Here is a 117,023-nt window from a genome sequence, read left to right as displayed (position 1 = left end):
TGGGTTAGGGTCAAACTTTGGTGGACCTAGAATAACAAGTTGAGTTTATATTTTGTCTTGTCAGCAGTGGAAAACAAAGAGGCTTAGAATAAGAGAATTTCAAAGTTGGAAGGGACCTCAAAGAACATCTAGTTCAACCCATATCCAAGCTAAATGCCTCAAACAGCACCCTCTTCAAGCCATAATCCAGTTTGTAGGTATACAAGATCTTTTGTCAACACTCTGGTCAGGGGCAAAAGGAGGTTGAGAACTGAGTCAGGACTTTTCAAGGGACAGTACAACTACTGAAGGCCTGAGGAGAGGAAATGCATAGAGGGGGAAATGAATAGATTGGCTCCTATGACAGAGCTTGAGAGCAGTTTTGGTTACCTTAGGAAGGCACCTCAGAGTCAAGTAAGCCTCTCAAAAGACAGGGGTCTTCCTTAACGTGGGGTCTCCTAACTAGTTTTTGTTTTTTAAATATTTTGATAACTATATTTCAATATACTTGTTTCCTATGTAACCCTAAGTATTTTGTTTTATGTATTTAAAAAAATAATTCTGAGAAGTTCAAAGGCTTCACCAGACTTCCAAAGGGGTCCATGACACAAAAAAGGGTAAGAATTTCTGCTTTAGGATTTGGAAAAAGGTATAATTACACTATTGGGATCCTTAGAAGACCTCTCTGATGTGAGTATGTTACTACACGTCTAACCCAGGATGCTGACTCTTGGAAAGTCATCCAGGGGACCTATGTATATGTGATGTTTGCATTTCCCTTGCCGTAGACATCTTGTATGTTGTAACCACTTCCCCCTTGCTTGGAGGCCAGTCTTTTATTAGAGGAGCCTATGATGATAATGCCTCCTTGAGACAGCCTAGGGCTGCATTTCTGATATGGCATCTGCCATTGTACCTCATCTACCTCGTTTTGGGGCTGTTTCAGAGCTCACTTGTTCTCAAGGCAGCCCTCTCTCTTGTTGGACAACTCTCACTGTTAGCAAGATTTTGGTTTCCTCCTCCCCCCTCAGCCAAACCCGCCATATATTCTAATATTCCATTAGATCTCTTACCTCACTGAGGGAGGTATTCTCTTCAACAATGCACAACCCACTCATGGCTAACTGTCCTATGTGACTCTTGCTCATTTCTTCCAGCGCGCTGGAGTCTTGTCTCGTGTTCTGTTCATATTATGTGGAGACCAAAGGAGCCCAGAGGCTGCGTCCATCCGTCATCCCTCACTCTCACAATATGACCGGTCCACCTTTTGTTGTTGTTGTTGTTACAGTTACACTTTGATGACACTTTTTACACTGCTTCTCCTTGGTAATTCCTTATATATGTTGTGTTACAACCTGTGATCCCCACCAGGTAGCTCTCCATTCACCCTTTGGATGATCTTACCATCAGTTTTTCAGAGACCATAATATTTTATAACTTGCACTTATATAACATCATCATAAGAATACTAGTATTAAAAATCAGCTTTTGCTTTATCAAGGACAGGGAAAGTCAAAGACAATCCAACCCATTTCCTTCCCACTCAAATCTGTCTGTTTGTAACTTCTACCCATGGCTCCTAGTTCTGTCTCTTGGGACCAAGCAAAACAAGCACCCACCTAGAGTCATGCACCTCCCGTCTGGAGCCATTCATGTACTTGAAGAGTGCTGTCATATCTCTATTTCTCCCTCCCCACCCCCACTAGTCATAAGTCTTCCCTCCTGGATCTCCCTTTAACTGGTGCTCACATAGCATGATTTTCGGGCGACCACCCTCATCTCGTCTGTTAATGTCCCTACTAAAATGTGACCCAAAGAGCTGGCCACAACTGATCAGACCAGAAGATAAGATGACGCTGAGCAGCCTGAATTTGGACATTCCGCTTTAATGAATGCAGCTCAAGATCATGTTAGCTTTTTTGGCTCTCATGTCACACCGGGCAGTTGATTTTTGAATGAATTCCTCTGCAGGCTGCACTCTAGACTTCCTCTACTATATAGACTCCTGCACCCTCAACTCTGCCTTTTCCACTTCCTTTTATGTAATTATCTTCCCCATTCGAATACAAGCTCCCTGAGAGCAAGGATTTGTCTTTCTGCTTGTATTTGTATCCCCAATGCCTGGCACAGCACTGGGTACACAGGAAAAGCTTAATAAATGTTTGTTGACTAACTGATTGGCTACAATGCAGGACTTTACATTTATCCCTCTTAAATGTATTCAGCTAAATGATGGACCATGTTACTAGCTTGCCAAAAGCTCTTTGGATTCTAAATCTATTATCTAAATATATTAGCTATTTCTTCCCAATTCATGTTTTTCAACCAAGCTGAAAAATATGCCCTCTATACTTTCATCCAAGTTATTGATGAAAATACTGAACCAGATGGAACCCATGATGGATCCCTGAGTCATTCCCCTGGAACCTTCTTTCTGGGCTGGCATAAATCCATGTTGACATCAGTCCATTGCTTGAGTGCTCATTTCACTATTTCCTAACACACCTACCTGTAATCTCATCAGGGGCAGCTAAGTGGTGCAGTGAATAGAGAGCCATGCCTGGAGTTAAAAGGTTCATTTTCCTGAGTTCAAATCTGGCCTCAGACACTTATAAGCTGTGTGACTCTGGACCAGCCACTTAATCCCTTTTTTGCCTCAGTTTCCTCATCTATAAAATGAGCTGGAGAAGGAAATGGCAAACCACTCTAGTATCTTTGCCAAGAAAACTCCAAATACAGTCAGGAAAAGTCTGACAAAGCTGCAAAATAAAAAGCCGAAACTGTCCTCTCATTTAGCTGCATCTCTTCATTACAAGAATGTCATGAGAGACTTGCCAAGAACCTGATCCAGATATGGTATATCTATGGCATTCTCCTGATATTCAACCAGTACTGGAAGATTTTCCTTTTTGGATAAGATTGTTAGTCTGGCATTATTCTTGGGAACCCAAGACTTGCCTGTACTAATCATTGCTTCCTCTCCTAAGTGCTCACACATCCCTCTTGGAACAGTGCTGAGGAAAGATGACAAGGTTTGGAATCAGAGGACCTAGGTTTAAATTCTAGCTCTTCCTCTTCCTTACCTGCATGATGTTGAGCAAGCATGACTTCTCTGGGCCTAAATGTCTTCAGCTATAAGATAAAGAGACTGGACTAGACCAACAGTTCTCACAGTATGGTCAGGAGACCCCCCAGGGGTCCCTGAGACCCTTTCAGGGAGTCCAAAGGTAAAACTATTTTCACAACAGTACTAAGATGTTTTCATTTCTAACGCAGGCAATATCAATGGGTATAACCCACAGAAATGAAAGGTGGGGGTGGGGTGGGGAGGAGGAGGTTGGGCAAGAAAGAGGGAAGGAGGTAGAATCCTAGATAATTTTTGAGAGAATAAAGACCAAAAAGGTTTAAGAACTGCTGAACTAGATAATATTGAATATTACAATTCTGCATCTATGAGCCTGGGTCCTTCTGACTGGTCCTCCTGCTTTTTAGTCCACTCAGCTGTCAAAGTGGTCTTCGTAAAGCATAAGTCTGACCACATCAATCCCCTACTCAATAAACTCTAATGGCTCCCTGTCACCTCCAGGCTCAAATGTAGAATCTGTTTGGTATTCAAAGCCCTTATAACCTGTGTCCACCACCTTTCCAATCTCCTCCCCCTCAATGAATAAGATACTCCCTCTCCCTCTCTAGCCAGGACATAAGCTCTCCCTCCTCATATCTGACTCTTGGCTTCCCTAGTTTTCTTCAAGTGCCAGCTAAAATCTTCCCTTTTACAGGATGTCTTTCCCTATCCCCCTTCATTCTAGTGCCTTCCATCTATTGATTATCTCCCCCATTAGACTGTGAGATCTCTGAGAGCAGAGACTGTCTTTGACCTTAGTATCCCCAACTCTTAGCATAATGTCTGACACACAGTAGGCATTTAGTAAATGTTTATTGGCTGGACTTGATTCTAAGAATTCATTCTAGAATTTTGCTAGGCTTCTGGGTACAGCTTGTTGGTCTATAGTTTGAGGAATCTACCTTTTCCCCTTTGAAAACTGGGGCCACACTGGGCACACTCCAGTGCCACAGTCCCTCTCAATGGCCTCGATTCCTTAGAGCTCCTTTACAGAGGGTTGGCACCCAGAGCAGCTTGGGCTTCCATGATACTTTTTCAAGTTCCCTCTTGGTTTCTTGCCCTTGCTTTTGTCTCTGAAAATGTCCTTTTAAGATCAGACTTCACAAAGGAACTCTCTGCTTGGCTTCTCCAGCAACTTCTCCCTTTCTCCCTTAATGGAAAAATTTTTTACTGCATCGTAAGGATTTCATTCTTGAAAGCTCCTCCTCTTTCCTGAGCTCATTTCCCTCATTTTGTTTCTCCCTTCAGTTTCAGATTTAGGGAATTCATTGAAATATGCCCTCCTGTGTCAGAATGGGCCTGGCTTTCCCCTTCTTTGTTTCTTACAAGCTCTAAGATGGCATGGCCACTTCCCCCCAAGATTCCTGGTATTTCTACTTCCTTTTTGGTCAGAAGATAGAACATAGGCAGAACATAGGCAGTCGTGTTCACTACTTCCTCCACCTTCTGAAAGATGAAAGGTAGGGAGAAAATTGTCAGCAAGGCGAAATTATTACTATTACCTTTTTTTTTTAGCAGAGAAACCTTTAGCAGATCTGTATAACTGAATGTCATGACTGTATCAGTCTATAAACCAACATTTATTAAGTCCTGACTATATGCCAGACACTGAGATAGGTGCTGGGGATACAAACACAGAAGGGAGAATTCCTGTTCTTGAGGAGCCTTTGCATTCAAGGGGGGAGGACAACATGGATAGAAAAGTAAATACAAGATATATGCAAAATAAAGACACTGTGATGGGAGGGGCAGGGAGACAGCGATTGGTGGGGGGAGGGCGATGCCACATTTTCAGGAGCTGCTAATCCAGTTCTTCCTTCTGTCTGGGCAATCTGCAGTGCATTCTCTTTATATGTTTTTTGTCTTTACCTTCTTTTTCTTTTACCCATGTACTGTTTATTGTGCTTCCTCTCACGGGTTTATGGATTGACTCGTGGGAATAGAAATTCATGGGATAGGATGCCATTTTGCTCCTCTTTTAATGGAATCCAGTGGTTCCCAGTCTTTTCAAGTATGAGGAGCCCATGTAATGTAAAAAAAAATTCTGAGCTGCAGAATCCCATGAGGCAGTAGTGACGATGACAGTGCATCTTTTTTTGGCACTAAGGAAAATCAAAAGGGCAGTACTTTGCTTGTAAATGGATTCACGGGTCCTTTTCGATACCTGTGAATGGCTAAGGATCTGTGGTCCACTGGACAGAAAATGCTGAGCTAATTTGTTCTTTGTGAATAAGGTATATCTTTCCATTGCCCATCCAAGCATGTCTTGGGGAATGCCTATGAGGTCATATTCTCCGCTTTCCATTATGGTCTCTCCTTTGATTACTCAGATTCTGAGTATTTCGGCATAATAGATATTTGTGGTCAGGATTATTGTAGCTGAACTTCTTTCCATTTATTTCCTCTGCAAATTCCTGGACTGGTCTGAAATATTTCTTTTTCTTATCTGATACTTGTTCTCCTTGGTTTGGCATTTGCCTTCAGTTTTCTCCCTCCTTCTCCTCTTTCCTTTTCAGGGAAAAGCTTCAATGCCTGTCCAGGCAAATGCATTTTTCCTGGCCCTTGCAGAAGCACTCTGTCCCTGGCCAAATGCCCACCTTCCAGTACATTCCTGTACCCTCTGCTGTTGAAGGAAAGTAAAATTCCCTTATTTTATGCCATCTTCTTAGCTGGCATCCACTCCTACCTTCAATGGCAGTGGTGAAGAAAGGACCAATGGTGTCCCACTCAAGCCCTGAGTGGAGGCCCAGGTGGGGCTTAGGAATGATCCTGGCCTGCTTTGGGAAGTGTGGGCTTCTCACCTTGTGAGTACTGCTACTCTTAAATGATCCGTGGCTCAGTACCTGCTCCACAGGGATCTAGACTTTGGGTTGGGTTTGAGGTAAGATAGTAGACAGCTGAAGGAGCCTGAGGATTTGGAGGTGCAGCTGGAAGTATGCAACACTAAGGCTAAGAAATCCATCTTAAAGAGGATGTAGGGGAGGGGGATGGGGGGTTCTGACCTAGGCTAGGAGGCTAGACTAAATTTCTATCAGGTTGCTCTTGGTTCTAAGAGTTGAGGAGGGAAGTATGGTCTCCATAGGGCACTCCACGGGCAGCCTGGCACCTTGCAGCATGATCTTTGGCAAATTCTCTCATCAATTTGACTTCAGGTACTTTCTTCATAAAATGAAGTAACTGGATTAAATGTGACCTGGGGACATTAGAGGTTCAGGTACTCTCCTTTGCACTTCAAATAATTTTCTTTCCTTGTCTCCTTTTGTCCTATCTAGGGAAGCAGCATTTAAAGTTCTGCTGCCTGATTTTTTTGGCAACATGGGATCTCCTTCAGTTAGCCTCTCTTCTCTTCCTCGAAAGCACCTTGGATGACCTTGTGGTCCCCACCCTTCCCTCCGGCCACCAGCCCCTGGTCTGGTCCTCCCCACTGCTGAGACCACATTTCCCTCCTCACTCCAGACACCAGTGAGTCTGGCCAGCCAGCTATACACAGCCCAGGTGACGCGTGGCTTTGGAGACCAGATGTGATTCCAGCTGTGTGGCTGCCCCACCTCTCTCCATTCCCGGGCTCAGAGCCCTTGTTTCCATAGGGACTGGGGGAAGGGAAAGAGGAGGGAAAGTCCACAGTAGGGCCTCATTTCAATTGCTTTTTCTTCTACCATCTCCTCTTCATTCAAAGTTTTAGGTTTAGGGGGATGCCTGGGACCAGTTTCCAAAGAGATTTCATCTTCTTAGAGCAGGAAACCGAGCCTTAGCTGCAGCTCTCATACCTGCTAAGCTTATCTTTCCCTCTTATTCCAGACCATCTTTCCACCCTTTTCCCCCTCCACATTACTGTCCTTGGTGTACACTCCTCTTAGCGTACGTCTTGCCAAGCTGGACTCCTAACTGTCCCCAGTCTATGTCCATGCCTTTTAGCAGGCCACCTGCCATGCCTGGGGTCAACACCCATCTCTTCTTCCTTTGTCTAATTGTTCTCTTTCTCCAGGACTCCATTAAGGTCTTATTTCCTCCATCTAGCCTACCCTGCTTCTCCCAACTAAATGTGTGCTCTCCTAAGTGTTCCTGGAAACTGTCCGAACCTCTCTTTGCCCTTCTTACACTCTCCCTTCCATTATATTTACTTACCGAAGGGTTATATCCTCCACTCTCAAGGCCAACGCCTGTAATTTTTCGTCTTTGTCCCCTCTGCCCTGGGACCTGTACAAAGTAGGAACCTAATGCCCTTCCACATTTCCGCCTTCCCCCTTGCAGTTTGGCATAAGAAATTAAATGGGAATTTGGGGGGAGTTTTGTGGAAGCCCCAGATAACACGTGGTGACCAGAAAAAGTTTAGAAACCCCCAAATAAATGCACAAAATAAATTGTGGTACTGTATAATGTCAACATATTGCATCTTTTAATACCATAATAATTTCAGACTTCTTCTCTGGTGTGAAGAGATGATCAAACATTTTTCAGTGGATTTTCCTGATGGTGGGGGCACTGTATCCCAACCTCTGTGATGTGGAAGGGATAACTGTAAATATTGATTGGACTGCATCATTGCTATGGGATATTATACAAATGTCTCATCCTCAGTTCAACCACCTGTAAAATGGGCCTGCTGCTGTCTGAGCATCTTCCAGACCTCTTATAGGTTGGAACGGTGAACAATGACTTTGAGTAGGGGGGAAAGCAATAGCTGGAAGCTAGGACCCCTGGCTTTGATTCTCAGCTCTGCCAGCTGGTGACCTTGAGGAAGTCCCCTCTCCTGCCAGGGCCTCAGTTGGGGATTGGGAGGGAGTATGCATTTATATATAGCACCTACCAGGCATAGTATCTCATCAGAATCTCCCAACAACCTTGGGAGGCAGTTGCTTTTATTAATCCCATTTTACATTTGAGGAAACTGAGCTTAAGTGACTTGCCCAAGGTTACATATCTAGGCTGGATTCAAACTCAGATCTTCTTGACTCCAGGCTTAGTGCTCTACCTACTCTATGTTATTGCACCAAGCCAAGGCTTGGACTGGAAGTTTCCTGGATCCCTTCCAACTCTGACTCTGGGAAAGGGTGGGGAACCTGCAACATCTTAGGTGAGGCCACACGTGACCTCCTAGGTCCTTGGGTGCAGCTTTTTGACAGAGTCCAAGTTTTACAGAACAAATCCTTTTATTAAGAGGATTTGTTCTGTGAAGTTTGGATTCAGTCAAAGGGCCACACTTGAGGACCTAGAAGGTCATATGTGTCCTCAAGGTAGCAGGCTCCCCATTCTTGCTAAATGGGCTGAATTCTTAGAAGGGAATCTTCATCTGTAAAATGGGAAGGGGGAGGAGAGAGTTGGATTGTATGGCTTCCAAGTTCCCTTTCGTCTCTGAATCTATGAGTCTCTGAATTTAAGGTCAAGAGAAGAGGATCCCTTTAGATTTGTCTGGACAATTCTTCAGATTTGCATCCCATTCCTCCTTGCCTTCTTCAGGAACCCAGAAACCTTCTCCTCTCCCATTCTCTTTGCTTGTGGCTCTACCCATGGTAAACTCTGTCTGATTCCAGGACCACTAAGGATTGAGCCAGACTGCATCTGTATCTGGTGCTCAGAAAACCCAGGCATCCCAGTCAGGAGCCAGGCCTACTCATATGCCCAAAGAGTAGGATCTATGTTCTAAGAAGCTGCCCCAGTGGGGCACTACCCAAGCAATCACTTCAGGGGAAGATCTATTGTTTGTAAGCAGTGTGTTAGAGCGGTTAGAGCTCTGAGTCTGAAATCAGAAGACCTGAATTTGAAATCTATTCAGATGTATGAACAATGGTCAAGTCACATAACCTCTCTGACTCTCAGTTTCTTAATCTGGAAAATGGGGATAATACCTCTCCTCCCTCCCGTAGAGGGCTGTGGTGAAGAAAAAGTTTGAAGTACTATTCCTAGCGCTCAGAGCTAGAAGGAATCTTAGGGATCATCAAAGTCCAACTCCCTTCACTTTACAGACAAGGAAACTGAGCCCTCGATAGGTCAAGTGTTTTACCTGCGATCACACCATCAGGATTTGAACCCAAACTCTCTGGCTTTAAAATCAATGTGCTTTCCCTGCTTTTAGTATAAGTTATTACTTCTGTAACCACACACACATACACCTCTCCAGCCTCCACAGTCTGTCATCTCTGGAGCAGGTGAGTCCTTCTACTACAGAAGAATCCTAGATTTCCAAAGTGATGATGGGATGGGACCTTGGAGGTTATCTAAATCCACTTCTCCCTGAAACTGGACTTTGCCTCTGCAGTAATTCAGAAAATTGGGTCTTTCTTGAACACCTCTAGCAACAGGGAACCCACTCTGGTCTCCCACAACATCCATTTTATTTTCAGAGTCAAGATTCCAGGTAGGAGTGGAAGCGAGATGGCAGGACTGGTTGCTGCCCAAATCTGAGGATCATACAGGCTAATGTGGAGGGCTGCTTGGGAGAAAGTCTTCAGCATCTGTAAGTCACTGCTTCTAATTGTTGCCTAATGCCATGTCTTTAGTTAAGTGCCTGGCTCTCACATAGCCAGGCTATCTGGAGCAGATGCCCCAGACCAGGGGCAGGCTGGGATTTGTACTGAAGGACAGAGAAACCACCAGAACAACAAGTATTGTCCTCGTTTCTGGCTGGGCTCGCTCCCGACCCAGTTTGGAGTGTTCTCCTCTTTCTTCCCCTCCCATCTTGGGGGAAGCCAGCTCCAGGTCACCTATTTTCTTTGCCAGGAGTCTCAGCTGAGGGGAATAAATAACAGAAATCATTCAGAGGCCCAAGTAAATATTTGATTGCTGCCCCATAAATAATGTAGAGCCTTGGGGAGGCCAGACAGGCTGAATCTGATGGTCATCTGTAGCCCAGCTGTGGCTCAGCAAAGTGTTCAGGGTCTAACAAGCCCCAAATCTAAAGGATAAACTTTGGGCCGGCTCTGGTTTGGTTTTTTTGAAGGCCAAACTGCGGCTCTTTTGGCTTGCCAGGTCATCCCTGCTATAGAATAAAGGGGAGAAGATAGATGGTCTTGTCTGAATTCTCGGACCTTCCTTATAGAATGGCAGGTTAAGGACGATTCGTTAAAAAAAAAAATCAGGACACAGGGCAGAACAAAGGATGTACATCGAGTCCTCACTCCCTGAGCTGCCCCCTTCTAAATAGCACATTTTGGTGTCTTTTATCCTGTGCCTTAGCCCTGCTGATCTAAAGACGGGTTAGAAGAACATAGAAAATGTCTATGAGGAGCAATAGAAGCTCTGAGACAGTGAGAGAACCATACTCTCTCCCATCAAGTCCAAGATGAACTCGGTGGAATGGTGGTATGGGATTGTGGGAGGATTGTTGGACCTATAGTGTGACCTTCGGAAATCAGTAGATAATCAGGCATTTGTTAAGTGCCTACTATGTGCCAGGCCCTGGGGAGACAAAGGCAAAGAAACAGTCTCAGCAGCTTTCCAATTTCCTTGCCTGCATGTACTAGGACATAAAAATCTCACAATCCAGTGCAGAAAGGTAGAGATAATCAATGCATCCTTTTCAGATCATAATGCATTAAAAATTACATGTAATAAAAGGCCATGGAAAGAGAAACCAAAAATCAATTGGAAACTAAATAATCTAATTCTAAAGAAGGGTTGGGTTAAAGAAGAAATCATAGAAACAATCAACAATTTCATTCGAGAGAATGACAATAGTGAGACAACATACCAAAACTTATGGGATACTGCAAAAGCAGTTATTAGGGGAACTTTTATATCTCTGAATGCTTACATAAATAAAATAGAGAAAGAGGAGATCAATGACTTAGGCTTGCAGTTGAAAAAGCTAGAAAAAGAACAAATTGAAAATCCCCAATTTCCTTGCCTGGGTAATGAAGATCAGAGTATCTACAGAGTATCTAAGCTCACAGAGTTGTTGTGGAGAAAACGCTTTCGCAGCTTTAAAGTACTTATCAATGCTTATTAAAGTATTTCCACAAATATGAGTTGTCATTGTCAGGGTCCTGTGGACTCCGACGTCAATATTCTCTAAAGAGTGAGGTCACATTGTGTCTCTTGAATCTTGGGACAGTGTCAATATTAGCAAAACATTTTGGGGGGAAAGGAATGAGGTACTAGGAAATAGTGGGACCCCAAGACCTCAGGCAGCCCACGACACAGACTTCCCCAGGGACATTTTCAATATAGTGGGACACAAAAACAGTAGGAAATTCCGTAACCACCCCCATCATCCACCCACCCCGACCTACACTCACCCATCCACCCACCCCCACCCTCCCCACCTACACCTCCACCCACCTAGACACCCCCCCACACACACCCCCCATACCCCACCTCCCCACACCTCTAGCCTCCAGGGTCTTTCATCTCAGGAGTAGGTGAGTCCCTCCCGTTCAGTAGGACACCGTAGGAACACCACCCTGTAAAGTCTGGGGTGGGAGAAAGGGGGCCTAGTAGGAAGAGTTCTAATTTAACTCTTTTGCTCCCCCTCTTATCACTACACATAGTTGGGCCGCCAAAGTATAACAGTCCAGTGCCTGTGTCAAACACAGGCCCAGAAAGCCTCAGTCTCCCTGATTTCGTCTGAGGGTTTAAAGAATTGTTCTTATTTATATAAGAGAAACTGAGAAATAGACCACTAAGTAGGGAATCTTCAAGTCTTGGAAAAGTTGCTGGACTGGTGAATGTAGGTCACACTTTTCCCCCAAATCTGGCTCACATAAACCTGAGTGTGGCGGCCTGTAACGGGCAGTATTGTTTACCATATGTCTAGATGTATTTTTCTTTCTTTCAGAGATCCTAATTTAGGGATGTGGCCCACATTCAGGCCAAGGCAGGGTTACATTGAGGCGTGGTGGCTGGCTCTTTTCCACAGGCACAGAGGATAAGGTGAGGAAAGTTTAGATTCTTGATAGAGGAGGCATGGCAGCTGTGATCTGGCCTCCAGGGGAAGGTATTTTTGCTTTGGTCCCCCAGGAAGGACTTAGTTTGTCCTATTGGGGGACTGAGTATTCACTAGTGCATTTCAGAGGCTGGGTGTCAATGGTGATTCTCCATATGTGATACACTAGGTCTTGGGGCTCTAAGTAGTTCCTAGCAGCTCATTCATCACCCACCTGAACTGGAATTAGTATCACAGATGTCCTTGAGGGAACCTGGTCTCTGGCAAAGTCCATTTGTCTGATCACTTCTTTAGCAGAGCCCTGGGCAGTCAGTCCTAGAAGGTGTGTTCGTCTGATTCAGGGGAATTAAATTTCACAAAAAATTTCTTGAGTATCTCTTACATGCTCAGCATTGTATTAAGTACTGAGGGGAATGTAAAGAGGGATAAGGTACAACTCTCACCTTCAAAGAATTGACAGTGTAGCCAGGGAGACAGGATTCACACACATGAAACAGATAGTATTGGCCAATGTATGGTAACTCCTGAGTAAGAGGTGTGGACAGGGGGTATTGCAGGTCATTCCTATGGACTCAGTGCCATATTGGCTCTTCAAAGATTAGGGACTCACTGTGGATCCTGAAGAGTAGAAAGAGTTGGGGCTAGAAAGTTCTAGAAATGGCATTAACAAAGACAGGGATAACTATGAGCTTGAGGTTTTGGGGGTCATTGAGCAAGTCAGTCTACTGTGAATATAATACTATAGTATAATTATATTATTTTACTGTGGTTTTAAGCTATTAAGGTTTAAAATGCACTGAGGCTCTGGGGACACCACATATTTCAGTTTCCAGAGTCTTTTATTATCAGTAGCCTTCTGAGATCCATAATACAAATGTCATTGTTCCCATCTTATAGAGAGGGAAACTGAAGCTCTAAGAGAAAGGAAATGACTTGTCCATGGTCACACCAAGAGAGACCTTGAACAGAGATTTCCCAGCTTCTCTATTTGCCACATGGGCTCTGTAAGTCACTGACCCAAAGTCACAACACCTGAACAAAGGCAGGGGGAGGAACCCCAAACAGAAGCTCCAGTTTGGGCAAGTGAAACTCAGAGCTTTCTCTCCAGGAATAGGAAATGATTCTGTTTCCTAAGCAGGCAGGCATTCTGTCAATCAACAGAAATTTATTAGCTTTATTGCGCATTCAGCATTGTGCTATGTGCTGGGATACAAGGAAAGGCAAAACCCAAAAACCACAACAAAACCCAGCCTCTGTCTGCAAGGAGCTTATACTCTAATGGAGGGTACAAAAAACTAGGTACATCCCAAGGAAATGGGAGGTAACCTCAGAGGGGTAGAGGGATGCGAAACCTTTCATGAGAGCATTTTGGGAGTGTGTTGGAGCTATTTCAAACCAATTCTCAAGAGCCAATTGTTAAATTTTCAATGTGGGCATTTTTACCTTGAAATTGGCAAATGCTACAAATTTGGGCTTGATTTATTGTTTTATTGGTTGTCTTGACTTGGGAAAGTGATGGAGAAAATTTTAATAATGGAGATTAAACTTAAAAGTGTGTCATGTATATTCCCCGCTCCACCCCCCCCCCAAGAGAGTCGGTTGTTAAACTTTTACCAGCACACTACATTTATTTCATCCTGACTCCAAACACAACTACTTTTTAACCCTTCCTAAGTTAGTAGCATTTAGCCTTGAAGGCACCTAACTATGCAAAACCCACTCTTATCATACCACCTACAGTGTCCTCATACAAAAGGGCAGGCATCATAGATGTCCCAGTCAGAATCAAAAACAGTAGAGTATCACCATGCTGGCTATCACCAAAGAGGCAGAGTAGATGAATCTATGGGACTCTTTTTTATTTCTTCCTCTGAGCCTTTGGCTGAGGAAAGATAGGAGTGGTAGCGGGAGGTGAGGGATACTGGAGAGAATCTGCCTAGTTGAAAACAACCCTAGCCCAGGCCCTGACTGGGTCCTTGAGGTCCCCTATGTCTGGCTAGGCTCCGGATGGGCAGTACTAGGTCGTCTCTAGGGCTGCCTGTAATTACCTCCCGCCCAACCATTTGTGGTGGGCGCTGCCCGTTTGGTTGCTGGGTGGGAATAGCAATTTTCAGGTTTTATTTTTGATGTCCAGACAGTGACTTCTGGGCCACCATATGCTCCTATGGACTGTTGATGACCAAAAAGGTCATCCTTCCTTGGAGATGAAGTAAAGTTACTCGGCTCGTGTCTTCAATGTTCTCTCCCTTTGGAAAAGGAACTCTACAGTAGGGTCCCTATCCTTCTTCAGTCTCATCATCTTCATCATATTATAATCACCATTGGAGCAGCTAGGTGGTGCAGTGGATAGAGCACCAGTGCAGGAGTCAAGAGAACCTGAGTTCAAATATCACCTCAGACACTTGACTCTCACTAGCTGTGTGACCTTGGGCAAGTCACTTAATCCCAACTGCCTCATCCTGATGAATATCTGGCCACTGGATCCTGATGGCTCTGGAGGAGAAGTGAAGCTGGTGACCTGCACAGCCCTCCCTCACTCAACACAAAGTCAAGTGCAAGTCATGTCATCATGTCTCTGATGGCCTGGTCTTCTTCAGCAACGAAGCATGAACACACACACACAATCACCACCACTATCATTGTCCTCATTGTCCATATCATCATTGCTCTTTCATGTAATTTTTATTTTGTTTTTTTCAAGAAACAAGTATTACTTTTCTCCCCCTCCCATTTCTTCCCAAATGAAAGAGGAACAAAGCTTTTGAAACAAATATGCGTAGTTAAGCGAAACATGTCCCCACGTTGCCCGTGTCCAAAATGCATGTTTCGTTCTGCGTCTTGAATCCTCACCTTTTTTGAGGAGATAGTATTAATGCATCATCAGTCCTCTGTAATGGTCACTGAATTGATCAGATTTCTTAAGTCTTTCAAAGCTGTTCGTCCTTGTAACATTGTTATAATTGTACCGATTGTTCTCCTGGTTCTGCTTACTTCACTCTGCGTCCGTTCATCCAAGTCTTCCTACATTTCCATCATTCTCACCATTCCTAACACTACGACTTTTCCTTTTGGACAGGACCTATGATTTCATTGTTATAGAGCACCCCTGGCAAGGAAATTCTTTCTGCCAAAGAAGGTTAACACATGCTTTGCTATTTACAGTCTTAGAGAATTGCTTGGGGTCTGCTGAGAAGTTAAATGACTTTTCTGGGTTCAAAAAGACAGTGGGTGTCAGAGGTGGGAACCAAGCCCAAATCTTCCTGACTTGAAGGCCAGTTATGTCTCCACTCTGACTTACTGTCTCTCCTCATGTTGTTAATAATAACCCCATTATTTTTGTCATCATCGTAATTCATATTCTTAAGGTCTTTTTTCTTCAGTTCTTTATTATTTGTTTTCAGTGTTCTATAATCATTTCCATGTATCTTAGATTCTTTCCCCCTCCCTCCTCCCTCCCTACCCAAGAAGCCATACAATCTTATATAGGTTCTACACATACATTCCTATTAAATACATTTTCAGCTTAATCATGTTGCATAGAAGAATTAAAATGAATGGGAGAAAGCATAAAACAAAAAAAAACATAATACAAAAGAAAATGATCTGCTACATTCTGTGATTGAATTCCATGGTTCTTTCTCTGGATGTGGAAAGCGTTTTACCTCTTAAGGTCTTATAACAACTCAACAAGATGGGGTGATGATGATGATGATGGTGATGGTAATGATGGAGAAAGGAAAGGGGGGAAACAGTTACGCATATAAGAATTGGAACATTACTATGTTGGCAGTTGGTATCAAATAGGAAAAAGATGTCTATTTTAAAACGCAAATTTTGGTGTTGTTGATGTGACTGCTATGACAAAGCTAACTCCCACCATCCTTAGAAGGCTTCCTGCCCACCAGCTACTTTCAAAAAGCTTAGAGCTTTCTGTTTCCCTGCTGGAAGTATTATTATTCCTACTTTAAGACTGAGGAAACTGAGGCTGAGAGAGTTTAAGTAATTTGCCCAGGTAATATGCTTAGTTAGTGAGACCCTGGACAAATCACATACTTATTTTCTTCATCACCACTTACGGGATACTCGTTCTCTGTATCACTATTTGGACCATCTTCCTGCCCATCCTCTTCATTATCACCATCCACATCACTCTTACCATCCCCTCCATATCCTCATGACTCTCTCCACTCCCATCACCCTTACCAATTTAACCGCCATCACTTCCACCTGGCATATCCCCAATCCCTACCTCATGTCCTATCACTAGCCCCCCTTTTCATCATTATTCCCATTCTTATTTCCTACCCATCTCCATCCAGTCCCTCCCCTCATCTTTATCTTCACTATTAACATCCCCATCACTTCCATTATCCTAGGCAGCTATGTGGTGCAGAAATGGAGCTGGAATAAGGAAGACCTGAGTTCACATCCTGCCTCAGACATATTCTAGCTGTGATATGATCCCAAGCAAGTTGATTAGCCTTAGTCTGTTTAAGTTTCTTTAAATAGGGAAATAAGGAAAATTAAATAGTTAAATAGGGAAAATACCCCCCCCCAGGGTTTTTTGTGAGGACCAAATGAGATATATTTGTAGAGCATTTTGCAAAGTTTATTATAAATATAAAGCGCTGTATAAACTATATATGTGTATACTAGGTAGTTATCATAGTATTACATCATCCCAGTCACTAGTTCCATCCTCTTAACTATTCCACTAACATTTCCATTCCATCCCTATCCCCATTCTAGTTCCTTCCATCATTCTCATCATTCCCACCCCAACCTCTTCACCATTCCCATCCCATCGGAAATCTCCATTCTACTGTCTTTTCTATCATCCTTATCATCCCCAATGGGCTGTGCTCTGCACAGATTAAGTTCCCTATTCTCCGTTCCCATTCTGTATTTCCCCTTACCAACCCCCCTCCTCCCTCCCCATCATGTTCACTTGTCATGACACCATTTCCTCTATTGTTTGTCATAGAATGTAAACTCATAAGGGCTAACCTGAGACTGAAACCCAGCACCACACGCTTTGGCATCTAGTGAATCTCAGTGGTGATGACGAGGACACTGGAGATAGGGAGAGGGAAGTTAGTGTGGCGGGGGTGGGGCTGTGATGATGATTATAATGATGGTATTGGCATGATGATGGTGATGGTGATGATGGTAATGATGGGGAAAGGAAAGGGGGGAAACAGTTATGCCTGTAAGGATTGGCACATTGCTATGTTGGCAGTTGGTATCAAAGAGGTAAAAGATGTCTTGTTTTTAAAATGCAAATTATCATATTGTGGATGTGACTGCTATGACAAAGCTAACTCCCACCAGCCTCAGAAGGCTTCCTGCCCACCAGCTACTTTTAAAAAGCTTAGAGCTTTCTGTTTCCCTGCCGGAAGCCTACTGATGCCTTGTGACAGTCATCCCAGTGGGTTGCTAATTACAGTGCTGAGAAATCATTATGCCTAGTAGGTAGAGAAGCGATTTGGTGTGCAGGGAGCCACTTAGGGGACTGTGATGAGTGCTTTGTGCTTTCCTGGGCCCCAGCATGACAGCCACCTGTGACCATCCTATTGCTCAAGGATTGGGTTACCAGCCTGAATGGTGGAGGACTGAAAGGAGCCAGGGCTGCGCTCCTAAGCCTTGGCAAGATGAGAAGTCACATAAGCAGCTAGAAAATCCGTGCTGAGACCAGTAAATCATGCTGTGCCCCTGTGCTCCTCAGAGTGGGAAGAGGAGAGGGCTGCTCTTCAGAGACTGAACTGATAATGAAAAAAGATCTGGATTCAAATTCTCCTCTGACACTAAGTTGAGAGACTCTGGACACGGCCTTTCACACCTCCCGACTTCACCTTCTTCATTTGTTAAATGGGCATCATAGTACCAGTATTACCTATTTTCAGCATTCTGGTGAGGAAAGGTCTTCAGAGTTAAGTCAAAAAGCATTTATTAAGCATTTACAAAGTGCCAAGGCATCCCTTTCATTACATTAACAAGCAAAAAGGAAGATAATTCCTGCTTTGGAAACAGCATGTAAAAGGAATCTGAGAAAGAGGGCATGGGAGGTAACACACAGAGGCTTGGTGCAGAAGGAATGATGAAGGATGGCTGATCTAAGCCTCACCTCAAAATGGAGATTCTGGGAGGAATTCACCAATGATTTCACCCGTGAATTCACCCTGTGATTTCCTCATAGGGACTTCTTCCTTCCAACACATATCATAACCCATCTAGGACTCAGCAGCTAAGTCCTAGGAAGGCATGTGGTAGTGAAACGACCTGCCAAGGATCCCACAGTTCGTAAGTGGCAGAACTCGTCTTTCTGACTCCAAACCTAGTACTTTTTCCATTATACTTCCCTGGCTCTAGAGCTTATATAAATATAAGCTATTATTGTTATTACCCATGAGTCCTATCTTTGTGGAGTTCACAGTCCAGCTGGGGAGGGAATATAAAGCAATGTAATTAAGTGTTAATTGCCAGCCATACTCTAAGTGCCACTGACCAAAAATCAAAAGGGCATAGGGTAATGATCAATCAATAAGCACTCTTCATAAGCCCATACTGTGCCAGAAGCTGTGCTAGGTGCTACCTAGAATACTCCCTCACCTGAACTGCCAGGTGATTTCTGATGTGTGCTAACCTTGGGACTCAGGAGCAGGCACTGAAGCAGGGTTGGGCACCAGAAATGCCAGGACGTTGCTGCTCTCTCTCCCTCCTCCCTCTAAAGGCCAGAAGGGCTGGGGATAGATGCTCCAGCTCACTGGGTAAATGTCCTTCTGTACTCTAGATGATTCCCACACTAGATGCAAAATCATCTTTCTGTTGGCTGTTTAGTTTATAATAAGGGAGGAATTCACTGTCATGGAGCAACAGAAAAAGACCTAGAGTAGGAATCCAGAAAACCTGGGTCTGACTCTGGCTTTCCCCGGGCCAAATCCCTTCCATGATAATAATAACTAGCATCTCTATAGTGCTTTAAGGCAGTGGTGTCAAACTGAAATAGAAAGATCGGACCTAAGCATCCCTCCAGGCTAGCTATTGGGTTAGAAAACGGTGTATTAACATCATCTAAGTTCTATTCTATTTTTATTGATTTTCTTAAATATTTCCCAGTTATATTTTAATCTGATTTGGGTGGTATTCTCTCTGGAGTGATATGGGCCCATATTTGGGCCCCTGGGGCTTCTGGTTTGACCACTCTGCTTTAAAGGATGCAAAACAAACATATTATCTCCTTTTATCTTCACAGTTGTGGGAAGCAGGTGCTCTTATTATCCTCATTTTTCAGATGAAGACAGACAGAGGTTAAATGACTTGCTTGGGGTCCTACCCCTAATGTGAGGATGGTCTGAGGCAGGATTTGAACTCAGATCTTCCTGACTCAAGTCCAGGTCGCTACCTGCACCTCCGTTTCCCCGTCAGAAAAATTGAGTGTTAGACTAATGGCCCCCAAAGCATTAACATTATAGTCTACACTAATTTTACAGAGTCATTTAATGTGTGATCCTTCCTTGGAATATCTGCATTGTAAAAGGGATGCCTGGAGAGCACCGGCTTACTCCAAAGAAATGAATTATTAGTGGCTGAATTTGGGTAGGAGCAGGGTCTGTCACATGTCCCACATGGACAACTGCTTGTTTGGGCCCCATGTACTGGACCCAGTGGTAATAATAACTTACACTGAAACCGCGCTTTAAAGTTTGCAAAACCCCAACTGATAAATGGTCAAAGGATATGAACAGGCAATCTTCTGAAGAAGAAATTAAAGCTATCTATAATCATATGAAAAAATGCTCTAAATCACTGTTGATTAGAGATGCAAATCAGAACAACTCTGAGGTACCACGTCACACCTATCAGATTGGCAAACATGACAGAACAAGAAAATGATAAATGCTGGAGAGGATGTGGGAGAGTTGGAACACTACTTCATTGTTGGTGGAGCTGCGAGTGCATCCAACCATTCTGGAAAGCCATTTGGAACTACGCCCAAAGGGCTACAAAAATGTGCATACCCTTTGACCCAGCAATAGCGCTACTAGGACTGTATCCCCAAGAGATCATAAAAATGGGAAAGGGTCCCACATGTACAAAAATATTTATAGCAGCACTCTTTGTAGTTGCCAAAAACTGAAAGTCAAGGGGATGTCCATCAATTGGGGAATGGCTGAATAAATTATGGTATATGAATGTAATGGAGTACTATTGTGCCATAAGAAATGATGAACAAGAAGACTTCAGAGAGGCCTGGAAGGACTTATATGACCTGATGCTGAGTGAAAGGAGCAGAACCAGGAGAACTTTGTGCACAGCAACGACCACAGTGTGTGAAAGTTTTTTCTGGTAGACTTGGAATTTTGTAATAACACAAGAACTTCTTAAAAAAAAAAAAATCCCAATGGTGGTTCTCTAAGGCAAAATGCTTTCCACACTCAGAGAAAGAAATATGGAAGTCATTCGCAGAATGTAGCAGATCATGTTTGAGTATGTGTATGTTTTCGTGTATCATGTTTTGATTTGCTATATTTCTTCCATTTATTTTAGTCCGACTACATAGCATGACTATAGTGAAAATGTACTCAATAGGAAAGTATATGAAGAACCTATACAGAACTGTATGCAGTCGTGGGGAGGGAGGGGAGTAATGGGGGGTAGGTGTGGGGGGGATAAAATCTCAATTGTATAGCAGTGATTGTTAAACATTAAAAAAAATTAAAAAGATAAAAATAAAAATAAAAAAGTTTGCAAAAATTATATATATGTATATGTATGTGTGTACACACACATATACATACATATACACATATGTATGTGTGTACACATACGTATATATCTTTGTGTGTGTATATATATATGTAAATCTTAAAGTTGTTTTTTCCTCCATTTTAGAAATGTGATTAGATTGTAATCTCCTTGAAGGCAGAACTGTCTTTTGCACCTTTTTGTATCCCTAGCACTTAGCACAATGCCTGGCACACGGTAGTGGCTTAATAAGTGTTTAATGAATGACTGAAATGTGGAAACTGAGGATCTGAGAAATGAGGTGACTTGCCCACGGTCTTACAGCCAGGACGCTTCAGAGTCCTGAATTTCGCACTCTAGCCTCCACCCCACAACTCCTCTCCTACTCAAAAGTCCCTAAAGAACTCGGGCTACACCTGAGTCAGCGGCAACCCTAGGTCTAAAGGAAATAGGGCAGTCAGAATACCTGGTCTGGTCCTGGCTTTGCACTCAGTGCCTCTCATGGTGATCTTAGCCTAGTGACTGCCTTCTTCTGGTCCTGGATTTCCTGATCTGTATGATGGGAACAGTGGAGATGGAAGGGAGCGGAAGAGACTGGGGTGCGGTGGGGTTGGGGGGTGGGAGAGACTTTGGGGTCGGATGACCTGGAACCCTTGAAGCTCAGGCATTTTAGATTTCGCTGGTTCTTGGAGTAGTCTCCGGGAGCCACAAAGCAGAGATGCTACCGAGCTCCCCCCTTCCCGACGCGGCTGCACTCCGCGCCTTCCCGAGTTCACCGAGCACTACGGTCCAGAGATGTCGTCACCCTCTTGGCCAGCCCCGAGTGTCAGCTACGGCCAGCCCCGGCCCTAGGCTGACTCCCACCCCACCCTCACCACCCGCCACGGTGAGGCTGAGTAACAAGCTTGGGACCTCGTTGGGCAACAGCGGGGCCGAGCCGGAGCCAGCGTGGGTGAGAGTGGCTCCGTGTGCCGAGACTTTGTGCCGGGGGTGGCAGGAAAGGGGCCGCTGCCCCCTCCCGGGACACTTCCTAAAAGTTGCATCTGCAAATGAATTCTGTCTCCTGCTCCCCCCACTCTCCATCTCCCTCTGTCTGTGTCTGTGTCTGTCTCTGTCTGTCTCTCTCTTCATCTCCCTCTCCATCTCTCTCTGTCTCTCTCTGTCTGTATGTATCTCTCTCTCTGTCTCTCTCCCTGTCTCTCTCTCCGTCTCTGTCTCTCTCTGTCTCTCTCTCTCTGTCTCTCTCTGTCTTTCTCTCTCTCTCTGTCTCTGTCTCTCTGTCTCTCTCTGTCTCTGTCTCTGTCTCTGTCTCTCTCTCTCTCCTTCCTGATCTTCTGCCCCGCCTAGCCCCTGCAGTCGGGAGCAGGATCAGCTATGGTACCCTCTCTCCCAGGGCTGGCCTCCTGGCATTTCTCAGGGCATCCTTGGTCCAGAGCCAGCCAAAGGCTTTATTAAAGGCTGTCCACACCCCAGGATTCAGTCAAATCAGACCTGCAGGGCAAAAGCAGACCAGCAAAAATCCTTCCAATTTGTCTTCATCTTGATTCTTCTACTGACTTCTGGGAACTGGGGCCTGGGGCAGGGACTGGGGCTCTGGTAGGAAACGCTCCCCTCCCCCTCAATTCTCCCCACCCCCCACCCACCGCATTTATGGAGTCACTTTGAGGGTTTATTCTCCTGCTCAGATTATCTTGGCCCCCATTCATCCATTCATTAAACATTTATTAAGTGCTACTCGGTGCAGACTCTGTTCTGGTTGCTGGGATACAGATTAGTAAAGAAAGGGTCCCTGCCTTCCAGGAGATTAGAGTCTAGCAGGAGGCAAAGAAGAAACTGAAACACACCATTCACAGGAATGACAAAATGAATCAAATTTGGTAATTAACCTTTCAAGATAGAGTAAGGTTAGATTTGTGTAAAAGATCAATTTAAAAGGATTTTGAAAAAATGTAGGAAGAGACAAACAAATGAGAATAGCCCTTCATGATGAAATTGAGCCACTATAGCAAATACATCAACGGCTCCAAAATTATTGTCTGGGCTTGGTGCAATACAAATCAAGATAACAAGAGGTTACTTTATAGAAGTAAAGTCAAATCAACATCCGTATGGAAAAGCAGATGGGCAAACATTTAAAGAAGTATGAAAAAATAAACGATAACTTGCCCAGCTAGATTTTGAAATATATTATACAGTAATAATTAGTCTGATAGTGAAAAAAAATTGTGAAATGGAGCAAAGGACCAGAATAGAAAACCTGGAAGTAAAACTAAATGTATTTCTAAGAGATTGGTGGTCCATAAACATGATTTTTAAAAGCACATGAAATAGAATCAGTGGGAAAACTAGGTGGTGAAAGATAGGCTTAGATTCATACCTCATGCTGTACACTATAGTAAATCAATGAGTTAATGATTCAGTATTTTAAAAAATCTTTTAAAAACTGGAAGAAAAAGAAATTTGTCTTAGTAGTAGAGAGGAAGAACATTCTTGTCAATCACAAAATGGAGAAATATGAGACAAAATTGATGGTTTTGATTATACAAAGCAAAGCATATATCAGAATAAAAAGCTGTATCTCTAAAATGAGTGAAAAGAAAGATTGAGAAAATACTATTATTAACATATATATGTCTATATGCAGTGAATATCAACAAAGGTAGCAGATAAAGGTCTGCCATCTGTGTGTGTTCGTCCTTCGCTGCCGAAGAAGACCATGCCATCAGAGAAAGGATGACATGACTTGCACTTGACTTTGTTCTGAATGAGGAAGGGCTGTGCAGGTCACCAACCTCACTTCTTCTCCAGAGCCATCTGAATCCAGTGACCAGATATTCCTCAGGATGACTGGAGATGACCCAGGATGAGGCAACTGGGGTTAAGGGACTTGCCTAAGGTTACACAGCTAGTGAGTGTCAGGTGTCTGAGGTGAGATTTGAACTCAGGTCCTCCTGACTCCTGCACTAGTGCTCTATCCACTGCACCACCTACTCTGCCATCTAGAGTTAATAAGGAACTGTTATATATCTAGAAGAGGAACGCTTTACTTCTCAGTAGATTAAGGATTAAAGGAAACAAACATTATTTTTCAAAGAGGATATGCAAATGTTAATAATCTCATGAAAATATATTCAAATTCCTTAGTAATCTAAGAAGTTCCCATTAAGACAAACTTCAGATATTACCTTTTGTTAACGTTATTATTTATATTATTATTTTAATGTAAGGAAACCCTAGTGAGCAAGTCCATTCTACCAATGCAGATTGAACACTATTCTAGTTTATGCTTTTAGAGAATTGCTTGAGGCACTGAGAGATAAGTGGGTCATAGATACACAGTTGGATAGGACTTTGGAATTTATCTAGTCCAACTATCTCAATTTAAAGGTGAGAGAACTGAAAACCAGAGAGGTTAAGGCTTACCCAAGGTCACACAGGTAGTAAGTGGCAGAGCCCAAGACATCTGACTCCAAACTGAACATTCTGTCTGCTACACCAGACTACTTTAAGGTAGCACCCAAAGTTCACAGTTGGGCAAATTTGTTTTAAAGATGGGACTTGATAATGTTGAATATAAAATTTTTGAATAATCTCTTTGTTCTCTCTGAAGTAAACTCAGAGAGTGCCTCTTCCTATGTCAGCAAAAGCCAGCCAAGGCCGACTCTACACTCCTTAAGGAGACCTTTAACCTAAGACACTATATCTTGAATAATGAGACTTTCCTTTGAATCTTATTGTCTGTAGACATATACTATGTTATGGCATATTAATGGTAAAGAAAATGTAGACATCTTAGGTCGTAATTTCTATTGAACATTGTTTACCCTTTCCTATGTCAATTATCTGTTTAGGGGAGGAAGCCTGCCACTTACTAGTGGTGGGGTTTCTTTCCTTACCACCGAGACATATGCTTACCCAGCCTGAAATCCCAAGGCCTGACTAACATTGCTTTGTTAATTGTCCTGTCTTACTGAATTTATGATTTGCTTAATTAGGAAAGTTTCTTTCTCATGGCAAAATGTACTTAAGACAGATGATTTCTGTACTAGGTAGTCAGAGTCACCTCTGACTCCATAGCGCTATGTAACTGTTTTCTTTATAGGGAATTGATCAATTAATTAATTAAATCATAAAATGTATGCATTTAGCCTGTTGCCTTTTCTATAACCAAGTTTTCAGGTCAACAGACTTGACCTCAGGTCTCTCAGATTCTGAGGCTGACATTATGGCATTAGAGCATTAAGCCCCTCGGGATACTATTTCACACTCTCTGACTTGATAAAAATCCACAAAATTCAATATGGATATGAGTGGGGGGGGGGAGATACTCTTAAATTATTGGTAATACTACAGACTTTTTGGAGAGCAAACTTCCAATAGACACAAAATGGTCTCTTCATTACTTCTCTTGGTATCAAAGGAGATCAGCTATCATTCTGGAAAATAATTTGGAATCATTAGAGAAAAGTAACTAAATGATTCATTTCCCTTTCCCCAATACTACCACTGCTTTTAGCAAAGAGGTCATCTAAAAATATTTTCCCAATCTATTCTTTTTCTTATTTATTTTAGCTGCCTTGATTTTGTTCATGAAAATGCCTTTCAATTTCACATACTCAGAATTGCTGGTTTTATCTTTTATAATCACCTCTATTCCCTACCTGATTATGGATTTTTTTTTTCTGTAACCAGAATTGTTAAAGGTCTATCTATTCTCTATTTTTTAAAATGATGTGACCTTTTATATTTAGATCATCTACCAATTTAGAATTTGTTGTAGTAAATGACATAAATGCTGGTCTAAACCTATTTTCTGCCAAATGATTTTCCAGTTTTCCATCAGTTTTTGTTGAATAAAGAGTACTTCCTTAGGATTTTTGGTGGGTTTATCACACATTGGATTGCTATGTGAATTTATGGCTAAGTCTTGCTTATCCACTCGGTTCCACAGATCTACTTTTCTGCATTTTACTGAGTTCCAAATTGTTTGGATAATTCTACTACTTTGTGACTTCATTTGAAAATTAGGACTTCTTTTTTCTCATTCACATTTCTCTTGAAATTCCCTTGAAATTTTGATCTCTTCTTCCTCCAAATGAATTTTATCATTATTTAATATAGTTCTATAAAGTATTCTCTTCCTAGTTTGATTGTCAGAGCTAAATCTATAGATTAAATTAGGTAATGCTGTCATTTAATTATATTGGTGAATCCCAGACATGAACATTGAATGTATCTCCAGTTATTTTGGAGTCTTTAGTTCTAAAGATTGTTTTGTAGTTTTATTTATTTAAGTCCTGTGCGTATAGTGTCTTGATAGGTTAACTCTAAGAGATTTTATTCATTTCAGTTATTTTAAATGAAATTTCATCTTCTTCTTTTAGTATTTGAGCATATTTTATTGAAGTTATTAATTACTTAACAATCCTCATGGGAAAAACCAAGTGAATGAAGAATGTTTAATATCCAGATAATGATTTACGGTTGGATGGGCAGTTCATTGAGTTAATTCATAGGTATAGATATTTTTAATAATGTTTTATTTTTCCCCAGTTAATTGTAAAAACAATTTTTAACAATTAAAAAATGTTTTCGTTCCAAATTCTCTCACTTCCTCCCTGCACTCTTGGCTCCCTGAGACAGTAAGCAATCTAATGTAGGTTTAAGTATAGATATCTTTGACAGGAACTACAAATCCACAATGAGCTGGATTAGGAATTAATAGGAAAACAGTAGGTTAGATAGCATCCACAAATCGGGCAATGCTTTCAACAACCTGAGGCTGCTGCTTTACCTCTCACAAAAACTTTCAACCCCAGTATTCTCCCTAAGTTCCTTTCTGTTTCCATAGCGACAATAATGGCCTGGTAGAAAAGGAGGAAGAGGGCACCAAAAAACTTCTCATATGAACGTTAACTTAATTGTGGGCTCTCTAAGTGGGGAATAGTGGCCAGTGAATAAATCTGTCACTGGTTGTGCAGGCATTCCCTTTTTTCCTTCAGAGCTGCAAGTAGGCAACATTACTTTGAGCTTTTCCTAAGGATCTGATGGGGAAGGACTTGCAGCCTAGTTTTCCAGTTGGCCAGAAGTGAGCATGGGCTTCTCTCTTTTGTATTTGTTTCCCTGATCAGGTGAGAGAGTAGCAGCTTTGACGTGGACATGCCCAGGCAGTGACCTTGAAAGCATTTCAAGGTCTGGAGAGATGGCAGCTACAGCTTGTTTTTTCCTCCTCTCCTGGCACTTACACAGAAATGGGAGAGAGAACCAGTAGAAGAAAAGTAACCCAGCCTGGTAGAGAAATAGCTCAGCCTAGCCCAATAGCAAGTTGACCTGTCCAGCAGAAACGCCCCTCCTTTCAAAGAGTAGCCCAGGTGAACAGTAGAAGACATTCTTCACTTACTACACTACTACAGTGAACTTCGTGAGGTTTCCACAGAAAGATAAAAGAACTTTCAGGGGCAAGAGGCAGGAGATACCCCTTTGCCACATGTGTTCTAGTTCTCTACTATCACTTTTAAACTCACTCTCCCCGGGAACTTGTGTATACAAAGAAGCAGTGCATCCAAGTCTGGGTATAATGTTTTTGCCCAGTGCCATCAGAGAAATATTCTTTCTAAAAGCTAATGGAATCAACTAGTGGATTGTTAAGAAGAAGCACACCGATAGGGGCTCAGAAGTTATAGTCCTAAAAATCCAGTAACTTAGAAATAAATCTAAGGGATATCCATCAGCTGGGGAATGGCTAAACAAACTGCGTGGTATATGATTATAATGGAATATTATTGTTCTATAAGAAATGACAAGCAGGATGATTTCAGAAAAACCTGGAAAGACTTACATGAACTGATACATGGTGAAGAGAACAGAACCAGGAGAACGTTGTATACGGTAGTAGCAATATTGTGCAGTGAGGAACTGGGAATGACTTAGCTATTCTCAGCAATAAAGTGATCCAAGACAATCCCAAAGGACTAATGATGAAGCCTACTCTCTGCCTCTGGAGAAAAAACTGATCATTTGAATAGAGAATGCTATTTTTGAAATTTATCATTGAATGCTATATTGCACGTTCTTTCAATTTTTCTTGCATTCGAGTCTTCTTGTACAAAATGACTAATGTGGAAATGTTTTATATAATTGCACATGAATAACCCATATCTGATTGCTTCCCTAGCATCTCAGGGAGAGGGGACAGGAGGGAGGGAGAGATAGAATTTGGAACTCAAAACTTTGAATAAAAAATGCAAAAAGAAGTAATAGTTAATCAGCAAAAAAGGGAGAGAGAAATGGATTAGCTAGTATACCTGACAACTGGTTCTGTAGCCTCTGCTTGGAGGCTTAATGATAAGTAGCCCACTCTACACTGGGATAGCACTAATTGTTAGGAGATTTTTCCTTATGTTGGGCCAAAATCTGTGTCTCTGAACTATGATCCTTTGCTTCTAGTTCTGCCACTTAAGGTGAAGTAGAAGCGGCTCATCCCTCTTCCACAGTTGAAGATGGCCCTTCAAATATTTGAAAACACTTCTCACGTCCTTCCTCAGTCTTCTCTGTAGGCTGAACATTCCTACTTTCATCAACCAAACTTTTTTGGTTTGATCCTTTCTATTCTTATATGGCAGGACTCTTTCTGGTCCTTCATCATCTATGTTGTCCTCCTCTAGACATACTCCACCTTGTCAATGTCCTTTCCAATGACAGGTGGGTATATGGCAGGGAATCAGGGAAACTACCCCCCCCCCCCCGCCCCCGCCAATTTTCTAGGCAAGAGCATACATCTCCCATGGAATGTGCTCTGACCCCTTTCTGCGGGACATGTCCTTTGCTGAGATGATACAATAGTTCCTTACTAATGGTTCTTGGATGGAGTAGAGGGCTGGCACTTGGATTTCCAGCAGGGTGGAAGAGGGTTTCCCTTATACCTAAAAGATACCATGGTATGCCCTCCCAGAGCAGGAAATATTGCCTTGTCCTGTAACAATTGTTTCGTTGTTTTAGTCATGTTAGATGCTTTGTGACTCCATTTGGAGTTTTCTTGGCAAAGATACTGGAGTGGTTTGCTGTTTGCTTCTCCAATTCATTTTACAGATGAGGAAACCAAAGCAAACAGAATTAAGTGACTTGCCCAGGGTCTCACAGCTAGTGAGTATCTGAGGCCAGATTTGAATTCAGGAAGATGAATCTTCTGGACCCCAGGCTTGGCACTCTTTCCACTGACACCCCGCTGCCCACTGTAACCATACTGTATCCATAATAATAATAATCCAGCCAAAATTGGAATATTTGATTTGGAGATTTACCCTATGTTAGGTACAATTGTTGATTTGCTGTGCTTTTTTTTTTTTGGCAAATGTTGATTTTATGGTGAAAATGATGTTTACAAATTAACATGCAAAACGTATTATAAATATAGAATTTTGTGACTGGTCAAAGACTGATAAATAATAAACATTTCAATGCTTTATGTTTAATTGATTGGCCACTTACAGGAGTAAGAAGTAAGTACCTCTTCTCCCCAAACTTTCTTAGAAGCATAAAATGTAAAAGAGGCCTAGAGTTGGCAACACTGAGAGGGAAGGGTTTTGCCTTCAGGTAAGGGCCCTTCAGGGGACACCATTTCTCCCTCTTTACCATGGACTCAGAGGGAAGAGGAAAACAGTTGTGTTTGCCTCAGAGGCAGTAGTAGAATGTTCCTTATCCCTGACCTTTGGCCTGTGTATTTAAGATTTTTGATTTGCAGAGGACTTCTCATATGTGCTTTTGTCTTGACCCTGAGGAAGGTTCTAGATCCCTGATGGCTCCCTCTTGGCTCTTCCCTCCACCCCCATCCCCACCCTCATTCCATCAGATGCCAAGTCCTGTCATTTCTCCTTTGCTGGCACTCATCCTTTCTAGTGTCTCCTCTCTGCTCCCATGGCAGCCCTACCTTCCAGCCAAGACTCTTCTCCATCCTTCCTCCTCCTTTTCAGCCTGCCCTCTCTCATCTCTGCGTCTTTGCTCATACCCATGCCTGGAATAGATTCTCCTCCCTCCCCCTGCCCATTTCTACTTGTTGGCAAGCTTCCCCCCCTTCAAGGTCTTCCTCTTCCATTTTAGCGCCCTTCTGCTATGGGCTCATGTGACGTGGCAGAAAGAAATTGGTAGCTCCTGCCTATCAAGATGCTGCATACTGGAGATCCGGGTCTCATGTCACCTCCTCCAGAAGCCTACCTGCTATCTCTAACCAGAGTATACATATGCCCTTCGAACCCCCACAGCATCTTGTCTGCGCCTCCCTTGTACACTTATCATATCTTTTCTCAGAAAAAATCTTATTGTTTCTATAGACTGTGAATTCTTTGGGGGAGCAGGAACTGTGTCTTCTTCATCTCTATATTCCCCTACAATGTATGGTAACCAAGTAAGTACTCAGTGAATGTGTGTAGGTTACACACATTAACAGGGACTTGCTGTGAGACCTTGGGCAAGTCCCTTTTCCTCCCTGGGCCTCAGTTCCCCTTCTGTAACAAGAGATCCATAGACTAGATATGCTCTAAGGCCCCTTTTAACATTCTGTGGTTCTATGATTATAAATCTAGGGGCTCAGACACCTACCGACTCTTCTCTCTGCCAACCTCTTGGGAAGTACCTACTGGGCAGAGTACCCATAAGTACCCCTTGGGGAACATGCTCTTAGGTGGAAGCCTTAGAGATCTGAGCTAGAAGAAAAGTCACTATTTACTAATTCATGCTCATTAACCTTTCATCAGGCAAAAAGGGATGTTAGTGTAGCCGGAACTCCTGCTCAGCTCCCTTTCAATTTGATTCAGCAATAAACATATAGGAAGTGTTCCACGTGCCTTACCACCTAAAAAACTGTACAGGTCCTGCCCTCAGGGAACTGAACATCTATTAGCGAAAATACTTCACCTGTACAAAGGACTGTGACAACAGGTAGGGAGTGATGGGAAGACAGAAAGGAACTCGAGGCTTCTGGGAAGATTGGAGGATGAAAAGAAGCAGAGAGGGAGGGAGGGAGGAAAGGAGAAAAGAAGGAAGGAAGGAAGAGAGGGAGGAAGGAAAGAGAGCAAGCAGCTTGTTTATGAAGTCCTCATGTAGCAAACACTGCACTAACCACTTTACAAGTATTTCCTCATGCATTCTTTCTCTTATTCCCATTTATTCACAACAACCCTGAAAAAATAGGTGCTCTATTTATCCCTATCTTACAGCTGAGGAAACTGAGGCAGGAAGAGGTTCAATGACTTGCCCAGGGTCACAGCTAGTAAGTGTCTCAGGTCTTCTATCTGCTGAGACACTTAGCTGGAGATATAGACTGAGATTTTTGAGAGCTGGGACGGTTTACTTTTTGACTTTGTATCTGGCCCAGAGACGGGCAATAGTAGGTACTTACTAAACGCTTGTTTCGATGGATTGCTTTCACTTTCAACAGGAGTCAAGAAGTAGAGAGGAAGGAAGGCTTCATGGAGGAAGTGGTATCTGGTCTGATCCTTGATGGAAGGAAAGGTTTCTGAGAGGCATCGACCAGGAAAAAGTAAAGAACAGCCATGGGGGCGAGAGGCCTGGAGAGATACCCAAAGTTAAGGAATAGGTGGCCTAGCTCAGGGTACAGCTAGCTAACTGGCCAGTTTGGCAAGAATACAGAGTTCATGGAGGAGAGTACTATGTACAAAAAATGGACAGGAAGACTGAGTCAGATTTGGGGGTGACTTGGTGCCAGCCTAAAGAACTTGTATTTTTTCCTACAGTCAATGAGAAGTCTTTGCATGTTTTTGAATAAAATAGGACCTGCTTATCATGAACCTTGGAAATTGGGGGGGAATTTTGGGAGGCAGATGAGAGAGGAGTTGGAATGTGGCAGAGTTTCAGTGTAGTAGGAATGAAAAAACAACCTACCTGTCTGGAAAGAGGTGTGTGAGATAACTTTGGGTTTGGGGAGAGGATATGAATGGGAATGACTCCCAGCCAGGGGTAGAATGGGTCCAAAGAATCATAACCACAGAACGCTAGAGCTGGAAGGAGTATTGAGGGTGTAGTACAACCCCCTCATTTTATATTTGGGGAAGCTGAGGCCGGGAAAGTCATGTAGTCATAGAATCTCAGAGTCAGAAAAGCCTCTCTAGCCCATCCCTTCATAGCAAGACTTTGTCTAAAGTCACTCAGAAAATAAATGAAGCAACCCGATAGAATGGAAACAGTCCTGGCGCCAGAGAGAGAAAACCTGTGGGGCTCCATACCAGTTTCCTAGACTCTGTCCATCCTTATTCTGAGCCCCTGGACATTCAGTCCTGTAGCCTGGCTTCAGAGACTTCCCTTGGTGGGAGCCTATGGTCAAGTACACTTTGTACCCAGCTCTTACTTGTTACCTCCTTGACTCCCTGCCCAGCTTCTAGGTCCCATCTGCCCTACTCCTTCTCTCCACTTTGCTGTACCATCATCAACCAGAGCAATACAAGTCAGAGACTTCTCACACAGAATCACAAAACTTGTGCCTGAAATCAGAATATGGATATTTATGGGTGTACATACTCACATATACCTGTGGGACCTTGGGTGAGTCCCTTGACTTTGCTGTACCCCCACCTTTTCAGTCTGTGAAAGAGGACATGAATACCTGGGGCAGCTCTCTTCCATGTGAAGATGAAATGGAATAATGTGTGTCTCTCCCATAAGCAAAAAGTACTATGGAGATGCCAACCATGGGTGTCCCCTCAGGAGGGTTATGCTCTTGGGGGATAGCCTTGTTTGCTTTGGGGTAGTTTCTGACCCTGACCTCTCTGTCCCCATTTCTCCTGGCTCTGTCCTGGCTGGACTAGAATGAGGCCTGGATGAGGTTTCTTCTTCAGGCTGAGCATTGTCCTCAGACCAAAGAAGGTGATGAGGATGAGCCTAGTCTGGCAGCTCCTGTAAGGGAATGGGAAGCTTCAGCCTCTTTATAGGAAAATAGAGATCAAAAAGGCTGCTTTCACACTTGGATTATGGCTAGTTTTTTTTTTTTTTAACCTGCCAGTACTACTTGCCAGAGACTGGGGGAAGAGGAGGGGCAGGTGACAGTGGGGACAAGGAGAAAAAGGAACTTTCTAATTCATTCTAATGCTGGACTCCCATGACGACAAAGGAAACAAGTGCTCTAGAGGACCTGGTGGTGGTAGCACCACTCAGGTAAGACCCTGAATACGGACCCTCATCGTTGGCCTGGCTGTTTCTGGGGAAGATACCATATCCTTTATAGTCTGGATTTTCTCATTCCAGCCTGACTTCCCAGAAAGCATATTAAGTCAGAGCTGGAAGGGTGACAAGGCCATAGAAACCATTTAGGCCTTCCCTCTCATTCTGTGAATAGATGAAATTTCTATAAGTTATAAGATTAACAAAATGCTTTCACATCCATGATCTCATCTGAAACCCTCTTCAGGCCCTGAGTTAGATGCAACAAGAACAGCATTATTACTCTATAGATGAGGAAATGGAAACTCTAAGAAGTTAACAGATTTCACTATAGTCACAAAATTAGTCAGGATGGGAGCTGAGATTGGAAATGAAGGTTCTCCTGCCACTAAGCATAGTGTTCTTTTTACTACAAAACTCTGGCTTTCATATTGGCTCTGAAGTACAGACTAAAGATATTAATATCTCCACTTTTCAGAGGAAGAAAATAAAGCCCAGAGAAGGGAAAAAAACTTATCTGAGACAACACAGCCTCTAACAGAACCTAGACTTGAAGTCAGCTCTCCTGACTCCTAGCCTGAAGCTCTTTTATCCAGGTAACAAACAGCCCAGGACATGTGGTCTTGAAACAACCTTCAGGGCTATTCCAGGCCCTTTGAACTGGACTCAGAGCAGGTGATGATCAAAGGCATGTTTCATTTTCTCCAACTGAGAGAATTTGGACATAATCATCTGGGAACCCCAGCTGGGGATGTGAAAGGACATTGAGCAACAGACCTGACTTGCCCCAGGCTGTTCTGGTTAGTTTTGAGAAGAAGTGACTTTTGGGAATAGCCCGTCTCACTCTTTAGAAAGTAGCAGACCTGATTTCTGTTTTCGTTTCCCCCCCCTTGTTACCTGTGTGACCATGGGCAAGCTACTTAACTTTCCAGACCTCAGTGTCTGGGTCTTTGAAATGGAGAGAGCAATCCGTATCTTCCCAGATGGGAGTAAGTAACATGGTTGGGTGGGACCATCTCCAGTCACCCTGATCTATTTCTTGCCACTGGACCCAGATGGCTCCGGAGGAGAAAGTGAGGCTGGTGACTGGGCATAGTCCTGCCTGACTTAAATCCAATTCACTTGCACACCATGACATCTCCTTCCTGTTGTCATGGTCTTCTTCAAGAGCAAAGGACAAATAACAAGATGGCTGGTAGTAAAGCGAGTGAAGGTTCCGGACCTTCATCTTATTTACCCATATTCCTTCATGAATACAGGTGACTATTCTCTGTAGAAGATTGTACTTGTGTAGAAGCAAGTTGTTCCATCCCCATCTTTCTCCCCCACTCCCTAAAAGCAGAGTTGTCTGTCTCCTGGATTCTTCCCATCCAGCTTAGGGAGGGAGGGTCTCTTCACTGGGATCTCTTCTAACAGCTAAGCCCAGGATACTTTGGGGAGGCTATCATTCCTCCTCTCCCCCCACTCCCACCCCTCGGCGGGCCTACTTCTGCAATATTCCCCTGCTGTGGCTGGGGTTGCCCTTGAGCTCTCCAACAAATGCCTCCTGAATTCATTATGAGCCTAATATGGGGGGATGGGGAAGGAGTTGACATTAACATGGCAACTCTGGGAAGCCCTCGTCCTCCTTGGTTCCATGTAAACATCATTTTGTTTTCCCCATCACAAAGGCCTTGCTTGGGCTGACAGAGACCCAGATGAAGACAGCCAACTCCACTGTGGTCTGGGATTGGTAGGAGGGGGAAATGTAATGGGATATCCCATAAATCTTGAGTTAGAAAAAGCTTAAAATGTTACTCTCTAGGCTAAACCAGGGCCCAGGTCAAAGTTCTCAGAAAGTTGGGGAACCTATATTGGGAGTTTCAGTAGCATCCTTTGGGATTAGGTTTTTGGGGAAACCTGTACCCAGCTGAGTCCTGTAGGCTCCCAGAGAATCTTTTAGGTTGTAGTGCATACATGAGACATACCCAGGAACTAAGTCCTGGACCCTGCCAGTAAAATCTCCCATCTAGCTCCAGGGAACACCTAGAGCCACTTTATTCTAACCTAAGCAGGTAATATAAAATATCTCCTACTTGAACAAGTAATAAGATACACCCCTATCTGAGGCTACCTTACCTTAACAGGTATCTTAGGGTATCCTTAACTGGTGAGCGCTTTCCCTAGACATAATAAGCTCTGTCCCTTACCAGTAACCACATAATCTCAGCAGGTATTACAGCTTGTCCTTACCTGTGGCCAGCTTCCCCTACCTGTAACCACCTAACCTGAGCAAGTGACACAATTTGTCACCACCTTGCCTGAATAAATAACAGTTTTCTCCTTAGCTGTGGCCACTTGATCTGAATAGGTAATATATAGCTTATCCCTGACCTGTAACTACCTTATTTGAAACAGGTAACACAGCTTTCTACTGAATACTTACCCACAAATATCCTGTTAGAAACAGAGCAGAATGTCTTTTATCTAAACAAGCAATATAGTATGTTCCCTACCTGTTGCCCCCTTAAGAGGTAACACAGGGTGTGCCTTATCTGTAATCACCCTGAGTAGGAAACACTGCCTCTTACCTATGAGCACATTACCTGAAATAGATAATATAGCTGGATTTCCTGAGGCAGCAACACAAAAGTTCCTTACCTAAGGATTACTTATCTGTATGAGCCTTTCATCACTGCTCTGTCATTTCAGTAGTGCTTGACTCTTCATGACCCCTTTTGGGGATTTTCTTGACCAAGATACAGGAATGGTGTGCCATTTCCTCTCAAGCTCATCTTACAGGTGAGGAAACTGAGGCAAGCAGAGTTAAGTGACTTGTCTAGGGTCACACAGTGAGTAAATGTCTGAGGCCAGATTTGAATTCAGGTTGATGAGTCTTCTTGCCTCTAGGTCCAGCTGTCTCTCCACTGTGCCACCTAGCTGCCCATCAGGTGTGACCAAATCTTGCTCTTTCCACTTCCCTAACATCTCTAGCATCTGTCCCCTCCTCACTACTCACACAAGCACCACCTTCATGTAGACCCCTCCTCATCTCACCTGGACTGTTGCAGTGGCCTCCTAACCCTAAATACTGCTCCCAAAGTGATTTTCCTTAAGCAGAAGTCTGACCACATCATTCTTCTACATGGTAGACTCCCTGTTGCCTTTAGAAGAAAGTGTAAACTCCCCTGTTTAGCTTTTAAAGTACTTTGAAACCTGGTCCACACATATCTTTCTAGCCTTGTTACGCATTTATTCCCCTTCCTATACACTGTTCAAACTGGTCTTCTCTGTGTTTTTCCCTATGACTCTCCCATCTTTAAGCCTTTGCCTGGCCATGTTTGAAATGCATTCCCTCCTTACCTCTAACTCTTAGAATCTCTTCCCTCTTTCAGGACTCATCTTAAGCATTACCTTCTACCTGAAGCTTTTCCCAGTTCCCCCATGTGCCTTCTCAACTGCTCTCCCCAATTAGCATGTATTTATTTTGACATCTTTGTTCTTTATATCCTTAAACGTATACATGCTGTTGCTCCTGGTAGAAAGTGAAGTGCCTGAGAATGAAAAGTGTGTCATTGTTGTCTTTTTATCCCCAGTTTCTATCACAGGATCTGGCACATAGCAGACATTTAATAAACTATTATTGGTAGACTGGGTCCCCCCCAAACCTCTCTTTCAGGTTACATGGGTCATTTTGGCAGGGGTTAGATGTGGAGTTAATAGGAAGTAAATCAGTAGTTCACAGGGACATAAATCAGTAGCCTCTGTCTCCCTTCCATGAACAATTTCCCATGTTAAAACTTTGGGTGACCATGGATGGATCTCCTTTAATTTAGAGAAGATAGTAATGCACTTCTGGGTATTTTGAACCTAATGGAATAAGCCAGACTGAGCTGAGTGCTGAGTACTAAACTTGGGACTCTGTTCTAGGCTTGACTCTGAGGACTACGCTCTAAATTGTATGTCCTCTAGGCTCTGGGCTAGCTGACTAACTCAGAACTGGGTAACTTCTGTGACCCCTGGATCTCAGGACCAATTTCCACCCACAACTCCATTCTGGAGGATGGATTTCCACATTTAAAAAAAAAAAGTGAGTCAGTTCATTAACCAAATAACCATCAGATTGACAAGTATTAATAATATTACTGCAAAGCTTACATTCCTATAGTTCTTTAAGATTCAGAAAGCACTTTCGGGATCCAAAAGATATAAACAGGCTAGAATGTTGAATGAATCTAATAAAGTGAAAGACAATTGCGCAAGCAAAGTATAGGGTCATAATGGTGAGATGGTGTGAAATTGACCTGACTCCTTTGTTGTATGTCCTAAAGATTTTAATGGACTGTGAAACAGACATCAGTCAATACCAGCTAAAAAGAAGTCATGCAATCTTAAATTGTATTGAGATACAGTATCTAGATCAAAGAAGCCGATACTTTTTATGTTAGTAAAAACCTGGAAACAAATTGGGTGACCATCTATTGGATAACGAATAGCTGAGGAAATTGTGATACGTGAATATAATAGAATATTATTGTGCCATAAGAAATGATTAGTAGGAATAATTGGCGAAAAAATGGAAAGATTTGTAGAAACTAATACAGTAGAGAAAAGAAAGCAGAACTAAGAGAACGTGAAACATTATAACCACAATAAAGTAAAGGAAAACCATCACGAAAGCCATCTGAACTCAGATGTAGATAGATAGACAGCTAGATGTGTATATGGATATGGATATATGTGTGTGTACGCATACACAGACACACACACACAATGACTAGTCTTGATTCCAGAAGATTGATAATGAAACACAATTCCCTTCTCTTAATAGAGAATCTGTGGACTACAGGTAAGGAATATTGCTTACATTATCAATTGTGATTGGTATATCAGTTTATTTTTCTTAACTGTTTTACTTTGTTATGTGGCTTAAAGGGGTAGGAGGGCATCAGGGTAATGACAATGAAAAAAATAAGGCATCATTAAAACATAAAAAAACCAAAACAAATAAAGGATGTCATCTGGCTTTCTTCTGTTATGGTCAGAGCCCACATGAATAGTTGCCTTCAGTTCTGGGTACCACAGATAAATTGCCCAGAAGAGAGTGACTAGGATGGTGAAGGGACTAAAGACCATGCCTAATTAGTATAACCTGAGTCCCAAAGCTCATTGGTATGGGACTCCCTCCCCACTAGTGGAGGTCATGCCCCTGGTCTGCATGAGGGGAAGGGTGGAGTTCATGAGAGTGGGAGAGAGGGGAGGTTCACTCCTTTTTGATCTCGAGGGCTTTTTCAGGTCATGCCAGTCACTTTGGACTCTTCTGGCTTCCAGTTTCAGGTAAATAGATGGACAATGTCAACTCTACTTCAGGTTACTGAAGGAAAAGACTTGGAGAAGAAGCTGACATGAGAGGAGCTGGAAGCCTCCCTTATGTTCCTATATTCAGCATGCTACACTAGAGATTTCAAAGACTACTTTTGGGTGAGATAAAAGGCCTCTCTCTTGGTTGAACCTTGCTCCCAATGTGAGAGCGCCTACGTTCTGTAGCATCTGGTATATATTCACCTATGCATACTTTCTCTGATTTCTGTTTTGCTACAATTTGGATAAGTGGCTTTATTTGTTATCCAGTTTGCATGTTCATTGTATAACTGGTATTTGGTGGGAAAGGGTCAAGCTTTGGATATAAAGTATCGGATCTGGCTTCCCCATTAAGAAAAGAGCAAATAGATGTTAGCTTGAATCTGAAAACCTTATCCCTTATACCAAGGAGTAGATAGATATAATTCTAGCCCAGTATTCCCTCTCTCTGAGGACAATAGAATGGCCAAGCTCTGGCCTCAACCTCCTGCTTCCCCTCCTGGTAGGAGAAGACAGCTGGGGAGAGAAGACACTAGAGTTGTCTATTCTGTCTCCCTTTAAGCCACACAACATCCCCATGCTACCTGTAGGGTGAACGCCCTCAAAACATTAGGATTGACTGAAGGAAACAGTCTGGAGAAATGGAGACTTAGGACATATTTAATAACTGTGCTAAAATACTTGAAGGGCTGTCATTTGGAAGAGGGATTTGACTTGGATTTAGCGCCAGGAGACTGAACTAGGTGGAAAAAGGTGGAAATTATGGAGAGAAATTTTGTATTGAACAAGAAAAATCTTTAAAATGGGAGCTATCCAAAAGTGGAATAGGCTGTCTTGGGAGGTGCTGAGTTCCCCATCCCTGAAGGTCTTCAAATTGAGACTGGATGACAATTCATCTGGAATGCTGCAGAGAGAATTCTTGGTCATATACAGATGAAGCTAAATGCCCTTTGAGATCCCCTTCATTTTCAAGATTCTAGGATTCTATGGCTGGCAGAGGAGGGATTCTTTCTAGGGACCATGAGGTATGTGACTAAGCAGGGATGCCTGGGGGGGCAGGCTACCCTGGGTGGGACTCCCCTCCAGGAGAAAGAGATAGTAAGAGCCTGAGCCCTTGAACCTTCAGGCCCACTGTAGGTAGGTTTGAAGGAAAAATGGAGCCCAGGCTTGTGTGTGCAGTGGCAAGACATGCAGAAACTGCCTCTATTTCCAAGTGACTGGTTTTTGCACAACCCTGCCCACCTCTGCTTGCCCACGTTGTAATATGTGTGATTAACCCAGCATTAGAAGCTGCCGCCTCCCCCCTCTACCTGCTGGGGGTACTTAGGGAAGCAGAGGTGGCTTCCGCCCTTTCCAATGCTGCTGAACCGAACCCCAGCCCTGAAACATAAGCCTTAGACAAGTTTCCCCTGCTGGAGAAGTTAAAGGGGGAGTAGGGGCTGGGCTCTTTCTATTTTCTAAATAAACCCAAAGAAAGGGATTCTTCAAGAGCGCAGCCTGGGGGCAGATTCTAGCAGGGTGGAAAGCAAGGAGGAAGAACCAAGGACAATTGTCAGGCTGATGGCATCTGTTCCCCTGTCATCCTTGGAGGGGACTTGGCAGAAGTGTCTCTCTCTGATTTTGACTCCATGGCCAGAGAGGCCAGAAAGGGAGAGTTCTTCAAAGCCTGTGTTCTGGATCAGCCCAGAGCATCCTTTTAGCTGCTTAGATCAGCCCCAGGCCTTGGAGCTCCTCAAACCCTCCCCTATCACACATCTCAGCTCTGGGTTTCCATCTGTCTACAATTTTCCAGAAGTTTCCAACTTCTGGAAGCCCCTGTGATGGATGTCCATCTTGGAGAAACTGTGTACAGATTCAAAAGGGACCAGGTATAGGACAGTAGCAAGTAGGAATCTGACTCTCCAGGACTTTCTTCTTTATTGTTAGGCCTTACTTAACCGTGCCAGTAAATGTGGGTGCATCTTGGGGATGCCCTTCTCTTTGCCTCAGCTGAGACCTGAGTCTAGGACCCTCATTTTCAGAGAGAGGCAGACACATTTAATAAATGTTCTGGCACCCTTCAGCACCCTGCCCTCTGTTCCTGCCCTACCAGAAATTCACCCACTCCTGGAAGATATCCAGGAGATATCACAGACCTCTTACCCCTAAAAGCAATTGGACCTGAGATCCAGAATTAGATTCCTTTGATGCCTTACTCCCTCATTCTACAAATGGAGAAAATGAGCCCCATAGAAGGGAAGATGCTTGCCTAAGATCATATATCAGGTTCATGTCAGAGCCAGGACTAGAACCCAGGTCTCCTGACTCCTAACCCACGGTTCTTCCCATTGCACCTTGCCTCCTTTTTTTCCCTTACCTGAGTGAGAGGGAGCTGCCAGGGAATAAACATCAGAACACCGTTGAGGCAGCTTAGTGGCAGTAGGTACAATGCTAGACTGGAGTCAAGAAGATTCATCTTCCTGAGTTGAAATCCAGACTCAGACACTTACTTAAGCTGTATGACCTTGGGCAAGTCACTTAACCCAATTTGTCTCAGTTTCCTCATCTGTAAGATGAGCTAGAGAGGGAAATGGCAAACCACTTCAGTATCTTTGGCAAGAAAATCCCAAAAGGGTCATGAAGAGTCAGACATGACGGAAAACAACTCAACAACAAAAATGAAAACAAAATACTGACCAGTGACATGGTATGTATGCTTGGCCCCTGCAGTGCTTCTGACCCAGCTCTGGGCACTACGTACAAATACAGAGCACCCCAATAAGCATTCTCAGTGGCCCAAATTGTTCCTTAATATCACTGGAAACTGAAATGTGGGAGAGACTAAATATGGGGGTAATGGGAGGCTAAGTTCATAGGATCCTAGATCTAGAAGGGACCTCAGGGACCAGCTAGTCTAAGCCCCTCCATTTTACAGATGAGAAAACTGAGATCTGAGAGAAAAGGACTAAGTACTGGGGATAGAGGATCAAACATTGTGATGGAGGGTGATTGTCCTGAGGGTGAGAACTAAATCTTGAGGTGGACAATAACAATAAATAATGTTTTTCATGTTATTGAGTCATATCAGACTCTGTGATCCTATTTGGGGTTTTGTTGGCAAAGATACTGAAGTGATTTGCCTTTTCCTTCTCCAAAACATTTAAGTACCTCCTATGCACTAGCACTGTGCCAGATACTAGGAATACAGAGACAAAAATGAAACATTCCCTGCCCTCTGGGAGCTTATATTCCCTCAGGGTGGATAGATCCCATTATGCAGATAAATAAATACAAAATATGTGCAAAAAAATGTCAGATGAGTATGTCTGCTTGAATGCAGCTCCAGAATGACATGGATAGAAATCTCTGACATCGAGCCGAGCTCTAACCTTGAGGGCAGCAAGAGAAGGGCCATGGCTGGACGCTTGTTCCTTCCCTCGTCTACCTCTGAAAGGGGTATTGGGCTAGCGGTATATCTGTCAGCTTCCTCCAAGTGTAAGTTTGACTCAAAGGGGAAGCTGCATCTCTGTTCAGTCTTGAGGAAGAAACCCTTTGCCTTAGACTCACAAATGTTGTTCCTCTCCACCATAGCTTACACAAAAGACTGTCCCAAATAGTGAATAGCAGGCACACTTATTTATCTAAGCCAAGCAGCAAGCCACAATTGGATTCTGCAGATTAGAATATACCAGAAAATACCCCAAAATGAATGAGTTCTTCTGCAGAGAGCTGGATAAGATTTTAACTCCAACCAAGAGAGAAACCCTGATCTCACCCAAAGTGGGAAATGAATCAGTACAGAGGATAGGTCTCAGGAATAGCAGGTGGCCAGTCCCCAAGACTGTCCCCAAGACAAGTCCCCAAGGAGCTGAGTTTTGGTTCAGGCTAAGATAAGAAAAAGGGAAGAAGACCATACTAGCTCCCTTCCTTCCAGTTAGGAGAGCTGTGAAACTTGCCCTAAACCCCCCCCCAAAACTTTAAATATGAAAAAAAGAATCTAACATTTCACACCCACTGGTGTCAGCAATTGCTATAGCCAGGCAGGGTAGCGAATGTTGGTAGTTTCTCTGTTTTTTTATCTGAGTTTTAGTAGCATGGGGTAGCTGGCTTTTAGGGACTGGAGACTATATGGGGTATTTTTTAAGGGCTAAGAAGCTGAGAAGATGCCAAAGGAAAGGACCTCTGGTTTCTTCTTCCCCAGGAAATTCTCATTCCCAGCTGATCTCCCATCTTTGCTACCCTTTATATGCCCCTCACATGCACTTTCTTTTTTTTTAAATTTTAAAATGTTTTTAATAAGCCCTATAATCTCAGAGTTTAATGTGTTTGTTTCCTAACTCTTTAATAATGCTTTGACGAATTTAAAAAATCACCTTATATTCTTTTTTTAAACAATATTTTATTCTTTCTCAACTGCATGGAAAAGCAATTTTTAACATTAGGGTTTAAAAAAAATTTTTGAAATTCTCTGCTTCTCTCCCTCCCCTCGTCCCTCCTTGAATTAGTAAACAATTTGCTATGTTATACATGTACAGTCATGTAAAACGTATCACAAACTTTCAACACACAGATACAGAGGCATATCAATATACTCAGAGAAACATACTCCATACCCACACATACTCCAACACATTAAAACATGTAGGTACTTGTCATACTAACAACTACTCAAGACACAGTCACTTCTACCCCAGCCTCCTTGTTTGTCCTTTGTTCACTAAAATACACATATACATGTGGATGGGGGACAGAGGTGGGACAGTGGGAGGGTGGGGAGAGTCCTTTTGAGATTTTGGGCAGTTCTGTATTTGAAGGGATCAGGAAGGCAGCTGAGCTATGATTTTCCCCAGACTCTTTTCCTTGGGAAGAGAGAAGAAGCTTAGGGATTTGTGTGGTTTACCCTTTGTTTAGAAAAAGGACCATGACGTCAGGGAGATGATGACATGACTTGCAGTGGACTTTGATATGAGTGAGGGAGGGCTGTGCAAAGTCACCAGCCTCACATTCTCCTCCAGAGTCATCTGGGTCCGGTGGCTAGTTATCCATCAAGTTGACTGGAGAAGGCCCAGGATGCACTGGGAGATCTTGGCCCCTTTTTTTTTTGTGCAGGCATATCTTGTTTTATTGCACTTCACTTTATTGTTCTTTGCAGATATTGTATTTTGTTTTGTTTTTTTTTACATATTGTAGGTTTGTGGCAAGTCTTTCAGCGCCATTTTTTGACCTTGGTCTTTCTAAGCTGAGGTCTTTCAAGGTTCTCACTTTGAGTGAGGCCAGACCCATTCAGTGAATAGGATGGCCCCTTTAATTAAAAAACAAAACAAAACTGGGAGGGAAGACCCTCAGGGTTGCTGGCCAAAAGAGACATGGTTAACTCTTTTTTTTTTTTTTAAAGCCAAAGAAAACAAAGTTTATTAAGGATTCGCCAAATTGGGTTGCCTCTTGAGGAGCCTAAGCTTTTGTAACGCTTGTATTTACAAGCAGGCCAGATAGAATCTCAGCTAGACAGAATCTGAGCTGGACTGAATCTGAGCCACGGTTAACTCTTTATGTTCACTCTGAGCCAGGGGTTTTGAAAACGGGGGGACCCAAACCAGAGAGCTGTTTGACAGTTACTGGCAAATAGCTCCTGCCTGGTTTATAAGCCGGCATTCAGAGGCTGAAAATTGGGAACTATGTCCAATGTTCACTATAAGCCAAGATGATGCCTCTGATGATAAGCCAAGGCCTGAATTAAAAACAGGAAGCAGAAGAAAAGAGGAATTTCTTTTCATTAGCTCTCTCTGAGGACTCTACGCTCAGGTCACTGTTGTTGAGGCTCTCTTTCTAGGGAAAGGAAAAGTCTCCATACTGAAGAGTCTGAGAGAACACCACAGGGGACATGTTTCCCCACCCCCAATTTTAGGACAAAGGTTTTCATTTTTTTCTCCTAAACACATGAACTTTAAGCTAGCATCCATTCTTCCTTAAGGAACGCAACAGTCAATAGTTCAGCTGAATTATAAACTGAAGACAGTGGAGACTATATTGGGGCTCCTCCATGGGTGTTCCCCATGTGTGTCTACTCATCTTAATGATGCTGTGTGTATTTTGGGGAGTGTACCCCCGTTTAATGGGGAACATTCTTGTGCTGCTTTTCTTAGCAAGAAATTTAGGTGAATTCCTTTCCTTTAAATGAATTCTATCCTCTGGCTAGCTATAAAAGGTAAACAGTATCCATGGAAGCTTTAGTTTTAGGGGAGGAAGACCCACAGGACACTTGACCTTAGGGTAGCTGACTCCTGGAGACTTCTATACACAGATCACTCCCCCTCAAAACATGCCCATGCCTCTGATTCTTCATGCCTTTTCCCTCTGAATCGATTCCCAACATCAAGTCTGGCCCTTGAATCCTCCTTTATAACCTTGAAAAATCAGAGCGAAATCCAAACAACAAAGCAACCCTGTGTGATGGTGAAGGCAAACATTCCACGCCCATCATCCCTTGCCTCTCAATTAAAAGGAGTGAGGCATATGAATGTACGCATATGGATATACTTTATATCTAAAATATGTGTATATCAGATATGTAGTATTTATGTATGTATTTTTTAATCTTCTTTTTTCTGGAACTGATTGGTCATTGTAATTAATCCGAATCTGGCATCATTTCAATGGGATTCTCTTTTATCTCATTGTGCTTATTGTTTCATTGTTCTTTCGGTTTTATTCTTTTTGTTCGTTCAGCACTGGTTCATGCAAGTCGTATTCTCAGACTAGAACCTGATTAGCATCGTCTGACACTGTGGTCATTGTCAGTTATCCCCAGTCCATCCCCTGCTAGGAAGACACACACTCCTCCAGAGGGAATGCTGGGACCCCAAGGGCCACTGACCTCAGCGACTCCCCTTCTCTTCCTCTCCACTGTCCTTTCCTTTTCTCCCATCCCCTGCTCTTCCTTTCTCCCTCTTCCCCTCTACTTTCATTCCATTCTCTTCCTTGTGGTGGATTGAATGTTTTCTTTCCATCTCCAGGAATTCGTGTGGATTAATGGAGAGGCCATCACAAGACTTGGAGGGAGCAACCCTTGGTCAGAGTGGAGTAGGTAGAACAGACGTACCTGTGGATTAAAGGTGTAGATCCTGTGAGCAGGGCAAGTGCTTCAGACGGAGGAGATTCCATCCCTAGGGCAAAAGATAGAGATAGTCTGAGCTGGAAAGTAAGCATCTCAGCGGTGGGAGCCTGAGCCTTCTCCAAGGAGAACAGGAAGGAGAAAAGTCCTTAGGAAAAGAGGACAAGAGTGAAAAGACAGGTTGTCCTGAATTCCCCAATGTTCTATTTCCAGAAGTTCCCTACACCTTTCCCAGAGGGGTTCCATTTAACCCCCCTTTCTGGCACCATTTCCCATGAGCCGCTCTGGTCCTGTCTCCCCCTCCCCCCCGGAAGCAGATTCAGTTATGGTCAATCAATCAAGTTTAAGCGTTTATGATGTACCAGAGAATTCAACAAATATCAACAGGTTATCACCAAGGCTGAGCAAGGTCCCTGGCTGGGTTCTAAGGATACAAAGAAAACAGCTCCTGCTTTCCATGTAAACATGTAAATATACCAGCTAATTTGCAGAGAGGAAAGAGCACTAGCCACTGAAGGCTTCCCTTAGGAGATGGGTCCAGAGATGAACCCAAGCTTCTCAGGGAGAAAGTGGGGTGAACCTCAGAGCTCTTACTGATTCTTTTTTCTGGATCTTAGGCCCTGGCATCACACCAAATCCGGGTCCTCTGAGCTTTGGCACAGTCTAGGAAAAGCCCAAATTTGAGGCTTTGAAACTGGGTGGATCTACATCTTCCCTCCCCACATCCAGCTGCTCAGGAGGTGACCTGGCCCTGAAGCTAAGGAGGCTGGAGTTTGCTCTGCTGCTTTTAGCCTCCCCATTCTGCTATTAACCTTCTGTGGAACCTCGGGAGAATTGGAGTATCAGAATCCTATAGAGATCATCGAATCTAATCCCTTGATTTTTAAAGTTGGGGAAACTGAGTCCCAGAGTAGCTCCCCTCATTTTTACCTATGGGAAATAAAAGCCCAGAGATGGGAAAGGATAGACCTGGAAGAGAACCCAAGTTTCTTGACATCCAGACCAGCCTCTGCACAGCTCTCTGGCCTTGGCTTCTAAGTCAATCTGAAAGGCATTGCTGTACAGTGTTGACCTTGGAGTCACAGAACCTGAGTCCGAATCCTGGTTTTGCTTATTTCCACCTGTCAAAGCCTCAGTTTCTTCATTTGTAAAATGACGGGATTGGACTAGATGATTTCTAAAGTCCCTTCCATTTCTGCGTGCTTGATTGGACAAAATGGAAGTCATAACCCCTCCCTGTTTACCTCATAGGGCTGCTATGAGTGTAGAATGAGATAATAGATTTTAAAGCTCTTTATTATAAGAAACTTAGAGGACCGGACTATTATTCCTTTGGGTTAGTCTGCCCTTCTCCAGCCTCCACTTCTTACTTCTGAATGCTGAAGGTGAAGGGAGGGGCCGAGATAACAACATTATCACCATCTGGCATCGTCACTGGATTTTTATTGGGTTATAAGGATTGCAAAGCATTTTGTATGCATTATCTTATGTAATGCTCATAGCAGTCCTATGAGGTAAGTACTATCAGTGTTATTACCTCTGTTTTACAGGTGAGGAAACAGGCTCATGGGGTAAAGAGACTTGCTCAGAGTCACACAGTCTGCGTCAGAGGCAGTACTGAACCCAGGTCTCACCCCCCAAGTCCAGTGGCCTTTCCAATAATGTCATTTAAAGTACTCTAACAATCTCCCACCTGCCGACCTTTCCAGTCACTTCACATTGCATCTCTTCATTCATCCGGCGCCTGGAACTCCCTGTTCCAGGCCAATCAGCCTGCTTACTAGCTACTGCTTACACACAGCCTTTCCATTTCCTGCCCCTGTGTCTGTCAGGGTGGTCTCTCATACCTGAAATGTTCTGCTTCGTCACTTTTGCCTCTTAGAATCCCTCCTCTTCAAGGTTTTTCCTCATTTTCGGGTTGCTGCTCTTGTAACGACTTTGTACGTATGCATTTTCTGTTTAGTTATGCACATAAATGTTAAATCCCCCAGTAGAATACAAACCCCTTGCGGGTCAGAATTATTTTATTTTTGTCTTTACGTTCCCTCCTCCAGCCCCATGTCTTTCACCTCATGGGCACTTGATAAAAGTTTGTCGTATGAATAAATGAAGGAAGGAGTAGCTAGCTGAGCCCCTGTGTGAGAAGAAATATAGATAACAGACTAAAAGAACACAGTGGAGACCTTGGCTTAGGAGCAGCCTCAAGAAAGGGGCAAAGCTGAGAGGCCAGGGCAGTCAGAGACAGACAAAGATCCTGGATCTCCTCCCTACAATCTTTCCAGATGTCCTGAGCCCTGCTACTTTTCCTTGTTGAGAGTGGGGGTGGCCTCCCTGTGTCTCCCCCCTCAGACTGAAGGCTCTCTGAGTTCAGGACTTTCTCCCCACAAATCGAGGACTCCCTGAAAGCACAGCTGTCTTCCTGCTGGTTTGGGGGGTGGCTCATTCTGAGACTCATTCTCCCCTATTTCCATTTCTTGCCCTGGAACAGTGGACCCTAAGGGGTCTGCCCTAGCATCAGGCCAAGTATATAATAACAAATTTCTTTGCCCTCCGCAGACTTCTGGCCCCAGTTCTTCAGCTAGGCTGCCTGGCACTGGCTGGCTGAGAGCCCGTGGATCTGGCCACAGACCCTGTTATTTGTGGCTGTATACTCCCTTGACTCGTTAGGAACCTGCTGGGGCAGGAGGTGGGGTGGTTTGAGGGCAGCCCTAGTGGGCAGGGGTCGGGCAGATTCTTGACCCTTACGATTGCATGAGAGTTGGTAGGAGTGAGTGATTCTCCCTCCCTCCACAACAGATGTTGTCTGCCCTTTCTTTCTTAGGCCCAGCAAACTCACCACTCCTCCACATCTGTACTGCCCCAGGGGTCTCCAGTTTAGTTTTCCCTGAACATTGGAAGGAGAACTCTCAGAGCTCTGCTTCATTCTTCCTTCCCACTATCCCCAGAGAGAACTTCCCACATCTCCCAGCATGAACTAGAATGAAGCAGAGCCTTGCCTGGGGGTAGGGACAAGGAAGGCTGCTCTGTTGACTCTGCCTGGTGGGGACCCTACCCCATAGGTGAATGGGTAGGGGGGAGGACTGTCCTATCCTCCTCACAAGGTTGTTGCAGGAAAGCCCTTTAGCTTTATACCTTGTAAGTCATTATAAAAAGCCAAGCTGTCATTGATACCATTAAGAAGACTGGACTGAGCATATTGAATATTGGGAGAGACTTAAAAAACAAAATTAATGGTCTTGAAGCCAGAAGATTTGAGTTCCAATCCTGCTTCAGTTAAATACTAGCCATGGGACCCTGGACAAGTCACTTAGCTACTCAGTATCTCAGGAAACTCTGAGACAAGTTACAGAGAAGGCTTCAACCTGCTTTGGTAAAGGAAGTTTCCTTTATCAGTGAAATCACAGGTTCCTTCTCTGACCCATCCCTATTGAACCAGGCTCACAGCTGGGAGAGGAAGCAGCTGAAGATATTATTCCACAAGAGAAAAAAAAAAGACTCAAGAAAACTTTCTAAACTGTGTAGAAACAAATGCTAAGCCACAGATTACAGAAAGAGTTACAGAAAGAGTTTAGAATGGGGCCCTTAGAGCAAGGGTTAATCAGAGAAATCTTTCCAAAGGAGGTGAGTTTGCAGGCTTGCTTGAAGCTGAATCCCTCCCACAGGGGTCAGCTCAGCATTGCCCGCCTCTTTCTCGCACACAAACACACAAACAAACAGCTATTTCCATCTATGTTTGAGGTTGAAAGTTGTGGCCATTTAACCCTTTGTGACTTTGGACAGGCTTGATAGGCTAGGAGGCCCAGAGATGAGGATGACATGAAAACCTTGAGCCCCTCATCTGACAACAATTTAGGTGTCTTGTAGCAATTCTGTGCCTGACTCTACTGGCATTGCTTGGGGGCAGAAGCAGCCAGCTCAGCTTGAGAGATATACCACTCTGTTCTCTCATCCCTGGGCATCCCACTACCTCTCAAGGTTTTATACTTCTCCAGGAGATCTCTGGGGTGCCTTGGAAGCTCAAACGAGGAGGCTGACCTTGCTAAACTCTAGAGTCCCTTCTAACGATCTTGACTCCTGGCACTCTAAATGGTGAAAAACCCTCCTGGCCTAAGTCATTCAGGTGGGGGAGGATGTGATGAGGAGGAAGGTCAGGCAGGGTCTGTCCCACCCAGGCTGAGTGTACTAGCTTTATCACTAGAAGACAGAACTGCTGAAACCCAGACTATTGTTTCTACCTTGGAACAGGCCCCCAACCACAACAAAGTTGGTAGCCTTTCTGTAACATTTTCAGCTTAGAAAAAAATAATTTACAAATCCAATTTCACTGGATCCTCACAACAACCTACAGATGAAGAAACCACGGTAGATGGTAAGGGATTTGACCAGGGTCACACAGGTAATGTCTGAGGTAAGATTTGAATTCAAGTTTTTCTGACTCAAAACCCAGTGTTCTGTCCCTCCATTGTGCTTCACAGTTTCCCCAAAGCAGACCCCTTCTGTTTTCCCCAGAGAAGGGAAATGTCCAGGTCCCGTCCGACCCCAAGTCATCTAGTCTACCATCCTAACTCTACCTAACCCATCTCTATCCCAAAGTTCAGGAAACAGATCAAAGTCTATATTGAGAGGCTGGTGTCCAAGTTCCAACAAAATGTAATTTCTGGAGATGGGCCTAAAAACGCTATCATGGGCCCTCTCTATTAGCCTTATCTTCTAGGGGCAGATCTAGGTTGGCTCTCAAAGGTTGGTCATTTTATAACCATTTTTCTTCATAACTCTGTGACTTAAGTGGTCCAAATGTTATGTTTACATAGTTTACACATTCTATAGATTAAAAAACTAAAATTCAGAGTTTAAGTGGCTTGCTAGTAAGTGTCAGAAAGAGAAACAAACCCAGGTATTCTGAACAGGCCTCCACATTGAATTGAAAGTCCTGGATTCTAATCCAAGCTCAACACCTAATTAACAATGTGATTTGGGTCTTAAAAGTCCTTGGGTCTCCATTTCCTCATGGGTGAAATGAGGGTAAAAATACTCATCCTGCCCTGTTAGTCTTAAAAGATCAATTAAGATAATGTATAGGGGAGTACTCTGAAAAGTCTAAATGACTCTTGGATGACAGGGCCAATTAAATCTGATTAAATGGGCCCCTAAACAGAACCCTATAACCTTCCCCACTGTCTTTAGCAGCACTTTTCCCTCCTGCTCAACATCACTTGCAAGTCAAGTGACCATCAGCTCAGGGGTAGAGGTTAGACTGCAGAAAGAACTTCCATAGAATGACTAAGAAATTGTGAACGCTCTTTCCTCAACGACTGTGAAAAACTGGAGAAACCTGTCTGGGCACCAGTCCCTCTTCCTTCTTCCAAGTTAGTGTGACCTCTCGGTAGCCCAGAAGCAGCCTATGGCCCTCCTAACCTTAAGGCTAGTGACCTGTAATCTCAGGTCCCTCTCCAGGAATCAGAACGTGTCCGCACTGGGAACAGAAAAGGTGGGAACTCGGGAAGGAGGTTCCAAGGAGGGAACTGTCCCATCACTCTGGCTCTCCTCCAAGAAGCAAGGCGCCCATCCTTTCTTCACCTGTTTTCTCTTCCTCCCACAGATCCTAGGTCTACTTCCTCCCTTGTCTCTCTTAAACAGTGTCTTGGAAGTCTGGGGTCTGGGCCTGAGACCCGAGACTACGGAGAGGAAGGAGGAGGGTGGAGGCGGAGGGAAGGTCTCCCGTTTCTCCATCTTCCCTTCTGTGGATTCCTGGCTCTCTGTCTCCCGCTCGCTCTGCCTCTCGGTCTGTCCCTCTCTGGGTCAGTCGGAGTGGAGGGGCCTGGAGGGCGGAGGGGAGGAGGGGTCTCTGACCCTGCCCCGCCCTCCCAGCACTCCGGGCGCCCCCTCCTCCCGCCCTCAGGTGAGAAGGCCCCATGGCCGAAGCCTCAGGTACCGGCCCAGGAATAGCGCCCCAGCCTTTATAGCTCCGACGGTGGCGTCACCGAGGAGGCTGCGGGCCCCGCCCTGGCCTGGGGCTAAAGATAGCCTCCAATGGGAGCTGGGGCGGGGGGCTCTTGGGCGGGGGGGGGGGGGGGTGGGTGGGTGGGTGCCTGGCTTAGTCTAGCGCGGGGCTCGGGCGTGTGTGCCCGCCCCATCCAGGTCCCCGGGGTCCCCTTCGTCTGCCAAAGCCCCGAGAGGCAGGCGGGCCAAGAATCACCTCCGTTGTACAGATAAGGAAACTGAGGCTCCCGAAGAGAAGCCGTTTGCCCGGTTTTACAGTGTCCATAACAGCTGGCACTAGAACCGAAGGCTCTTAAAATTTTTTTCTTAACATATTTATTTTAAACCTTTTAAAAAAAATTTGGTTTCTAAATTCTCTCCTTCCGCCCTCCCCCCAAGAGGTAAGGAACATGGCATTAATTACACGGTGAGGTTATCTAACACGTATTTCCATATTAGCCTTATTTTTTAAAAGGAAGTGAGGAAGCGCTCCTTCGGTCTGCCCTCCAGGCTCGTCCGTTCTCTCTCTGGAAACAGACACTCCTCGTCAGTCCCTCGGACCTGTCCTGGACCATCACATCTATCTGAGCAGCCAGGCTGGGTCATGGTGACCGCAGCTCTGCTGTGCGCGCGATCTCCCGGTTCTTCTCATGTCAACTTGCATCAGTTCATGGAGTTCTTGCCATGTTTTTCCCAAACCGCCCCCCCTTTTCCCACAGCACAATGGTACTCCATCCCAGTCACAGGCCACAACTTGTTCCACTGTTCCCTAATCAATGAGTATCTCCTTGACTTTGAATTCTTTGTCATCACCAAAAGGGCTGCTCTAATATTTTTTATACACAGAGGTCCTCTTCCTTTTTCTATGACCTCTTTGGAATGTGGACCTAGTAGTGGCAGGGGCATTGCTGGAACCCAGGACCCGACCCCATCGAAGGTCCTTTACACTGTACCATTACGCTTTTGTGTAAACAGAAATCATGGGCTGGGAACTGGGAAGTTTGGGTCCTAGTCTTAGATCTTCCACTAGTGTTAGACAAATTCATTGAGGCAGAGGGGGAGCGGGTGGCAATTCAGGAATCCGAAGAGCCATGTTCAAATCCCATCTCTAATTTGTGTGGGTGGGAAGGGGCTGGGGAAGTGGGGGGCGGGGCTGGACCAGTTGGCTACTAAGGTGGAGATCAAGATTTGTGATCTGTTACTTCTTCCTCGCCACCATCACTGTTCTGTCCATCGTCACTTAAATCCACATAACAGTTTACTGAGCAGTTTTCTTAAAGTGACTAGTGCAAACATTATTGCCCTTATTTCTTAGATGAGGAAAATGAAAGATGTGACGTGTCCAAAGTGACCCAACTGGCAGAAGTCCAGTGACCTTTCCACCGTCCTCTTATAAGCAGATAAAATCATCTAAGTTCCCTTCTGGCTCCAGAATTCTTTGTTCTGTGAATCTGAAAGTAAGTCTGCCTATCTTTAGGGGACCAGAGGGCAGGACTGGGACGGGCAGAGACAGTGACAGTGACAGGAGGGTGAAGGGGAGATGCCATGACAGAAGCAGATAGGAGGGGATGGGAGAGCAGAAAGGGGTAGCAGCAGCTGGAGGGTTGGGTGAAAGTCGGGTGAAAGAGAAATGGGTGTTTCTGCTACTGTGAAATCACTCTGGAGTCTGGCCTGGTTCAGCAGTGAGTCATCAGGACCAGAGCGGGTTTGTGGAGGGAAGGGGAGAGGGCAGGACTGGTAACTATGTCAGAATCCGCCCTGGAGATCCCCAGCTCCTTTTCGAATGAGAGACCTTTGTCCCTGGCATAACTACTAGGTGAGGGACGAAGGAACCCAGGAGTCAGTCCTGGGCCAAAGAGAGATAATGCTTGGGCAGCTGTGTGTCAGTGAAGGATCATTTTCTGATACACGAGAAGCCCCAGTGAACAGCCCTGTCCACAAATAGCCTTCCTTACCCTCATCAAACTTTTTGTTCTTGGGAGGGAAGCACAGAGGTTTTCAGAAATTCAAGGTTAGAAGGAAGCAAATGGGCTAGGGTCCAAAGTGGGGAAGGATCTGTATATGACCTTTGGGCCGGACAATCAATCAAAAAGCATTTATTAAGGACCCACTATGTGCCAGGCACTGTTTGGGGGGGGAGGTGAGAGTCAAAGAGTAGGCCTTCTCTGACCTTAAAGAGTTTTCTCTCAATAGTGAGAGGCAATGTGTACATTTATAGGTATATACAAGAAACATACAAAGTGGATGAAGAAACCCAGGTTGGGGGTTGGCAGTATAAGGAAAATCTTAAGCTAAGAGCTTTCCTGGGAAGGTCCCAAACCTCCACCATTAGGAAATCCTCCTCCAAGTGGCCACCCTGTCTTTCTTGTTCGTTCATTGAGTCATAGAAGATAAGATTTAGGAGGGACCCTGAAGAGATGTTCCAGTTGGACCTTCTCTTTTAACAGATGGGGAACTGAGGCCCAGAGCACTAAGAAAACCTTCCCTTGGTCACACAATACACTAGCAGCAGAGACCGTACTACAATCAGTGTCTGCAGACACTGACCCGATTCTGTGTCCAGATGCCTCTTTTGGAATAGCTTTGAGTTATGTGGCCTTGAGTAACTTGTTTTATTTTATTTATCTGTCAGTCAAGGCCTCTCCCCTTACACCTCCCAAGCACCCATCTTTAGTCTCAGTATTATGTCTGGGGCGATTACTCTCAGGTTGGCTTAGGGTCAAATATGAGACATCATTTCGTTATACAAAATATCAGCTTCTCCTCCCAGTGTTGGATTCAGCAGCAATCTTCTTCTCTCGTTGGGGATTCAGTCTGGGTCTCACACCAGATAATCCCTTTCTTCACAGAGGCCCCTCCTCAGAGTTGACAGACTGTCTTCATTATGGTCCTGTCACTGATTCCTCTGGCCCAAACATTATCATCTTGGCACAGGTTCTGGGAACATCCCAGCCCTGGTGCATTAGCCATCTCATCCTTGACCATCCTTCTTCCCCAAGTGCTACAGGGATGGGGACAGAAAGACAGACACATAGTGAAAAACAGACAGTTGGACATAGGGACAGGAATGGAAAAAGTCAGAGACAGGGACAGAGACAGAGACTGGGACAGGAACAGAGCCAGAAACAGAGACAAAGATGAAGAACAGAAAGAAACCTAGAAATAAGGAAAGATTGACGTTGCCAGCTCCATCTTGGAGCCAATCAAGACTGACTTGGGAGGACTATCCCAGGATTCACTTGGCTCTCTGGCTCTGAAGTGGAAAGCTGAACTGCATGAAGATTTTCACATCTTTTATATGTCCAGCTCAGCACCTGGACAAGGAGGAAGAGGTGTAGAGTTGAAGGATCAATGCTGATCCTTGTTGGACTGGTAATAGGAGTTGTTCTACCTGCCCCATCGGCCTGGGGCTGCTGTCTTCTTCATTTCCTTTGTCTCACATCTTGACCCTGTCTTAGTCCAGGACTTTGGTGGTAGTGGTACACTAGGGGTGGGGAATGCATGGGAATGGAGGTGATTGGGCAGAGAATGGTTGGAGTCAAAGGACCTGGGTTTGAATCTCAGCTCTGCTACTTACTGTCTACGTGACCTTGGATCAGTTACTTAAACTCTTTGGACCTCAGTTTCCACATCTGTAAAATGATGGGGTTGGACTCTAAGATCCCTTCCACATCTAAATCTATGATCCTATGATCTCATTTGATCCCCGCGGTTACCCTCTGAAGGTAGATATTTCTATCCCCATTTTATAGATGAGGAACTTGGGGCATCGTGATTTGACCATCATTGCACAGGTTGTAAGTAGCAGAGTTAGGAGCCATCCTCCCTCCAAATCCAAACCCTTTCCTCTTCAAGGTGCTTCTTCTAGCCCATCCTTCCCTTATCTTCCAACTCCCCACCCCCAACCTCCAAGGGGAAGATGTAGTGAATAGGAGTCCTCTGTCCAGAGAAGAGTTGCTAGTGGCCTCCCTCCAAAGAATCACAAAATGTTTGGGGGCCCTCAGAGGTCATCTAGGCCAATCTATGCCTGAACAGGAATCCTAGGAAGGGGATCCCTTCATTTTACAGATGAAGAAATCAGGGCTGAGGGAAGTGACCTACTCAGAGTTACATAGCTAGTAAGTGTCTAAGGCAGGATTTGAATTCAGATTTTCCTGACTCCCCCTGTAGAACATCCTTGACAAGTGGTTATCAGGCCTCTCTTTGCAGGCTTTTAGTGAGACAGGGAACCTTCGACCTCCCAAGGTAGCTGGTTCTGCTCATGTGTAGCTCTTATTGTAAGGTTTGGTTTTAGTTTTTCATTTTTCCTTTACAATGACTTCAAATCTGCCTCTCTGCCACTTCTAATCATTACTCCCAGATTTACTCTGGGGCCAAGCAGAATGAGTCAGATATCCCTCCCCTATGAGAGATCTTGGGATACTTGGATTGTTATCGTGTCCCCTCAAGTTTCCTCCAGGGAAACAAAGATATCTAGTTTCTTCAACAGCTCCATGCTGTTCTTCTAACACCACCCCCCCATCTAAGTTTTACCTGTCCTTCAAGGCTTCCACTTATGACTCACCTTCCTTCATGAAGCCTTCCCTCATCAGCCCCAACCAGCTCTCAGTGAGCTCTTCCTCCTCCCAGCTACTGATGTACTTATTGGCTGTAACTCTCCTTTGATCCTTGCCATAGAGTTCCTAGCAGCACAAGCTATCTTTTAATGTAGGTTGTGTTGTCCGCCATAGCTTTTAAGATTCTTGATGGTAGAGAATGGGTTTTATTTATTTCTGCAAATATTGGTTAGCTCAGTAAAAATTGGTTGAGAATGTTGATGAGGACAATGGCAGTGATTTAAATAAAAAGCTCCCATTTCTAGAGGGCTTTCCTCACAACAGCTCTAGGGAATTTGCAAGGCAAGTATTATTGCCCTCGCTGTACAGACAAGAAAACTGAGACACGAAGACATTTAACCCAGACTCACATGATCTGACTATTAGACCAGTGATGTCAAATGGCTATAAAAGTCATCCTGTGCAGTCCTCTACTTCACCTTGGGAGAGTCCTCTCTGGAATCTTCTTGATCTCTACCAAGGACAGAGATCCTGGGAAAAAAAAATAAGTCATTGATTCATATTAAAAGTCTCCATGGACAAAGGAGGCTGAAATATCAAGTCACCCCATTTCTCAATGGATTATTTCGTTGGGAATGACCTATGGGATCTACATCCCATACAAGCTATTGACCAATTGAAAAGTTGCAGTCAAAGAAACCCTAGCCCCAGATTGGGCCACTTAAAAAATTTCACACAGTTCAGGTCAGAGCTGTTTTCCTTGCACATGGAGCAGAGATGTTCAAGGTGGGGTGGGAATGGGGGAGGGGGTATGAATGAAGTGGGAAGGTGTCCTATTACCTGTAAACTCTTGCTGAGATGTAAAGCTGCAGTTGCTAGGAGAAAGCTGAAGGGAAGTGAGGAAGCCAGAGCGCATTCCTACAAAAGAGATGAAAAAGAAAAGAGAAAATGAAAAAGAAAAAGAAAAAGAAAGGAGAGAGAAGCTGGGAGGGACCTTGAGGTTCCAGGCTAGCCCAATCCCTAGGAAAGGTCAGATTCCAGAACTTTTCCTAGAGGAGTCATAGGTGCCCTGGGACAAGCACTATTACCCTCAAAGTTATCCAGCCATGCTTTTCTCTTCAATGGCAAGAGTCCTGTGACTTGGGTAAAGGGAACAAGGGGAGGAGAAACTGGGGGAAAACCCTGCCTTGAGGTCCCTTTCCTAGAGGCCTGAGCCCCTGCACAGCCTAACCTACTCAGGGTTGATCTGATTGACTCAGAGTAGGTATTTCCTTCCATCCCCAGGTTTCTGTCCTTCCCTGTCTGAGGCAGATTGGCCCTAGAGGCTTATGACTACATGTCAAGGTGGTGTTCTGTTCCCCATGCCCATCTCCACCCCCCAAAACAATTGGGATAATACCTGGCCCTTCCTCAACCTTCTTGACACGTCGCTAATCTTCAGCCCCAAGATGGTCCAGTGACCTAAACATGGGCTTGGATACGCCTGCCCACAGGATGCCACCATTCTTTGAGCATTGTGCCTTCCCTTACTTTCAGTGCAGTCAATCAATTGAACATAAGCAGATTTACTGAATACTTACTGCATGTCTAGCTCCTCAACATAGGCACTCAGGGAGATGCAAGAAAGTAAAATAGCAAAGTATTGTGAAAGCTCAGGGAGAAGAGTCCTTGGTCATGTCACTTCCTCTCTCTGAGTCTGAGTTTTCTCATTTGTAAAATAATTGGGCTGCTCTCCAAGGTTCCTTCCAGTTCTAACATTCCATGACTTTGTAATTCTCAGTTCACGGTGGAATGGATTCATCATTCATGGAGGAGGTGGGATTTGAAGAATGGACAAAACCTCTCCCCCCACAAAATTAGGATAAAATCTCCACCCTTCTGGTCTCCATGTCCCCTCCCAGAATCACCATAATTAAGTCTGAATTCTGTTTGGGGTTGTGGGATGGGGGGAGGGACGAGCACACCGAGAAGACTGGAGTACTTATCTCTGAGACCTAGATGGTGGATTCAGGAATCTTTTGGCAGCCAGGAGGAGAGAGGAACAGTGAGCAGAAAACTGTGATTCCCCTTCATTCCCTCCCTGTATTCTCAAAATTGAGGTGAGACCATCTTCAAGTGGATGGGAATAAATTGTCCCTCACCAAGCTGGTGTGTGGGGACAGGGAATGGGGAGAAAAAGACAGAGAGAGAGAGATAGAAAGATAGATAGAGAGAGAGAGAGAGAGAGAGAGAGAGAGAGAGAGAGACAGACAGACAGACAGAGACAGAGACACAGAGACAGAGACACAGAGAGACAGACAGACAGACAGAGACAGAGAAAATGATTAGTAAGACAGTCACAGAGAGACTGGGGTGGGGGTACGAGGGGAGAAGGTAGAAGAGACCAACGGAAGAGAGATGGCACAGAGATAAGCATATTCAAAGAAAAAGAAAGACGGGGAGAAAGGTCTTTAAGGTCCCTCACAGATGTATGGTGCTATGATCTGAAAACGGGACAGAGATAGCCATTGGAAAAAAGAAGGGGCAAAGAAGACAGATATAAAGGGAAACACACACACAGCTAGAAAGACAGTGACAGAAACCAAAACATGGAGGGGAACCGGTGAGGATGGACTTAGAGACACACAGAGACTGCGGATTGATACAAGGAAAGGAGGAGGGAAACTCAGAAGAATTCCTGACAGAGGATTCATCCTCATTCTCGGAGAAGCTAGATACTCTCTACCCTTCACACATACCCACACACTCGCACACACACTCATCACACATTCACACACACCCATCACATTCCCACACACACAGTCACACACACCCTTCACACACACTCACACACACTCATCACACACGCACACACACGCACATCACACACACACCCTTCACACCCTCACAGCCCCCATCATACACCCCCCCCATCACACCCCCCATCATACACACACAGTCACACACACCCTTCACACACTCACACACCCCCATCACACACACACCCTTTACACACACGCACTCACACCCTTCACACACACACTCACACACCCCCATCTCACACACACGCACTCACACCCTTCACACACAGTCACACACACCCTTCACACACACGCACTCACACCCTTCACACACAGTCACACACACTCATCACACACGCACACACCCCCCCATCACACACACACGCACTCACACCCTTCACACACACTCATCACACACGCACACACACCCCCATCACACACACACGCACTCACACCCTTCACACACAGTCACACACGCACACACACCCCCATCACACACACACGCACTCACACCCTTCACACACACTCACACACACTCATCACACACGCACACACACCCCCATCACACACACGCACTCACACCCTTCACACACAGTCACACACACTCATCACACACGCACACACACTCCCATCACACACACGCACTCACACCCTTCACACACACTCATCACACACGCACACACACCCCCATCACACACACACGCACTCACACCCTTCACACACAGTCACACACACTCATCACACACGCACACACACTCCCATCACACACACGCACTCACACCCTTCACACACACTCATCACACACGCACACACACCCCCATCACACACACACGCACTCATACCCTTCACACACAGTCACACACACCCTTCACACACACTCACACCCCCCCATCACACACACCCCCCCATCACACACACACCCTTTACACACACGCACTCACACTCACACCCTTCACACACACACACACACACACACACACACACACACACACTCGCACTTCTACAAGACACACAAAGTACGAAGCCCTGCCTGGAGGGGCGGGGCGGCCGCAGAGGCAGGGAGGGAGACCTGGGCCGAGGAGCGGGAGAAAGAGGGCGGGGCGCCTCGGAGGCGGCCCCGGGAGGCTCTGGGCGGAACTGGGCGGGCCGCCGGGGTTCCCAGCACCTGGGTGAGGTCTGGGCCGCCCCGCCCCTCGCTCCGCACTTCCTTGTGTGACTGTACCCGGAGCCGGAGGCCCCCGGAGCGGCGGAGTCGGCCCGGAACCGAGCCGGAGAGGAGCTCCCGGCCCCAGCGCAGAGCGATCCTGCGCCCTAACCCTTCACCACCCGAGGGACCCAGTCCCTCGTCCCTCTCCCCCCAGCCCCGGAGCCGAAGATAGCCTGCCACCCCTGGGTCCCCCCGGAGACCCGGACGGAGTGATCCCCCCCTGCTGGGGCGGAGAGACCCCAGGACCCCGAAGTTCTCGGCTCCCCCCAGCTCCCGGGGCTGAGGGGCCTCCGGCGACTGGGCCAAGTCCCCCTGGGGACCCAGCGATTGCCCCCTCCCCAGACACCCACGGGCGGACGCCCCCGACCTGCGGAGGACCGAGAGATTCCCGCCCCCCTCCCAGAGCGCCGAGGCGCACCCCAAGGCGGAGAGCCGGAGACTTCGCCCTCTCGGTCCCCGCCCCACCGAGCGCCGAGAGCCTGGGGGCTGCGAGACTCCCCTGGAACCCAGAGACAGATCATCCTGTCCCCGGAACTAGGAGGAGAGGCTCTGCACCCCGACCCTCGTCCACCCCCTCCTCCTAGACCCAGATCGTGAGGGGCCCCCTCCCACCGCGGTGACCGGGAGAGACCGCTCTCAGACGAGGAAGGCTGCCGGGCCTGGAGAGACCCCTCACCCAGCAGAGGCACCCCCTTTGTTGGCTACGGAAGGTGAGGAGGTGGGAGAGAACCGGGAGAGGGGCCGAGAACCCCTCACCCCTCGGACCTGGGCTTGGGAGACGAACTCGGGTCTTTCCAGGGCAGTCCGGGCTACCAGCCTCCCGGCTCTGGACTTGGGGAGTTTCGTGTCCCTTCTGAAACTGCCCCAAGCCGACCACCCCGTGGCCGATGGCCGCCGCTGCCTTGCCTTCCCAGTGACCGTCCTTTCCCGTGGTCGGGTCTCCTCGGCACCTCTCCTTCTGTCTCTGTCACTTGACTGAGGAACACTCTCTCTCTCTGTCTCTCTGTCTCTCCCCCTCCTCGTCTCTCCGTCTCTCTCCCCGTCTCTCTCTTTCTCTGTCTCTCTCTGTCTCTCTGTCTCTGTCTCTCTCTCTGTCTCTCTCTATCTCCCCCTCCTCGTCTCTCCGTCTCTCTCCCCGTCTCTCTCTTTCTCTGTCTCTCTCTGTCTCTCTGTCTCTGTCTCTGTCTCTCTGTCTGTCTCCAGGGGAACTGCTTCATGGGGCATTTCCCACTCTCCACCCCCGTTTGTCATCTTCCATGCGTATCTTCTCGTCCATAATCCCCTCATTTATTGTACCCCACATTCATCTCCCCCATCATTGTCCCCCAAAAGCACCATCCCTATTCACCCTACCCAATATCCCCGTTCCATCATCCCAGTATTTTGATGCCCCTCATTCGTTGTCATCTTGTCTGTAATCCTCTTTCCACTTACTTCTATCCATCAGCCCACATCCATTGGCCTCCTTCTGTCATCCCCACATCCACTTATTCCCCTTCTCATTCATCGTCAACCATTCCTGGTGTTTCTCCTGCCACGTCTTTTCATTTATTGCTTGGTCTTGTCTTGTCCCGCCTACCACTCTGTCCCTTATCCCCTCTGGCTTCTCTTCCTTTCTCTGCCCTCTCTTTTGTGTTCCCACCCTTCCTCTGATGTCCCTTCCATCCTAGCACTTCTACTTCTGCCCTCCTTCCAGCTACATAATGTCCTCCCTATCTTATTTCTGACTCCTTTTCCCATCAGGACAAAGGGAGAGAAGAGCCTTAATTTGGCTGACTACCTGCTTTTACATCCCTTATCCTCTTGCCTCTGGGGTCTCTTTTTTCCTTCATTCATTTCTTTCTCCTTTCTGTGCCCTAGACTCTGTCTTTCTCTGTCCCTGTCTCCCATCTTCCTGTCATCACCTTTCCTGAACTTTAAGGGACAGTTGTACTCTCTCCCCCATCTCAGCTGGACCAGTAGATCTGAAGCTCATCCTATGCCAGATGAGAGGGAACCTCTGGAAGGGAACCCTGGACACTTCTTGATTTGATGAGTGGCCTGCGTGTTTGGGAAGGGTTTAGAGAATGAACCCATCTACTCGGACACACAGAAGTCATCCACCCCTTGAATTTCTAAGGTTTGGTGGGTAGTGGAGAAAAAGAGTGGAGAAAAAGAGTCCATCCTCTGACCGTCTTTTCCCTTCACCTCCACATCCTCCCTCCCTCCCGTGGCTTTCTCCCCTGACTGGCAGGAGAGACTTTTTTGAGAAAAAGTTATGGCAAGGGAGTTTCTCACTACCATCCAAGTGGATTTTTTTTGGGGAGAGGGTCCTTCCTGTAAAATCTCTTTATGTGTCTCCATCTACCTCTAGGTAGTCTGCATTTTTCTGCATCTGTTCTTTCTGTTGCTGTGTGAATACTGTCACTCTGTTTGTCCTACATGTCTCTGTGCCTGTTCCCTGTCCCATCTCTTTGTGCCCCAATTCCTTGTGTCCAATGTGATTCTGACTTCCCTCTGTCTGTGTCTGTCTCCTGTGTCTGTGAATCCTGCTGGGGGTTTAGATATGGGGGCAGTTTATCTGTGCAGACACTACATGGTGAAATTATACGTATATCCACCTGACTGTGTGTGTGTGTGTGTATGTGTGTGTGTATGGGAGTATGGTTTCTTTTTTCCCCCCAGCATCTCCTCAGACATGCTGTAGCCAGCTGTGACCAGGTCACTGAGAGGTGGAGACCCAGGTCACTTGGGCTTCCTTGTGGTAGACATAGTTTGAACCAGAGTGCCTACTGACAGGCCAGCAGAGGGCGAATGTGTGGGAGGCAGTGAATGTGACTGTGACTGTGCGTGATTGAGTGACTGTTACTGCGTGGGTATGTCTGCTTGTGTGTGTGTGTGCATGACTCTGCGAATGCCTGCTGTATTAGTGTATGATACTCACTCTCTGAGAGAGTGTGACTCTGCTTTATTCTGGGAGTGAGTGTGTGTGGAACAATGACACTGTGTGTACATGTATGTGCATTAACCCATGCGTTCCTGTGTGATCACAATGCTTGGAGAAAGTGGCTTCTCTGGTGGAGATTTCAGTGTGCTACCTCTGGCCTCTGACCTGTCTTGGAGGGAAGGATTAAGAAAGGTTTGGATTAGCCTCTGAGGATCACTCACACAGTTCAGTGAGCATTAAACATAGTGTAGGGGAAAGAGAGGTGGCCTCAGATTCAGGAGGGCTCTATAGACATCTTGCCTCTTCTCATCTGCCATCCACTGGCTTCCTTCAAGGCCCACCTACAATCCCACCTTTTACTGGAAATCTTTCCTGCTCCCTCTTCATTATAGAACCTCCCCTCTGTTGATTATTTCCTATCTCTCCTGTATATAGTGTTTTTCTATATATTTGCTTGCATGTCGTCTCTCTTATTAGATTGTGAGCTTTTCAAGGGTTGTTGTTGATCAGTGTGTTCGATTTTTTGTGACCCCATTTGGGTTTTTCCTGGCAAAGATATTGGAATGGTTTCCATTTCCTTCTCCAGCTCATTTTTACAAACAAGAAACCTGAGGCTAACAGGTCTAAGTGCCCTTGCCCAGGGCCACACAGCTAGTAATGTCTGAGCCGTATTTGAACTTAGTGCTCCTGACTCTAGGCTCTGTGCTCTATCCACTATGCCACCTAGCTCTCCCTTTGAGGGTAAGGGCTGCCTTTTACTTTTCTTTATATACCTATCATTCATCATGGTGCCTCACCCATAGTAGCTGCTTAATGCTTATTGCCTGGGATCTGCATTAATAAAAAGGACTTTCAACATGCCTATGAAATTGCAGGCCTGGACTAACCCTGCCACAATTTTCTAGGTTCTACCCATGGTCTGAGGATAGTCAAAATTGAAAAACAAAGCAGTCTTTGCCCTTGATGAACTTAGTTAGACTCTATAGGGAGGAAACTTCTACACAGATAAATAAATACAGTCATTTCCTGGGGCCTGGGGAAGACCTCAGCTGACCCAAGGGATAGGGAGAGTCCTCTGGTAGGAGGCATCTTTGGAGTTTGACCTTGAAAGGAGCTAGCAATTTCAAGGATGAGGGGCCAGTACATTCCAGGCTTTAGGAACAGCCTGTGCAAAGGCATCAAGGTGGAGGATGGAGTGTTACGAGTTAGGTGAACAAACAGAAAGCCAGTTTGGCTGGAAAAAAGCCTTTGAGAGGAGCAGGGTGAAGTCAGCCTGGAAAGGTAAGTTGGAGCTGGATTGTGACGGGACTGAAAAACCAAAGAGAGGAGTTTGGATTTCACCATTTGGGGCAATAGGGAACCAATAAGACATCTGGAGCAGGGAAGTCACATGGTCCAATTTGCACTTTGGGAATTCCAATTTGACAGCTGTGTGGAGGAGGGAATAGAGGTGGGGGAGGGAGAAGACTGGAGACAGGGGGACCAATAGATAGGCTCTTGAGATAGTCAAGGAAAGAAGTAATGAGGACCTGCCTAGGATGGCTGTGATGTGAGTGGCAATAAGGAGATAGGGGCAAGGCATATAGAAGACAGGGAAAACCAGACACATAAAATAATCTATATCAAGATTTGCTTCTGGTCTTGGTTTTTGTCTGAGATTCCTGTCCTCCTTTCTTCTTGCGTCTCTTACCCTAGGCCCCAAGGGCGATGTAGACCGGAGCCAGCATGATATGGTGGAAAGGGCACTGGTCCCAGGATTTTGGTTCAAATTCCAGCCCTCCACTTTACTACCTGAGTAACCTGGGGAAAGTTATCTATTCTGGCCTCAAATCTAGATAATTGGACTATAACCCTTTCTAGCTCTAAATCCATGCTCCCAGAATCTCTTTGCTTGGCTTACTAAGAGAATGATGAAGGGAAGTTAACCCCAGGAAGGGAAACTAGATCTCTAGGTAATCTGCACATTGGGTTACTAAGCCCTGAAAGATGGAGAGTAGACTATTCTGGGCTATGGCTGCAGGGCACTGACACCATTTAACAGGAAGAGATAATTAGAATTTAAATTAAAAGTTAAAATAATTTAAAGTTAAAAAAAGGAAAAATATTAAGCCAGTGAATACAGCTGTGCCCCTGGGATTGGGTCTGTGGCCTTTTGGACTAGGGCAAAGGGGACAGGTGAACAAATGTCTCTGTGGCTTTGGGGATGGCTGTGAGGATCATTTAACTGCCCCACCTTCTCTCCCTAGCCTGTCTGGAGCTCCTAGAGAGAAAGGATCCTGGTTTATATGTCTTTGTCTCTCCCTTAATGCCTAGTATAGGGTTGCGGTCCTAGCGGGTGTTTATTAAAGACTTGGCACCATAGAATGGTCATCAGAATCAAAAGGGAACTTTTGGGGTTCTTAACTTTGGGGTTCTTAACTTGGGGTCTATGAACTTGTTTTAGATAGCTAGCTAGCTAGCTAGACAGACAGATAGACATCAATAGAATTGTTTCTTTTGTAATCCTATGTATTTTAATTTATGTATTTTAAAACATTCTAAGGGGTCCATAGGCTTCATTAGAAGGTAAAAGGGGACCATGACCAAAAAAAGGGATCATTTTATCTAATTTGACCATCCTCATTTTATAGATGTATCAAATGAGACAGTGAAGGTAAATGACTTACTTAAGGTCACACAGCAAATCAGCCGCAGAAAAAAGACTAGAAAAAACCCTGATCTCCCAGCTCCTAGTCTGGTTCCCTTTCTGTCCCTCTCCTTGTAGATTCAGAAGGCATTTCTGTAGTGGTTATGTGACCGCCCTCTTTCTGTCTTGGCCCTGCAGGTCTGGTGGGGATTGGATGCCCTTTGGTCTCACCTAGCATCAGTCCGGGAATCTTTCTCATTCCTCAGAATCACCTGCTACATAAGGACCTTGGACAGAGAGTGAGACCCTAGTCAGGAACGACAGGTAATGAGGATCCAGGGGCCTCCTCAGTCCCTGAGCCATTCTGCTCTCTCGTTGTTTCTTCTTTGCTGCACCTCTAATGTCAAAGACCAGCCCTCTGGGGAATCAGGCCGTGTCACCAGCCTGTGGAGAGTGTCGGACCCTAGGATGCTAGCTCAGGCTGAGGACTGGGATGGGTGTGGAATTGGCTGGCTGGGCTTAGGAGGCTGGTGTCCTCCTAATGTCACTTTCAGGCAGTTTGTGTTTGATATATGGCTTCTTTGATTGGTTCTTGCTCCAGTATCTCCCTGATATCATCTCTACAGATTTGGGGTACATTTATGTGTTAGTCTTGCTCCTCAGGATTTCCAAGCACTGATTTAGAGGAAGGAGGTTGTAGACCAGAGAGGAGAAGGATGGAGGATTGAAGGATAAAAGGAAAAAGAGGAGGGTGTTGTTGAGATGACATATTACCCTTTGGTCGGTGCAGACCACTGCATTCATCACTGTTCTGTGGCCCCTAGTTTCTACTTCTCTAACCATGTAAGCAAAGGAACCTTAGGCAGGTCCCCTTTGCTGGGGAGGGAGGGGGTGAGTCCTGTATCTGAGGGATGGTCTGTATTTTGGGGGATGCTAGACTCATAGAGTGTTAGAACCTTATCATCCTAGGATTAGACACTTACAGTTAGAAAGCAGAGACCAAGTTTCCCACTGAACATAAAAGGAACTTGAAGCCCAGAGAAGGGACATTATTTGCTGGAGGCCATAGAGTGACTTAATGCCAAAGGAAGCACTCCAGCCCTGGTCTGCTGACTGTCAGAATGCCTTGTTAGCTGGTTTTGTTCCCGTCAGTCATGTTACCCACCCCCTAGGCTGGCCCGCAGTATAAGAGGAGTGAGCAAAAGTAAAGAGGTGGGGAAGGGGGGCCGCTGGGGTGGAATGCAATTTGAAGGAGACCATGGGAAGGGTGGCACACTCATATCCTTCCTCCACCAGCCTATCACCATTGCTATGAATTCTGCCATTACCATTTCATCCATTTACCGTGACCAATTCATCGATTACCAGTTTCTGTGGATTCAGCATTACCCTTTCCAGGATGCTTTGGGGAAATGCTAATTTAGTTTAATCCTAAGAGTGGCATATCATATTGCTAAAAGCTCAGAATGGATGAATTTGTCAGAAGCTTGCATTCACTCATTTAACAAACATTTATTAAGCACCTACTGTCTGCAGGACCTTTTGCTAATCCCTTTAGGGAAGACATTCCATTAAGCTATGGCCCAATCTATGGAACATTTCATGAGCAGGGGGTTCGAGAAGAGCAGAAAGATAGGGACAAGGAGATCAGAATTTCTACACTTGCTACTCTGCAGTTTTGCCTGGAACTGCCCCAGTTCTCTTTCTTCCAGGAAGTCTTCCTGGACTAGTTCTGTCTTGTTCCCATCTCTCCTTTCCCTAATATCATCTCTCTAGATTTGGGGATGCATTTATATCCTAGTTCCCAAGGGTTTTAATGTATCTTCCACATATGGGGGGGATGCTTGGTGTGGAGGGCAGCTTAAAGTGGGGCCTTTGTTAGTCATGTCAACTTTCTGGGGCCTCGATCCCTTCCCTAGTATTACCTAGAGAGGTTTGCTCTTCTCTCAGATTCTCCTTCCTACTCAACTGGAAACTTTGTCAGTAAGCTCTCCACTTCGTGGTCCCCACTTCTGTCACCTGGCCCTTTCTTCCCTTCTTTTCTGGGTGTTTGGCACAAGGAAGAAGATTTGTAACAGAGCTGTCAAGGGTAAGGTTGTACACGTACACAAACACACAAGAGTGCTATCTAAGAAAACCATTCAGAGCTGGCTGGGTGAAGCAACCCCCCTCTATCCCCCTTACCATGCTTGGCCCCATGTTTCTTTCTTGGCCTGGAGCCCTTCCTCTGCCCCTCCAGGCCAAAGAGAAGGACATCTGCTGTCCCAGAACACCCAGTACTGATTTGAGATAAGCCTACCTGAGCGCTTTGGACTCGACTCTATCCCTGGCTCACTTTCTGCCAGTCCAGAAGCTCTGTTCTGTGGGTGGGCTTTGGGCCTTCTACCCACAGTCTAATTTAGCATAATCTCACTCCTTCTTCTGTGGAAAGAACACAGAGAATGAAACAAAAAGCTGTCACATACATTAAAGCTTTTTCACAGATTCACAGATTAGCAGAGCTGAGAGGGACCTGAGAGATCATTCTAGTCTAACCCTCTCATTTTACAGATGGAGAAACTGACTCCCAGAACAATCGTGTCTCTTGAGATCACACAGTCAATGAGTGGCAGGCCACCAGATCCTAGTGCTGTGTGCTCTTTCAACTACAATTTTCCCAAAATACTAAATACTTCAACTGACACCCCTGTCACTACATCCTGTCTCTCAAACTAGGACAGTGTTAACACCTTTATCTTCATCAGAAAGAAGTTTACAGGGTGCTTTCCCCTCCCTCCCTCCTCTCCCATCATTCTTCTCTCCCTCTCCCCTCATTCCTTCTTCCCCTATTCCTTTCTTTCTCCTCCCTTCCCCTGTTGACCATTGGTACACCCCACCAAGGTAAAACCAGAAAAGCAGTCTGGGGATCTGCAGCCCAGGGGCTGAATTGACTTGCCCTGAATCTGGACCCCAAGCTGGGAGGTCAATGTAGGGAGGGACAATGGCGAATCTTAGAGAGTTTGGGAATGCTTAGGCTTGTAGCAGGAGAACAGGACCTTCATAAGAAGGGATGTCAAGCTGGTTACAGTTCATTGGCCCAGAGAGCCAGACAGGGAGCTCCTCACTGGAAAGTCTCATTCTGGTGATTCAGGCAGCTGGGGGATGGGCAAGGGGGAAAGGAGGAGAAGGGGTGTGGCTCTCCAAGGCCTAAGGCTTGGGGGGAGGGGTTCAGCCCTGCCCCACTTCCCCCCTTTACTTCTCCCTTTTGCTCTGAGCAGCTGAATCCTCAGCTTCTCCAAACAGAGCTGACGATGGAGGGAAGAAGGAGGGAGGGAGGAAGGGAAGGATATATGCAGAGCTAGCATCAGATCAGCCTTTCTTTCCCCTTTCCCATGTGAATTTCATTATCTAATGAGGTTAATTAGCCTTGGGACTCTCTGCCACCCTCTACCTAACACATACATAGGCACACATAAATAGATCATGCCCAGATATGCACACACACACACACACACACACACACACACACACACACACACACCAGAATACAGGCCTTACCTATAGACTCCTAGTCAGGCACTATGCAAAGCACTGAGTGTCCAAAGGAAAACATAATTCCTACCATCAAGGGGTTTATATACTATCAGGGGAGACAAGATGCATGCCCATGCATATTTACATGTAGGTATACATGCATACACATGTTTGCATTTATTGTGTGTAGGTGCACTGCATGTGCAGGCACATTTGTACGTGTGATGTATGTGTGAATAATGTGCACGCACAATATATTTATGCACAAAAGAAATATAAAATACAAGGTAATTTTTGAGAGTATATTTAGATATATGGATGAATGTATACATATACGGAAGAGATAGACAAGGTAAAGGTAATTTTTGAGGGTGCATATGTATGTATGAATATATGTACACATGAGGAAGATACAAGCTCAGGGCCATTTTTGGAAGGAAGTCATTTGCGGCTAAGAGGATCAGGAAAGATTTCCCGTAGAAGGGGGCCCTTGAGCTAGATTTTGAAGGAAACTAAGACTTCTCAGTGGCAGAGGGGTGGGAGGGGCATGTTCCAGGAATGGAACTAGCCCATGCAAAGGAATAGATACAGAGATGGAATGCAGTATATCAGACACAGTAGGTACATTAAGGGGAATAATGTTTAATAAGTCTGGAAAGGTCAGTTGGGGCCAGGCTGTGAAGGGATATAGATGTCAAACTGAATAGTCTGTCTTTGATCCTCAGTGTAATAGGGAGCCATCGGAGTTTATTGAGTGAAGATGGTGACATGTCATCTTCACTTTCAGCTCAGTGGAGGCTGGACAAGGGGGAGGTGAGTCAGGGCTTCTACAGTAGTTCCAATAAGAGGTGAAGAACTCAATTAGGGTGAGTGAAGGGAAGGGGTTGGTTGTAAGATACAGCTGTAGGAGAGGTAAGAAAGGCGTAGACACAGAAATACACACTCAAGAAAGATGTATGGTCATATACCCACACACATTTAGATAGGCACACAGGTTTGTCACACAGACACGGAGATGGAGGTCACATCAACGTGTTCCTTTGGGAACGTCACATGGACAGAAAGTGAGAGCATCCACAATGGACGGGTCTGAGTCACTGAGTGGATTTGCCAAGTGATAAGGGCTCTTCTAGTACATTTTGTCTGGGGGCGTGCTAGTCTTAACCCTGCCACTAAGTTTCTTTTAAAAAGATTTTTTTATTGATTTTTTTTTACATTGCCTGTATCCTGTAATGTTCCACTACATTCATGTGCCACAATTTGTTTAGCCATTTCTGATGGTTGGTAATCTACTTTATTTCCAGTTCTTTTTGCCACTAACTTTCTTGTGACCTTAGGCAAGTCCCTTCTCCACTTTGGACTTCAGTTTCTACAACTGTGCCAGGAGGCAGTTAGACTAGCATTCAGGGGCGGGGAAGCTGATTGATTGTCAAAGGGCCGTAGTTGAGGGCCTTGAAGGCCACAGGTTTCCCAACCCTGAACTAGATTATTTCTAAGGGCCCAACTTTCTAGCTTCTATGTTTCTGATTCTAGGTCTTTTTAACCCTGGGATAGAAACTGTATCATGCAATGGTTCTTAACTTGGGATCTGTGAACTTTTTTTTTAAGTGGATAACTATATTTCAGTAGAATTGATTTCCTTTGTAACCCTTTGTATATTTAATTTCATAGAAATAAAACTATAATTTTCAGAAGAGGTTTATAGATTTCACCGGACCAGACTGCCCAGTGGGTCTGTGACACAAAAATCAGCTGAGCCCCTTGTCTAGTGCTAGATAAAAATGATCAGCACTTATTATTACTGGTGGTAATAGCAGTGATCAAGCTTTCACTCTTCCCAGAATTCCTCAGTACTCCTGGGCCCCTTGGGCTCCTGCCAGTCTGCTGTTATGGTTCTGCAATTTTAAAGGAGAAAGAACCATCTTACTCTGGATGAAACTTACGTTGGACTGAACAGACGGAGACTTTACCCCCAAGTTCAAAAGCCACATTTCCTTCAGCTTCTTGCAAAGCTGGCCTCAGGAACGAGGGCCAGGCCAGAGTGAAGTGGGGGACCCACAGAATCAGATGCAGCAGTTCTGAGGAGATGGGAGGTGGGGTGCAGGGAAGCACCCATGTCTCAGCAGAGAAGTTAGGACATCAGGGGTCTTCTCTTCGTTTTGCTCCTGGCTCTGTGAACTGGAGGAAGTCCCAATCCTTCTTTGGCCTTCAGAGTTTTCTTCCATGAAGTCAGGAGGTTAGATTGGATCTCTCAAATCTCTTCAAGATCTGTTGGTCTATGATCTAAAAAGCAGTCAGCACGAGGTGTGAGCTCCTCAGATTTGTTAAGAAAGCTAGGAGCCTGGGATCTGAATTCAATGTTCAAGGTTCTCCATCCCTGGGATGGTAGGATGAGGTCTTTAGTCTCTGATAGAGATGGAGGACTGTGTGAGGAAAGGGAGTCTCTGGCCTCAAGAGAGTGGAAGAGACAGCGTATGGATGACATTTCAACCTTCAGACCCTGGGCTAGAGAGGAGGCCAGGAAAGGGGAAGGATGATGAGGAAAGAAGCATCAGCTGCAGACCTGGCTTGCTCCTTCTCTGTCCGTCCTTTCTGTGGGTGGTATCACTTAAATCCTATTTATATGGGGCAGTCAGGGTTTTTTTGGGATGAGTCAGGGAGCAATAGTTCCCATACCTTTCCCACTGTCCTCAGGGTTTCACTCCTACCTTTTAGTGTTGTGTGTGTGGGAGAAGTGAGTATGGTATGGGAGTTACAGTGTGTGCAAGAGTATATGGTATATGTCTGGGGTCTGTGGTGTCCATGTCTCTGTGGTTATGTGAGGTGTGTGTGGTACATGTGTATGAGATGCATGTGGTTTGGGGTGCATGCATGTCTGTTTTGTTATATATATGTCATGAACGGTACATGTTTATATGAATATGTGGTGTGACATGTGAGGTATGTGGGCCTGTGTTGGGTATCTGGTGTTGTATGTTATGTGTGTATTTGTTATGTGTGGTTATGTATGTATAGTATATGTGAGTGGAAGATTGTATAGTAAATGGTGTGGTATTGTATGTGGGGTGTATCTGGAGTGTGTAATATATGTGTATGAGATGTATGGTGTAGGTATGAGTAAATAGTATTGTGACTGTGGGGTGTGATATGTGGTATTTGTGTGATGTATGTGGGTGGGTATGTAATATAATATGAGTTGGTCTTGGATTGTGTGGATATGTGGTTTGGGGGTATATAGTATGTGACATGTATATGATATGTGTGGTGTGTGGCTATGTATGGATAGTATATGACTTTGTGGTATGGGAAGTATACAATGTGTGGTACTATTTGTGGTGAGTGGTATGGGAGATGTGTGGTGAGTGGTATTATATGTAAGGCATGTCTATAGTCATATGTAGAGTGTATGTGCATGACATGGTGTATGAGTATGTGAGGATAGGTATGAGTGGTTGGTGTGCGTGGTATGGTAGTGGGTGTGTGTTCAAGGAGAAGAGCTTGTGTCTTGGGTTGCTATGGAGGAGGCAGCTTTCCCCCCTTGAGGAGAAGGCACCCATCAGCTGCAGCTGAGTACCGTTGGTGGCTGAGAGCTGGGAGGAAACCTTGGGGAGTGCGGTTACAGGCACCGTCAGAGGCCCCTCTACCCACATGGAGAAAATGTACCGAGGCAGGTGTCAACCACTGCCACCATTCTCTCTCATCCTCAGCTTTGTACTGAGGCTCTCCGGACCGTGTCCAGGACTCTTTTTTTTGGAGGGAGTGGATGCTCTGGGGAAGGCACTGACTTAATGTGGCCTGGGTGAGAGGTGTAGGGAGATCAGGAAAACAGGCAAATATGTTGAAGAATCCCTGAGGGTTTCTCTGCGGTTATGAGTGAGGTTGAGTTTCCTGACTGTAACCCCTTCTGGGGATGTGACTAGATAAAGCATTTCACCTTCTGAGCCCTCAGTTCTGTCATCTGTAAAAATGGGATAATAATACTTTTTCTGCATTCCTCAGAAGGAGGGTTTAGTAAGCCCCAGATGGAGATAGAAACGTGAGCCGTCACTAGCATGACCATTATTAGTGCATGTCCTTGAGGTCCTTAGAAAGTTGTCTTCATCAGGACTTCAGGCAGACTTGCCAACTTATGCCCGCTCAGCTCCCCATTTTGGAAATACTGGTGAGAGGGAGTGAGGTATCTAGTGAATTTCCGGCCCATATAGTTCCCTTTGGGGCTGCATTAGGAAGTGGTTTACAAGATGGACAGTCCCTCACCCTCCACAGCCAGCTGTTGGCTGAGTGCCTTGGGGGAGGGCAGATGGTGTCCATCTGCCCCCCCCCCCCCCCCGTCCCCCCCCCCGTCCCCTGCCCTACCCAGGAACACTGGGAAGGAGCGGGCCAGGCCAATCAGCTATGACAGTGTTGCCACTCATTGCCCTGAAGTCTCTGACTCCAAGGAGCAAGGCGTCATGGGAAATAACCAGAACTTTTTCCTGGTGGTACCTGTATAGATGGAAATCTTTACCATGAAGTTGTTTATTAGGTAAAGGCAGGGATTTAGTGCCTTTTGAGATACCATTCCCCAAAGCCTGGATTTTTCACTCAGTTATTTATGTCAAAAATGTAATTTCCTGGAGTCATGAATCACAAATGAGAATATTAGATGTGGAGGGTGCTTAGAGATCATGGAGTACAACCTTATCCATTTTATTGAGGTAGAGAAAGACCTTGCCAAAGTGACTTGCCTGTGGTCACATAAGTTATCAGTAGCAAAGAGCCAGGATTAAAGCCCAGGTCTCTTGGTTCCCATGTTCATTCCCCTATTTTTACAGTGTATTTATACCTTTTGTGTGAAGAGTGTACGGAGATGAGAAGAGGCTGGATCTCCATTAGCATCTCTACAAAGACTCTCCTTTCCCCCTCCCATCTCGTTTTCCCCCAGAGCAAAGTTAGAATTAAAAATATAAATTACTTTAAAAATAAGTGACCCCAAAAGCCAACGCTGTGATGCTGGTTCCCCCTCCTCTTCAGACCCTGAATCAATCAATAAACATTTATTAAAAGTGTCCTATATGTTAGGCACTGTGCTAAGCATTGAGGATAAAAAAAAAAAAGAGGCAGAGAACAGTCCCTGGCCTCAAGGAACCTACAATTTAATGGGGGGGGGGGGGGGGGGAGGAACACGACATGCAAAGCAAGTTATATACAGCATAAGTAGGAAATCATTAATGGATGGGAGGCACTAGAATGAAGAGGGGCTGGGAGAGACTTCCAGTGAAAGATGAGATTTTAGTTGGGACTTAAAGGAAGCCAGAGAAGATAGTAGGCATTGTTGAGGATGGAGAACATTCCAGGCAGAGGGGACAGCCAGAGAAAGTGCCCAGAGCTGAGACACAGAGTGCCTTGTTCATAGAACAGCCAAGATGCCAGTGTCAGTGGTTTGAAGAGTACATGGTGGGAAGTAAGATATTAGGAAGACTGGAAAGGTAGGAGGGGGAAGGGCTTTTATGTTTGATCCTGGAGGCAATAGAGGCCACTGGAGTTGACTGAGTAGTGAATGGCATTATCAGGCCTAAATTTTAGGAAAATCACTTTAGACATCACTGGACATCCAGTCTGAGATGTTTGAAAGACACTTGGAGATGTGAGGTGGGAGGTCGTCAGAGGGATTGAGGCAGAAAAGGCAGATCAACACAGAGATGGTCAATAAATCCATGGGATCTCATGAGCTCACCACTGAAGTTGTAGAAAGGGAGAAGAGAGGAAAACGCAGAATAGAAACCTGAGGGACATCTGCTGTGAGTGGATTTACTCTAGATGAGGAGCCAGTAAAGGAGGCAGAAAAGGAGGGATCAGAGGAGTAGGAGGAGAACCAGGAGAGAGCTGTGTCCGGAAAACCTAGAGAGAAAAGATTCTCAAAGAGGAGAGAGTGACTAACAGTGTCAGAGGCTGCAGAGAGGTCAAGGGGGATGAGGATTGGAAAAGGGCCATTGGATTTGGCAACTAAGTGATCACTGGTGACTTTGGAGAGAGCAGTTTCTATGGAAGGATAAGGTTGGAAGCCAGATTGTAAGGGGTTGGTTAAGAAGAAAGTGAAAGGAGAGAAAGTGGTGGTCCCTGCTGTAGACAGCCTTTTCAAGGAGTTAAGCTACAAAGAGCAGAAGAGATATAGGGTAATAGCTAGTGGGGATGGAAGGCTCAAGTGAGGGCTTTTTCAGGATGGGGAAGACATGGGCATGTTTGTAGGCAGTAGGGAAGGAGCCAGTGCACAGGAAGAGATTAAAGAATAAGTGAAAGAGTGGGGCTGACAGAGGGGGCCTCTGGTGCAGGAGACAGGAGGAAATGGGATCACTTGCACCGGTAGAGGGGTTAGCCTTGGTCAGAAGGAAGGCCGTTTCATCAACTCCCCTCCCTCAAAACCTTGTGCATCTTGTCTCTGCTTCTCTATGACTGTCCAGCTCTGAATGAACGAGAAAGCATTGGTAAGCTCTTCCCATGCACTAGTCATTCTGCTAAGCTCTGGGAAAACAGATATACAACTGCCACCATCTCTATGCTCAAAGAGCTTAAATTCCAACGAGAGAAGACCACATATAGAAGAGTGAGCGTTGGCCAGGAGGAGCATTTTGGTTTGGAAAGTTATAAGGATGATGTGAGTAGATTAGCACATGTACCTTCCCGGTAGCAGTGTTGTTGTTTTTTTATTATGGTTCAAGAGGTGGAAACTACCTCGTGGTATAGTGTTGGCTCCTCAAGTGGTGGGGAGGCAGCTGGCCAGGAAATAGGTGGTAAGGAGAAGCATGGCTGGAAGAGACCTAGATATGGTGAGCTGTGTGAGGGACTCACCAATCAGGATGATAGAAGAGGGGATCCAGAATGGGTATTTCAGGACTGAAAGCATCCACGGGGTAATATTTGGTCTGGTGAATAAGTCCTAGTAGTAGTCATTTTAGGGGCAGCTAGTCATGTGAGTGCAGATGGAGAGGCAACATGCCTTTATGCAGCACCTACTATGTGCCAAGTGCCATGCTAAGTACCTTACAAATATCTCATCTGACCCTCACAATAACCTGGGAGGGAGGAGCTGTCATTATTCCCATTTTATAGTTGAGGAAACTGAGGCAGACTGGGGTTAAGTGACTTGTCCAAGGTCACACAGCTAGGAAATATCTGAGGCAAGATTTGAGCTCAGATCTTCCTGACTCCAGGCCAGTGATCTCTCTACCACGCCACCAAGCTGCCTGTGGGATCCTAAGGGAACCTGTTTCTGCCTTGTAGGAGTCTTTTGTATGCTAGGTTTGAAAGAAATGGCAGGGTTGAGGTTGGGGTATGGTAGGAGCTGGGATGATGAGGTCATAGATTTAGAGCTGCAAGGGACCCTTAGAGATAAGGCTTTAGATGAGCCCCTCATTTTGCAGATAAAGGAACTGAGTCCCAAAGAGTTTTAGTGCCTTGTCCAAGGTCACGCAACCCAGATGTGGTAGAGCTGGGATTCAAATCCATCACTTCCCACTTTACCATCACTACTTATCTCATGAATATGGGGATGCAAAGTTTTTTCCTACTTTCAGATACATGTATATATGTGTGGTAACTTGACCAAAGCTTACCGGAGCTTGCCTAGCACAGGGTTCCTCAACCTTTTCTGTGTCAGGGATTTTTTAGGGCACTCTCTTGAAGCCCGTGGGCTCCTTCCCAGATTAAGGGAGTTTTTTGTTTGTTTGTTGTTTTTAATTTTATTTTTAAAAAATTTATTTAGTAATTTATTTTCCCCAGTTACCTGTAAAAACAATTTTAATATTTATTTTTAAAACATTTGAGTTCCAAATTCTCTCCCTTCCTCTGCCCCCACATTGAGAAGGCAAGCAATTTGATATAAATTTTGTATGTGTTGTCATGCGAAACACTTCCATGATAGTCACGTTGTGAAAGACTTCACTGTTTTCCGCTCCATACTGTTCCCCCTCCTATTTATTCTGCTTTCTTTCTCCTTTTACCCTGGCCCTTCTCAAAAGAGTTTTGCTGCACATTAAGGTTTTTAAAGGCATAAAGAAAAATCCACAAGATTAGGAAGAAAACCAGTTGTACTGAAACACTGTTATCAAAACACAAACACACAAATTCAGGGACCCTGGATTAAAAACTTCTGGCTTAAGGGCAGTTCTTTGGAACCTTCTTTACTTAAAAATAAGAATAATGAATGATCAGCATGTCAGATTATTGTCTGATTTCTATCCTTACTCTCCTAAACATTTGCATCAATTTTTAACAGTCCTTATTTATATTCTTTATTTGATTAGAGAACCAAACTCAAGTTACATGCAGCCATTGCATTCCTGTCAGAATGAATTAGTGGGGTTCAAATTACTGATTTTACTATATTTAATCAGCCAATCAATCAGTATAGATTTATTAAGCACCTACTATGTGCCAGGCATTGGGTTAAACTGGAGATGCAAAGACAAAAGTGAAATCATTCCTGTCCTCAAGGACAAGAAGAGGTAATATACATCTCTACGAATATATGCCAGATCTGTAAAGCTAAATACAGAGAGAGTAGTTAGCGGGGGAGGGCACTAGCACCTTGGGGAAGATGAGGAAACACTTCAGGTAGGAAGAAGACGAGTCTTCAGAAAAGTAATGGATTCTAAAAAGTAGAGGTAAGAGGGAAGCAAATTCTCATTAAAGGTAAGGAGGAGCCTGTCACTGGAAAGGTGATGGAGGTAAGAGATGAGGATTGGTAGGAAGGCCAGTTTGACTAGACCATGGAGTTCAAGAAGGGGAGTGATACAGAATGAGGCTGGAAAGGTAGGTTAAGACCAGGTTATGAAGCCCTCATTTGTGAAGCAGGAATTTCTATTTGATCCTAGAGAAAATAGGGAGCCACTGAAGTTTCTTGAGGGGGAATATGACATAATCAGACCTGTACTTAAGGAAAACTAGTCTGGCAGTTGCATGGAGGATAGAGTGTCCAGGGCAGAGATTTGCAACAATTAAGAGGTTATTGCTGTGGTCTAGCTGAGAGACTGATATGCACCTCAACCAAGTGCATGAGTTAAAAGAAGATGGATTCCAGAGAGATTGTATGAGTAGAAATGGAAAGTGATGGCAGCTGATTGGATACATGGGATGAGAGGGACTGAGGAGTCAAGACCAACACCCAAGTGAAGAACCTGGAGGAGGCTGAAGAGTGGTGGTTCCCTTGATGGAAAGAAGGGAGTTTGGAAGATGGATGGGTTTGGAGAGGAAAGAGAATGAACCGGTGCTTATGGGCCATCCTGTTTGAAATATACAAATAACCACTAGCATTTATATAGCACTTTTATTTGCAAAGTGCTTTGCATATAATTATCACAGTTGGAAAGAGGAGACCAGAGCTCGAGACACTGAAGCCAGATGTATAGATTCGTACCTTCCACGTTGTGACGCTGCCCATTGTGGCTTTGATATAGCATCAGTCGGCATAAGAAATTCAATGGAAATTTTGAGGGAGTTTTGTGGGAGCCGCAGACGACATACAAAGGCCAGCAGACAATACAGAAAAAGTTTAGAAACTCAGAAATGCATAAAATATATGTACAGTATTGTATAATATCAACCTTTTAATCTTTTAATACCATAGTAATTCAGACTTCGTCTGTGGTATAAAGGGAGGACCAAAAACTTTTACGTGGCTTTTCTAGATTGCAGCAGCACCACGTCCCTTACCACTGGGATATGGAAGGGGTAACTGTATTTGACATCTGGGAAGTGGGAGAAAACAGAGAAAAAAGAATTTCAGCATCCAGCAGAGTTCAGAAATGGGAAACACTATAAAATAAGGGGATTTGACTAGATGTTTCCCTTCAGTTCTAAATCTCTGATCTTAAATGTTAGTTCTTGGGATCCAGAGTAAGGATTACTGTCTGGGGTGGGTGGGGTGGCAAAAGTTATTCTGTGGGGTAAAGTTGAGTGTTAGAACCTGAGGAATATTAGTGGTTTAGGTCTACATTTGGGTCAGGGAGGTTGGCAATTAGGATGTGGGTGAGGACTGAGGGTTCTTGTTTGGAGAAAAGTCACAGTTATGGTCTTAGTTTGGCATTAGTGTGTAGGATCAGCTAGAGGTTATTGTTCGGAAGAAGGTTGGGGATTTGTGCCAGGTTAGGACTAGGGATTGGTATGAAGGCTGGAGATTTGGGGAGGGGATCAGTTCTGATGGGGGCATCAAGTCAATAAACTAGAGTTAGAGGTTAGGGTCTAAATATGGGGACCTAGGAAAGAAGGTTCTGTCCAAGGATGTTGGGGCCCCATGCATGGTATTGAGCTGTGGCTGGGTTTGTATTTCACAACATCCTCTGGAAGATTCTGAACACTTCTCTGCCCATGTTGGGTAAACAGAAGCAGCTGATCTGGGCAGTGACCCATGGACTGGGGATACTGTGAGGCCAGATCCGGTTTCTTGGCCTAGGCTCTCTGACAAGAGTTTGGTAGCTGTAGAAAAGGAGGAAGGGATGAAAGTTTGGGGGGTAGGGGAGGGAAAGGCTAGATTTTTTTTTTTATTGAAGTTTGGTCCCAAGAAGGCTGGGGGTGAATGAGGAATGGTTCTCCCATGAATTATGTGAAGAATTATGGGACTTTGAGGGGTTATTGTTAAAAGACAAACAAACCATCAGGTCACAAGATAGTTGTGGATGTGTGACAGCTCCATTTTGTCTTAGTGTTGTGGTCAGTCATGGGGTGACTCCCCTCTTTTTGAAGGTAGGCCTTCAAGAGATCCTCACTTGGAAATGATCTGTGGCAGCTCTGATTTCATCCTCTTACCTTTGCCTAGGGTAAGACTACAGCTAGCTTTCTCTTCCTGGACCCCAAGTCCATGTACAGGCTCTAGACAGTGGGCAAAGTCTCTTCTTAGCTTCACTGCTACCCTCTGCTGGCCCCCATCTTGGTCCTGAAAGCAACTATCTTGTTTCCCTTCCCCTAGAATCCGGAAATTGTGGCTTTCCCGTCTGCAGACTCCCTTTAGCCTCATCAGACTGGCTGGAAGTGCCCTGCATGGACTTTGTTTCATGCCATCGATGGGGGAGGCAGAACAGAAGGGAAACAGCTCCCTATGTCAGCTATATCCGGGCCACTGTACCTTGTGAAACTGGTCTCATTCCAGATGGCATTGCTTCCATCCTCCCATTCTCCTTTCCTCTCTTCTCCACTCTAGCTCCCCTTTTTCCTCTCCTCCCAATGGGGGCTCAGTTTCGCTCTGTAAGTGGAAAAACATTCATTTGAATATTTTCTTGAGAAAACAGTCTGATCCCTGAATGAGGGGGCGCCCTTCTGCTGTCCTTTCCCTCTCCCAGCCTTTCTGCAGAGCTGTCTCCATCCTGTTAAATGTTTCCCTCCCTTCCCCTCCTCCCCCAATTCATGTATTTCTGTGTGTCTTGTGTGTGTCTCTCTCCCTGGGTGGGCCCTTTCTCTCTCTCTCTCTCTCTCTCTCTCTCTCTCTCTCTCTCTCTCTCGTTCACTTTCTCAGTCTTTATCACTTTATTTTACTCCTTCCATCTTGGTGCCTTTCTCTGTGTCTCTATCTCCCTCCCCTCCTGTTACTTTCCGTGTCCCATACTTATAAACAGGGAGTACTTTTAAGGTCTGAAGATTTCCTGGAGTCTTTCCATTTTCCCTTTCCTTGAAAGTACTGGGGCTGTTGCTGCTGGAAAAGCCAGGGGAGGAGGGAAATGGGGGAGGGAGCAGCTGCCAGCATGGACAGTGAGTGCTCTTGGTGGTGGGCTGCTCCCCTGTGTAATCCCCTCCTCCACTGGCTCTGGATAGGAATGTGTGTATGCTAGTGAGTGTGTGTGGGTATCTGTGAACATCTATCTCTGGATGTGTGTGTGTGTGTGTGTGTGTGTGTGTGTGTGTGTATTACTGTATCTATGGGTACGTATATTTGTGTACATGTGTCTGTCCATGCACGTGCCTATTTATGTGTGTGTGTGTGTGTATGTGTGTGTGTGGATATCAGCATGTCTCTGTTAGTGTGGCTCAAGGAGAACCCCACAGAGGCAGCTAGTTCCAGGCCCCCCCAGCCCAGCCTCTGGCCAGTTCTCTCCTGCTGCTCCTTAACAGAGGCTGTTTTGTACTATGAGCCAACAGAGCTCCCTCCCACCATGAGAAGGGCTTTGTGTCCCCTAAGGGGTGGAGTGAAGAGGGGGTGAGTGTGCCCATCATGGAGGCCCTGCTTGACCCTTTTGCCTGGGCTGTGACAATGCTGGTTAAGCCCTTTGTCCTGCACAGGCAGCCAGCATGCGGTGCATGCCCTCAGCAGCCAGACTTTCTTGACCATTAGGTTTTCCACAAACTGGTCCTTTCTTCATCTTTCTTCCCTCCCTTAGCTGCTCCCTCTCACCATTCGTTGGGCTCTTTCCCTGCTTTGCTCATGTAGTTAGTACTGAGCGTCCTCCACTTTTTAGGACCTTGAGGACACGTGGCCCTCCCTCAAGGACTTTGGCTGAATCTAAACTTCACAGAACAAATTCCCTTAACAGAAAGATTTGTTCTGTAAAACTTGGACTCAGTCAAAGGGCCATACTCGAGGACCTAGAAAGTCCCATGTGACCCATCCTTGATTTTAGTTAATCCTATCATCTGTCTTTAGGGCACATTTAAGCCTTGTCTCCTGTGGGAAGCCTTCTCCAGCCAGCCCATGTGAATGAGCGTTGTGGCATGGAATTCCTTCTGTACTGTGTTCTGCTGCCCCTTTTACCCTGTAGGCTGTGACCCCTCCCCTCATGACAGGGTCCCAAATCCTCAGCTCCCTTGGGACAGGGCCCAGGTCTTATCTCCTATGTTCCCTTATACCTGGCTTCCTTGCCTCCTTTGAGGCAGTTCTCAAAGACAGCAGTTCTCAACACTTAGTCTGGGACTGAGGGTCCCCCAAAACCTTTCAGAGCACCTTCAGTGTCAGAGCTATTCATCATACACTAAGATGTCTTTAATTTCTAATATAATAAATATCTACAGATAAAAGCCACATTAACAAAGCTCTTTGGAGGGAGGGGAGATTTTTAGGCATGGAAAGGGGTCCTGAATCCAAAACGTTTGAGAACTGACCCAGAGACGATAGCCTCCGAACCATTTTCTAAGCAGCATCAGGCAGTTTACACACAGTAAGTTCCTTATACCACAAGATCACAAGTCCTGGTTTTTAGCAATATATCATACGTTGACATCTTATCTGCTTTCTGGGCTGTAGGGACTCATCGTTCAGTCATTTTTCAGTCATATTCTATTCTTTGTGACCCCTTTAAGGGTTTTCTTAGCAAAGATACTAGGGTGGTGTGCCGTTTCCTTCTCCAACTCATTTTGCAGATGAGGACACTGAGACAAACAGGATGAAGTGACTTGCCTAGGGTCACATAGCTAAGAAGTGTCCAAAACCAGATTTGAACTTGGGATGATGAGTCTTCCTGATTCCAGGCCTGGCATTCTATCCACAACCTCTCCTGCCTTCTCCTCCACCCCCAGCTACCCCATTTTGGGCATCCCTGAAGAACTCCCAAGGTCTTTTGGATTAAAGCCTATCCTGTGAAGGCCCAGCTCCCCCACCCCGGCACCCAGCCAGGCCGCTTCCTTCATCTCCTGGGATTGGGCAGCTCCCACTTGACAACCCGCCCACCCATCTGCTGGCTGCCTGCCTGCTTGGGTTGTTGCAGTTCTGCTCAGGGAGCTAGATGGAGCAGAAGAGCCAATGAGGGCTTCCCTCTCTGCTGTGTCCTGGCCACATGGAGGAAGGGAGGGAGACCTTGTTGTTCCCAGGAGCCCCCCTTCCCATGGTCATTCATAGGCTCTTTCCTGAGCGCCTCCTGTGTGCCATGCCCAACTTTGCTACAGGAGACTGCCAGGAAGATGGAGGACTCAGTCCCAGCCTTGGGAGCTCACCTTCCAGCTAAGGAGAGCTGCCAATAGGAGTAGTCAGAGTTCCCCTTTCATAGTGCTCTACAGTTTGCAAAGAACTCCAAAAACAGGCAGCCCAGGATCCATTGCTGAGGTATCCACTTCCATTCTAAGGGTCCAGAGGAATGAGAGGGAAAGAGAGAGAGAGAAAGAGAGAGAGAGAGAGACAGAGAGAAAGAGAGACAGAGACAGACAGAGAGAGAAAGAGAGATAGAGAGAGAAAGAGAGACAGAGACAGAGAAAGAGAGACAGAGAGGGAGAGAGACAGAGACAGAGAGATGGAGAGAGGGAGACAGAGAGAGAGAGAGAGAGAGACAGAGAGAGAGAGAGAGAGAGAGAGAGAGAGAGAGAGAGAGAGAGAGAGAGAGAGAGAGAGAGAGAGAGAGAAAGGGAGTTTCTGGAGTCTTCTCCTTCTCCCTTCCCTCCTTGCCTTTCCCAGAAAACTAGAGCAAATGTCTGCTGGTTGAGTATGTGAAGTTCCACACTGTCAGGATAAGGCATCACACACACACGTATGTGACAGTGTATGCAAGTATATGTGTATATATGTATATTTATGTGTATATATAATTTTTACTTATTTTGTTAGCTATTTCCCAATTACATGTAAAAATTTTTTTTTAACAATTTTTGAGTTCCAAAATTTTCTGCCTCCCTCCCACCCCTCCCCCTCCATGAAAGGCAAGCAATTTTATTTCAATGATACATGAGGTCATGCAAAACATATTTCCATATTGACTGTTGCAACCCCCCCCCACACACAAAATAAAACAGTAAGGATAAAAAAAATTTTTTTAAAGTGTATATACATATATATATATATATATGCATGTGGGTACATACATATATGCACTTATTAGTATGCAGGTACCTGTTTTCCAAAGGTAGTTATGTGGGTGAATGTGCCGATCAATACAGCAAACATTTCTTTTATTTTTTTAAATAGATTTATTGCTTCACCTCCCCAAGATCTCCCTGCACATTCCTCTCTCCTCTCTGGAGAACCATCCATTGTAATAAGTAGTTTTTCTTCCTTATTACATTTTTGAGTTGCCAATTGTCTCTCTCCCACCCCCTCGTTAGAGAAGACCAGCGTTTGGTATAGATAGATCTGGGAAACCATACAATGCCTACGTCCACATAGCAGATCTTTCTCTGAAGGTGGAGAGCGTTTTCCTTCATAGTTGCTGGAATGATCGCATGACTCAGAATAGCCCGGTCGTTCACAGTTACTCTTTGAACAATATTGTCTATACGGTGTTCTCTTGGTTCTGCTTATTTCACTTTTCGTTATTTCATACGAGATTTTCCATGTTCTTCTGAAATCAGCCTGCTTGTCATTTCTTACAGCTCAGTGGCAGCATTCCATCACAATCGTGCACCGTTGTTCAGTCATTCCCCAACTGACGGGCATCCCTTCGATGCCCAGTTCTTTGCCCACCACAGAGAGAACTGCTATAGATACTTTAGAACATTATCGGTTCTTTTCCTTTTCCCCAATCACCTTGGGAAACGGACCTAATAGTGGTATTGTGGAGTCCAAGGATGTACACAGTTTTGTAACTTTGGGGGCATCATGCCCAATTGCTCTCCAATTGGTTGGATCTGTTTACAGTGCTAAGAGCAGGAGCGGGTTCGTGTCCTCATTTTTCTGCATCCTCTCCAGCATTTGTTATTTTTGCCCATCTGCTCCTTGTGAGGTAGTCCCGCAGAGTTGTTTTAATTTGCATTTCTCTAATCGACCATGATTTAAAGCACTTTTTTCTTAAGGAATTATTTAAAAGAAAAAAAGTCAGCAAACTTATTCACCCGTGTTCCATGCCCATGAAATGCTGAGCTCTGCGGAGCCAGTGCCCAGTGTTTCCTCAGATCTCTGCTCCTAGGGCAGGCTCGGTCTTTTTTTTTTTTTTTTTTATGATTTTGCAATAGCACTTTTTGCAATTTTCAATTTTGCATTTCGATTGTTTTGTGGCTGTTCTTTCCATTTACATTGTTGTTGCATAGTATAGAAGGTAGCTATGAAGCTCAGCGGACGGAGCACGGAGCCTGGAGTTGAGGTAGACCTGAGTTCAAATCCAGCCTCAGACACTGACTAGCTGTGTAAGCCTGGGCAAATCATTTAACCTCTGTTTGCCTTAATCCACTGGAGAAGGAAATGACAAATCACTCTAGTATCTTTGTCAAGAAAGCCCAGGGGACAGTATGGTTCTTGGGGTCATGGAGAGTTGGACATGATCAAACAAGCCATCGTATACATTGTTTTCCTGCCTCAGCTTACTTTTCTTGCATCAGATGGTGCTTCTCTGAATTCATCATTCTTGTCCTTTCTTATAGCACCTACACTACATTCTATATATGACTATAGTGCCTTCCACTATATTTACCTATTATGATGTATTCAATTCTTCCTCAATCAGTGGGCGTCTACTTTGTTTCCTGTTCTCTGTGATGACAAAAGAAAAGCACCTACTATGCGCAGAGCATCGTGCTCGTGTCTGAGGGTAACTTGATACTTTTGTAGACATGTGATGTTTATCAATGCAGGTATTCCTTCCAGTTGGGGACATTACACTTCATCCGCACCTACTTCTCTTGTGCAACTTCTGCCCTGTCATCAGTCCTCCACAGGAAGTCCATTCAATATCAGGGCACTTTCCTCTAGATCTCTTGATGGTGGGTAGATACTGATAGAGCATGTGTCCCCTGGTTATCTGTTGACTGGCCTACCACCTCCTTTCCTAGTCATGCATCTCTCTGCTGACAATCTTCATGTTACTTCTCCTATTTATCCCCTCAGAGGTAAGCTCTTGTTGTCTGCTCATGCCTACCACGTACTCTTCCCTCGTCCTTTGGGCAGCTCAAAGTTTTAACCCTTTGGGAATTATGATATTCCATGGCTCGGACTGATTTGTAATAATAATTGACATTTACATAGCCCTTACTATGTGCCAGGTACTTTACAGTTATTATCTCATTTGATCTTCACAACAACCTCCCAATTTACAAATGAGGAAACTCAGGCAAACAGGGGTTAAGTGACTTGCACAGGGTCACACAGCTAGTAGTTGTCTAGGGGGTCTTCCTGACTCCAGACCGAGCATTCTATCCACTGTTTCACCTAGCTGCCTAAAGCATTGCTCTACAAATATTGCTGTTAAAAAGTTAGGTCTTTGACTCAGGGAAGATGTGCAGGATCACTAAAACCCCTACATACTGCTTCATGTGGGTTCTCAGTTCAGCTGACAAGTCTAGACAGAAGGCAGTGGCGGAAATCCCTTGAAGGTGGGAAGTGAGTGGTGTCAGGTAAGCTGGGTCCCCTCCACAGGCCAGACTTGATGGACTAATGGCCGAGGGAAGGAGGCTTTTCCCTTTTTCCTCTGACTTGAGCTGAGCTCAGCCCATCCTGCGTAGACAGATGAGAATTCTGGTTTTGGGTTGGGACTATGGAACTCTAAAGATGGGAGATCTCAGTGGTTCTTCTCTAACCTCAAGAGAAGTCCAGTTTTTCCAGGTATTGAGGGGATCAGAAGGGAGAGGAGGCCGGTGTCTGAGAGAAGTCAGACTTGGAGAATGAGTCATCCTTCTGAACCCCACCTGGTAGCCCTGGAGAGCGGGGTGACTGTGACCTATATCCAGGACATCTGTTGCTGTCCTTCCTTTGGGATTTCTTGCTCTCTCCATGCATTCGCTTTATCTCGGTTTCTGTGTCGAGCTTTTTCTGACCTCTTGCATTTGTTTGTCTGTGCTGTCTGTCTCTCCATATAATCTAGTGCCTCTTAGGTAAGGGCTCCTACTTTCCAGGCAGGGCCTCCAAGTTGCTAAGGAGAGTGCTTACCTCCTTATGAGAACCTCCCATGGACTCTAACCCTGTCAGGAGAACACACCCTCTGCAAGGAATTGTTTTCTGCTTGCTGAGAGAGTCTAGATTCCTTCTTCCCCTTTCCACCAGACTAGAGGAGAGAGACAGAGAGACACAGGCAGAGGCCAAGGAGAAGAAAGTCCAAAGAAACAGAGACAAACAGAGCAAGACACTAAGAATCTCACAGAAAGGGACAACTGAGACCGACACAGAAGGACATAGAGGGAGAATCCTGTGCAGAGGCGGAGATAGAATCACTGGACTTGATTGGCACATGGAGACGAGAGAGGAATAGAGGGGAATCAAGTAAGATAGACACACCAGGAAAAAGAAAGAGAGAAAGAGTTTCTGAGGTCACAGGCAAACATCTGATCTTTCTACAGAGATGCAAGAGTTTCTGGCTTGGGGTCATTGAAACCCATCACAGAAAGAAAGGGGTATTGGAGGTGAGTTTTGGGGGAAGGGCTGGAGGGGGCACTAAATTGTTCTGATTTCTGAAGATAGGAACATTCTCCTATCTCCTGCTTTTGTTGGCTCTGCTTGTGGGAGGGATTGAAATGGGGGTGGACAGTTATTTAGTTAAGAGATTACTTAGTAATGTGGGTGGAGTCCTACTGGCCTGGCATCTAAATTCCCACATTGATAGGGTTCTGAGAATGAAGTTGTTACTTGAGGATTCTAGGCCAGATTTGATTAGAGAAGCTTTAGAAGGATCAGCATGGAAAGTTCACATCAGGGTGTGTGTCTATGAAGGATGAGGAGGGCAGGGAGAGGGTTGTTATTAATATTTTAGAAGCTCTTCCCTGTATTATTTCTAAACTGGTAGAGTCTCTTTCCCTTTGTGAATACCCAGAATTGAAATCCTAGTTCTGAAGGAGAAGTAGGAAGTCTATGTAGGTGGTAAGACTGCTCTCACCAAGACTCTGGGATAGTCAGATTAAAGGACATGTGGCTCGCTGAGGCCAGGAAGGGCCAGAAAGATCTTGGAAGCCCAGGAATTGGGGCTTAGGTATTGGGGTGAAAGCTTATTTTGTTGTTGTTGAGTTGTTTTCAGTCATGTCTGACTCTCTGTGATCCCATCTGGGGTTTTCTTGGCAAAGATAATGGAGTGATTTGCTATTTCTTCCTCCAGCTCATTTTACAGATGAGGAAACTGAGATAAACAGGGTTAAGTGACTTACCCAGGGTCATACATACCTAGTAAGTATCTGAAGGTCAAATCTGAACTCAGTTGCTCCTTACTCCAGGACTGGCACTCTATACATTATACCACCTAGCTGATGGATATATGAAGCATATGTGTGTATATGTGTGCATGCAGAGGCATATAGGTATGTGTATTTGTGTGTATATACATATATGTATATATGTGCGTATACATGCGTGTTTGTAGATGTACATGCAACTACTCTGGAGTGATGCCTTTTGATATCACTCCACAAATGCAAATCAACCTTGGTCATATGCTTCAGCACATTTTTCTGTCACTGTGATTTTTATTTTTTTGTGATTGTGCCATCCCATAATTTGCAGCCATATGGCATCATGAGGACAATATTAATATTTTTTAAAATGTACTTTTATGGCAAAGAGCAGGTTGAAAGCATTGCATATGGCAGCTAAGTGGTGCATTGGATAGAGTCTTGGGCCTGGAGTTGGTAAGACCTGAGTTCAAATCAGATACCTACTAGCTATATGACCCTGGGCAAGTCAGGTAACTGCTGTCTGCCTCAGTTTCCTCATCTGTAAAATGGGAATAACAGCCTTTACCTCAGGGTGGTTGTAAGAATCAGATCAGACATTTGTAAAGCACTCAGCATGACGCCTGGCACGTAAATGTTGTTCTCTTTTCCTCTTCCCTGCACATTTCTTCAAGTTCAGCTCAGCCCAGTCTCCCCTTCACATTCAGTTTTGAGCCTAGTTGATTGCAGTATGTGTCTAAGATATATGTACCAATGCACTGTCATTGGGCTTCCGCTCATCAGCATGCTGGGTGATATGCATTTGTCATCCACTTGGTTTTTCAGTCAACTTTTATTAAGCACATACTGTGTGGCAGGCATGGTGCTACATGCTGGTGATGCAGAGAAAGGCCAAAGATGGCTCCTGCCTCAGGGAGCTAACTGTCTAATAAACAATTATTGTCCCATTTGATCCTCACAACAAACTTGGAAGGAAGGTGCTAACATTATTCTCATTTTACAGTTAAGGAAGTGTAAGGCAGACAAAGGTTAAATGAGTCACTGAGAATCATCCAATGAGGAAGTGTTTGAACTCAGATCTTCCTGACCTCAGGCCCAGCGAGGTACCGACCTTGTCACCTACACCGGGTAGGTAGGTTTGTTCTGAGTGGTCAGAAATATCCCTTAAGTGGCCGGATAGCATTCTAGGGCCCAACGAAGCCAGCACAGCCGTCCCCACAAACAAGAGATTCTGGAAAACCTTTCTATCTATAAGTAATCAATTTTCTGTATGTATTTTGCTCAAGGAATCCTCCACAACCCTGGTAAACACCTTTGGAGAGCATGTGTCTGTTTTATGCTTGTTAATTAAAAACAAAATGTTATTTTCATTGATGGTTTTTGTTTTGACGTCACCTCCACTCTCCAATATGTCCTATCCCTGTCCACTCTCCAAGAGCTCTCTCTTGTAACAAAGATTTGTTAAGACAGAGATAAGAGGCACTTCAGCAAAATAGCAGTTGTGTCTGACAGTCCATGCAAGATCTCATCCCGAAAGTCCCCTCCCGCTTCTGCCAAGGAGGAAGGAAGATGTTTTTCACTCATCTCCTCTGAGGTTGTGTTTAGTCATGATAAACAGTGTGCAGTTTCATATTTTTGTACTTTCTGTTTGCGCTGTTTTAGTCACTGTATGTGTTTTTCCTGGTTCTTTTAATCAACCAACAATAGTTACAAGCACCCACCAATAAAAGAGCGGGTCCTTGTGTTGGTCCCTTATCTTCTGCTGGAGAGAAGGGTCTGTAAAAGCAGGCCCGTTCCCAACTCATGTTTTCATTAGGGATGTTCTTGATGCTTTGACCACACTAATAAAAATTTTACAGAGGTTCGAAAGTAGACCGTGGATTAATAGTTACTGAGAAGTAGTGTTGGGGGCAGGGAGTGTGTTAGAACTAGCCTGATTTTTCCATCTTTTTATTCTTTCTTTCTTGGAGAGTTTTAAAAACCTATTTCTGACTGCTTTTAAGACTGTGTCCTGTCACCTCTGTCTCTGTGCTTTGGTCAGGTCTGGCTATTTTCCCTGATTTCATGTTCTTGGGTACCATTTCTGCTTCTTCACATGGCACACCAGGGACTGAGATGTTTGAGTCCAGATAGCGTGAGTCATTGAGGAGATTGCTAGGGAAACATGGACAGGTTCATTCCGTTTCATGTATATTTGTTATTCTCCTTCCAGTTTCTACTATAAATGCTTTTGGGATAACCTGGTTTAATGGGGTCTCATATTAACTTTTCTGCAGGCTAATTATATCTTCTACTAATTTCAAGTGTCTTATGAGACCATATCTCTCATATCATTTTATCTTTCTGTGTAAGCTGTTGCAAAGGAAGGTATGTTCCAGAGCAGGGTGACCTTGGCAACCACCCCTTGTCTCTTTAGCAGTAGTGTCTCTAGACTCTTGGATCCTTCATGGGACATGTTTTAACCATGTCTCATGGTAATAATCAGTCAATGTCTTTATGTTAATCTATTTTTCAGAAGAATCAACTTGTCTGGATAGATTAAGCTGAAGTTATAATTGCATGGAGGGATGTCTTCCATCTTTAGCCTTTCTTTTAATCTGGTATTAATTTCTACCTTTGTATTGACAAATTAATCATCTGATTGCCCACAGACTATGATTCTGAAAGAACTCCAGTTATCAGTAACTTGCTGTTTCCTGTCTGTTAAGATATAATCACTTTTTCTCTACTATAAGATAAGGGGAGTGGCTTAGGGGATCCCCAGCTCAAAATTTGTGATCCTATGTAGAGCAGCTGCACCATGTCACACCAGTAATCTAATATCTATATTGGCTATCTTGTGAGTTGCAATTAAAATACTGTGTTAAACCCAATGTGGTTGACACCTCGGTGGTCTTGAGCATTGTCTCAACCACGGTTGAGATCTTCCGGGGCTAGAAGAAGATGTGAAAAAAAAGAGGAGAAACATTTGTCAGTAGTTTATGGAAAACAAGTTCTCGTAATAAAAGTATTGTCCCATTAAAAAAGATAGGAGTTTCACTTTTCATGATATTGTTTGGCAGTCTCCATATCCAATGTCTTCCGACTGTACAGATGTAAGACTTTGAGTGATTCCCCTGGCCTTTGGGCTCTTTCATTTCTTCATTTTCAGTCTTGTTTTTTTTCCAGCTTTTTCCTTTATCCTTCACTGTGCCTGCCTCCAGGCAGTACAATGTAAGCTCCTTGTAAGCTGTTTTCATTTTTATTTTTCTATCCCCAGAATCTAGCACAATGTACAGCATACAGCAGGCACTTCATAAATTAATTAAAATGAATGAAATTCACATTGAAGTCATTTATTGAGCTGTAATGATGAGTTGGTTTGGAGGATCCTGCCAAGTTCCTCACCTCTAGAATGACATCTACAATAGATGTAGGTTCTTTGCAGGATCTTTGTACGCTCCTCCGAAGTACAGTCCGTTCAAGTGAATTCCTGAGTTCAAATCTGGCGTCAGACACTTACAAGCTGTCCCTTGGGCAAGTCACTTAACCCTGTTTGCTCCTTTATAATCAACCAACTATATTGTTACAACCAAGCAACAGTAAAAGAGTGGGTCCTGTGCTGGTCACTTATCTGCTGGAGAACATGATCTGTAAATGTAGCAGTTTCCTCATCTGTAAAATGAGCTGGAAAGGGAAGTGGAAAACTGCTCCAGTATCTTTGCAAGGAAAACCCCAAATGGGGTCACAGAGAGTCAGACAAAACTGAAAGGACCGAACCACAACAGACACTGTGAGGAGAGATGACCTAGCTCTGTTCTGTAAAGTTATTTCTTTTTTTCTTGAAAACACAATGAAATCACCTTCTTTACTCACCTCCTTGAGGAGAACTTGTGGGTTCATCCTTCCATTCAGATGCAGCTTCCTTATGTGTTCTGGTTTCATTTATAGTGAGTCTAGTGAGAATTAGGAGTTGGTTAGGTGGTGCAGTGGCCAGAGGCCTGGGTCTGGAGTTAGAAGACCTGAGCTTAAACCCAGCCTCAGTTACTTAGTAGGTATGTGACTCAGTTTCCTCACCTGTAAAGTGAGGATCATGACAGTATTTACCTCCCAGGATTGTTGTCAAGATCAAAGAGATAATATTTGTAAAGTGTTTAGCACAATGCTATAAATCCTAGTTACTACTAGAGAATCCACAACCCTCCAGTTCATGATGAGGTATCAGAGTAGAATTTCAAAGGTTCGAAAGTAGACCGTGGATTAATAGTTACTGAGGAGTGGGGTTGGGGGCAGGGAGTGGATTAGAACTAGCCTGATTTTTCCATGTATGTATCTAAGATAGTTATTACAAGGGTTAATTTTTTTTTTGCTTTAAAAATAGACTTCGTTTCCTCCATTTTGCTTCCAAATTTCTTCAGCCTTTCTTTATCCTGGGGACTCTCCCGTAGACCAGCGCCTCCGTACTCTGTCAGCATAGCTTCTGTTCCTTTGTCTTCTGCAGCCAGGTACCTCTGGTGGGCATGGGGCTAGATGTTCCAAGTTCTAGAATTGTGTGATTAACACTACAGCAAGCCTAACTGCTTTGCCCTTGGAAGTGACTAGGCAGTACCTGGAGTGACTGGACTGTGACTCAGGGAAACAACAGGAGGGAGAAGAGGGAGGGGTGGAGGAGGGAAGAGGGCTGTGGGTCTACCCATCAATGCTGAAAAGACTGTAAGCTTCATCTTTGTACTGTCAGATCCGAGTCAGAGGGGGTGCAGTGGAGGGGGACTTCCCTTCCTCTCTTTCCCTGCCCATCCCTGACTTTCAGGCTGTTCTCATAAAATTTCTTTTCCCTTTTGAGCTTCACTGAGGTCTTCCTCAGATGTCTCTTTGTGGCCTCGAGGCGACCTTGGCTTCTCAAAGACTATGCCAGCAGAGGGCAAGCCCTGACAGGTCCTACCAAACTGGAAAAGCTTTGGGGATGGGCCCAGTGAAGGACTGTGTGTGAGCCTAGCTAAGTGCCAAGAGGCACCAGGGAAGGAAGATTTTTTTGACCATGGCAGCTCATAAAATTGCCTGTTGAGGTATGAAGGGGCTAGCGTTGAGTTAACTGGAAGAAATGCCCACTTATGAAATAACTGCCCTTGGAACATTGTCTTCAAAGCTCTCCTGAGTATCTGCAATTTGAGGCTACCTGATGTTTGGGGGAAGGTCACCTGGATAAACCAAAGAACTTTATGTTGAGATTTGAAAGTAATATCCCAGGCAAAGTTTAATTGAAATAATTAGTCTTCTCTGAAGACAGGTGGGCTGCGTGGTGAAGAGAGGTCTGTCCTGGATCATATTAGGGGGAGGGGGACAAGGAAACCAATCCAGTAAGAAACACCACTGAGGGTTGATTATAGTCTTATCCTCCAGCCCCAACACCATGCCATCACCCTCTTTCACGTCTCTCTTGTTTCTCTTCTAGGATTGGGGGCCCCTGTATTGCTGATCCATGATCTCTTTTCAAGATTAGCAACCCCATCTTTGTCACCTGTCCCTGACTAAACTGACCCACTAACCTCCCAAGCCTATCCATCAGTGCCATACTTCTTCAAACCCAGTCTCAGCTTCCCAAGACAACCCTTCATTGGACCCTCCAAGTCATGATCTCCCCAGAGCCCACACTGGTCCCTTACATTCCCCAGATCCTTAGGAGTCCCGAGGTTCCCTGCTGTCCCCCAAACTCCTTTCATCTCCCAGCCCTCTGGCTTCCAAATCCTTTCTACCATAATTGTCCCAGGAGATGAGTGGTCAGAAGCCAGGGAAGAGAACTGGAGGTGCTCCAAACCTGACTGCTACCCCCAGAGGTGAAATGTCCAATATGTATCAGGAATTCTTAAACGAGGGTCCATGTATAGATTTCAAGGGATCTGTGACTTGAATAGGAAAAGAATTACATCTTTATTTTCACTGACCTCTGACTGGAATTGTGCATTTCTTTCAGTTATTTATAAAGCATTATTCTGAGAAGTTATCTATAGGCTTTGTCAAACTGCCAAAGGGGTCCATGACACAAAAGAAGTTGAAGAATCCCTGCCCTAGAAGGTCCAAGGCTAGGTTTCCTTTGCTTCCCTGACCTCGAAGTCTTGGTCAAGGGAGCCTTTGGCTTGGTTCTTTCCTGAGGGAAGAGCCCTTGGTCCTCCCATTGAGTTTATTGTAGATTTGATAGATTCTTTCTAGACAATGAGGTTACTTTGAGCCAGTTCCACCCCATTCCCCTTCCACCCTCACCCCCTCATTTATCCAAGACTGGAGTATAATCACAGCTACGGATTTCTAATGAAGTCCAATGTCCTTTCCTATGAGGAAATAGCCAAGCATCCTAGAAGCAGGAATCTCAAACTCACCCACTATTTGCTAAGTTACCTCATTTATCAGCTGGGCAGCAAAGTGGTTCAGTGGGTCCAGTACTGGGCTTGGAATCAGAAAGATGTGAATTTGAATCTGCTCTCAGACAACAAGGTTGTCATGAGAATCAAATAAGAATATCTGGAAAGTGCTTAGCAGTATTCCTGGCATGGACGAGGTGCTATGTACATGCTTCTCCCCACCCATCTCTATTTATACTGTGTAACTGTCAAAGGGACAAGGGACTATATAATATGACTTGGTAGGAGTGGTAGTAAGGGAACAGGGTTGTAAGCAGCCCAAACTGGAAAGAACTAGTTTCCAAAGTCTAGGTTCTAGTCCTGGGCCTGCCACTAACTGGCTGGGTGACTTTCTCTGAACCTTCATTCTGTGAAATGGGGATAATCATCCCTGGCTTCCTTCTGTCGTGGGCTCTTGTGAAAATGTTGAGTAGGAAGGGACCTCATAAGTCCTCTAGACCTGTCCCATTGATATGCATGCTGTGGATACGAGAAGACTTTGGGAAGTACAGAGTGAGGATGGATGAGTGGGTCCGAGGCTCTTACTGTTATTTCTATCTCTCAGATGGGGAGACCAGCCTGGTGCTTAGGTCTCTGCTACACCAGCCAAAGAGAACATGATTCCATCTCCCCATTCTTGGTCTTGAAGCCACCCTCATGACCTGCCCTGAGTTTCCTAGCTTAGAGTCCTCTCTCAAACCTTCTTAAACTTTCTCAGGGGCTGTTGGGTCTTCCATAGGATTACAGGAGCTAAGATTTAGAAAGAAACTTAAGAGATCATCTAGCCCATTCCCTTTATTTTGAACAGCAAGAAACAGGCAAAGAGAAATTCAGTGATTTGCCCAAGGTAACACAGATGTGAGAGAAGGCAGGAAGCATCAGACCTTCCCCATGGCTGTCTCCTTGTCAGAGGGCTGTCACTTTGAGCATTGAGTTGATTCATTTAAGGGAGCCCTCCCAGTATTCCAAGTGCTCCCTGGGCCTTGCCGAAGCACAGTATTTCCCAGTTGTATGCCTCCATGATGTCTGCCTTCCCGCCAGTGGTCATGGATCAGCTCCTCTCCTCCCCTTTGCCCTTGCTCCCCCCACCTCGGCCTTCTGTCAGGACCAGCATCTTCACCATTTCCTGACTCAGTGAGATGGCACTGATGATAAAAATAGTAATAGCTGACGTTTGTGGAGCCCTTCAAGGCTCTAAAGTTGCTTTCTCCACAACATCTCTAGGAAGTCAGCTGTACAAGTATTACTGTTTTTATTTTACCCCAAGTCTGGGGAAGCTGTTTCTGGATTATAATCACAGCTAGCCAGGGCCTGACCCAGGCCCTGGACCCAAAGCTGGAGCTCTGTCTACTGTGCTGGGACTGCTTTTGGCCTTAGAATTATTGAATTTCAGAGCTAGAGGACTGCCTGAGAGACCGGTTATTCAAACCCCTCATTTTACAGATGGGAAAAGAGGGAGGCAGTGTGACATTGTAGAACTAGAAGAGAACTGGGGGTCAGATGACAGGTTCAAATTTCAGCTCAGCTTCTATGTTCATCACTCTCTGAGCCTTAATTTCCTCATTTCTAAAAAAGGAAAATATTAAACAAAACAGTGCCCAAAGTATCTTTATAATTGTTCCTTTGAGTGATTTCCTCTAGGTCCCACAGCCGGTTATGTCAGAGCTAGAATTAGAATCCAGATCTTCAGGTGTAAGGCTTTTTCCATTACACCACTCATTGTTTCCTTTCGTCCTTCTTCTCAGCCATAAATACTCTTCCCTTCTATTCTTGCCCCCGAAAGCAAATCTTACTCTTTCCCTAACAGGTGTGTGACTGGGGTGCTCAGCCATGGCCCCATTCCTACGCATCTCCTTCAATTCCTATGAGCTTGGATCCCTGCAGTCTCCTGAGGAAAACTGTCAACCATTCTGTGCTGTCAAGATGAAAGAATCACTGACCACAGGTAAGAGGTAGCCCTTCCTGAGACTTAGCTGCCGGAGGAGGGGCCTCACAATCACAAGGTCCTGGAGGTGGAAGTGAATAGGTAGGGCATCTAGGCCAACCTTGCTGCCTCAGAATTCTCAGGCCTGGGAGACAGGGTGGGCCAGAAGGAAGGGACAGTTCAGGATCAATGAACCTGCAGGGGCTCACAGACTGCCCTTCGTTTACCAGGCCCCTTCCCTTTGAGCCTCCCATGCTTCCTGGTAGCTGCTGGGGTGGGGCTGGGCAATGGTGGAGATCTTGCTTCTAATGAAGTTTGCAGGTCGTCCCTGGTGGATAATTAGATGTGGCCAGAGTGAGTTAGCAAGAGCTAGCTGGTGGAGAGATACTTTTCTGGGAGGGGGCAGTGCTTGAAGATGTGTTCATCCTGTGTCTCCCCACCTCACCGCCAACTATGTGGACCTTAGAGAGAGGGAAGACGCTGGTTCAGAAGAAGCCCACGATGTACCCAGATTGGGCATCAACATTCGATGCCCACATCTACGAGGGACGGGTCATCCAGATTGTCTTGATGAAGGCAGCTGAGGAACCCCTGTCAGAAGTGACTGTGGGCGTGTCTGTGCTGGCTGAGAGGTGCAAGAAGAACAGCGGCAAAGCGGAATTCTGGGTGAGGGGGTGAACTCAGGGGTGATGGAATCATCAGGGTTGGGCACTCTGTGTGCAAACCCATGAATGAGTGTGTGTGTGTATGTGTGAACATTTGAGCTGTCTCTGTGCATTTCTGTATTATTTTATTTAGAATGCTGGTTTGGGAATCAGAGGATCCGGATTCCAATTCTGCCTTGCCTGTATGACCTTGGATAAGTCAGTCTCAGTTTCCTCATCTGTAAATTGAGAGGGTTAGACTAGTTGACCTCTGAGGTCCTTTCCAGCTCTAAATCCATGATCCCTTTGTGTCCTTGGGCAAATTGCTGACCCTCTATGGGCCTCAGTTTCTTTACCTGTAAAAATGAAAAGGGTGGGCAAGATGACTTCTGAGGTACTTTTCATCTCTAGATCTGTGATCTTACTCCGTGTGTGTGTATGTGTGTGTGTGTGATCCATAGGTATCTACATGCCTTTGTATCTGTGTGAGCATAGATGCATATTGTAGCTGATAGGACCCACAGAAAGTCCCTGGGCTTTGCTCCCCGCAAGCAGAGATGTCTCAACAGGAAAAGGCTTTATAACTGTCCATTCCTCTGCCCCCAGTAAGACTTACTTCAGACAAGCTAGAACAGAGGAAGGGGCAGATGTGAGACAGAGCCCCTGCTGACCTCTCCCTTCATCAGGGCTGAGGGCAGAGTCCTGAATTCTTCCGGGGAATTTTCTTTCTGCACCTACTTCTGGTTGCCATAGTGGACAAAAAGACTGTAGAAGAAGGGGACTCCCAGTCATCTGGGGCAAACAAACAGTTAGTGAATAATGAGGAACCACTGACCTGTAGGTGCCAAATTCTCTAGTCCAGACTGGGTCAGCAGGGCTGAGGAGTGCAGTAGAGGCAGGAAGGGAAGTCTCCCTGGAAGAGGTGAGCTCCTTTGTCTGTCGCTTTGTTTGAATGTGTGAGCTGAAGGATGTGTGCACCCTTTCCAAGGTCCCTGCCTTCCAGAGTGTGTTTGCGATGTTCTAGGTTGGGTGGCCTTCTCTCTGCAGGACCCCCTGCCTCCCATCTGGGCTCTTCCCCTCATCAGAGCAGCTGTTAGGTGGGGGCGGGAGTGGGGTGGGGAGTTTCCCTTCTTTCTCATTCTGTCCCTGGGCCTTGGCTGGGGTTAGAACCTTTCAGTTCCCCAAATGCAACAATACTTCATGGGGGATGGGGACCCTGGCTCTCACTTCAAAGTCCCTTTCCTCTACATCCAAATGGATGAAGATGTTTGGTGGGGCTGCAGATTGAGGGGATGGGATGAGAGGGAGCCTGATGGGTGATTGGGTATGACTAGTAATGCAGTTCTTAGATGGAGACCGAGGCCAAGGGATGGAGGCCTGAGGGCCCGGGGGCGGGCTGGCTCTGGGAACTCCTCCCCTCTCCTCATGGACACGCCTTATCTCCTCAGCTGGACCTGCAACCTCAGGCCAAGGTACTCATGTCTGTCCAGTATTTCCTGGAAGATACAGGTAAGGGATGGTTAACCAGGGCCTCCCATTGTGTACCTGGGCCCTGCTGGAAATGGGGTGGGGTGGGGGAGTGGACATGCATGCCTATCCTGTAGCAACAGGAAGAGGTAGAAGATAGACTGAGGGAAATGACAAACACGGGTTCAGACTGTCGCCTCCCAGACTCACTAGGCTTTGTCCATGAGTGGTTCTAGCTCTCTAGCAGGACAGAGCACGCTGTTTCCTCCTCAAGTTTGGTTCAGAGGGGGTGGAGCAGAAGACTTTGGGGAACTAGTTGCTATTGCCTACTATGGATTACCCAAGGGGACTTTCTTCCCCCTCCCCTCCCCCCAGTACCTCCTGAGGCTGACTCTCTCTGCCCCCCTCACCTCCCATTTCCTATTCAGAAAACAGGACTCGTCCTGGCCTTACTACTCACTCACTGTGTGACCTTGGATAAGTCCCTTCTCCTCCTGGCTTCTGACATGACATTTAAGTGCTCTGAGTGCCTTTCCAGGCTCCAGTGGGTATGATTTCATGACTCTGGAATCTCCAGGCTAAGGTGAGACTGACCCTTCTGGTCTCTTCTCCAGACTGCAAGCAGTCCCTGAGGACGGAGGATGAGGGTAAATTTCCCACCATGAACAGGCGGGGGGCCATCAAGCAGGCCAAGATCCATTACATCAAGAACCACGAGTTCATTGCCACCTTCTTTGGGCAGCCCACCTTCTGCTCGGTCTGCAAGGACTTTGTTTGGTGAGGGGCGGGGAAGGTTCCAGGGGCTCTCAGAGTGGGGGAGGGGTTGGGGGAGAGCTGGGAAGGGTAGGCCAGGGGCTGCCTTGAGAAGTCTGGGGAACTGGGAGGAAGGTCGTGCCTCACCTGGTCTCTCTGACTCGGTTTTTCAGGGGCCTTAACAAGCAAGGCTATAAGTGCAGACGTAAGTATGAGCATGGGTGTGTATGTCAATGTATGTGTATGTGTGTCTCTGGTACATTTGTGTACACACATGTAAATGTGTTTGCCAGTGTACAAATGTGTGAGTTTGAAAACCATGGAGGGAGTTGCTTTAGCCCTGTCCCAAGGAGAAAGAAAGGCTACTTCTGTCCAGTAGCCCTTCTGTACTACCCCTCCCCCAGGGTGTCCGTTCCCCCAGAGAGCCCCCCCCAACCACCCTCCTGGGTGTTCCCTAACACCTTCCCAGGTCTCATTCTCCCTGGACTCCTAGATGGTGCCTTCCATCCACCAGGTCCCCCTCTCTCTGGATCCCTCCATGGCCTCCCCATCCCCTTTGTGCCCCCTCTCTGGTCATCGTTTCTTCCTCCCTCCACTTCCCCCCTTCCCTTAGGGCTTATGGTAGCCAGGCAGGCAGGAGGTGGGGAGGGGAAAAGAATCAGTCCTTTGGGCCAGATGCCTCCCTGATGGTGTGGGAGGCTACTCGGGCAGGCCAGGAGAACGGGAAGCTTTGTGTCTGGGGGCTGGGCAGTGTCGGGCGCCTGCTCACAGTCTCTGCCCCCTGCCCTGCATCTTTCCCACCCCTCTACCCTGCCTTTGCCTCCCCAAGAATGTAATGCGGCGATCCACAAGAAATGCATCGACAAGATCATCGGCCGGTGCACGGGCACAGCGGCCAATAGCAGGGATACCATGGTGAGATGGGGTGTTGGGGGCAGGGTGGGACCTTCAGGGTGACAGGCCCAGGGCAGGGGCATCATGTGGAGGAGAGGGGGGCACACTAGGGACATCATAGTGAGAGTGAGTGAAACTGCTAGGGAGGGGCCGCAGAACCCTTTGGGGGGACTTTTGTAGGAATTGGAGGGCACGGGGTTGTTTTCAGGTGAATAAGAAGCCATTCCGCGTGTGTGGTTGGCAGCCACATATTGCTCAGTATTTCTTCAAAGCAGCTGCAGTAGGGAAGGCTCTGAATGGTGCTTGGTGTCTCCATCTGAGGCCTTCGTTGCAGGGAAACTCTGTGCCCCTCCTAGCGAGGGACTGGCTCTTCCTGTAACTTCTCAGGAGGGATGCCCTTTGGCAGGAGGGAGTACAGCTGACATAAGGAAATCCCTAGAAGGTTTGGGGCTCCTCTGGGCTTCCTCCCACTCCTGGCTCCCAGAGCCATCCTTGCCTGTGATCTGAGGCACAATCCTTCCCTCTGGGTCTGGATTCACCTCTGAAATGGCATGGATTGGGCAGCCTTTAAGCCCTCTGACTGTCCTGACAGTTTGTGACTCTAGACTTCAGTCTGGCTGTCAGAGGGCTGGATGGCAAGGATAGGGGGTGGGGGAGGTGGCAGGAGCTCATGGTGTGTTCCTTATACTCTCCCCAGTTCCAGAAGGAGCGCTTCAACATAGACATGCCGCATCGCTTCAAGGTGTACAACTACATGAGCCCCACCTTCTGTGACCACTGTGGGAGCCTGCTCTGGGGGCTGGTGAAGCAGGGATTAAAGTGTGAAGGTTTGTGGGCAGGAAGGAATGCCCGGGGGGTGGGGGGGTTGAGTGAGGGAAGATGGAAGGAACGAGACAGGGAGAGGGGACCTAAGGGAGCTTTTGGGGATGAGTAGCCACAGTTCCAAACTTGGAGGCCCAAGCCTGTCCTTCTGCCCAGGGGACATCCAGGTGGAGCTATCTTAGAGGTAATGGGAGATGCAAATCTAGTGCTCAGAAAGAGAGGTCAGGGCTGTACCCACTGATTGGAAGTCTTGATTGGGGATCTTGCATCGACCAGATCATTGGCTGGTGCACAGGCACGGTGGCCAACAGCAGGGGCCTCATGGTGAAAAGGGGTGTTGGGGGCAGGGTGGGACTCATCTACTGAGGCAGTGGTTGAAGCCATGGAAGTGAAAGAAACTGAAAGCCAAAGCAAGAGAAGAGCTTTTCAACGGCAGTGCCTTGGGGGTCATGTACATTGAGGGCTGAGGAGATAGTGGGGAGTTGGTAGAGATGTGGTGTCTCTGTGTCCAGAAGGAAGGGGGTGGCTTTACTCTTTAGTGTTCCAGCCTGGGGCTTTTTCCGCCTAGGTCATGCAGTGGATAGAGTGCTGGCCTTTGAGTCAGAAAGCCTGGAGTTCAAATCTTGCCCCAGATACTTAACCCTTCTCACCTTCATTGTCCTCATCTATAAGAAGGGGCTAATAATGGCACCTTCTTCACTGGGTTCTTGTGAGGATCAAATAGCATAACTTATGGAAGGAGCTTTGTAAATCCTACAGTTCTATAGAAGTGCTAGCTATTACAGTGTCTTTTTATTACACCTCTTGGATACAAGTCAGGGTGGATGTAAATTTCTCACCTGAAATCTTATGTCTGAAAGGAGGGAGGGAGGGAAGGAGGGAGGGAGGGAGGGAGGAAGGAAAGAAGGAAGGAAAGGAGGGAGGGAGGAAGGAAGGAAGGAAAGGAGGGAGGGAGGAAGGAAGGAAGGAAAGGAGGGAGGGAGGGAGGAAGAAAGGAAGGAAGGAAGGAAAGGAGGGAGGGATGGAGGAAGGAAGGAAGGGAGGAAGGAGGGAAGGAAGGAAGGAAGGAAGGAAGGAAGGAAGGAAGGAAGGAAGGAAGGAAGGAAGGAAGGAAGGAAGGGAGGAAGGAAGGAAGGAAGGAAAGGAGGGAAGGAGGGAGGGAGGGAGGAAGGAAGGAAGGGAGGAAGGAAGCAAGCCAGCCAATGTGCCTTGTACTGTGCTAAGAACTTTAAATGTTTACCTCTTTGAGACTCACCACTCTACCCCTCCAGTTCACAGCTCAGGACACTGAGGTAGACAGAGGTTCAGTGATCTGCTCAGCATCACACAGCTCATAAGTATCCGAGGCTAGACCTGAACTACCAAGTCCGCCCTCTGCCTGCTGCCCCACCTAGATCCTTCTGGGGCCCTGGGTCTGCAGCATGAAGACGCTGATGGGATTCCGGGGAGATTCCCAATACCTCTATTTTCTCTCTCCTCTAGACTGTGGGATGAATGTACATCATAAGTGTCAGGATAAAGTGGCAAATTTATGCGGCATCAACCAGAAGCTGTTAGCTGAAGCATTAAACCAAGTCAGCCTGGTATGGAGGGAAACACATCAGCCCCCAGGCTAGGGGAGGTGGGCTGCGGAGGGGTCTTACTGCTAGGACCAGGGGAGGCTCTAGCCAGCATTGATTGGATAAGGACCAATAAAAAAATCCCAAGCCCAATTTGCAGGCTAGAAAATTTAGGATTTGGTGGGGAAAAGATAATTCACGTTCATTTAGGACTACAGGTTTCTTGATTCCCCAAAACATTATAGGGCTTTTATTTTCATTTATTTATTTATTTTATTTCGGGCTAACTTAGACTTAAAAGAAGAACCTTGCAGGGTGGTGGGAAAAGTGCTCAGAAACTTCAAGCTGAAATGTTAGGAGGCTACATAGGATCCACCAGAAGTGAAATGAACATATCCCAAGAAAAACAGAATATCAATGGGAAAATGGAATTTGATGAAGGCTTTTCAGCCATGCATTGAATAAAATAGAGTAAACCTGTGTCATTGAACTAACAGGGGTTCCCCCATCACCAGCCCTGGGAAGTTGTCTTAGTAATGGAGTCAGGATTGTGGGGGACCAGACTCCAGCTTCCCCTTCCAGCTGCCTCCTCTCTTGGTACTGTGGAGCCGGCTCTGACTGCAGATCCCCTTCTCTTTGCTTCCTTTCTTCAGAAATCTTCCAGGAAGTCAGACACAGGTTCTACAGAAAGCTTTGGCATCTACCAGGGCTTTGAGAAGAAAGCAGGTCCCTCTGGAGAAGATTTGGCAGGTGAGATTTCAGAACATGGAATTCAATTCAGCTAACGTTTGCTGAGCACCTACTGAGTGCAACGTACTGGGGATGCAAAGGCAAAAAAAAGAAACAGTTCCTGCCCTTGAGAAACTGATATTCTTCTTGAAGTATACAACATACATGTACATGTGTGTATAATGTAGTGGTACATGTATGTACCAATAAATAGATACAAGGCAATTTGAGGAGGGAGAAGTCATTGTTGGGGCAATGAAGAAAAGCTTCATAGAAGGAGCATTTCCTGGGCTGAACCTTGAAGGAAAGGAAGGATTCAGAAATGCAGGCTAAGAGATTGTCGGGAACCTTGGAGAGAGTAGTGGGCTCCAAGTCAGATTGTGAAACATTAAGAAGGGAGTGGTTGGTGAGGCAGTGGAGACAGTGAGAGCAGATTGCTCTTTTTAGGGGCTCAGCTAGAAAGGGATGAGAGATACTGAATGAGAGTTTAAGAGGATGGCAGAGACCGAGTGAAGATTTAAGATGGAGGGTAGGGACCTGTGTGTATTTGTAAGCGATGGAAAATGGAAAAGGACCCATTAGATACAGAACAGGGAAGAGAAAGAAGGGACAAAGATTGATGAAGGAACAGGAGGAGAAGAAATAAAGCGTACAAAGGAAGGATCAATCAGCAAGGAATGAAAAGAGGGCCATGTCATCGTAGGAAGGACCAGCTACATGGATTTGTAGTCAGCAGTTGTAGGACCTCCTCTAGCCAATTTCCACAACATTGAAATAGGAAGTAAGGATATAGATTTGGAGAGGTCATCAGGTGTTGAGTCTGAGGGTTGTCAGGATATGACAGGATAAGGTGGTATAGTATATATAGTGGAGGACAGTGTGTATTTGAACTGGTCAGCTGAAGGTGTCAATGGATACAGTCTTCAGCTGTGACTAAGGATGCTAGAGTTCTGTTCTGGACCTTTCTATATCTCCCTGTGTGGACCCAATGGAGTTGATCCTCACTCACTGAGCTGATCCTCAGTGTCTCCCTTCTGCACCACCACCCCCAGTCCTCTGGGGAGCAGCCAGTCTTGGTCAGGGGCACCTTCCTAAAAGTCCCTCCCTGCCCCTCTGAACCAAGGAAAATGTGGGTGGATGTTGGAGTGTGGTTCAAGGTCTTGATCTGAAGTATTTACTTTCTGTTCCCACAGATAATGGGACCTATGGGAGGATCTGGGAAGGCAGCACCCTCTCCAAGTTCAACATCGACAACTTCACATTCCACAAAGTCCTGGGCAAGGGCAGCTTTGGGAAGGTGAGAGACCTCTTCCAGTGCTGGGAGGGAACTTAGAGATCATTTCATCCAATGATGTCCCAAAGAGGTGTAAACTACAAAGCCAGGAGCTGAATGTTGGTAACCTGGTTACAATCTGCAGCTGCTCCTTGGGAGTGGAGCAAGGTCTCCTGGCTCTATATGGAGTGTCATTAGATTAGATTAGCTAATTCTAGGGTCACTGAGAAGATGAGTTAGAGTTTGAATGAGGATTACAGAAAAGGGGGAGCTGGCAGAGACAACTCGCAGGGGGGCATCTTCTCAGTCTTAGTTGCAGTAGAGAGTTTGTGAGAAATTGGGCTCATTTAGGGTCCTAAAACACATGGGAACTACTGAAGATCCGTTAGAAATGCGTCTCCTCAGAAAACAAAGGAAGGCCGTGGGAAAATAAGATTTGATTTACACAGTTTTTTTCAGATCTACACAGCTGTGGCATGAAGCATTATGCATGTGTGTTGCTGGGGAGGTGGGTCAGACATGGGTGGGTGTCTCGGAAGGTACCAGGCTGTGGGAGGGGGGGACCTGGAGCAGAAGTGTCTACTGCACAACCATCCTTTGGGACCAAGGGGAAATCGCTCAGACTGTTGGTTCGGGCTCTTCCGCCTCCTCTGTCCTGCTTCAGTTCCTTACCTTTTTTCCATGGTGTCTCAGGTACTGCTGGCTGAGCTGAAGGGAAAGGGTGAGTTCTTTGCAGTGAAGGCTCTGAAGAAAGATGTCGTTCTGATAGATGACGATGTGGAGTGCACTATGGTGGAGAAGCGAGTGCTGGCCCTCGCCTGGGAGAACCCATTCCTGACGCACCTTTACTGTACTTTCCAAACCAAGGTACTTTCCCCAGACATGTGTCCCATCCCCTTGACTTAGCCTGGATGATCCCCATGCTCAGAGCCATGTCTGCCCCTCAGGGATGTGACATCTCAGAACCAGGGATTTCTGAAGTTAGGGGTAGATGTCCTTCCTTCTCTGTCACCTGACCTATGTTGTCTTTCCCTTCTCTAAACCATCCACACACCTGCAAAATATCCCCCTAAAGCCCAGGTCTAACCACATCACTTTTCAATTCAGAAAGCTTCCACGGTTCCAGAGCTGTGCTGGCAAATGTTTAACTACCAGCTCTCTGGAGGTGGGGTGATGGTGTGGGCAATATATGCATGTGCACATTTGAGTTTAATCAGCATTAGTAACGTTTTCCCCACCACTGTTACGTCTTGACAGTCAACAAAACAATAAATCCACCCCTGGTTTGGAGTTTGCTGGTTTCTGAGATGTCAGTGCTCACGTTGAAAGTTGAAGTCAGTTCCTGTTCAAGCTGGCTCCAGCACACGCTTCTCTGAGGGATTCCCTATTTCGTCTTGGATAAAATATAAGCTCCTGTTCCTGGCATTTAAGTCCCTTCCCAGCCTGGCACAGTCCAGCCTTACTTTCATATTTCTTTCCTTCTCGTACCCACCAGACTGGCTATTCCCCAAACTTGGCTGGTCATTGCCGCCTTCTTGGTCTCCTTCCTTCCTCTGCTCTTTAGCTTTTTTCAAGGCTTCTCTTGGGTGCCAGCTCCTCCAGGGAGCCTTTCTCAGGCCCCTTAGTGGGTGACATTCTCTCTCACCTCTAGTTATCATACACTTACTGTAGCAGTAGCAGTGGTTGCAGTGGTCATAGTAATAGGAGGAGGAGGAGGAGGGACCACTTACTTACACGAGGTGTCCCGAAAGTCTCAGTGAAGCTTTAAGCTTTAATAGCTGAAGACTGCACTAAGACTTTTGGACACCCCATACACAGCATGTTGAGATCTGCAAATTATCTCCTTGATTGTTGGATCCCCTCATTCCCCTCCTTTTCTGCCCCGTGGATCATAAGCTTCTGAGGGGAAGGGGCTGTTTCTTTTTTCTTTTATCTCCAGTGCCTGGCACATAGTTGGTGAATAATAAATGCTTGTTGAATTGACGTGTCCGGCATCAACAGAGTGGTGCCCACAGGGGTACTCTGTAGGGGATCTACCTACCTCTCCCCATAAGCAGGGCTGTGGCCCCTATGCTCACCACCCTTCCCTTCTCCTGGCCAGGATCACCTGTTCTTTGTGATGGAATTCCTCAATGGAGGAGATCTGATGTTTCACATCCAGGATAAGGGGCGCTTTGACCTGTATCGAGCCACGTGAGTGATGGGCTAGCTGGGCCAGAGATTCTCCCAACATAGTGGAAGGCATTGTAGTGACCCCTGGATCCTTATCCATTCCCCCCCTTTTCTCTCCTGGGAAGCCGTCCTTACCCCTGGTCTGAGCCCCAGGGATCCAGGCTATTGGAAGAAAGATTTGCAAGAGGTAGAGCATTCTTGTACCCTTCAGATCATCCCCTATTAGAAGCTGGAGTAAATTGGAAAAGAGTCCAGGACCCAACCTTGTCACAAATGAACTGCCACCTTCAGGAGTTCCTTCCCATTCTGGCCTTAGTTTCCTCATCTATAAAATGTCAGGGGTTGGGAGCTTGGATGACCTGATCTTAGAATCCCAGATTTTCCTGCTCTAATGTCCCATTTCTTCTCTGGCCATGTAGAGGAATGATAATGATTTCTTACGTGCATGTTCATTCTCCTATTGGATCCTCACACAAGAGGGTCAAGTCAGAGACTATTATCCCCTTTTTACAGAGGAGAAGGAGGCTCCGAGAGACAACAATGGCACCTTACATTTATAAAGCACGTCCACATAAGTGGTGGTATTTGATGACACGGTCATATGTTGAGCTGGTGCCAAGTTGAAACTTGAGGTTGGGCTTTTGACTCCTGCCCTTTGTCTCGGGCTTGATTCTTTGGCACTGAGCTTGAGCAGGCTGTGCTTTGGAGGAACTCTGTCACCCAGATGGTCTTAGGAGAGGGAAAAAAAGTCATCTGTCTTAGTTGGAGTGATTTAGGAAGCTCCTAGGCAATGTTCTTTTGGGGAAAGAGAGTTTAGGTATAAGATTGGCCCTTAGCCCAGCATGATCTCGGAGCACAGGCTGAGTTGTGACTCCCATAAAAACTGGCCCTTGCTACTGTATGAATTCAAGCCTCACTTTCTTCCCATGGTCTTTAGTTGGCCTGGTAGTGAGAAAGGGAGGAGGAATGGGTTCTAGAATGAAAAAAGGGCCAGAAGGGCAGAAGAGGCAAACCTTTCCGCTAGCCCCTACCCCATCCCAGAGGATGATCCCATGACACCTGACAGAGCTCTAACCTGCTTTTCAGTCCTAACATCCTCTATAAACTTAATGCTCTCCCCTTGGCTTTAAATCTCTGATACCTATTAGCATTGCTTCTTTTGACACTGCCCTATTTGATTGTGTGGGGCTAGAGCCCACTGCTTATGGTCAGTTCCTGTCATGAACCTAATTCCCCTGCTCCATGACCAAAACCCCAAATAAAGGGGATCTGACACTTTCTGATGGCCCCGTCTCCTCATAGCTGTAATCCTCTTCCAATAATACTAACTTCCTCCATGGCCCTAACACCTTTGCAATGACCCTATTCCACCACCACCCTGCCCTCACCCTCCACCCCAAAGAGCTTAACATTAGTGGCCAAATACTTCCTTATGGACTAAACCACCCCCTCCATGTCCCTGAACTTTCCTGATGAGCCTAAACCCCACTGTAGCTTTCAGCCGCCCACTGGCCAAACATCTGTCCTACCTCATCGTGACCCTAACCCTCTACACCAAAATAGTCCTGATACCCTCTGACTCCAGCAGTCAACTCTCTTATAGCAATCCCTTATTCCTCGATGGCCTTAACCCCCTGCATGCCCTGAACCATGCTTCTCTCTTCTACCAAGACCCTAAACTCCCCCAGTAGTCTTGACCTCCCACCTTGTCCTCCCCACCTTCCCTGGCAGTGACCAGTTCTCCTTCCCCTCTCTGCCTCCCTTGGACAGGTTTTACAGCGCTGAGATCCTGTGTGGTTTACAGTTCCTACACAGCAAAGGCATCATTTACAGGTGAGTCATGGGCTGGAAGTGGCCAGGGGGTGGGGGCTGGGGATGCAAGGCACCAGAGAGCTCCAAGAACAGAGACCCTTCCTAGCCAGATGTTACAGTCCCTCCAGCTTGGAGTGCCATAGGTGCCTAATAAATACCCACTGAGGTGAGCTGAAGCCAGGGCAGAAAGGGCAGACAGGGCAGACAGGCCAGGTTCAGCAGAGCTGATGGAGAGATCTTTCCTAAGGACCAAAGGCAGTTCTCCTTGAGGTAGGGAGAAAGGTAAAGGAAGGAGAGCCCATTAGGGACCCATTGAAGCACTCTTCATCTTAGGGGGCCATGGGAACCCCTCTTGTCTCAGCTCCATGGAGAAGAGTCTCTGTCTCTCCCTCCCTCCTCCCCCTCCATTGATCCATAACACCCCCCTTAAGGAAAGCTCCCTTTTGTTTCCTCCGTACCCCCATGTCTGTCTGTATCTGGGTTGGTCTGTCTCTGTCTGACTGTCCATCTCTTCTTGACCTCTAATGCCCTGTTTGAGAGGAGGACACCCTAAGTGCTAGACATCTTGGAAGCTGGAGGACTCACCTTCAGGTCTCCTCTGCTGTATCAGACTGACTTACCAGACTGACTTATCTTACGGTCCCACAGGGACCTCAAACTGGACAATGTGATGTTGGATAAAGAAGGCCACATTAAGATCGCTGATTTTGGGATGTGCAAAGAGAACGTGGTGGGGGAGAACAGGGCCAGCACATTCTGTGGTACCCCAGACTACATCGCTCCTGAGGTAAGAATGGACCTGGGCAGTAGGCCTTCCTTCCCCAGCCCAGGAGGGCACCCCACCCTGTGAAACCCAGAGCACAAATTCGTTCAACAAGTGGTGTTCCACATCCAGCTTTGGCTAGAGGCCAATCATCACCTGGCAGTACCCGCCTGTGAGGCCCTGACAGGAAACCTCCAGAACCATTGAAAGCTTGGTCCCCAAGACCAAGAGCTCCTCTGTCTGGGGACCTCTCAGCATCTGCCCTGTGGGAGTTACCAGGGGGCCACAGGGGAGTGCCAGATATTTTAGCCTCTGACCAGTGGCATAGCAGTGAAGGCTGTGCTCCATATCCGTAGCCCCAAATGCTGGAAGGCACTGTCTTGGACTTAGTGTCCCAGAGCAGGAGAAGGGGTCGTCTCTCTTCTGTCCATGGCCAGTGCCAGGGCTCAGCACTATCACCTGGTGGGATACCTGGGCCTGCTGCCCCCTGGATTGTTGCATAATCTTTGATGAGCAACTCTTTCTCTCTGGGCCTCGGTTTCCCCCATCTCCCTACTCCCACCAGATGGATAATTTGGCTTTAAGAAAGTGCTTTGAATTTACTCCTGGGAGGTGGGGGGATTGGCTTTCTGATCCCTTGGCAGAGGAGGTAGAAAAACAATCAAGAAAATGTCTGAAGTGGAAAAGACCTTAGGAGGGATGGCATAGAGAAAAATCTACTGATCTAGGAGTCCTGAGATGTGGGTAGCTCTGCCACCAACTGGCTGTTGCCCTTGAGCCATTTTTTTCTCTTTTCTGTCTGGGACTCAGTTTCCCTCTATTTCAGATGAAGAAGTTGAACCTGATGATCTCTTAGTGTTCCTTCTATGTAGGGTAACCCCCAGGTAACAAGTAACCCCCTGTTTTATGTACCATGTTTTTATATATGTTAACTAAATGGTCAGTTGCTCCTTCCCTAATCTCCAAAGGTGGCAAATGTGGAAGGAAGTAATTTCCCACAAAGAAACACATGAAGGGACTCAAGGAGTCTAACTGGACATGACTGTGAATAGAAGGGAGTCACACCAGCACCTGCACCATTCTGTGCCCGTCCCAGAGGCAGCTTCTGTCTGCCCTGACCCCAGCTCTTCCGCTTTGTTCCTACAGATCCTGCAGGGCTTGAAGTATACATTCTCAGTGGACTGGTGGTCCTTTGGCGTCCTCCTGTATGAGATGCTCATTGGGCAATCCCCCTTCCATGGGGATGATGAGGATGAGCTCTTTGAGTCCATCCGTGTGGACACACCCCACTACCCACGATGGATCACCAAGGAATCAAAAGACATCCTGGAGAAGGTATGGAGACCCTGACTCATGGCAGGAGAACTCAGGGGGAGGGGAGACAAGGATTTCAAGATGTGGAGGAAGATAACAGCTAATAAAAGCTAGCATTTGTATAGCAGTTTAAGGTTTGCAGAATGCTTTGTAGATAGCTCTTTTATCTTCCCAATAACCCTGGGAGGTAGGTGTGACTAGTATTCCCATTCTACAGGTAAGGAAACTGAGGCAGACAGATTAAGTGACTTACCTAGGATCTGAGGCCAGATCTGAGTTCAAATTTTCCTGACTCCAGGCCTAGTACTATAACCACTGAGCCATTTAGCTGCCTAGAGATCAATCAGTAAGCATTTATTAAACTCCTACTGTGTACCAGGCTCTGTGCTCACTAAGCACTGGGGGGCCATGAAGACAGGCAGAAGACAGGACCTTTGTGGAGCTCAGGATCTGCCAGATGCTGCTCTCCAAGGGCCTGCATTCCCATTGTCCCCTTGAGGGCCAGTGTCTATTCCTGGTCACAGGCTCCTTCCAGAGGCGTGACCCCGCGGTCGCTACATTTCTCAGAGCCATGACTCGGGGGAGCTCTTAGCCACTGAGCTGGACCTGGTGGGATTTGTTGTCTCTGCTGAAGAGAGGCTGCGATGGGGGTGGGAAAGGAGGTGCGGGAAAGGAGGGGAAAGTTTATTTTGGAGTAAAGGAATCCTCTCAAGAGTGCTGGGGAGGGGGCGGGCTTAACCTACTTAAGAGAACAGCCTCTTGTAAGCTCTCAGACTCACTTCCACGACAGCATTCAACTGAAGAAAATCATGCTGGGGTTTCTTGTCCATTCATTAAAGCAGGTCTGTGGGATGGCTACCTGGTCTGTCTTCGTTAGCCCTTATTATTTATATATGTGTGTGTGTGTATTTGTATCTATGTATATTATGTATACGTATATGTGCATGCATGTGTATAGCATATGTGTACATGCATGTTATAGGTGTGTGTTAGTATGTGTACATGTGTATGTATGCAAATACATGTATATACACACGTGTGCGCACAGACACACACACACACATATATATATATATTCCATAATACTAAAGCCACATATCTTTAGAACTCTCCCATCATTCCCAGTGCCAGCCATCTCGGCTTAGTCAGCCTCTCTGAATTAGTGATGTTGGCTTCCTCCACCAGGGTTACTTTTTGTGCGTTATCTGGAAGGATCCATAGACTTCTGAGCAGGAAGGAACCTTAGAGGTCACCTAGCTCTACCTCTATCATGTTTTTTTTAACAGATGAGGAAACTGAGATCCTGAAAGGTTAAATAAATGACTAGCCTAAGGTCACACAGGTCATCGGTAGCAGAGTCATTGCGTTTCCAGTTCCAAGTCGAGAGCTCATTCACTTTTACAACACATTAGCCCTTCTGCATTTAATCTCACTCCATCTTTCTAATTGCCAAGGTGACCAGGTACTTCCTATGTGCCAGGTGCTGGCAGATACAGGTGCCTGCCCTCAGAAAACCCACAGTCTAACTCAGGAGACCAGACTCACCCACATATTACTCACAATACTAAGAACAGAGCTGAATAGAGAGGTCGACAATAAAGACTTCAAGAACCCAGACCAAGAAAAAGGAAAAGAAAAATCACTTTTGCCTGGGGGTGGTCAGTGATGACTTGTTGGAGGATACTGGTCTTGAGCTGAGCCCTAAAGGAAGGTAGAATTTGTACGGGTAGAGAAGCAAGGCTGAATATTCCAGAGCGGTGGGAATTACATCATCCAAGATGTCCCATGTTGAGTGCCACATGCTTTTGAAATTTCCCCTCTTCTTCTAGCCCCAGCTCTGTTGTCTGCTAGCCCTATACAACAGGCAGTTACTTTCTTCTCTCAGGGCTTTACTGCCCTCATCTTTAAAATGGGGATAATCATTCCAAACATAGGATTATTTTGATGATTATCTCATTTCGATAATGGATGTAAAGGTACTTTGTAACCATGAAGCATTATAGAAAAATAAACAGGACCTTATTCCCACCAAGAACTTTTTGGTTCACTTATCAGACCATCTTCATCCCTGTATATCTACCTTCAGACTTAGCTTCTGCTCTGGCTAGGGCACTTAGAACCAGGTTGGGGAAGACCACGGCCAGCTTCTCTGATGCCATCCTCACTCTATCCATTACTTAAGTCCACCAGTGATTCATTCTTGTAGGTCTGTTCTCTGCCAACTTGCTTAAATCCTTCCTGAGCCAGAACATAAACATGTGTTTGTATAACTTTCTAATATAACCATGGTATTCTTTTGGGTTACAGTTGTTTGAAAGGGATCCCACTAAGAGACTGGGGGTGACAGGTAACATCAAAGTCCATGCATTCTTCAAGACTATCAACTGGACTCTCCTGGAGAAGCGGGAAGTGGAGCCACCATTCAAGCCCAAAGTGGTAAGTGGTCCCAAGGCCTCATGGTTGCTTGGTCCATATTCTTTCTTTCTCCCCACCCCATCCCAGACCCATCTCCAAACTTCAGGCTCTCCTGCCTTCCTTCCATCCACCACCTCTCCTCTTTTCACCATTTCACCCCACTCTCTTCTCTGACTTTGACCTTACCTCCCTCACTCCCTCTGTTCTCTCTCATTCAGCTGAGCAAACGATTCCTGTCCCCATCATGGTCTTAGTAAACTCCATGAAGTCAGGGACTATTTTCTCTCTGTCTTCATATTCCCAGACCTGGAACAATGCCTGGCACATAATAGACGCTCAGTTGATGCCAGTGGGTTGAATTGAATTAAATTAGAAGATATTGGTAATTGAGGGCCTACTTTGTGCCTAGCCTCAAGCCAAATCTCCTGAAGGATCTAAAGTCATGTAGAGACCTGATTTTGCCTTTTAAAGAGTTGACAGTCTTCCCCGAGCAGGGGGGAGGTGGGATAAATGTACGTGAAAAGCCTTATACATTGTAAGAGTTATATCTATATAAGATATATAACCACCACCACCACCACCACCATCGAGCCCCCTTCCATACATCCTTTCCCCTTTTCTCTACTATTCCATTTAACTTAGGTTTAGCTCTCCTATGCAGGAGACAGGGTGGGGCTTAATCAAATCCAGACTGTTCCGTGACGTTGCCTTCTCATTACCCGCCTTAGAGTTATACTCTGTTCCAGTACTTGGGCTTCACATAAGAATTAGACTGGCCGTTCTGGGCAAAAAGGCCTTTATGTTGCATGTTTTAATTCATAAAAGGGAAGCATCTGTGGTTTGACTTGGGACACCCTAGGGTGGGAGCACAGAAGGGTGAGCTAGTAGGGGTAATGAAAAGACAGTAATCCAGTACCCACTCTCCCCCTGCCCAAGTAGCATATCAGCTGCCACTTCCAAAGCTAGAATGGCAGCCATCCTCCACAAAGGGGTGGCCAGTACATCCAAAAGTGGGACTTAAAGGTGGGGGGAGGATTCTAACCAGAGTTTAGGGTATGAGGTTTTCAGGCCATGGCAAAAGGAGGGAATGCACCATGTTCCTATGAGAAGCCAACCATTGGGACTTGGGCCACATTCTCACCACTCCTCTGGGGTTAATAGATGGGACTCCCAGATCTATTCTCGTTCTATGCTGAGGGCATCTCTCAAGGATGCTGAAAAGATAAAGGATTTTATGGGAAAGGGAACGGTATCACACTCTGAAACTGGCTTCCTACCTTTGATGTCACAAGTGGGGAACTAACAGGGCAGCTAGAGGTTTCTGTGACTAAAGGAGGGAGCATGTCTAGAGTAGAGGTAGCCCATCTTGTTGAAAAGCTAGGCCCAGAAAACTAGAGAGGTTTTCTAGTCTCCCATATCCACTCACTCTCTTAGGTACCTAGCGTCCTCCTTCCTTCTCCCTCCACTGTGCACTACTTGTAGGAAGAATCATGGCCTGTAGCAGCAAGTGCCCTGGATGACCTGCTGGCACAGGTTCTTAGATCTGCTTTTCTAAAGAGAAAGCAGCTTTTGAGGGATAAATGATCTTCTTTAATCACATATATCAACAGAGCAAATACAAGCAGAGAAAGAGACCAACAGATGGGGCTTCTGACTCTCTGACCATAAGCAATACATTCACCACAGATCAACAGACAGGTCCAGCTGTCTGACCATAAGCAATACATTCACCACAGATCAACAGACAGGTCCAACTGTCTGACCATAAGCAATACATTCACCACAGATCAACAGACAGGTCCAACTGTCTGACCATAAGCAATATATTCACCACAGATCAACAGACAGGTCCAGCTGTCTGACCATCACATACATACATAGTTACCAGAAAGAAGCACCAACATCTGGGTTTTCAAAGCTGGGGGTCTCCTTAGCGGCTACCCAGAGTCTCGTCTGGCACATGAACCTTCTTCCAAAGAGCAAGCCCCAGAGCAAAACCTCACCTCAGAGTATATGTACACTTTTCAGAGCCAAAGGCATCACCACTCTCATGACCCAGTGCCTCATTAACAATTAACAAAAAGTGTGGGCCTTCCTACAAAACAAACCTCCCCTAATCAAGCTTCCCTTAATGAGCTCCCCCTGAAGCATATGAATGGGGGGGAAGATCACAGTCAAGCTGGGGACTTATGGGAGGGACAAGTATATGGCCTCCTTCTGGCCTAAGTTCCTGCCCCTGCTCACTCTGACCTCTGACGTCCTTGCCTTCATACCTCCCCATCACAGAAGTCAGCTGGTGACTACAACAATTTTGACCGAGAGTTCCTAAGCGAGAAGGCCCGCCTCTCCTTCAGTGACAAGAATCTCATCGATTCCATGGATCAGACAGCCTTTGCCGGCTTCTCCTTTGTCAACCCAAAATTTGAGCGACTCCTGGAGAAATGAGTGTTCTGTTGAACCCTCTGCCTCCTTGGTCAAAAGCCCGCCAGTGCTAGCTAGCTATGTGTACCGGTCCCCCAGGGTGAACAGGGCAAGGGTTTCTCCTGGCCCCTGCTCAGCCCTCTCCTGGGCCCCCATGATATGCAAGTGTGATCACAGTTATTTCTCCAGCTGCTTCTGTGCCCATAGGCAGCAGGTATTTTGCATGGTTGGGGTTTTAGGTACCTTCCTCTGTGAATCATGTGTGAATTTTCTGCTCCTCTGGTTGAGGAGGGAGATTGTAAATCCCATGTTTTGTTACTTGAATGTAGTTATCTATTGAAGATATATTATATATAAATATATATATATGAAATGCTGTATATATTGCTCCATAGAGAAGAAACATGTAAGGGAACTGGTTGATGTATTAACTTTTTTTTTTTTTTATAAAAACACACAAACAAAATCCAAACTGAAACCATGAAACCTCTTGGTTCTTTTATTTATGTCTCCAATAAAACAATGGAACAGTCTGCCTGTCCTTATAAAGTTTTCTTCTCCACAAATTTCTTGGCCACTGTCGCTTTCTGATGCCGACCAATGGGACTCAGGAAGTTCTCTGCTCTTGCCCTGGGCCAGCTGCCCCCGGGCCTCTGCAGCTGAATCATCCTCCCCACCAGGTCAGGCGTCTTCTCCACTAGCTGCACAAAGGCTCTCTCTGGCCATGCCAATGTTGGTGTTTATATATATATGTTCTTACTACATGGGGGTTGGGAGAGAAAAAGCCAAGTTTAATCAGCAACTATCCTTTGCAGTATGTCCCTGGCCATTCTCAAGGAGGGATTACTTACGAGAAGAGAGAGGGAGGGAGAGAAGGGGCGTGCTTAGACCTGCCCTCAGGGAGAGTATAGTCTGGAAAGAGACCCAGGAGCCAGACCCTGCCCTCGGCCAAACTCCTAGCCTGTGTGGAAGAAATGGAGGACAATGTGAGAGCCAAGGAAAAGCTCAGAGTCTTCAAGTTGTGGGCTGGCAGAGACGCAAGACTGACGAAGAAAACCAAGACAAAACTTGGAATAAATAGTAATATTTGCTAAGTGGCCAGTGGGTGGGGTGCAGAGAAAGTGCTGGGATTCAGAGGAAGCAGAGCCATGTGAGCTGGATTGATCAGGAGAAACTTTCTGGAGGTGGGCAGACTTGAGTTGGCTCTTGGAAGAAGGACAGGATTTAGAAAGAAGCATTCTAAGAGAATATGAGGCAAGAGCATGGAGGCTGGAATGTTCAAAGTATGGGGGTGGCAGGAGGTAAGGGTGAGAAGGGGAGGGGAGGTGGTGACTGTCCCAAACATTGCCTCAGTGGAGCTCTGGGTCCATGAAAGGGCAGAGGGGAAGGTAAGTTTGGGGTAGCTACCTACACTCTGGTCCAGTCTCCCTTATGAGCAATCATGTTAGTGTGTCCAAAGCCCAGTGGTAGGTGTGTAGTGTGTACGTCTCAGGGCACAGCCAGACGCTTGCCCCTGTTTCTTTAGGATGTCTCTTACACTCATTTGTCACGCCCATCCCCCAAGAACTGAGAGAACTGGGGAACTTGCACAGGCTAAAAAGAGAGCTTCAAGTCTCCCTGTGTCCTGCCCCAAAGGGCCACATTCTTTTTCCTGAGAGGACTCAAGGAGGAGGGAAGCGACTGCTGTCTGCAGAACTTTCAACATCTGGCATCCACAGAAGCTCATTTCCTGCAAGCACATTTTTATGGGCTGAAGTACAAGTTTCCATGGCTAGAGTAAGCCAGAGTCCAGGAGTGTAAGGCAGTC

General features: G+C 45.7%; 1 protein-coding gene and 2 long non-coding RNA genes across 6 annotated transcripts; 2 read left to right on the top strand and 1 right to left on the bottom strand.

Moving 5' to 3' along the window:
* Window positions 1-4,025: 4,025 nt before the first annotated feature.
* Window positions 4,026-42,513, top strand: LOC140530186 (uncharacterized). Its single transcript, XR_011975839.1, has 3 exons — window positions 4,026-4,563; window positions 9,445-9,557; window positions 38,208-42,513. It is a non-coding gene; the product is annotated as an uncharacterized lncRNA (long non-coding RNA).
* Window positions 42,514-56,053: 13,540 nt separating this feature from the next.
* On the bottom strand, window positions 56,054-56,783 carry LOC140530184 (uncharacterized). Its single transcript, XR_011975835.1, has 2 exons — window positions 56,703-56,783; window positions 56,054-56,393 (listed from the first exon to the last, which is right to left on the bottom strand). It is a non-coding gene; the product is annotated as an uncharacterized lncRNA (long non-coding RNA).
* Window positions 56,784-59,755: 2,972 nt separating this feature from the next.
* PRKCD (protein kinase C delta) lies at window positions 59,756-115,749 on the top strand. 4 transcript variants are annotated; one of them, XM_072649520.1, is made up of 19 exons: window positions 59,756-60,559; window positions 65,600-65,725; window positions 96,062-96,199; window positions 96,645-96,844; window positions 98,271-98,331; window positions 98,904-99,066; window positions 99,216-99,247; window positions 99,872-99,957; window positions 100,634-100,763; window positions 102,241-102,341; window positions 102,971-103,067; window positions 104,240-104,343; window positions 105,013-105,186; window positions 106,421-106,512; window positions 108,262-108,324; window positions 108,952-109,090; window positions 110,213-110,401; window positions 112,688-112,816; window positions 115,082-115,749. In XM_072649520.1, exons 3-19 carry the CDS (start codon window positions 96,085-96,087, stop codon window positions 115,238-115,240), a joined length of 2,034 nt encoding a protein of 677 aa, XP_072505621.1. In that variant the 5' UTR covers window positions 59,756-60,559; window positions 65,600-65,725; window positions 96,062-96,084; the 3' UTR covers window positions 115,241-115,749. The 4 variants fall into 4 exon arrangements, with proteins under 4 accessions (XP_072505621.1, XP_072505629.1, XP_072505636.1 ...); XM_072649528.1 differs by lacking the exon at window positions 65,600-65,725 and having other exon boundaries at window positions 60,441-60,559; XM_072649535.1 differs by lacking the exons at window positions 59,756-60,559; window positions 65,600-65,725 and adding an exon at window positions 87,033-87,124.
* The last annotated feature ends 1,274 nt before the right edge of the window (window positions 115,750-117,023 follow it).

The sequence above is a fragment of the Notamacropus eugenii genome, chromosome 1 (genome assembly GCF_028372415.1).
Source record: "Notamacropus eugenii isolate mMacEug1 chromosome 1, mMacEug1.pri_v2, whole genome shotgun sequence".
Taxonomy (NCBI): Eukaryota; Metazoa; Chordata; class Mammalia; order Diprotodontia; family Macropodidae; genus Notamacropus; species Notamacropus eugenii.
This window is presented reverse-complemented; position numbering and strand designations above follow the sequence as displayed.

Coding starts and splice junctions, on each gene's coding strand:
- PRKCD (XM_072649520.1), top strand. CDS start 96,085: ATGGCCCCATTCCTACGCATCTCCTTCAATTCCTATGAGCTTGGATCC. Junction 102,342..102,970: donor CATTAAACCAAGTCAGCCTG/GTATGGAGGGAA, acceptor TCCTTTCTTCAG/AAATCTTCCAGGAAGTCAGA. Junction 112,817..115,081: donor CACCATTCAAGCCCAAAGTG/GTAAGTGGTCCC, acceptor TCCCCATCACAG/AAGTCAGCTGGTGACTACAA.